This window comes from Tachysurus vachellii, chromosome 12 (genome assembly GCF_030014155.1).
Source record: "Tachysurus vachellii isolate PV-2020 chromosome 12, HZAU_Pvac_v1, whole genome shotgun sequence".
Taxonomy (NCBI): domain Eukaryota; kingdom Metazoa; phylum Chordata; class Actinopteri; order Siluriformes; family Bagridae; genus Tachysurus; species Tachysurus vachellii.
This window is the reverse complement of record NC_083471.1, coordinates 17164552-17285005: the sequence shown is the minus strand read 5'-3', so window position 1 is coordinate 17285005 and position 120454 is coordinate 17164552. Positions and strand designations below refer to the sequence as shown.

Genomic DNA, 120454 nt, shown 5'->3' with positions numbered 1-120454 from the left:
ATCCCATTTATATTCCTGCTTCAACTCGAGGGGTTTTCTGTCTGCAGATTCAAATTAAAACGTCAATGATAAATCTTCACTGAACATCTGTTAGGATGTTTGAAGACTTTTTAATTTTAGGACTTGGTGTAATCTGATTGAAGGACTCTGGTTTTAAACCTTCCCCTACGTACATTATAAGCATTACATCTTCACAGTATCAGCTCTTTTGGTGATATACAGTATTGTAACATTTGTAAAATAATTTTTCAGCTATAAAATTTAAAATTAGTAATTTAAAACATTCAAATCACTGACAGGTGAAGTGCATCTTGTTAAAACTGGGCTTGCTAAAGGGGGGTAGGATGTTTTAGGATTACCACACTCCTGAAAGCACCTACAATGTAACAGCACAAGTGGAAAACGGCCAGGTGCATGTACATCCCTTATCTGGGGAAGAGATGTCACCAGGATTCACACTGGGAAGAAGGCAAGCCAGAAGAGCCAGTGCAATACTATGCTGACAAACAATGGGTGCTGGCATTCATGTGGATGCTACTTTGACAAGTACAACCTATATAAACATTCTGAACTGGACTATGGTGCAATGGAAGAAGAGTTGTTTGCATCTGTCAGTGATGTGACCTGAAGTATATTACCCCAAATGCAAATCTAGGGGTATTTCGATTGGTTAAATTCCAGATTTATGCCAGAACTTTCTACAGGGGTGCTGTTCTTAATTGCACAAATATTAAAAACATTTTCAGTGTGAAAGTGAAACAGCAAATAATCTGCTTTCTTTCTTTCTTTCTTTCTTTCTTTCTTTCTTTCTTTTGTAGGCTAGTCTTTTAATATTTGAAAGCGACAGGGTTAAATGTTTGACAGCGACAGGGTTTTAGCCCTGCTAGCACATTTACAACAGCTACCTCTGCTAATTCATTCTCACAGTCCAATTAAAAATCCGCATAAAACGTGTGGATGCAACTAAAACACAGGGCAGAATATCGCTCATCGAGCGCCATCTGCTGGTATGAAATATATATGCAACCGTAAAACCTTGCACATTTTGAGGTTTTCAACAGCTATCAAACTATACAACACAACATGGTTAAATGTGTTTAAAATATTAAATAATTAATAATAATGTCTATTTTTAATGAAAAACAAAACAGCCTAAACATTTAACCGTTATTAAAAAAAACTATCTTAAGGATGTTTAGTGAAACTCCAGTTATGAAATTATCCAAATAAAGATTTTTGACATATATTTTTAACATTATTGTCGGTTTGGTTTATTTTAAAATGCTATTTTGTTCCAATAATAATAAAAATCGTCTTTTTATTAATGTTTATGTTACCACTTAATATCTGAAGCTTTAACGAACGTTCCAAGCCACGCCCACTTTGGTAATGACGTTACGCCCGATCGGATTTTACGTGGTGTGTTACGTTATTGGTCTACAAACTGATTTTAGTCTTGAGAGTAATTACCTAAAATAAGTTTGTTCTAAAGACTAAAAATAAAATAACTGCGCAGTTAAAAAATATATATATTTTCTTCTGGGGAAAAAAACGTTGTTGCTGGACGTCGGTTACATTTCGAACTTGAATGGGCGGCGCGCGCGCGGTTGCTAGGCTCAGCCACATACGGGTCGCTTAGCTACCGCGGAGTTGTTGTTAGGAGGAGACAGTCTATTGCTCGGCCAGCGGCTCTTCGTGAGTTCCGCTGCTCTGCCCACCCTCATGTTATCCACCCGCGGATTTCTTTAGTCTGTTGTGAGCATAAATTATCAAGGTATGGAACGTGAATATTACGTTTAACACGGACAATGGGGTTATTTTGTCTTTCTCTTGTGTGTTCAGAGCAATTAAAGCTAGTTAGCTACCGTTATCACCGCCGCGTATTGGCAGTGTGTATGTGCATTTACACTGTGCAGCTATAGCTAATATATTACATTTATGGTCAGTTCAGGGAGCTCGGTTATAGCAGGCAAGTACATAACAAATTTATTAATATTATTAACGCAAACAATGCAAGCTAGCTAATAAACCAGTCTCAGTGAGAACCTTTGATAAAATATATATAGCATACCTGGCTATAGTTAGCCTGCGCGTCATAATTAGCCGCAGCTAGCTTGTAACTAGCTTGTAGCTAACAATATAGTAGCTCGCTAGCTGGGCACAGTTTTTCCTGTGCTAAAATGGACTCTGTATCTAACTGTATTATAAGCCCGATAGAAGTGTGCGATGGATATTATGTAGGTTTTGGATATATTTAAACAAGATCAGCGGGCCATTTAGCTTGCTAATGTATTTGCCTACTGCTATGATAGCGTTACAGAGCTTTTCCCCGGCCTGAGGCTGCCTAGCTGTCTCCGTTATCGTTGAGTTTGATCTGAAGGTAAAGTGCAGATTATAAGGCAGTACAGGACACTGAGGTAGAGCCACAGCTGATGGTTTGTTTTGTTGTAGGACGCGTCCTCAGCATGGACCTGGACTTGGGGGCTGCAGGTGACAGCAGCACACGACGAAAGATGGACGCGACAAGCGAAGCTGTGGAGATCACACCGTTGGAACTGTATGATTCAGCGAGGGCCAAGATAGCAGCTAACCTGCGTTGGCTGTTTGCTAAAGCCTACGGAATCGGTAATGTGTATTTGTCTTTACACAAATCATGCAGGGTAACTGGTGAGTGGCCGTGTTTACAGCTTGTTTCGGCTCAACTCCGTCAGAGCAAAATGCTTTCGTTATGTCTTCAACACAGAAGTGGCACATGAGTATAATACTGTAATGTATTAAGATAAGCTGCGTGATAGTGCTTGTTATTGTGTATTATTAGCAAATACCCGAACATACCCCAGACTACTGTTTTTCTTTCTAGCCCTGTTCTGACTGGATTAGTTGGTACATGTGGTGTGGGTCTATATATTTGTTGCAGGTGAATCCTTTGGATTTTACACTTGTCCAAATATGTCGTCAGAAATTGTTCCAGATTGTGTGATTAATTGGTATGAAATGTATGTAGAAATAGCTTCAGCTACTTTAATTGAATCTTGTTTAAGAGGAATTTTGTCATTTCATCATTTAGTCTTTAGTGACTCTCTTTAGTCAAAACCAAATCAAGCTTTAGCTGAGATTAAAAAGCAATACAGAGATGTTTATATGTCGTTGTAATGTTTGTCTGTAAATACCATCCCAAATGAACAGTGCTCTAGAAGTAATGCACATTCCTTTTTAATTCCTCTTACAGACTACTTTCTTTCTGTTATATGGCGCACACACAGTAAATTTATGTCAGTGGAAATAAATCTGGGTCATAACATGCATCGTTCTGGATGTGAAGTGCAGGAGTATCCACAGTCAAGCAGAGTAACCTTTAGTTAAGCAGAGTAACCTTTCTGCATTGCTAGCAAGATTTGAAAATAGTGTGGATAAACCAGAAGCATGGTCTCATTGTCAGTAAGACGGTTAGACACTTACTATTTACTTTCAGACATGAATAGATTTTTCCCCCATGGGTTGTATAAGGAACATACAGTAAAGTAAACTTGGCTTTTTAAAAATAGAACTTAGAAAATTAGTTTATTATTTGACTAAAAAAATACCCAATTGTTTAATGTCAAAGCCCAATTAAAATCTGTCAGTAGTAGGCCTGTGTACACATTTGATTGATCTGCACTGTGTTTAGGGAACTGATTTATGGTTTTACCATATGCAAGTGGTGTGAATATGTTCACAAGCAGAGAAGGAGGAAGGTGTATAACCTCATTCTTCCTCTTTCCGCGTAATAGACCAACAGTGTGGTTGTTGCCCCTCAGTATAACTGGTGCTTTATTTTAGCTAGCATTATCTGCTTAAAACAGATTTCTGCTGAGGCTTTATTTGTTTTTCTTCTTGCAATAATTGAGTATAGTTCCACTACACTAACTTTTCTACAGGATTGAAAAGTGTTAACCAGAAGCGCTGTTCTACAGAGTATATTTTTAGTAGTTTTCTTGGCACTGGCTAGCACAGGTCTGTTTTATGCTGGCAGTGTAATGCTTGGGCAGATGTCCCTACAGGTAGTAGATTGAATTGTTTGTTATTTTCCTAATTAGTGGAATTTCTGGTAAGTTCATCCTGTTTGTCCTTAAGGCGAAAGTTCCTCATATTTTGAATGGTCAGTATTGTTTTATGGCCTTTGTAGGTTTGTGTTCATTCCAACTCCAGCACAATGGTTAGGCTTTGAGTTTAAAAGCTTTGTTTTTCTCAGGTTACATTTTATTAAAATGAAGAAACTGAAATATCACATGCATGCACATAAGTATTCAGACCATTTACTCAGTACATATTTGAAGCACCTTACCTTTGGCAGCAATTATAGCCTCCAGGCTTTTTTGGGTATGATGCCACAAGCTTTTTGCAGACCTGGATGGGGGATTTTCTGTGATTCTTTGCAAATCCTCTCAAGCTGAGTCAGATTTGATGGGCACCATGGGTGGACAGCCATTTTCAGGTCTCTCCAGAAATGTTCAATAGGGTTCAAGTCTGGGATCTGGCTGGGCCACTTTAGGACATTTACAGTGTTGTCCCTAAGCCAGTCCTATGTTGTTTTGGCTGTGTGTTTATTGTTGGGATGGTGTTTTAACCCTATGATTGCTCAGTTTGACTTGGGACCAGCTCTTGGAAGAGTCCTGGTTGTGCCAAACATATTACATTTGAGAATAATGGAGGTCAATGTGATCTTGGGAATCTTCAATGCAGCAGAAATGTTTTTATAGAATCCCCATATCTGTGCCATGCAACAATCTTGTTTCTTTGACCTCATGGCTTGGTTTTTGCTCAGTGCAAAATTCAAGTGTTGTTGCTGAGGGTCTGAATACTTGCCTTCATGGGATCTTTCAGTTTTTTCTTTTTCATACATTTGCAAACATTTCTAGGATTTTGTTTTCACATTGTCATTATATGGTACTTAGTGTAGATTAATGAGAAAAATGTGACCGATTGTAGTATAAGGCTGCAACATAACAAAACTAAAAAAAGTGAAGGGAGTCTGAAAACACTGTATGTGCAGCCCTGTATTTCCCAAGATGTTACACATTTCACACCTCAAGCTGTGAGTTGTTTTTTTTTTTTACTCCTTTTGACTTCTTTGACAGTGTGTCTTGCCTTTTGATTTATAGCAACAAATTATATTTTTCCCACCAATTATGTATTAAGTATTCATAATACATTATCATTATCCATTACTGTCAGACAGGCTGTAATGCAGGACCGACCCTGTCTGTTAAGGCGATCGACAATTGTAATTGCCTTTCGTACACATGATGGAGTTCTGTCTTTGACAATCTTCTGTGCCTTAAAACTAATCCTAGCAAAGTACACAGTCTGATCTAACCACAGGGGCATCGCCGAAACAAACGCATGCTATTGGATTTATTTTACTAAACTTGTAATTTTTTTATATTTTAAAAATAATGTAAACTTCTCTTTAGGTAAAATACTACAGGTGTCATTTACAGCAGTGTGTTGTATACTTATGGTCTCTTTTCTATTTAATGTTCATGACCAGTTATTTTGGTAGAAAGCTGTATTGAAATTCAAAATTCAAGCAAATGCAGCCCCTCCCTTCATTGTTCCCTCCAAAAACAGTTCATCAGTGCCGACATGGGAGCTCTTGAAGTGTAAAACATCATCATAGCTTTTTCACACCCTCATTATGAAAAAGTAACACTTACAGATCCAAACTCCCTTCCAAGTAGTTAAACAAGGCCAGGCTTAGTCATATAGTTTCATTGAATCCAGTTTGCTTTACACATTGACTTTTCATCAGGCATCAGCTGGGGATTTATTTGTGCATCCCTCATTCTACTATTGTAAAATGTCTACTAAATGAACTTTAGAGCCTAGAACATTGGTTCTTAAACTGTCTGTACCCAAATATTTGGAGACCTGACCATTATACCCACATATAGCAATTCTAAAACATGGGTAATAATGTAACCTCCACTCTTCTTGGAAGTTTTTCACTAGATTTTGGAACGTGGCTCTTGGGATTTGTGTTCTTTCCACCACAAGAGCATTATTAAGATCAGGCAATGATGTCTGGAAGGCCTGGTGTGCAGTAGGAGTTGGTTCCAGCATGTCCCTAAGGTGTCTGTGGGGCTGAGTTCAGGGCTCTAGTCACTCCATTTCTTCCTCACCAGCCTTGATAAACATTGTCTTTATGAAACTCATCTTGTGCTTCTCATGCTGGAACAGGATTGCGTTTTTTAGTTCTACTGAAGGGAAATTGAAATAATTGTGCTTTTAACTTTGACAACAGTTGGTGAGTAGCTACATATGGGCGTGATGGTCAGTTCCCCCTTAAACTTTTGGTCGTATGGTGTTCAGCTATTTATGGGAGTCATATAGCATTTTATTTGGTAATGGTGGCTTCTCTTGTACATCCTGGTTGTGTTTCACTTAGGACACTTGTCCCTAATTATTACCCAACTTAAACCAGCCTGCTTGTTGGGCGTTAAAGAACTTTTTTTATTCATTATTTTAATTTATTCCTTATTTCCAATTTTTTTCCATTTACCTCTTTTTCAGATCACATACCAGAGGACATGCGGGACCCCTTCTATACTGACCAGTATGAACAGGAGCACATCAAGCCTCCTGTGATCAGGCTGCTGTTGTCATCTGAACTCTATTGTCGTGTGTGTGGACTCATTCTCAAAGGGGACCAAGCGGCGTCCCTTCAGTCCCACCAGTCAGTCATTCATGCTCTGTCTCGCAAAGGAATTTACGTCATGGAGGGAGATGACACACCTGTCACTGAGGAGGACCTCACCTGTCAGCCAATAAAGATGGTGAGAATTGAGTAACTGCATTGTCTGAATTGCAGTGTATTTGGGAAGAATGAGATGCATTTTGCAGAAAGGGTTCACGTGAGGTGTGTTGGAAAGTCTGTGCAGATGAATAGCTTGCATTGATAGCCCTGATCTTCAGTGACAGATGCATAAAGAGGAAGGAAGTATGGCTTTGCGTGGCCAGTGTATGCTTCAGTGTGCGGAAGTCTTCCTGTTATAACATGCCTTATCGCCACACCAAAAAAGCAGGCAGGAGAAAAAGTTCTTTGGTGTGTGTTGTTAATATCTCTTTCACCAGTACAAACACTGCAGCAGGAGCTTCTACTAAACATTTAGAGAAGGAGTGGATTACATTGACTTCTGTCATTGTGCTATATGTTTGCAGTGATTAGAAATTGAAAGTGCTGGTTATTTAGCACTGTCCACCCACCTGTGGTTTTATCCATGTTGATGCAAATGTTTTTGATTGAGTCCACACCCTGTGCAAGGCTTTGTGTGGTGTAACCCACATGAACCTGTTTGACAAAGACCGATTGTTCCAAGGCACGAGTCTGTATAACTGAGTTCATATTTGCTTTGTGTGAACCTGTCATGACCAGAACTTTAGCCGGCACTTTAAGAATCATACTTAAAGCAATCCAGATGAAGTGGAGTGAATTTTATTTCCCCTGCCTTGTGTAAGCTTTTTAGGCACAAACATTTTGATAATGGATTACATGTCAAACACTGCTTCAGAGGATTCAACTCTTAAAGACAGGATGTTAGGATAGTATTGTTAATAAACCTACACACACAACGCTAATTTGTTGACAGTGATCTCTTTTATTATGTGAATGATAATGGATAGAAAACTAAAGAGGTGTAATTTTATACAATTTCAGCAAAGAAACAGAAGAAAAATAACGAAAGATTACTGAAAATACAAAATTATACATGTAGGAGATCGGTTAGAAATATATTAGTGAAGGTAAAGGCAGTCTGAATAAATGTCTTGCAAAGTGATTGTGAACTAAGCAGGATATTTCTATCCACATGTTCTCATGACGCTCTGGGTGAGGTATTTAGCCATATTTAGACTGAAGGAGCTTAGTAGTACATCATTTATTAATAGCTTTTAAAATGTGATGAGAGCATGGCAAAAGCAGGAAACAAGCATAATTCATGAGAGAGAGGTTACCATGGCAACCCCGCTGTAAACAAACACAGCAACTGTAAATACTGTACTTTCAGGATTGGTTTGTGTGCAGTGTAAGTAAATGAGTGAAATCTCTCTCTCTTTCTCTCTCTACACACTCTCACGTCTTGATGAAGAATTAAGTCAACTGTATTTTAATATTCAGCTTTATATTTATAGTTGGATTGTGAAAACATAATATATTTATCAATGTATTATTTATTTATATTTATATATGTATATTTTGCTCATACATCATATTTAAAGTCATGCAAAACAATAACATTATGCCAAATCTTATTGCTTGATCCACTCACCTAAAAAAATATATTAGAAGAACTGGGGCATTTTTGTTCCAGGTTTCCTCTAGCATGACGTCCCCTGGTGCATTGGTGCTGCATGTAATAAAAGTGCAGTATTGATGCAGAAATACAGAGTAAAAACAGACAAAATTTGCTTCACTGCGGCCTTTTTAATATCTAAACATTTTATGGCTCTAAGGAAAATGCCTTATACAGTACGTCTAATTAAATTGTAGCTCTAATGAAATTGAAGCTCTAATTAAATTGAGTTAATCACTTATGATATTGATTTTAATGTCGTTGTATAATTATGCAGTTTGGTGAGCATATGGGCAGTGTGCACAAATATTTATAAGTTAGGTATGCACTAATAGCCAAGATTTGTTAACTAGATTTTAGTCTTTAGTCTTATACTTTTGTTTGCAATAATCTGGTCTGCAAGAAGGTGACCTTAATTGAAACGATTAGGATTGTAGCCGCTTAGGATAGAATGCCTGGTAGTTTTATTCATGTGTCACTGCTTAGTGTCTGAACTGTTTTAGGCTTTTTGGATGCATGATTTCTTTATGAATGCTTGCCAGTGTGCTATACTATGTTTTGCCCATTGCAGTTAACAGAGTAGTGGCCTGGTTTATTTGGAGGCCTTTTTGCCTTTGTGTGTGAATATGGAATATGAGCTGAGCATGTGACTTTTATTTGCCATAAATGTTTACCATCTGATTCTGTGGTAACTTTTGATTTGTTATCGGTGTATGTAGAGCTCACACATGCCTATGATTGATGCCCTGATGATGGTCTACACAGTGGAGATGATCAGCATTGAGAAAGTGGTGACCTGTGTGAAGCGCTTCTCTACATTCAGTGCCTCTAAAGAGCTTCCCTTTGACTTGGAGGATGCCATGATCTTCTGGATTAACAAGGTAATGGAACTAAAACGGGACTGATTTGTGTTGCAGTTTAACAGACTTGTCTCTTTTGTTACATAACAAAGTAATGATATTGTGAGTTGCATAGATAAACACACTTGTCACATTTTAGTCATTAGAAAGTTTTTCTTGCTGTAATGAATTAAGCCAATACGAAAAGTATCAGTAAAATATTGTCTTGCAAATAATTCATAATAAATTGTAACTTAAGAGTTTGTTACTTATTTTAGTTTGTACATGTCTAACGGTGAGACAATATGCACAGTGCTTGTGAGTTAGACGACATAAAATATTGGAACATAACTAAATGTTAGCTTCCATTTTAGACTTTAACAAAAGCCACACAAGGCAGACAGGACAAATAGTACTTTACACAATCCTGCACTGTGAGGTTTCATTATGTTGCAGCGATAATGAACGGGTAGTTGTTAAACTCTGTAGGGGCACTTAATGTAATAAAGGAGTGGATTGTGATGGGTGTAGAAGGTACATTGGGTTAATAAATCAGCCTGTTGCTTTATGATGTTTATAATGTTAATATATTCTTATTAAACATTTCAGGTCAATTTAAAAATGAGGGAGATCTCTGAGAAGGAATGCAAAGTAAAGCAACATCTGCTGGAGTCTCCCAATCATCAGAAGGTATCATCCTGGTTTTCTTTTCATTTACTTTCCCCAGTTCCTGTAACTTCAGAAAAAGTTGCAGTGAAAATATACGTGTACTATAGTCCCAGTGATTTCATCTTATTTAAACTTTATTGTAACAGAGAAATGATCCCTACTACCAGTCCATTCCCGTCCTGATCTCTCTCTCTCTCTCTCTCTCTCTCTCTCTCTCTCTCTCTCTCTCTCTCTCTCTCTCTCTCTCTCTCTCTCGCTCTCTCTCTCGCTCTCTCTCTCGCTCTCTGTGTCTCTCTGCTAGTGGTGTCAGTTCTGTTTTTCTTTTTCTCTGATTGTACATTCCTGTCTGCTCTGCTCCCCCCCTCCCGTCTCTCTCCTTCTAACCTCCTCTCTTGCTACTTGGATAGTCTCCCTCAAAATGGTATTGGAAACTAGTACCTGTAAGTTTGCTGCCAGTGCAATCATTTCTACCACTGCACGCATTTGTTTGTTGATGTGTGCACATACACACCTTACCATTGAGGCTTTGCAGTGAATTACAGTAGGAAATGCTGACGCCTAGTGGCTCATGCTGTCCAATAATCACCCAACAATGTTAGGTTTCCACTCCGCTGAGCCCAAATGCATTCCACTTTGTGTGTGCGTGCGTTTGGGTGTGTTAATGAAGCTACATTTTTTTTGCGTGTTTGTGTGAGAGTAGTAAATCTCAGTGTGTCATTCCAGCATTTTGTCCTTTCTGTGCTAAATTGTACATGGCAGCTGTCTCTTCTCACTCCATTCCTTGACCTTACTCCATTGCTTTTTTGCTGTTTAATGATTTGATCATCTGCAGTTGGTCTTACTTTACCCAAGTACTCATCGGCTTGCTTATAAATAACATTGCATACAGTGATCTTATGCAGCGGTAGGGCCCCCGAAATGATTTAGATTTATTTGTTGTTGCTAAATATTGGTGGACATATTGGTTCAATATGTTGGCGATATAGTGAGCGAGTGTTTTTCCTTCTCTCATACATCATTGAGAGAACAAACAACAACAACTCAGTATTTGCTGTGTTTACATGTAATGTGTTTAACAGTTAGGTTTAGTCTTCTGGGCAGGGTTTCTTTCACTGTTTTATCACATTCATATTTATTTATTAACTAGTATTGTAATTTTTAATTATCAAAATGCCTGCAAGGTAGTTTTGTGTGTAGGAAATGTAAACCACATCAGAAATACATTTATTGTCATCACTGATATTATTTTAATGGTCATTATTTTTGGAGAGAATTTCAGTTAATTAATTTAAAAAAAAAAAAAAAAAAAAAAAATATATATATAGGGTGCAATGACTTTCGGTGTGCAGTGTAGGTCTATTAATATGTATACCTGCCATCTCTCACACTCACTATGCCTTGTGTGCCTTTGGCCCTGAACTCATGCTAGTGCCATTGCATGCTGGAGCTTGTCATGTAATCCACACATGGGACAATGCTTCTCAAACGTCCTCCCTTTCCATACTGGACTTCTCACTCACTTTCTGCTCTCTGTTATAGCCCTCACTGTGTGTAGTTATGCTGTGTGTTTTAGCCAGCTGGTTTAGCTGAGTCAAGGAAGACCGTTCCTCATCCTGGCAACTAAATGTACAGTGTTTTTAAATTTGACTTTTGTTTGTAAATTTGCTGAAATTGCATTTAACTCTAGTCAAGAATCTGTTTGCTGTGGAACGGACAACCTTGATTCTTGAATTTAGTAAAGTGAGTTAATGTGTGTGTTTTCTTACAAGCTATGTTCTGGGTGTGGATTCTAGTGCAAAACTACTTTTATTAGAATATGTATGGATACAAACCCATTTGTAGAAATTGGAATGGCAAGGCCACCATTTTATCTTTGCTATACACTGAAGACATTTGAGATTAAGATGAAAGGTTAAAGATGATGGATATTTGTGTAGATGTGTTAAACAGCTTTGAACTTTGAAATGCTGCTCACTTGTGGCAAGGTCCAGTTATTTGTCTTGATCTAAAACCTTTCTGTATTTCACCTGATGACATCCCTTGTTGAAATGGCAGTATGTTTCAGGTAATCAGTCAATTAGATTGGATAAATTTCTGACAATGTTTTTGTGGACTTCCGATTTTTTTTTTCTGCTGCTAAAATCACGTGTAGTTTTAGTGAGCCTGTTCCAGAAGCAGCTATGCTGTCGAAGTCACAACCTCCACCATGTTGACGGATGAGCTGTTTTGGATCATGAGCAGATACTTTCTTCCTCCACACTTTGGCCTTTTCATTACTTTGGCTGTGATTAGTTTTCCTCTCTGTTCTCAGCTTCTGGCTTGCTCTTCTGCTTAGGGCAGCTTGCTGGTCTTCATCTTGTTTTATTCTTTTTAACAGCAATTACAGTTTTCACAGGCCAAACCCATGACCCAGACTAAGAGTAGACATTTGTTTAAACAATAGACAACAAGCGAACCACCGGTCAGTTGCAACTTCCAAAATACCATGTTCTTAGTTGTTTACCACATAGAAATACTTGGAGATAAATGTATAAAAAAACAAATGGATATTTTGATATGAAATTGAAATGTATTCAGCGTATAGCAAAACACATTTTTTTCCCCAGTACATTTCGATTGTGGAATTTATGCTACATATAGCTTGTTATGGGTTGCCTTCCATACAGACTACTATATCCTGTTATGGCTATGCAGCTACATATATATATATACCATTTTAATAATTAAAATTTTAAGTTTAATTAAAGAAAGTAAGTTGGTTCTTTTAAAAGATATGTTCATATGTTCATAGTTAATTCTAGTTAGTTTATTTTAAGGTATGGTAGAACTTGTTGGCCAAGCCACCCTGTTCCGGTCTCTGCTCCTCTTCCTGTTCAGGTGCGTTATAGAAGAGAACACGCCTCAGGCCGTCTGCTTCCCCACTTTCCCCTGCTGGAGGATCTGATGAGGGATGTGTGTGATGGTGCTGCCTTACTGACTGTAGTCCACTACTACTGCCCAGATCTTATGAAGCTTGATGGTACAGTTACTAAATGGAAATTTTAAAGTGCTTCACTCCAGGATGTAGACTACATTAAATTTGTTTACTGTAGTCTTTTCATGCTTTCAGACTTTTCATATGTTTAACTAATTTGGAAGCAAATATTGACTAATTATACACTTGCATTAAACACCTGTATTAAGCACATGTACACCTGCTTGTTTGTGCAATTATCCAATGAGTCATGTGACTGCAGTGCAGTGCATAAAATATGGATATAGGTCAATAGCTTTGGTTAATGTTTGGTTAAAGGTCCTGACGATTTCACACTCAACAGTCTTTAGAGTTAGTAGTAAGCAAACAGGCTACTACAGCAACATAACACCTCAGGTTTTATTCCTGTCCTCCAAGAACATGAATCAGTAAAACAGTACAGTCGGCACAGACTCACCAAACTGGACTGATTAATTGTTAAAATACCAGATGGTGATTTTCCACTGTCAACTGTGCCAATTTGGTTAGTTAGAATGAGAGTAATTCAATCTATGTCAGCCATAGTTAAAGTTATTGGACTGTAGCTGTATTATTTTATGCTGATTGGCAGGTGTACAGTGTTTCTATTAAAATGTCCTGACAAGCTTGTTTGTTGACTTTATCTTTTCTGTCCTATAGATATTTGCTTGAAGGAAGTAACCTCTATTGCAGACAGCCTGTATAATATCCAGCTACTGAAGGAGTTTGCCAATGAGTACCTGAATAAAAGCTTTTATTTAACACTAGAAGACATGCTGTATTCACCTCTGGTGCTCAAAGTAAGAAATTTGACAATACTGACTTGATCTGTGGTCTTTTTCTCTATTTATAGCACCATTTATAATGCTCATCCTGTTTTTTGTTGTTGTTTGTTTGTTTGTTTTACAGAACAATGTGATGGTGTTCGTTGCTGAACTCTTTTGGTGGTTTGAGATTGTGAAGCCTGACTTTGTCCACCCAAGGGATGTGCAAGAGTTGAAGGATGGTGAGAAGTGCATTATTTTTGGACATTCTAAATTGTGTGTGGGTTTTATTTAATTGGTTTTATTGTTTCCATAAGCCTGGGTTGAGCGGGTGATTAAACCTACTAAACAAATCACATTAAAGTGATCCTAGTAACGCTGCATCTAATGCATCTCTTTACAGCAAGAGCAGTGATTCAGTCGAAGAGCTCCCGACCCTCCGTGCCCATCTCCAATGCTACCAAACGAAGCTTCCTAGTCTCACCTGGAATGGTTGAATCAGCTCATCCTGTTCCAAACAGCCCCGAAGTGTGTAACAGGTATTTCCTGCACACTGAGGAATCTGATCCTTCGTAAGTCTTGAAATCCCTGATGTCTTTGAGAATACATTTTTCATCTGGACATGTTAGGCTAATATGGTCTGATTCTGTGGCCAAGTGCAGTCATTGGTCAATTTTGAACTTCTTGGTTTCCTGTTACTCTGCAAGTAAAACAGAACAATTTCTATATATCTAGTTAGCTCCAGATTTGTTTCACTACAAGTAGAACTAATTGCATCTTTAAATGGACGTGTAATTGCCAGCCGGAATTTCCTTATTGGTCCTGTTTGTTATGCAACCTTCTTTTGCATAAAAGAAAGCTGGAAGTTGGTATGGGCAGTGAGATGCGCCTCTAACTAATAATATAAAGCATAATAACTCCTTTGTTTCTCAGCTTTATACAAACTTAATTTAAGACTTTATTTACATTGTTTAACCAGTCGATTAAAAAGTAGGTAACCTGCTAACACTAACTGTTGTTTGCACTCTGGCATTTGTGAGAAGCTCAAGAGTCTTGTCACTCCTTGCATGAATATACATCTTGGCTGGATTACATGTAATATACAGTATGAAGCATGCAAACTTGAGTCAGAACTCTAGCTCTTTTTAGCTGTGTCACTAAATGATTTGCATACATTGCCATTAATATTAAAAGGTCAGATGTAAATTGAAACAAATAAATTGAAAAAACAGCACGAGACTAATTGTGGCAGTAGAGTATTTTGCTGGCATATAGGGTGAGAGTATATCGTGTCCTAGTTAAGGACCTTAAACAGATAAAAAAAAAAACTAGTTTATGTTTGTTCAGCCACATGAGAGATGTATAGTGTTGCTTAAGACTAGATAGCCTTTGCCCTAATTTAGTTTCTTGGTGATAATGCTTTCTGTTTCAGTAATAAGGGGAATTCGACTTTTAGCCCCTCACATCCACTTTTACCATTGAGACAGAGGCAGCAAAAATCTCAACAAGGAGAGGATGCATCAGGTAGGATATTAAAACGAACATTTAAAAAATTATTTTTCACATTGATTGTCATGTTAACAGTAAAATCAGGAAGAGAAATTGATTTTGTATGCTCTTCTTTTGCTCCAGGCTGTAGAAATCGTTCTAATTCACTAACACAGGAGAGTCATTCTCGAGGATCTGTGGCCTGGTCAGAAAAAAGACAGAGGTATAAGAAAAATCTATTTAGTGTTTTGATTAGTATTTATATTAATTACCATGTTTTTCTCTACACTGGTGTTTAGTTGACCAAAAGATGACCCGTTTTGTTTGTAATCCATATCCAGGCCACTATCCCAGCTGAATCGCTATGTTCTTCACTGTGCAACTGATAGTGATGCAGACTTGGCCTCGGGTGACAGTGCTAGCCTCACATGCTCCATCAGTGAGGACAGCCTGGCCTCTACAGTCACGCCCAAACACCAGGGTCTTCCAAGCCAGAGTGGTCCTCGACGAGTCAATGGTAATGGGCTTCTTGGAAATGTTAGCATGGATGAAGATGATATGATGACTGTTATTCGAGAGGAGCCGTCTAAAAACGAGGTTACTCTGTCAAACTCTGGGGATGTAGAAAACTGGTGTGCTTCCACAATTGCTAAATCAAGACAAGAGGAATCTCCTGCAGATTCCAGAACAGCAAGTATGTACCTGGAACCACTGATGCCTGCTGTCCTTAAACCAGCAAAAGAAAAGTCTATATGCTTAAATAAAGAGGAAGAGTCGGGAGAGGGACGACAGCGTGCATCAGCACGGAGGGGTTGTGCTGGGGAGGGTCCCAGCTCATCAGCCAGACGAAGACCTCCATACAACCTTAATCGAACCTTCAATTCCAGCTCTATCACTGATCTTGATTTAGCGTCTGAGCCCAAAACCAATGAATCTGTGCCCCCATGTGCTGGACAAACTCATGCCTTTAGGACCACAGTCACAAGCAGTGTAGAGTCCTCTGCTGATCAATCACCTGGGTTCTACCTGCATTCATCATCGGCTGAAGACAAGATGCCTGTACAAGCGTGGGGTGAACTGCCTGATGACAACACAGAAACTGTCGAGACGATTGAAGATCAGGAGCCAGAACTAACCAAGGAACTTCATCCTTCTAAGAAACAGTTTTATGCAGATGATCAGGAATCTGCAAAGCTTCAAGAAGACATGAGCTTGAAGGAGCATGAGGATAAGGATGAAGGAAGTAGGTGCTCCAGCCCCGCTCTAAGTGTTCAGTCACAGGTCAGTAGTGTGGCCAGTGGCAGTGTGAAAATGACTAGCTTTGCAGAGCGAAAGATGCAACGGTTTGGCAGCAATCAAGACATTCGCTCCAGCACCAGCAGCTCGCAAAGGACTACACCAGATGGGTCAGAGATCTTCCCTTTTCCCCTCACCTCATGGAGGATAAAAAGGGATCAGAGTCCTACACAACAGGGCAAGGACAGCAGCAATATGCTGGCCTCACAACTTGTACAGTTGCACATGCAGCTCGAAGAAAAACGCCGTGCCATTGAGACCCAGAAGAAGAAGGTGGAGGCATTGTGTGCTAGGCAACGGGTCAAGCTTGGAAAAGCTGCCTTCCTCCATGTAGTAAAAAAAGGGAAGAGTGACACACTCCCTCAGCCCTTCAAGTTTGACCGCTTGAAAAATGGCGGAAAGCTTAATGGAGAAAAAGAGCAGTCATCAAAAGACGACTCCTGTCTTGATGCAGTGAGGGATAGGCAGAAAGGCACTAAGGAGCCAGAGAAGGCATCTCTTGAGTGGGGAAATGCAGCTGCTATACCACCTAGTGCCTTAGACATAGATGAGGAAATAGACCTTAATGAGTGTAACCGTTCCATAGATATGCTTAACGAGGCCATCAGCAGCATTCAGCAGCAGATGATGCAGTTATCTCTCCAGCAGGACCTGCTTATGAGGCAAAACATCCAGTCTCCACCAGGTGCTGCCCCACCCCCTGTTGATGACAGAGGAAATTTACACGAACCGAAGGTTCGAGCAGCTATTCATTTTGTGGAGCCAAGTGGCAGCCCTGCAATTCGTAAGCCCCCAAAGCTCACCTCCGCACGGTCTCGCTCCAAACCCTCTGAGCTGAAACTGTCCAAGGACCACAGCAAAGGGCAGAAAATTTCTACGCCCACTCCCACTGACAGTCCCACTCCTAGAGCAAGTCCAGGGGGCAGGTCCCCCAAAGTGGAGCCTGAGACATTCAATCAAACAGAGGCAAGACTAACAAACACCACATTCCATCTTGATGACGAAGCCAACTTGCGTACAGTCTCAAGGGAACCAAGCTCTGTCGCACTCGGACTGACTTTTGATGAAGGTGTGAATAGTACGTTAAAGAACCCAGAGGAATCCTTTGGTCCTGGGTTTGAGGACAGCTCAAAGAACAAAGCCAGTCTGATTGAGGTAGACTTACATGGCATTTCCCATTCAAATGAGGCCAGCTCCAATGCATTAGAAGTAACTACTGATGCAGCTGATGGAGAAAAGAAAAGTGGCATGGGCTTTTTCTTCAAGGTATTAGCTTGACATACTTTATATAGGTTCAGTGATTTAGACTACATCTCACTCACTTGTTGCTTTTGATTTTTTTTTTAAATTCAGGATGAGCAGAAGGCAGAGGATGAAATGGCCAAAAGGCGTGCAGCATTTCTCCTAAAACAACAGAAGAAGGCAGAGGAGGCTCGGATGCGCAAGCAACAGCTAGAGGCAGAAAGTGAGCTTAAGAGGGACGAAGCCAGGTATGTCTTGGTGCAAACGCTTCATTTAAAGGTGTTCAGGTTATTAATGAATAAAAGCTGCCTAGCTGAAGTTAATATATTTATGAAATGTAACTGGTTGGCACTAGCTTTCATTTATATATAACATGTTAGTGTTTATGAAATAACTTAGTGAAAGTACATACAATAAATTACAAATTCTGTCCAATGCAGCATATGAGAACAGTCCCTATACTGCAACGTCTAGCAGGAATTAATTTCTGATTTCTTTTTATCACCATGGTTAAACTTTATGGAATCATACTGTTAAGAATATTATTGTTTTCAGGAGGAAAGCTGAAGAGGACCGGATCAGAAAAGAGGAAGAAAAAGCCAGACGAGACTTAATTAAACAAGAATACCTGAAACGGAAACAACAAGAGTTATCTGAAGAGCAGGAACAGCCTAAACCTAAACCCAAACCCAAGCCCAAGAAGCAGAGACCAAAGTCTGTGATGAAGGAGGAGCTTTCCATGGACAAGGTTCCAAAATGCGCTCCTGCTAGTAAGTTTTGTTTTTCTTTGTGTTTTTTCTATGATTGAATCTTTTACTGTGTTTTCTCTTGTTTTCTGGTATGACTTTACAAGACTAATTCTATGTTCACACCCGCAAGTTACAAGGGGACCATTTATTTATTTATTTATTACAATTTCCCATTCAGAAATTTTTTTATTCCCCTCTGCAAAAAGCTCTCATTTATAGATAGGCATGCACAAATGCAAAAAAAAAAAAAAAAAAAAAAAAGAGAGACAGAAAACATAGCCATGGATTTGTTTTGCACAAGAGCAGCAGTTGCTGTACTCCTACAAAAAAAAAAAAAAACTATGAGTAGTGTGAGTGACTTGTTTCTTGGTATTGTGAACCAAGAACCAATATATATTGTGATATATATACACACACACACACACACACACACACACAGTGTATAATATATAAAACATTTTTTAATATCATTTCTAGGTGAGAACCTGATCAGTGCCCAGTCTGGCTCTAATCTCTCACTGGCTTCGGTGGCTACTACTGAAGCAGACAGTGTGAACTCGGGAGGTGCAGGATCACAGCGGTAAGTATTGTGAATGTGTATGCATGCCATTCAAAATCCATCGATTCACTAATCCAGTCTGTGACCTCTCAGTGATGTCATGCCCTATTGCTCTCATCGATGTATTATTTCCATGAACAGGGGGGAACCTATGGAGTTGTTTTCAGTCTTTAGTCGGACAACGGAGCGTGACTGGGACAACGGTTCTACTGCATCTTCCATTACATCAACATCTATGGCGGAATATACTGGTAAGTTATTTTACCTTTATTTATAGAAACTGAAAAAACTAACCTGCATTTAAGAAGGTTATAAAAATTAGAAACTTTTTCCCCCCATGTTTAGCAGGATTCCACTTACATTTTGGAAATAACAGAATTGATTCTTAAGATCTTAAGCTTTTCTTTTGTCCGAGTTCAGACATTTTTAATTTTTAAACTTCTTTATAATCCCTGCAGGACCTAAACTTTTCAAGGAGCCAAGTGCAAAGTCTAATAAGCCGATAATCCACAATGCCATTTCTCACTGCTGCTTGGCAGGAAAAGTAAATGAAAAACTGAAGAACACTATTTTTGAGGTTTGTTTTTTTATATAAGAACAGATTGTTTGTTTCATTGAATAGATTTAAAACATTTATATATTAAAATAGTATTTAGTTGCATTAGTGTGCAGTGATATTGCTGAAGTAGACGGTTAATAACTTTAATCTAAAATAATTTACTTTTTTACACTTACCTGCAGGAAATCGAGAAGTGCGAGTCAAACCACTTAATGATTCTCTTCCGTGATGGTGTCTGTCAGTTCCGTGCACTCTACTCTTACTTTCCTGACACAGAGGAGATCCACAAGCTTACTGGAAATGGGCCAAAAAGCATCACCAAGAAGATGATCGATAAGCTCTACAAGTACAGCTCAGACCGCAAGATATTCACCATCATACCTGCCAAGACTGTGTCCGTCAGTGTGGACGCCCTGACCATTCATAATCACCTCTGGCAAGTTAAGAGGCCTGCTGTGCCAAAAAAGAGTGCAAAATAAAGCTTTTGGGTAACTGTATTTAAACGGATTCTCTTGTACCTAGTCTATGTTTGGAAACTCCACAAAGATGTCCACTACCAACTTCTTTTCTTGTTTTGTGATGCATCAAGAGTGGTTGTTTATGAGTGAATGTCTGGACAGTCAATATACTCCTTGTTTGATCAGTTCATGGTGGAGGTTTTGTTCTGTACCTGAAGCCTGTGGCATTTTTTTTATTGATCGAGCTCTTGTTACTTGAAATACATTTTCAGTTTGTCAGGCTCACACACAGCCGAGCTTTTCTTTCTGATGCACAGATGTTTTGTCTCTTTCCTGTAAAATACCGACATTGAGACAGCTGCATCGAATTACGGTCTGCTGCTTATGAAGAACATTACACAAATTCATGTAGAAAAGTATTGCAAAGTTGCCTGACCAGTTTTTTTTTCCCCCATCCCAAAACCTGCTGCTTTGAACTGTCTTCTGTGTCACTGTATGACAATCCCAGTCATACTCGTTGCTGGCCTTCACACATTGTGGTACTATCGTCTATTTATTCAGCGCTTAAAAAACAAATTAGCCGTAGCACTGCTGTATAGAACTACGATGGACCTTTTTACATAGGGAATGAAATAGGCTTTGGTACATGTCTCAGATGCTCTTTTGATTTGCTACTCTACTGCCACAGGTAGTGATTTCTCCACTGGACAGCTGTGTCCTTTACAATGGTGCACTCATGATCATGTTTTAGTGCTTTTATCATGCAATGTAACCATGAGTTATGTCTCTGAAGCTTTGTATCTCAATGAAAAAGAGCAGCATGCTCTATTATGGAGAGTGTCGCTGTAGTTTGAATGACAGTATTTAATATATTCATAATCGGTTACTTCCTTTGCAGTTGCTGTCTAATTATTTACCTGTGTTTAAAACATTCCTTGGAGACAGGAAAAAAGTGTCAACACTGCCGCATCCTTGTTTAAACGGTTTAAAACACAGTTGGGGGTTAAAGATCAAAATAGTGTTGCACATGCACTTTACTTCTATAGAAATGGTGATTGGTTAGGGATAGAATGGCACATAAGACATGCTCAAAAGCATTGGCGTTACATGTTTGTTTAAATGCTGAGTACACTAAAAACAAAAAAATCTTTAAAGAGACACTAATATTTAATTCAGACGTGCAAAAATAATGGTCCCCTGAAAACTCTTAAAACTACTGCTTTCCAGAAAGTATACTACAGACTATACTGTTTCTAATAGGTTGCTGCATTTGTTTTCTTTTAAATTACAGTTTTGTATATTATGTCTGTTTATAAAATACTCTAAAATTGTACTGATTTTGCTCACCGTTCTTTTAAAACACTGTACTTTTGGTCATTTTATGCTCATCACCTTACCATTATTTATTTTAAACATAGGCACTGAGAATTGAATAAATTTTCAATAAACTCATATTTCTCATTTTTGTATTTTTCATGTGATATCATTGTCCATTGTTTTAATTTTTTTTACACGATTTTCTGCACATCCATTCATTAGCGTTTCAGATTGTATTTTATCAATATTATTATTCTTCATTTTATTTTTAGTTTCTGTTGGTCTGACTCACTAATGGTTATCCAACTGGAACATCTTGATTTATGCCTGAGAAAGTGTCTACTGTATCCTTGCCAATGCGTTGAAGACACACATGTAGCATGGCAACAGTTGGTTTATCATCAGTGGGGGTTTCATGATCTTAGGTATTTGCTGGATGGATGGTCACTTAGAGTGAAAGAGACAAACTTTTGCAACATGAACGGTAGGTATAGTGCCATGTTAATTCCATTGTAGTGTGAAATAGACAAAACTTTACAAAAAACCTGCCTTGGTTTTTATTCACCTTGTAGCTTTTTTCCTGATCTGTGGAGTTTTCCACTGTTTGGGCTTTGTATGTTCTGAGAGCTGTGTACAGGTGCAGGACTATGTTTGCAAAGAATTTCCAACAGGTAAGTGATTCTGTACACAAGTTAATTTTAAATTTCTTTACCGAACAATTTCTATTCAAAATTCTTCCTGTTATTGTGTATCATTCTTCTAGGCTATCCTCCTGGCTTGTCCTCTCTGGTGTTTTTGGTGAGAAACGTTGGCGAGATCAACTCGACTGTCTTTAATAGTACTAATTTATCCTCAGCCACCAGTCTCACTATGACACAATGTGGAATTACAGCTATAGCACCAGGGGCATTTGCCCAGTTCCAAAATCTCAAGATGCTCAACTTACACAATAATGATCTCTCCCAAATAACCTCAGACTGGTTTATCCACAAAGATGTACTAGAGAGCCTCATTTTGACAAATAATGGCATTACGGTTTTGAATGAGAATTCCTTTGCTGGCCTTGTGGGACTCTTAATCCTGAATGTGTCCCAGAACCGAATTCACACGATTACATTAAATAGCTTTTGCTTCCTGACAAGGTTGAGACATCTGGACTTGTCCTATAATAAACTAAGACTTTTGAGTGTGGACACCCTTATGCCATTAAACAAAACTATAATCCTGTTGAATGAAAACCCCTGGGACTGTTCCTGTGGTGTGGACGAGTTTTCTCTCTATCTAAGAGGTACGTGTTACTGAACAATTTATTAACAATTTATGAGTATGATGATTGAAAAAAGCATTGCTTAGGAAGGACACTGAATATATGCAGTGCAATATGTATTAATCAACCTTCATCTTATTGCCTCCTTAATCAGTATTTTAGTGTAGCGATATGTGGATGTTTTTACTGTACAAACAGATGTTTAATGTTTCACTAAGCCAGATTTCAATTCGCAAAGTTAATTTGCACCATGCTTTTAACAAAACGCATTTTTATGTAGATATTTATTTGCATTTATCCCTATTTTTGCCTAATGAGCAAGAATGAGGTAACTACGGCAAGGAAAAAGTTCCTTAGATGGTATGAGGAAGAAACCTTGAGATGAATCGGACTCAATAGAGAACTCATTTAGGTGACACCGGAGTGTGCTTAAAAATGATGTCTTTCCCACAGTTATATACAATTCATGTTTGCGTGTGTCCAATAAGTGACAATTACCAAGGATGGCACAACTTATTTGTATCTGGTGACACCCGCAAAGTGCCCAGAGAGCTGGAAATAGCATAATACAACTAGTAAACATAGAGAAAGAGCACCTAGAGTGTTAAATATACATTGTATATCAGTAATACAGGTCAGCCATGGCACACAGACTCTTACTAAAGTCATTGGTGCTATTTATTTTGTCCTAATATAATGTATTATATAATCTTGTCCGTATAGTATATTGACAAAGTTAAAAAAAAAAAACATCAATTCATGTGTGCGAATCGCACAGTGCGATTAAAATTAATGAAACTATTTAAACATGGCTATGTAACTGCTTGTAACTTAGCCAATTAGTGTCTCCTTATATGCAAATTTATGCAGAAGTAGCTGTCCATTTTTCCAAACTTAGATTTTCATGAATACCACTTTTCTTGTGTAAGTAATCTTCAAAACAATTTATGAATAAATTTCATTTTATGTAGTTTAATGTAATCATCACTTGTTTTAGTTCAGGAGCAGATGGTCATGGTAAACACAATTGCGAAGCACAGTCATATTTCAAAGTGCTAATTAGATATTGCAACCACGATTATTGTAAACAGCAAAAAAGTGTTTTGATTATTGGTTGAATAAATTGAGCTCGGTAGTTTTTCACACCAGTGATAAATACTTCTGTCACCAAGAATGAACTGATATCACAACTGACAAAAAAGAAGTGATACATAAGGTTTTAAAAACTTTTGTAAAACTTTTGTGATGGTTCCACACACAGATACTGATTCTTTTCCCCATGTCCATGAAGTCTCTCTCCTGCTTCACTGGATAATCATCAGTAGAGATACTGTAGATCTGTATCAAAGAACAACTGCTGTAATTAAAGACAGTCCTGTTCTCATTCCCAGACAATTCATCCATTCAACATGCAGTACTGATCGAAGATATAGTGTACAATTATGAAGAAATGATTTAAAATAGCTTACAATACATTTCTTCTTATTTTAATCACAGGCATTTTCAATTTTTGGAAATTTGGGTAGCACTATACAAACTAAATAACATTGAATTAAAACTTAATGTATGTTTATTCAGATATAGATAACATACTGTATGAACTTGGATTATAGACTACAGTGTTATAACTATGATGTCAAGTCTACACCTTGTATCCAACTTGGTTGTATATCCTACTAATATTGCCTATATTGAATTTCTCAGCAATGTTTTTGCATTTATAAATTGTGTGTGTTGTCTGTAGAGCTACAAAAGGCCTCCCTGCTGCAGAATGACATGGAAGTGCTCTGTGAGAGCCCAGCACATCAGCAAGGAAGACCTGTGTGGAATGTGACCAAGTGTGTGAATCCTGTAACAGACGTAGCCATAACAACTGGGAACAGCCAAACCCTTACACCAGAAAGCACTAATCTGGCTACTATTATCAGCTTAGTAGGTGAGTTTTCTTAAAAATTAGAATGACCTGAATATGATGACCCACATTAGCATAAACTTAGTTGTATGTACTGTGTGGATGTGTTGGGGAGGGGGTTATTCTGAATAGCTCGACAAAAGGTTCATAGAATTTGTAAAAAAAAAAATATATATATATTGCTGAAATTGACTTAACTAGGACTGATTGATATTGACATTTTACATTTTAACGTTTACACTAAATAGCTTATTTTTCTAGTTTGGTTTTTGGCAATAAGCTATGTAAATAAATGTTTCTAGTAATATAACACAAGTTGCTCTTGGCTTTCTTAATATTGTCAAAGTAGCTCTCAAAGCTAAAATGTTGAAGACCCCTGGCATAGTGCTTAGCACATTATCCTCGCACCTCTAGGGTGGTGATTTTGATTCCTGGCTGCTTGTGCTTCAGGAATTTCGGAATTTCATCCGAGTGCTCTGGTTTCTTCCCACAGTCGAAATGCATGCGTATTGGTCTAATCGGCATCTCTAAATTGTTCTTAGTGTATGAATGTGTATAATTGATTGTATTTATTATTATTGTTATTATTAGCTTATTTTATTTTCAAGGTTGTCTATTTGCAGCAACGAACCTTGAAATGCCTTTACCTATTCATGTAGCATCTATGCCTCAGAAACATCTAGATGTTCTCCATTAGAAAATTTCCACACAAATCTAATTAATATCTTTTGCCAGTGGTACTTTGTGCCCTGGTACTTGTTATCTGTGTTTTGGCAGTTTTGTACCACAGAAAACATGAGCAAAAACATCGACTGGCCATCCAACCTTTTCCAGAAGAACAAGATAATACAAGACATGCTCATCCAGACTGTAGAGCAACGGCAGAAGTTTCTAAAGAAGTGGAATCTATTTCCTGTGACCAGAAAAGGCAACAACATACAGGCAATAACAGACTTTTATTAAGGCTCGACCAGTCACTACTGGAGTCAGAAATTTACCAGATTTACAGCACAGGAATATACCAAACAAGAGAGATGACTGGCCGAGCCAAATCAGCAGGGCCTGTACTCTCTAGAACTGATGGATCTGAGAGACGTCCACACGCTAAGGAGGAAGATCCAGAAGTATGGAGGGGGGAGGTTGGCGAGTATGGAAAGAAGGAAGAAGAGGAACAAGCAGGAAAAAGTGAAATGGAGAAGAAGCTTAGGCATGTTGAGGGACAAGATGATGAGTTTATCACTAGATTGCAAACAAGAGTCGAGTACAAGCAGAACTTAGAGGGTGGAAAAAAAGATGAACATATTTTAGAAGGTAATGTAAAAGATAAAAAAATTCTGTATTCTGAAGACTCTACCAGTGAGGTAGACTGTAATTCTGATGATGATGCATATAATTTGAGCTCTAGTTCAGCAAGATCTCAACCCTCTCAGGATCAAGATGATAGCTTCCAGCCTCTGGGAGTTGTTGAGAATATGCCTTACCTCACTATTGGAGCTGATCCAGAAAAACAAAGCCCAAATACAGAGCAGATTTGCAACACTAAAGCTTCCACTAGACAGTTGAATTTAAAACCCTTCAGGCGCACATTGTCCTGGCCTCCTACAGCAGCTCAGTGGAAAAAGCAATGGGCTCAAACCCAGCAGGTCCTCAGTGTTTCTCCTAAGCTCATTTTTGTCACGCAATATGAGTATCATGTAGGCATGTTTCCGCCTGGCATCTCTTCAGCTATTCCAGAAAATTTCCCAGAAGCCAGTTGTTCAGGGTTTTCTGAACAGCAACTACAAATGAAGGACCTTGTACACATTCAATCTGTGGAACCTTCTATGGAAACTGGTGAGTTCCTCAATCGATCTTGCATCCAAAATTTGTCCAGTTTGACCAGAGATTACGTGAAGGTAAATGGAGAACATTCTGAAATGATCAAATGCCATTCCCCAATAAATAATGAGGCACATTTGGACTTGGTCACTATCAAACCTCTTTGTGAAAGGTTGAGCTCTGAAGCTGCCAGCGAGGTGAAGATGAGAAGCAGCACAAAGAGCAAGACAAATCAATCTTCAAACAGAAAACAGACACAAGCCATAACGGGGAGGAAGCCAAAAGAAACAGTAAGAGATGGAAGGAAAGTGATGAGAAGCATACAGAAGGATCAGTCTCACTCCAACTCAGGTGCACACCGTTCTGGAGGATCTCCTAGTGATGACAACCTGCTAGTGGATAATGAGTACACCTTCATAGATCTTCTACATGAGGTGGTGGAGAACCATGGTCGTTGGACACGAGACAGGTGGATGCAAAGTCATAAGAGCAAGCAAAAAACAAAACAAGTCTCTAAGTCTTGAGGAACCACTGTGGCAAGCCATAGAAATGAGATAGGTTTAGATCTAAAAAGTAATGTTCTCATTAAATAAATGGGCAGGAAGATAATATAATGTGCTGTAAGTGACTAAAATCAGTGACTAGATGAACTTGCTGTTGAAAGTAATCTCAAGTAGTGCTGTAATTCAATTCACAGCTTTATATTAATGTGCTTATTGTAATATATTATTGTTTCTATAGTAATAGCTTTCACAGGAACTTGTATGGTCCACATAATATACACATAATAATAAGTTAGTTAAGAAATTGTACAAAGATTTTTATGCATCATTTGATTGGAGTCTTCAGGACCTGTTTCTTAGTAACATGACATTTATTAACTTTAGGAAAAAGTATATATATATAAAAAAAAAAAAAAGAAGGTGGATGAGGAAATGTATGTTTATAGCTGCTAAATGATGAGAGGGAGGAAGTTGTCTTGCGGATGTTCCACAGCATTAAAGGTAACTATAAACAGATAAAAACAGTTTAGTGTCATTCATTTAGAAATTAAAAATTGCAATCATAAGAAATCGATGTGGCTTAAGAAAACTAAAACACTTCAGTATGTATTGTACTCATGATCATGATCAATGTCATTGATTATTTTTCTATAACAGCATCAGAATTCATCGGTTGCGAAGCATGAAAGAATGACTAGAAAATAATTTGAACTCGATAAATGAAATAAATTATTACAAGTGAAAGACATCATTTCTGGCTGCATGCAGCATTTATTGAATCATTCTTACATGTTGGAAGTACACAGACTTCATATAAGAAATTGTACAAAATGGATCAGTTCTCCTTTACAATGTACTGTTCTACACAAAAAAACAGGTGCCAGCAAATGTAAACATAGGTCTCTTGTAGGTTTGGCAATAGAAGGACATGCATTGTCCGTTTGTCTTCTACCTCTATTGAAATGCGCACGTGACTAAACATACCTATAAATTGAAATAGTTGAAGGCGGTCAGTGGTGTGGAAAAGAAAGGGAGCATGTGCAACTTTCAAAGGAAAGTTTGCAGACTATGCTAACATGCACAATATGCGTATGCCTTTACAAATGAGAAGAAGAAAAGGAAATAAACTTTGAGTGGACAGTCCATATAAATGTAATCCACTCCTCAAACTGATTTATTGTAGTCATGAGCATGATTATGGTGGTACCTTGTGGAGAAAAAACATTGATTATCTGCTGTCTAGCTTCACTACTAGACCAAGGGATTGTGTAAACATGCGGACAAACCGAGCTTGTGCTCTTCTCTACCCTTCACCTCACCAAAACCACTAAAGGGTTGCTTTCAAACAGGCTACAAGCATGATTGGCCAAGAATTGCGGCACAAAGATTCTCCCAATATGGCTAACACGTTTTGAGAGCTGCACTGATATTTACGCTGTTCGTTTCAAATCAATCTTCCTTCTGCTAGCTCCAGTGCTTCTCCTCAGTCACCTGAGATGGACATGTTGGGAAATATGGTTCGACATATCCATTTGATCTTCGTGATGCACTACAGTAGAGGTCAATACAAAGAGTACAGCAGTCACTGGAGAAGAACCATGAAGGGCCAACAGAAAAATACTGCTGCAAGGCATCTAATATTCGATAAATATATGTATTATAAATTTACCCCTTCATGTAGTGGCTATTGAACTCAACAGAAATGTTCGAGGTTTGCAGTTCTGGCTTCACATATAAAAAGTTGCCCATAAAAACTTCAGATTCTACTCTACACTACTGTTTCATTGTAGCTTTAAAATGACATGCAACAAATAGAAGTGAGCTGTTTCACTGTAGCTTCTGAAAACATATATTTATATTATATATATATATGCTTTGTAATGAACATCAAGAAATGGAAATTGTTTTATTCGATAACACTACTGCCTCATTTCCTCATAGTTTAAGGTTAAAGGGCCATGCTATACTACGCTACTCCATTTGGACCAGCAGAGCTTAGTGCAAAATATCTGGCAGATTCTAGTATCCTAGTCATGACTGTTGAATGACACTGAATAACACAAGATAGTGTGTGTAATAAAACAATTGGATACAAATGTGAGAACTTTTTAGTTTTCAACATCTGGCTCTAATACCAAAAAGAAAAATACTTCATTGTTAATTCTCAGGCAAACTGCGTTGAAACATACAGAGTGTCATTCTGAATGTTTACACATTATGCATAATATCAATAGGATGAATTTTTAGTTAGATGATTTCTCATGAGCAGCCCTTCTGTGGGAGCCATGTTACTGAAAAAAAACAAACATTATTTTCTATCCTGTTATAATGGCTCTCACTTTTATCAGGGTGTCCATAAAAATCTGTTAATGCTTGTGATATCGAATACAAAAGTAATTACTGGTTCAAATTTTTTTTTTTTTTTGCTGCAGGTTTTCAAAGTGGTGATAAAGCACCAAAACTGGATCAATAAACGATTTCATTCTTAAAAATAATACTTGATATGATTAATTTGACTGGTTTTGATTGAATAGTTCATGATTAGTTTGATTTGACTGGTTGGATAATTCTAATCTACAATACTTGTGCTTCAAGGACAAAACAATAATATGATGTATTATATGACGATAAATACTGAAAGTCCATGACCATGTAAAAGAATATTTACCTACATGTATGAATGTAAAAATGTTTCACTTCTATTTACTGATTGTTAATGTCTTTGAAAATATCAGCACATTAAATGGCAGTCATGATCTGTTTCTCTTCCCCTCGCCCAGCTTAACATTGCATTCTTCTGTATTTCATACACTGTCCAAAGAGAAAATAAAAGGTTGAACAGTGTGTTTGGTCCAGAAAATCTCAGCTCCTTGTCTTTTAACCTGTCTAATCTGGGAAAAGTGCAGCAGCCGTTTCACTGCCATGTACACACATATTCCACTTCTGTCCTAGAAAAGGGAAAAGCAGGGGAATTATGTCAGTGATGGTGTAGTTATCCCCCCTTCCCCTGTGGCCTTGGAGGGCAGCGTGCTTCATGGGTTGTGGATGTGTGAATCAAGGACAGGAGGCACTCTTCATGCATGCTCCAAAGCTGAGCTCTGGGACTCAGAGATGAGTCTCTCCTCGTGTCTCTGTGCCATATTCCTGCTTCAGCCTGGCACCTGGTTGGCACACGGGCAACTCATCGGGTACATGGGCTAAAGGGTCTGACCGGATGATGTACCTGGAGCAGAGAAGGTGTTTGTGTGTCATTTATCAGCAGAATTATATATACTGTTGTATAAAACCAAACCCTGATATTCAACTGTATAATATCCAAACATTAAATTCAGAGTAATGGTTACTATTCACACCACTCTGGAGTGTGTGTGAAGAAAATCGGAATCAATAAAATAGTCCAGTTCTATTAATCAGCTACCTCTAGGTGGTGCTAGTGTACCAGGGCATAAGGTAACCGCTCCCCATGGTCACAAAGCATATTAGCAGTAGTTCTGACATTATCTAATTTCTAATTTTCCTTGTGTTAGCAATTCTAACCCAATGGACACACAAAAAACACCCTATATTCAGTTCTATAGAAGATACAGATACCAGGGGTTCAGAGCTTGAACTAATTTCCTGCACAATTTGGGCATGAACTAATTTCCTGCACATTTTTCTGATCCCAAAACCCCTCTTAGGATGTAAAAGTTAAAAACATGAATCTTTACACTAAGATTTGGCTATAATGATATATTCTAATATAAGACTGTTAAATACTGTATAATAGATGAGTTTGGAGCATTCTTAATTCATTTCACCTCAGTTTTTAAGGCAATAATATAGACCACATGCTAGTATCATCCTCAGAGGCTTACACAATATCATTGAGCTCCAGTACAGTGTCTGGTGGAGGGTTGATCAGCACATAGGATAATGTGTTCTGATGATCATTCATTTCATCTGCAAGAGAAAAAAATGAAAGATAATATTGTTAATATGAAAACTATTTAATAACCACAAAATGACCTTTATAAAACTCAAATATATTTTGTATTACACACATCAGACAAGCTTAAAGTATGTGACAAACTAGTGGCTGTATAGTATAGGATTTGGATTTAAAATAAAACTGGACTGAAAATAAAACAATCTAAAAATAAAAAAAATGAAAATAAAACTTTTCTAGTACTGGGTTACAAACAGAATTTTCTACTGAAAATATCTCCTGCCAGTTCCATGTAAACCATCAGTATGCTTAGTTTCAGTGAGTGTGTGTGTGTGTGTGTTTGTGTGTATTTAAGTAAGTGTAAATGTAAAATTGTGTAGAATTCTGAGAGTCGTACTTCTTTCTGGTTTGGTTGAGTGGGATTCGGGGCCAGCGCTGTGTGTTTTACCTGTGTGTGAGTGACTGAGCAGTGTGATGCTGGGGAGATAGAAGGGGGACTCAAGCTCAGGGAAAAAGTGCCTCTGCTCGTCCAAACCCACCTGTTTGAGCCACTTATACGGCCAGGCCGGGTGAAAGAGAGAAAAGGGCTGACCGTTACTGTGCGGCCAAGGCTGCGTTTATGTACCACCATGCAGCTGCAAGCGCTTCCCATGCGCCCACGCATGCACACGTTATCTGCGGCGAATCATTGAGCCATCCATACACTTGGCCTTTGCATCAATGCCATTCCGAGAGACCACCTCACGCACGTCGCCAGCTTGCCATGCCAACACGCAGGACTGACACACAGATAAAGGCATGCTCAGAGCATCTGACACACTCACCAAGGCAAGGCTCAATCAATCAGAGTGAAGCAAAATACATTGTAGTGTGGGACTCAATAGAAAAGGAAAAAACTGAAATATGTATAGGGAAAAAATGCTGTGCAACTCTGTGGTTTCCCTAGTTAGTTTCTCTGAAATATCTTTAAAAGTCAGACTAAAATCTCAGGTGTCACCTTCCCAACACAGGCAGAATGCTTTCTACTCCACTCTGTCCAAAAACATCATGGAATCAAAGTCCTTCTGCATATCAACCTTATCATCATCATCATCATCATCATCATCATCATCATCATCATCATCATCATCATCACCATCACCATCATCATTACCAGGTGCCTAATAACTAGGAATGTACCTTGTGTACCCTCTGTCATGTAGGTACCTTCTTCAGTTAGTACCATACAGAGGAGAAAAAGAACTACAGTACATCACTAGTCTAAGAGAAATCAGGGCCAAAAACATTTCAGACTTAAGACAGGGATCGTATTTATCATTATTCTGACATGAGACATGACTCATGTTCTTTGCAATGGAGAGGAAAATTCTGTTTTTTTTTATCTATTCAGATGAAGCATTAATACAGTAAAATCTTTGTGACAAAAAGAAAAGACAAAGAACAGACATACAGTAGCATACAGGAACAAACTCTTGCTGTTGCAGAGACACTGCTTTTAAACTACTATATATGTTTATAAAAGATTCTAGAATGAGATTTTTTTTATGAGATTTTTTAAAAAAAAATTTATGCAGTTTGCTTCTGTATGCTGACTGTTTGACTACTTAAAGAAAAACTCCACCCTGAAACACTGGGGTATTCACAATGGGTTACTGATTCTTGTGGCTAGTTTTTGTTGGACAGTGCTGTAATTTCCTTATCTTCATGTATCAAACTGACCTCACAGTGGCACACTGCTAGCACAGGTACAGTACATTAATGTTTAACAGGAAAAAAGCCAATCATTTTCGTTTGGTAAGAGCCTTTATCCAGATTAACTTACATTGATCTCAGTTATATAAATGATCATTTGAGGGTTAAGTAGTTCCATGTTATAACCAGTGAACTACTGCTTCCCCTATCAGCCCCAACATAAGTGATGCTTGTTGTTAGCGCCTATGATAAATGAGCACAAGCATATTTTCCAACAACATTCAAGATCAGATAATAAAGTTTCAGAAAGCAGCAGTTATGGCAGAGACTCGACTCCATTAGACGACGAGCTTAGTGGTACAGATGAGGAGGTGAGAGAGCTGGACACACTAATGTATTAAAGCTCTGCTGAATCGCTGTGTTTATGTAGAGATGAAGCAGGGGCTGATTCCAACCTACACCATTATTAGCAAGTTATTGAATGGCATTGTGGGTAATGTAGGAAACTATTAACCAAAACAATGTCAGGCCAGTGAAAAAAAAGTGTGAAGTGCAAAATTCAACCGAATTAGTTTAGAAACATTTTATGTTAGAGAGCATATGCTAATTATAAAGATTCATATGTAAGTCTTTCAGGGTGGATTTTTCCTATAAAGCAAACTTCACTCAAGAGGCATTACACCATTTTCAATATTGCAAGTACTATGTAAGAAAACAGAACTGCAGAAGATTTCAGCTTCTGGAGTTTTAAACATCATCCCGGTGACTGATCATGTTTACATCCAGCAAAATTGATCAGAGCATAAAGCTTTAAAGTCCTATATTGAAACAAGGTGATTGTGCCTCAATACTCAGTAATTATGACCTTTTACCCCACAACAAATTCAAGTCTAAATACAACGCATATAAGGTACAAAATAATTGAACTAATCTAGAGGAATGGGGTACAGTAACTAACACATACATCACAGTGACATTTTTTGCGTTGTTACCTTGCAAATATCCGAGATTTACTCGGTTCATCACATCACTCGCAGTTAAATTAGCTACGTCCTCTACAGAACAAGGGGGAAAGAAGCAAAGCAGAAAGAGAAGAAGAATGCAGGAGTCAAGCAAGCAAACACGGAATTTATCATGCACACAAGAAATAAGAAAGTTATAACAAGAGTGTAAATATCTGTAGATTTTGAAAATTCCCTACAATATTACACTATTAATACAATATTAAAATGATGATGATTATTATTATTATTATTATTATTATTATTATTATTGTGTACATGAAGCTAAATAGAATGAGTAGAAGAAAATGAAACTCAGAGAAGTAAAATTCCAGCTGATACAGAATCAACATTCACAAGATGAACAGTAAAGGACAGAAACACTGAGAACATGACACACATACTGTGAAGATTTTCCATGCAGAATCAATGTACAGAATAAAACACGTGTTGTGCTGTTAGAGGATCCTGCCTTAACTCCTCATGCCACAGCAATTTAGCAACTTTTACAGTCTAAAATTCATTAATGAGCAAAATGGCATACTTTTATACTGTGTACAGTTACGTTTAATGTCGGATAACATCTGTGAGACAAGGTAGTCCATGTTATCGGTTATATTATAACATCTATAAAAATAAAGCCTGAGGTTTGTTGTGTTACTAAAAGATATTAATGAGCATGCACAAAATCCTCTATCCTGAAGACTTGGTCGAAAAGCTCTGACATTGGAGACACCTTGGTGAAAGCTTCGTCATATCAACAAATATGTTTCATTCATTAAATAACATTTAGAAATTTTATTATTATTATTATTATTATTATTATTATTATTATTATTATTATTATTATTATTATTATTATTATTATTACATGTAAATTACCTGCCCTACAAGTTAACAAGTGGTTACTATAGAAACTATAACGTATTAAAATGAGGACATGAATACATGAACAGTCAGTGCTGTTCATACAGAAAATGACTGTTGATTCAAGAATTCAATGAAGCTGTGGTATAAAACTACTTCACATCCCTGAGAGAGGTTAGAAGAGGTATAATGGTATGAATGGACCATAATGAGTGAGATGAGGTGTGGAACATCATATACCTTACACTGATTACAGTACATTATAATATTCATTCAGCAGACATCTTAAATCTGCTCCTGTTCTGATAGTGCAGCTCATATGTAGCCGTATGTTTTACAGGCAGCTGTATTATGTAAATCACACCACAAATGTTTTGCTCCACTGTTGTACTCAAGTTGATGATGATAACCTGCTTTACAGAGCAGCTGCTACCTGGATTATGTAGATGAATCTATAGAAACTGATATGGACACAAGCTCCCTGGACCAAATATTAAAACTACCGATAGGAGAAGCGAAGAACTGGTTATCTATGGTGGATATATTCTGCAGGGATTGAAGTTGATGTGTTAAATGAAGGAAAAATGGCCAATTGTAATGATCTAATTGACTTTGACAAAAGCCAAAACTGTGATGGTTAGATGAGTGAATCAGAGCATCTCCAAAATAGCAGGTCTTGGGGGTGTTTCTGGTATGCTGTGGCTAGTTCCTATGCCACGATCTCCAAGGAAGGAGAACCAGTGAATCAAAGATAGGGTCATGAACACATAAGGCTAAATAGTGCTTGTGGGGAGTGATGGCTAGTATACTGTATCTGGTCTGATCCCACACAAGAGCTACTATAGTGCAAGTTGCTGAGTGTAGACAGTGCATCAGTGCTTGATGTGTGTAGCCAAAAAGGGGAAAGAGTGCTCATTTTGACCCCTGTTCTCACATGCTACCTAATATATCCCACCCCTTATCAGGCACGATTTGTTTTACAGGTAACACAAGAGTGCTTTTTTTCCTGTGACAGTGACCCGCATATTATAACAAAGTAGAGGTTAAGCTAATTTTACCCGCTTTTCCATCTCCAACATGCAAATGTTACATTACAGAGTTTGTCCCTGCTGACTCACCGTAGCCGATGGTGGGCAGACCCAGATGCTTCATGCGGTTCTTCACCAGTTCAGAGAGCTCCTGTCTCTCAGAGCGTCTGTAGAGGTTGAGGCGTTGTTGGTTGATTCGTTCAGCACGGCTGGGAGGCTTGGTGCTCTTCCTGCTTAGCCTCCGTGCCCACTGCATGCTCTTCTTCCTCAGCAGTGGATGTTCTGATTGGTCGCTGCCTGTCGAGTTCCTGTGGGCCGTTTTCTCTTTCCAGGACTCGCGTCGGTCCCGTGGGTCATCACACTCATCCACATTTACAGACACCTGAGACTGCTCATCACCATAAGAAGAGTTCACTGTTTTTATCAATTTAATCTTTTTATTATTATTTGTTTTTTTATTAGAATGATGTTTTATTAACACACGAGAAGCACTGAGAAGCAAAATAGGTCTGAATTTATATCACTGGAAGCCTTCAAATACTAATAAGTCTCAATAGACCAATCAATGTGTGTGTGTGTGTGTGTGTGTGTGTGTGTGTGTGTGTGTGTGTAGGTTCTTGGTATACTAAAACCAAGAAAATGTACTCGTCGTCGACACATGAGAAAATCATATCTACAAAACGTATATTTGATTTTAATCTCATAATAGACACACATCACCAGACGGTGCAGATTCTCAAATAGCATCACTGTCAGGAGGCGTGTTAAAGATTAGCTAAATCAAGGACGAGCTTTCACTGGAACAAGTCAGAGATCTTATAGCGCTTGATTCTTCTGCCTAGACACTATTCACACTGTAGTTGTCAATTAACAATAAAAATGCTGCCAGTGCAAATGGGAGGGAATTATTTGGAATGGTCTTTCATTGTAGAGAAAAAATGGCTGTCACTGACTTTGTTGTAATTGGAAATGTGAAATATTACTGATTGAACAAAAATAAATCACTGAATTATACATTAGACATAAGATCAGGAATATTTAGCTTATTCTTTAATCAAATATCTCACAGTAAAAGGTCTGATAAGTTAAGAACTGTAATACACTGCGACAAACTAATCAAGCAGCTGGTCATACCATAGAGAGGAATATAAACTGTAATCGCTCTTTTAGCTGTACCTCTGACGATGAGAACATGTGGGATTCTGTGCGGTACAAGCCAATTGGGATTTCAGCGCTGGAGGAACAGAGCTTCTGAAACAGCCTTCCATATGTGCGGATCCATAGGTCTTCCTCAGTCACCTTCATCTGTTCCAGAAGAGACACCCAGTTCGATCAGTATGTTCATTAAGCAGTTAAAGCATGTCTGCAATAAAATTGTTTTTCCACTGCCTGTGATTTGTATCTAGTATCCTGTTATATAATTTCTCACTGGAGAAAACCCATTTTATGACTTGTAATATTATGTGGCTTGCGTAATTTCCAATAAATAAATTTTGTGTGTGTGTGTGTGTGTGTGTGTGTGTGTGTGTGTGTGTGTGTGTGTGTGTGTGTGTGTGTGTGTGTGTGTGTGTGAAACATACCATACAGAGGTAGCCAGAGCCTGGGGTAGTGTCTAGCCCCAGCAGGAGTCTAGCAATAGGAATCATGTAGTCCTTAACAAAAGACTAGAAATAAAGAGGCAGGAGGAAGGGAACAATGCTCAGAAGCTGCACATGAAAACCATAAAATCAATATCACACCTCTGTCTGAATGCCTGAGGACCATAAAACTCATTGAAACCTGAAATATGCTTGAAAAACAGTACTCTATGCCAAGACACATTCCAGTGTTAAAAGATCAACTCTCAAGAGGGATTATATGTACTTCTGTGAAGAGGGAGGGGCTTAAAATACAATGAACAGTTAAAAAAAAAAAAATACTACATTTACATGTTCCTTGTTGTCCCACATGGAAACTATAAAATGGTTTACGAGGTGAATATTGTTTACTGCTTATTTACTTTGAGTGTGTGCACACCACTTTTGCCATCTTTTGCCAGTGGGCACATCATCTTTGCCATTAAACCAAATTATTAAAGTTATGGCTCTTAAAAGGATCTTAGATTTATAATAATTGTGAGCATAAAACTAGAGGGCAAAAAAATTCATGTTCTAATGAGCTTTCACAGATTCAAGAACAAAGCATTGTGTTTAAATAGAGAGGTGGGGGAAATAATTTCATGAGAAAATAGCACAATATTTATAAATAAAGCAATAAAACTCTAATCTTGTGAGCGGTTTTTTTTTCTAAAACTGAGGTGAGCCCCTGCCCACTGTGGTGTCGAACAGAGCCAAGCTTAGATGTGTAGTGACAAACATCTCACCTGGTAAAGGAGTGTATCCAACATGCTAATGCTGAACACCCTGCCTGCAGCGAACGGGAGGCGGAACATGAACGCCAGATTAGATCCCTTATCTCTCTCTATCTGAAAAGACAGATCATAATAAGAGGAGTTATGTCACAGTTTAATTAGTTTTGAATACATTCATTCATTCATTCAGGCGTCATCGGGCGTCAAGGCAGGATACACCCTGGACGGAGTGCCAACCCATCGCAGGGTGTTTTGAATACACTTTCATATAATTAAACATGTATTGATAAAATTAATACAATAGTGAATCCCGGTCCATTAATCTGATTGGTTGAGCAGAGTTCCAAGAGTGCCTATATTCCCTAAAACAACACTGGGATGTTTCATTGTATGCATCACTTCACCCTTCTGTCTTCACTATGTACAATTCCACTTCCTAGTTTGAAGTCGTTACTACAGTAGCAGTAGAAACAACATTAGCAGCCAATTTTCCTGGAAACAATTTAATGGGAATGTACATAGCAATGTGAGCTAGTTGACAAGCTACAACGTGAGTGTTGCTTCTTCTTCAGGATCTATTTCTGCCATAGTGCTATAGTGCTATAGTTGGCTATAGTGTGTCTGAAATGTCACTTACTCAATATTGATATATTGTTTGTAGAACTGTTGTATAAAAGCAATATAATATAGGAACATACATATCAATGTGAGCTTGCTAACCTGCTAGCTGCCATGCTATGACACTAGATAAGCAAAATGAAGTCAAACTTTAATTGTAGAGCAGAGTAAACAGAAAAAAGTTGACTCAAAGTGCTTTACAATAAGAAATATAACATGCAAAGACAATGACAACAAAAACAACAGAGCATAAATAATCAAAATTCACCAAAAGGTATACTCAATGTTGGAAATATAATTCTGTTGTGTAAAAGCAACATTGCACTCGCAATCGTATGGTTGTACTGAATATTGACGTGGTTGTGATTACAGTATTCACCCCGCAGGTACATGGCTACAGTTGCATCACATTATATTAAGTACACTATAGAGAAATGTATTGAAATCACTGTCTGTTTTAATCGCACAGACACTACAGATGCAGTCATACATATTAGGTTGTAAAATGCTCTGTTCTACTCCTTACCGTTCCTGTTGAATATTAATAAATGCTATTGTAAAGGAATTCTCAGTGTTCGATTTATTCGTTCAATTCAATTCAAATTGATTTGTATAATGGATTTAACAGCAAACATTTTCACATGGGAACTTTACAGAAATACTGACATAGATTTATATTTAGATATTTAGTTTTGCTAATGAGCAAGCCAAAGGATAAAGTGGCAAACAAAGTCTCCCAGAGATGACAAGAGGAAGAAACCTTGACAGGAACCCATCCTCTCATCAGTGATACAGGATAGAGGAATTATTCTCCTTACTCTTCTACTATTATATATTACAAAGTAAACCAGTATTAAGTGTGTGTTCAAATTATTTCCACTTTGAGTACCAAGACAATGATTAGTCTTGGTCTGCAATTATTATTATTCATTCATTCATTCATTCATTTTCTACCGCTTATCCGAACTACCTTGGGTCACGGGGAGCCTGTGCCTATCTCAGGCATCATTGGGCATCAAGGCAGGATACACCCTGGACGGAGTGCCAACCCATCGCAGGGCACACACACACTCATTCACTCATGCAATCACACACTAGGGACAATTTTCCATAGATGCCAATCAACCTACCATGCATGTCTTTGGACCGGGGGAGGAAACTGGAGTACCCGGAGGAAACCCCCGACGCACAGGGAGAACATGCAAACTCCACACACACAAGGTGGAGGCGGGAATCGAACCCCGACCCTGGAGGTGTGAGGCGAACGTGCTAACCACTAAGCCACCGTGCCCCCCAATTATTATTAATACTTGAGTAAAATAAATGGTCTGACAAGAACAGAAAATAATGTGCTGTGTGTGTGTTGTCAGAGAGCTTTTACCTTCTCTAATTTGGAGAGAGCCAGGGAGTAGCAGTCTTTGGCTCGAAACTGCATAAACCTCATATTAGAGGGATGAGTTAGTTCAGTGATAATACTGAGACTTGGAAACAACCTTGAGAAAGAGAGAGCCAATACAATAAGTAGTGTGTTGACATCTAGACATAGATGCTGCTTATTTGTGCACTGATCTGTGATTAAAGAAAACCACTTGCCTAAACATGGTTTGAACATTGACAATAGTTTTAGCATCAGCCATATAGTCCTCCTCTGCACTCATAGTGCTTTCTTTATCCACCACTACTAGGTTATCAGCGTAAATAATCCCACACTGCAGCAGATTATCTAAACTACAAAGAAAAATCAGCATATATTTACGTTAAAGTTTGAGATTATTTCATTTTGAAGGATGTGTGTGATTTCTATCTGCAAGGACTTACTTGTCTATGGTGCCGGCCATAAAGTACACCATGGGGAAACAGCAGATGGCCTCCAAAAAATGATTATCTGGCCTAGAAGAGGAAAAAAAGAGCAGCTTGAAGAATATAATCCACCATCCTAGCTCTATGAGTGCCAAGGTAGCACCTGGTCCTTGTGCATGAGACCTGAACATGTGACAGCATTTTGAACGTTGCTATGGAAATTCTGAGGAGTGCAGGGAACACAAACTGTCATGCTCTAGAGACGACGGAATTTAATGAGTATCATATCATGTTGTGAAACGCTCCACTCTGCAGCAGTAACATGCTGCCAGATAACAATGTGAAAAAATACTGAATGAGAGCCATTACAGCGAATCCACTGAGGGTCCTGCATACCTCAGTGCAAATCTAATTAAAACCATTCCTCACAGAAATGCTGGCTTTTTTTCTTCTATTTCTCCCTTAGTTGTGCTCAAATGCCAATTTCCACTCAACCGCGATTTCTATTTACCAACTGGGAAGGATGAAGTGTCCTCTGAGAGACATGAAAGCAGCCAGCTACATGTTTTCCAACTGCTGCTCCTGATGTGTGACAAGCCAAGATGAACACACAAGGAGTAAACGACGATCTGCACTCTTCCACATGCAGTACATCAGCTCAAATATACCCACGACGGAGTGGTAACACTATGAGAGTATTCCAGTCTGTAATGGGATCTCTGAGAGTATCTGACATCTAAATGATTGGTGGAAAACTATAGAATTTAAATTGTTAATTCATATTAATTATATTTCTATGATTCATATTCCTATTAATTAACAGTAATTAGCTCTTGTGATCTGAACTCATTGAATGTCACAAGTGTACATTTTACATTTCTCAGTGCAACTGTTTATATAATACAAACAATTAAGTACATTTATTATTTAATAAACAACAGTAAAAACCAAAATGTCAAGAAATAGCAACCAAGTCTACTTCTGTAACAGATGTTCCTTTTTGCAGTCTTGTTTATGATGAAGAAGGTTGCTTACGGATTGTCTAGCAGTAGCACGATGGGGTTGAGCTCCTTCCTGGGTCGGTAATAAGCTCGCAGTGGAACGATAAAATTGTACAAGCCGTTTCCAGCCGTTTCAGCAGAGACTATGATCAGCTTGTTCTTGAAACCATATGCCTTGGCATCTTCAAAACTGTTATGGCGGCAACCCTGGGAGAAAGTGAGTGAGAATCTACAGACTGCATAATAACATTATTATTCCATTTCAACATTTAAGATTTAAACACTTTGATGATTTGAAAGTAGCATTTTGTATTTATCGATTTATTTGATCGCCTGTTCAAGCATAATGCAATGAAAAGTTACATGCTTTACCCTTCTTCCAATCAAAGATCCAGCATGAGACACAATCAATGTTCTTACGAAAAAACCTAGTGAGATTCACTGTATATCAGTTTGGCAAATAACATTTGTTTCTTGGTCAAGTTTATCGTAGAATTCCTAATTAAATTTACAAAATGCAGCTAAGCATTATTCCATTCAAACATTTAATCCCAGAGATGTGTGTGTTTTTTGACTCGCTCTGGAAACCTTATCTAATCGCAGACAGCAAAATGGAGCTTTCTCTTGTAGAAGGTGGCACAGTGTTGGTGAACTCCCGATGTATGGCGAGTTCGGAGGATATCCTTTTACATATCTGAAAAACAGAAAGTCAACTCAATTAGTTCTGAAAAAACCATACTCTGTCATTTATATGTACTGCTTTGTTAGGTTACAAACAAAACTAAATGCACCAAGATGACAAACAACCTGTTAAAGAGTTATAGTATTTTATAGCATATTCAATTTATTTAAAGTTATATTATTTTAGTGCTGGGAACATGAATGATGATAATGTAAAAAACAAAACACAACAAAAAAAACACTGTCTATTCAGTTAGAAAAAAACCCACACTGAACAGTTTATATATTCTATTTCTATAGTTGATTTTTTATTTATACTAGCTAGGGATTTTTCTTCATTACAAAGTTGGTATGGTCTACATCACCTACACTGTGTCTTTATTGTTGGCCTATTAAAAGCAAACAAGAAAATAAAGTTAAAAATGAGACTCAGCTGCTTCATTAATTTGGCTTTTATAATTATCATTATAAAGCTTCACACTTAGTGTTCTCATATGGCATAATGTTATGATTGTAGTTTTCTTTAAATATAAATTCATGATATAATAATACCACAAAGTGTGACGCAAACATGAAACACGGGTCAATAAACCTGAGAGAAACCTCAGCCATCACAGACAGCACAGTAAGAAACTAACAAGAGAATGAACTGAAACACTGACTGAACCCCAGACCTCATCACCCAACACCAGTGCCTGACCTCATTAATGCTCTCGTACCAGAATGAACACAAATTCCCACAGACAAACTCCAAAATTTAGTGGAAATCTTCCCTATTATAACAGTAAAGGTGAACTGGAATGAGTGTAGGTTACACCTATGTATATTATTTCATTGTTAATCTAATAGCATATTATTATTTAGTAGCTACAATGGATTACATAGGATTTGGGTAGGAGAGAGAAAAGTGTATGCATCTATGTTTTTTGCCACTAGAGGGCACTACTGACACGTTAACCAGACGGTGAAGCTCATGAGTGTTTGTGTGTGCACAGTGACCATGTTTGAGGTAAAACTACACTTTGTGCTGTACAGCATGACTGCAGCATGGACAGCTTCTATTATTCATTCTGCAGTGCTCAGTGCTTAAAGGAATGGTTCAGCAAAAATAAAAAAAAAATAAATAAAAAATTCCATCAGCCAAGATGTGAAGTCTGATTTTTGCTTCTTTATATAGTATTGGTACAGAGTCAGTACATACAAATTGAAATAGTTTCAAATGCAGAATAAAACCGCATTGTGTTGAGAAACAAATTATTCCACACGGCTACCACAATAATGGTATAATTACACAGAGAGGTTTTGTTCATTGTATATTACAGTCAAACTGTATCCTAAATCATATAGGCAAATGTGTGACATTAGTGATCACCTCGGTCTGAGGCAGGTTCACTGTGTCTGAAAAATGTGAGTGATAAAAACTTAATTACTTGCAAAACTAATCATGCAAATTCTGGGTATATATTATTGTATTCGGGGCAAAAAAGGATTTTTGCAAAATAAGCTGAAACTTTAGGAGCTGATCTCTTATGACAGTGTTGATGTGGTGATTTTAAATGACTTGGTGAGAGATGCATCTGGCTGTCGATGAGTTGCCTGATTCAGTTTTGTACTGAAATTGATCCACTTCTGATTATACATTTTATTATGTTGGCTTTGTAGAAGCCAACATTCTGTTTTCCTATTTAAGCTTAGACAAAAAATTTATCAAGAGTAACTCCTCCTAGGGCTTTCGAGCCACATGCACCAAATTCGGATATGTTGTAGACCCTGGTCTGAAGTTTGTTGCTGTTACTTTTCTAAGCAATCTGAGTACTTCCGGTACCGGGTCTCAAAATTGGCCCTTTTTCCCATAGACTCCCATTATAAATTTTGGAGGTTTATAACTCTGCAAGCTTTCGAACTACCTACACCAAACTCTGCCAGCTCCTTTAGGGTGATACTCTAAACAAAGTTTTAAATTTGTGTACTGACTGGCCTTCCGGTTGTCCTGCAGCCCCGCCCCAAAATATGCAAAATAAAAAATTAGCACAACATGGACATGTGATATATCAAATCACTCAGCCAATGAGGGAAACGTCCTCAAGAGTATTCAGATGATGTCACATGCTTGTCTCCACTTGCCTCCAAATGTTTTGGCACCCTAGCTTTCTGTCCACTTGCTTCTAAAAGTAAAACTGTCCCTTATGTCCACTCGCCTCCATAAAGCACCGGCCTTTGCGAATAATTGCTTCATCAAAGCCAACATCAAAGTTTGTCGCGACGAACTTTACAGATCTAGTTAATAATTATTGTAATTTGATTTAATGTTTATGAAGTTTGTGTGTATGTATGGCTGCTATTTGTTAAACCCACATGAACTATTCTGCTTCCTGCCAGGAGGCTCTTGCAAAAGAGATTTTTGCCTGGTAAAATTCAGGGTAAATAAAATAAAAAAGGAAAATAAAATTAGCCGAACGGAGTCCACCGGTGTGGCGTAACATGAGCCGTAAATGCGCCTGTGTCTGGAAGCCCCAAGAAATCCACACCTCAGTTAGGAAAACCTTTTCAGAGGACAATTATAGCCAAGATACTCCACTAAGCTGGGATTTAACTTCTGTTTGTGAATAGTTAAATGCCAACTTGCTACATAGTGCTATATTTTCCAGAACCTCATCACTGCTCATTACCTTGAGAAAACCAGCTTCTCAGTGAAGCATGATGGAGGTAGTATCATGTTGAGAGTTTCTCAATGCTTTTACGAATAATATTCTCTTTACCCAGACCTCTGAATGTAACTGTTTTACACCAGAACTCATTTAAAAATGTCACAGCATCCGTGTGAATACTTTTATATACTTTTTAATAATTTTGCAACTTGTATTGATTTTCTCACATATTTGACATTGATTTGTGACATATAATCGCAATTTCATTTCCAGCTGTTAACAGTATGAAATGTGCAAATGTTCAATGGGGTTAATACAAAGCAATGAATGTAAACAGCATTACTCACTCTGGGGCAGGTACTCCTTCCTCATCTGATTGGTTGGTCTCGTCCTCAGAAGGATCACTCAGGAGGTCACAGGGCAGGATGGCAGTGGAGTCAGCCAGCTCAAGCACAGGGGCGATGCTCGGACGCCGGCTGCCTGCTCCGTTCTCTGTGGGAAGTGCCAGCTTGCTACTGTCACCTGCGGGCTCAGGGTTCTGTAGGTCTATGGCCACAGTTCCTGTTGTAAGAGAGAGAGAGAGAGAGAGAGAGAGAGAGAGAGAGAGAGAGAGAGAGAGAGAGAGAGAGAGAGAGTACAGAGACTTAGAGAACAAGAAGAGATGATTAAGATTCTGGATGAGCTCTGTCCTACTACAGAGAGATGATGAAGTACACAAACAGGGAAACAGGCTACAAGCACTGAATGGTTCTGCTGCTTTAGGTGTGAACTAGTGTTTTGCTGACAAATATGTAGATCACACCATGTCAATCGAGTGAAAATGATTCGAATCAATAGTCCTAAAATGAATTTGGCTGAACCAACAACAAAAAAGGGTCTAAGCAGATGCATGAAACTGCATGGCTAGCTGTTTAAACATGCAAATAGAATAGCTATCATGATCATCTATACATATAACTAACTGGATAGATTTAAAAATGCTTTCCGGTGAAAGTCTGCTCATAGTGGATTGAACTACCTTCACCCAGAAAGCTGAATATGGTTGAAATGACTAGCAAAACAGTTTAAAAAAAGAAAAAGTACATATTTGCATAAATGTAAACATTTATATGGACATCGTAGAGCAGTGGCTTTCAATGTCCATCTGATAATCTGATAATCTGCACTTTCTTGTGTTCTCCCTCTTTCCCTCTTAATTTTTTTATACCAAGAGAGAACAACTACAGAAAAATGTGCAGTTCACTGGATAAGCAGGACTGAGAACCACTGTCATAGTCCAATGTCTCATGATGTCGTCATCTCTAATGCTAAGGAAGCCGCATGCACAGACTTACCATATGAAGTAGACTGATCGACTTTACCAAGTCAAAGAAAAAGAAACAATAAAAGAAAATCATCAGCCACACCATCTAACCACTCATGCAAATCTCAAGCAAACACCAGAAAAAAAATTAAATAGCTATACATCTTTGCAATTAAGCTACAACTATTGACAACTCTCTCATGTGGGCTTATAGATTTGTGCCTGCAGGGTCACAGGTGGTACGTCTGCAAAATTAACTGGTGTGACTGCAGACTCGCCACCAAAATACAGCTTTGAATCATAGTTACATATACATGAGGAGTTTCCACTCAATCTGTTCATCTGTTACAAACACATTCCTCTAATGATCCTAATGAGCTATGAAGCAAGTGTCAGGGTAGAAATATGGTACGATACAGATGGATAACCAGAACATGCCGGTTGAGCACAGATACACACGTCTGTTACAGTGACAACAGCAAATGTGGTCATTTGAAATACTGTACCCAACAAAAACTGCCTAGCTTGATAACATTAAGTTTTGTGTTCTAGCCTGAGTTCATGCCTGGTGAAGTGATAGAGCTGCTTATAATCTATTAGACCTCACGCACTGTAATTACTGTTACTTATATGTATAGATAATCACTGCACCTGTTCCTGAAGAGACTAAAATCACTGCAGGTCCCTCCCCATTGCCGGCCTGATCATGGTACACTCCAATAGAGGAGACATAATTTGACTGGGTGTGCTTATTTGCATGCCACAGGGCACTGCACTCACCCATGCTGGCTATGATGCTCTGCACGGGGAGGCGAGAGGGGGCGTCGTACAGACCAGGGACTGGCAGGCCCTTGCTGTGCTTCTCTTCCTGTTTAAAGATGAAGGCGGAGTTCTCCTCCTTGGTGATGTTGATGTAGTAGCAGGTGTCTGTGGCAGCCATGATGTGGCGGGGACCAGGGTTGAGCAGGATGCTTTTATTCTCTTCTCTTTTTACACCAATTAGGCAAACTCCATATCTGACACACACAGAACTGAAACTTTATAGTGCTGTATATGTAGCTGGAAATAAGTTCACATCATTTCAGTTCCCACAATGCACTTGTGCTTTGATTTATGATCACTTACGGCACACACAATTGAGTTTCAAATTTATTACATTTCTAGCAACCATGCAAACGTCTTCCAATTTTGTCCTACAGCACATGCATCATTAACTAACTCGTATAAAGAAGAATATTTTTAATTACTAAGCATCTTGCATTATTGCAAAGTCACACATTTTTAACAGATCTAACAGATACTCAGCAATCCACATCCACTCACTTTTTATGCGCGTGGAATGAGGCATAAGTAAAACTTTTCCCATCATACTCTCCGAAGAATTTGCTGTCCATAAGGCGGATGTGGTAAACTTCATTGCCTGAGCAGCGTCCGTATGTTCTCTGCCACTGTTCTGGAGACATCTGCCCCTCCCTGTAACAGCAACACCACAATACATCACACTGAAAAAACATCACACATGTAAAACTCCATTTAATCTGAGATAAAATTTTCAATATGCTACTGCTGCTAATATTAAATACTCTTGCTCTACATACACTGATTTCTTGAAAAAATCATTTAGTTTATTCTGCAACATTTATTTCTGTAGCTGAATCCTGAATTGCGCAGTATAAAGTGCAATATTCAGTATAAAGTGCAATATTCAAAAGTTTGCTCTGCTGTGTTGAACATATCAGTTTTACTTAATAAGAGAAAATGTAAAGCTTGTCAAGACCACCTCAAAACCTAATTCTTGTATCTGGACTCTCCTTTCACACACTAAACATTAAGCAAAAAGCTTCACCATATTGACAGTTAAAAGCAATGTAACAAGGTAAACTAGCAACTAGCTGCTAATAAGAGGATGTTATGGATATTGCTAATTTTTATTTGTAACATCACTGTTCATAAATCAATAAACACATCAACTCATTTTTCTGTTCAATTTTTTATGATGAATAGTTTAAATCTCATAAGCAGCTTCAGCATGTGCTCAGAAATAGAAATCTGACCATGTGTGAGAAGTAGCCCAGTGCTCAAGCCATGCTAGCTTTTTCAGCTGTTAGTAGGTAGCTACTTTTATTTACTACTTTTACATTCAGTTAGTCATTACTCAGTGATCAAATGTGCATGTCTAATGGTGACGGTTTTCCTGTTATCTTTTTTACCTAGCCATTTAAGTCTGATTATTGGGTTTAAAAATTAGAATTGATTGTAGCAGTTATATACAATGTTTTGTGTTACAATATTATTTACAATATCAATATATATTTACAATATATGTTATTTACAATATCAATAGTGTTACTGTGGAGAGGCGTGAATTATTTGCCCAGCAAGTAGCTCATTTCTCATTGCCCTGCTCAGCAGCAGCTAAACACAGTGTCAGGTTACTACATTACACACTGTAAGCCAACAATGTCTGACTTATTTTATACACACTTGTGCTAATAAAATAATTATTTTTTTATACTGATTCAAAATGTCTGATTTCCAGTACTGGTACTGTTAAAAGGGTTAAGTAACTACTTGTTTTTTCCTAGTGGTGGGAAGCAGGCAGCATTATAGCAACTAATTATGCTAACTTATCCACACACCTAATTGTTAGCTATATTCTTGGTAAATGGCTGGCTCAGGAACTTAGTAATCAGTCCATCTCATCCCCACAGATGATCACTGATCCAATAATGGAGTAGTTCCATTCACCCTGAACTGCCCATATAACTGCTTGTTCAGGTGCCAGAGAAGTAAATGTATTATCAGGACAAGAATCTTTATTTTTCATCACAAGTTTTAATTGATTATAATGAGTTTGTTGGAGGCCATTATTTGTCAGGCAGTTCTTTTAATGGTATGGATGCAATCTATATATAATCAGCTCTGGAATATAGGAGACAGTTCACAGCACTTTGTTCTGTGCTACTGCATACAAAGCAAAACCCCCAGAGTGCTATTATTGCTCACAGTAGACACGTGTCCAGCTGGACTCAAACAAATGAAAGTGTAAGTGTTAATTCAAGTGCAGCCGAGTGGACTGAGTGGATAGCAGAGGAAGCTTTCCTCACTAATGGCTTTTTTTAATGACATTAGTTCACAGAAAACCCCATTCATATTCAATTATGAGGTGCAATGAAGGTGTTTTTATCTTTTAATTAAAATAGCTGGAGTTTGAAGAGAAAAAGAATGCCTGACTTGAGGAGATTCAAACTGCTACAGATCTACTCACTGTCCACGTGAAGTGTGGACCAGGAGTGTAACCAGTGTGGATGTGGCTGGACACACGCAGTTCAGAGCCAGCATGGCATACTTGAACTCTTCTTCACACACCACATGATCTAATACATAAAAGACACACACAAATCACATACTGTATCAGCCATGATATTCAGCACCTTGCTATTGATAAATAACTCAACTAAATAACAAAAATTTTAAATAACTAAATTTTTTCATAGTAATACATGTAGTAATACATTCAGAAATTACTACATGTATGGAAGCTAGAAAAACTCACCAGCAAACTTCACATGGAATTTATTCTCAGGTTTAAGGATCTGTACATATAGAGGACAGTTTGGGGCAAAGTCCTTCACTGCCCAGGCTCGTAGGATAGTCTGATGGTCCTAAAGGTAAAAAAAAGACAATCTTCACCAATATATCTTGCATTTCTATAAAAAAGTAACAGTAGTAAATAATTTAGTATCCCTGGGCTTTGAACGAGGTTTGGGTTGAGCTACAAAAGATATTAAAAAAAAAAACTAAATAAAAGAAAAATAAATTATACATAAAGAAAAAAGAAAAAAAGGAAGGAGTTACTAATAAAAGGCTATAAACCTTAAAGTCACTTCTTCAGATCGGGGGAGTATCTGAATCCATCAACAGGAAGTTCAATTAGCACTGTCATGAGATATTGTTTGGACTCTCATTTGATAGCACTAAAATGTAACAAATATTCAGGCTAACATAACATTACAAAAATAAATCAAAAACAATACTGAAACTGTACCAAGAAACAGAAATCCTCACAAGACTCATCACAGTTCCCATCCCCAGTCATGTCAGCAGTTATACCAGTTATACATATACATTAGCAATTAGTCATACTGTAGGAGTGTGTGTGTCTGTGTGTGTGTCTGTGTGTGTGGTAATGAAGAGAAGTGTTATTACAGCTGCAGTACGGTCCACTTCATTTCTGCTGCTGAGAATAAAGCAGGCTTCTGCATCATCCATCCTACAGAAACACACGACAAGCATTTATCACTCCCACTATAATCTACATACACATGTAAAGTATCATGGATTGAAGAAAACAATATTAAAGTAGGGAGTCCTCTTATAGATATATTACATGATCCTTTCCCAATCCATTCTTTATTAGTTTGGCAATGGTTTGACATGTACTTATTATACATTTATGCTAACTCAATCACTCACACACACACACCCCAACACACACACACACACACACACACACACACACACACACACACACACACACACACACACACACACACACACACACACACACACACACAGACCCAAGCAGAAACAGAGACTACATTACACTCAACACAGTCAGGGCCAATTATCCCTTGATATTTACATCTAATGTTGTGTTATGTTTTTATGTTAAACACTTGTTCTCTTGCTACCCTCTTTTTTTCTCTCACTTCACAAATATTCAGGTTGTCATTTTACAGGGAAACATCAGCCCAGCAGACCCTGCCTTTATGAAAACGTAAAGGAACAGCTTGATCTCTTACTATTAGTGCTGACACTGGAGACTGAGAATCTCACAGATAACAAGCGCATGATTTTAAATCCACTTATATAGTGTACAGGTATCTTCCATATTAAACTGCGATTTGCCTTGTAGTTAGAGATATTGTCTTAGCTGTGCTGTAGAAAACAACCAAACAAAATGGAGAATTCAACAGCACTGCACTGTGAAAAGAAAACTAAATACACTATGGTCTGTCTTCATCTTTTTTCTGTTAGATTCATTGTTGTTGAAACATTTCAGATTTTTGTGTTCAGACTTATTAGAGAAAAATCTGTGAAAAATAAAGCAATTGTGAATTTATAAAAACTGTATGTTGATAGTTCTCCATTGATATACTGATAAACCACATTAATTCCACATAAATGTATTTTTTATTTATTAAAACATAGAGTTAAATGAGATCTCTGTAAATTTACAAACAAATTTATATGAAATTACAGAATCAGTGCTTCTTTTTACTATTAATTCTCAGTAATTGTATATGATTTTAAAATGTATTAAAATACTTGCATTAGAAATTAAATAAATGAATAAATAAATAAATATTTGTTAAATTACAATACATTTATGAATATGTTTTTATGTAAAGAGAAGTTTAATTTTCTTTAAAAAATAAATTATTGCAACTATGCTCACAATGTGAAAATCTATCAGGAGTGCCAGGGAAAACAGTGATAAATTGAAATTCCCCATTAAAAGCACCAATTTTATCTCTTGAGGGCTGAAATGAGTCGGCGTGAAACGGCTGTACACTCTGCTGCATCCTATTTACTTCAGTAGCTGTCAGAATGAGAGGCATTACAAAGATTCATTATGATTGAAAAGTATTGAGACAACCAACAGCAACCTCATTCTCACTTCCCCAATACAGACAGTCCATGTGGATTTGCTAGCAGTCCAGCTGTGGTCTATTGATCTCACCGAGCAAAGGTTTCTTACTTTGTAAAAAACAAACAATGTGCATGTCAATGGGAATTCTTCATGCTCAAAGGAAATAGCTTTTGGGGCTTTGGGGAAAGAATACATCAGTTACACTGACAGAAACAAAACTGCTTCATAGATTCAGTGTAAAATCTCTATGAGTATTTCTAGGTTTGTTTCCTACTTGTTTTTTTTTATGGTTCGAATCATATGTTCTTTGAGTTCCTTAATAAACATTGCAAATGTTTATCAAATATATCTAGTGTTTTTTAATAAGTAAACCACATATATAAGGATTAAACCTATTTAGACATTTTTACTAATTTCAATATTTCAGTTTTCTTATTCTATTGGCAGAAAATTGTATTTTAAATAACACACAAACAAAAAAACAAATAAATAACTTTCTAGAAATAAATGCACAAAAAATTATCTGCCAGTTGAATAAGACTAACAGCTTTACTAATCATATGTTTGATTTAGTGTCATATTATAAGTAGGAATACTATTAGCACGTTCAGCTAGCACTGCTCGACTGTTCCCACCATCTCTCAGGGGTAAGAGGTACAGTACTGTAGGTATACAACAAGACTCCTTTCTGTTCTGGCACCGAGGTGGTGGACTGAACTTCCTTAAGATATCCGAACAGCTAAGTCACTGGCCATCTTCAAACGACGGATGAAGTCCTTCGTCTTCCTGAAACATTTAAACTAGCACTTATTTTTCCCGTTTGTATTATGAATAATTAAAAAAACTCTAAATAAAAAACATGAACAGTGATTAGTTAGGCTGATGGTATCCTAAGTCTGTAACCTAGTGAACCCAGGGTTGATGTATTCATTGATACATCACATTTGTATGTCACTCTTGATAAGTATCTGAATTAGTTTAAATGTAAATGTAGAAATATTAGACATATTTGTCTATATTCAAAATCCAATTTTCCAATTTATAAGATATCATTTTCTGCAGTTCAGTACAAAAAATATTGTAGAAGAGCTTCAAAAATTGGCATAGTTTGTTAATTCTAGAGGTATTGTAAACATTAACCAGTGTAAATGTCATAGCAAAAGCTTTTTTTAATCACATGAATTTAGACAACTCATCAGATCCTAGTTCAGTGAGTTCAGAAAGGGGAGAAGTTTCAACGACTTTTTCATGTTATTTGCATATCTCTCAAGTCTCAAGGTTTACTCAACTTTCCCATGAGACTCATGTTTTTTTTTTGTTTTTGTTTTGCCGTGCCGATGCAATTCAGAGCTCTGAATGCAAATCTACCATTTTTTTTAAATTCAAAGCATACCTACTGTATCTAACTTCACCTTGTGTAGCTGGCAAATTCAATCTCCAGCTGTGGAGTTAAAGGTCATTTTGGACACAGACTAAACCTGGATCCTATTGATCTGAACAGACCAAAAATACAACAAAGGAGTTTGCATAGAGAATCATAACAAAATGCAATTAAAGTGTATAGATGTGATTTAAAGACTGAACCATCAGGAGTGTTGAACATTAAAATAAAGGTTGGTAGAAGAGTATGGAAACTGACACACTTTAAAATGTAGTTTTAACAGTGAAGGAAAGTGGTACGTTTGTGATAACTGGAAACCATCTACGCTGTTGTACAATACAGTGCACAAGAATTCAGACGCACACGCTCACAGCTTTCTTTGTTTTTGTTGAGATTATTTTTTGATACTTCATATCAGTCACATCATCAACCATTTCAACCACACAGTTCTTTTTTTTAGGGTTAGGTTGACAGATATGCATTTTAACAGATGGCATGGCTTGTTTTTAGTCATGACTTATATATAAATGACGTATGTATAAATAAAATAGTCATTAAAGGTTAAGCAACAAATGGTTAATATTATGCCTTTTCAGCATATAAGCTGCCTAGGGGGAATTAAGCATGGAAATCTAAGCAGCACTAGATAAACGTCTGGCTTGGAGATTAGACAAGGAGTGAAAAGAGAGCAATAGCTTATTGGTGCCACTTTCCAGACAGATTTAGTGTACACTGTATTTTATTCACTATATAAAAATCCACTATATTTTGTGGACACTTGATCTTAACGATTGACTGTTATTTACACAATAATTATATACATATGGCCAAAGGTATGTGTTCACTCCTGACCATTAAACCATATGATTCTTCCTCAAAGATTGAGGCACACAACTGTATACAACGTGTTTGTGACGTAAAGCCCATGGAAACATGGATTGGTTTGTAAGAACTCCCTCACTACAGTACCATGAATAATAGTTCTTGCTAGACTGTAATTCTTATAAATAAACAAGAACTCTAAATGTAGAATTATACTAGATGCTAGCTTTTCCAAAATTTCAGGACAAAGCTCAAATCATCCATTTGTAGATACCTTTCACACTCAAACTTTCATTTTCCAAACAGTCAAATAGGCACTCAAATGAGAGTCATGTGTCAAGAGTTTACATAAACCTTACTGAAAGTAAAGACTGACTCTACTGACTCATGATGTTAATACTGAAGAAATCTGCAGCACCTAAAATAGAGTTTCTTTTAATGCTTCTTAAGCCTGTCAACCATTCCTGTTCACCTGCATTTCAAAATCTATATGCAAAATCTGAAGCTTAGAGCGGGCATCATCATAAGCAACATCAAAAATAGTAATATATCATCAAAATATACAGAAGAAGCTTTGTTTGACAACTACATTGAATAAATAAATACATAAATAAATATAAAACTTGGTCTGTGACAAATTTGACAAAAATGGGCTTATTTTATAAATGATATTTCCGTATATGGCACTGATTATACGTGAAACGTTTCAGACCAAACAATATGCAAAATGGAAAATGTGCAAACTTTAGAATTTGCAGTTTCTTATGGAAGTGAGTCTCACTTGGCTCTCATGAGGTCCTGGTCTTTTAGTGCAGAGCCCTGCAGGTAGATGACTCTCTGAGACCACAGAGGAATCTGCAACACTCGACGCACTTGGATGTCCATCTCTGTGGGGCATAGGATGACCACATAATAATCCTGTAAAAAAAACAAAAACAAAAAAAACAAAAAAAACAATGCTTGATCAGGTACTTCTAGATAGAGACGTAACCAGTGATAAGAATACAGACTGATATCTGAGAGTTTACAGTACATCTATTATTTTGCTGTCATTCACATAGAAACTGCTAATAATCTGATTGAATAACAAAACTTTAGGCACACACCTTAAAACTCAGTGATTATAATAATCCATCTGATTGAAACATGATGGAAGATTAAATAGTAAAATAATTACTATTTGAACTGACCCTTTTATGACAGAAATCCAGTTATTGTTGTGAAAAGGCTGAACAGTCAGAAAAGGCTGAATTCAGAGTTGACTCACACAATCAGAGTGAGAACTTCATAAGGAAATTGTGGACTACAGTACGCTGAGCACCCGCTCTCTGTTTCTGATCTGACTGAGATGGACAGGATCGGGCAGAGAGTCCAAAAGAACTATATTTTATTCCGAAAATTGTTAGTCATTAATTGCTTTACTCTTTACTTATCTACTCTCTGTGTATTTGTGGAATGTCATTCAATGGAAATATTAAATATATAAATAAGACATTATTAATTCATTCCAGCAAGGCTATGAAAAGATTTTTTTTTTTTTATACACAAAGGAAATAAAAAGAAATTACATCTTAATAACAGACATTACTTACCTCAAGGCCTAAACTTTAGATAGTGTATTCTTGAGGGCACACTTTCTTTACAGGAGAGCAAATTTAATTAAGAAATTACCATTACTTTATTAACTTAACAACTCAAATTAGTGAACAAATCCATCCATCCATTTTCTGTGATGCTTATCGTGCTTGCTTGCTAGTATTATGAACAGGAGCTATGCTAATTCCTCTTTACTGCTTCTCTTTTTCTATCAATCCTGAGGCATCCAGAGATTGCACCAGCTCCAGTTGTGTTCTGTGTCATAAAGATTTTGGACCTTCATTGAGATAAGGCCAACCCTGTGAGGATCCTGAGGCATCCAGAGATCTACCAGCTCCAGTTGGACTCTGCTTCATAAAGTATTCAGACATTCTAACAGGAGATGCCAACAAAAACAACAACCTCCTAAACAATACACTATAATCACCCCCTCCTCAATCACCCACATGAGGATGAGGTTCCCTTTTAAGTCTGGTTCCTCTAAAGGTTTCTTCCACTTCCATCTAAGGGAGTTTTTCCTCACCACAGTCGCCTCAGTCACCTCAGGCTTGCTCATTGGGGAGAAATACAAACACATTTAAATATAAGTCTAATATTAATGTTTGTATTAAATTAATTTTCGTATAATATTACTTTTTTGTATTGTTTCTTATGTTCTGTAAAGCTGCTTTAAGACAATGTTTATTGTTAAAATCTTTAAACAAATAAATTTGAATTGAATTGAATTATCAAACATAGGGTCACAGGAAACCTGTCTGAACTCGGTGGACTCATCACACACACAATCACTACAGACAATTTAAAGACACCAACTCAGCCTACAGCACGTCTTTGGATCGGGGAAAACTGGAAGTACTGGGAGAGCATTCAGGCAGTAATATACCCCACCAACCGTAGAGATGTGAGGCAAACATGCTTACCTCTAGGCCATCCTGCTCACACAACCATAACATTCAGAAAATGTTCTGACTGTCAGGATTCAGCCCGGACTTTGGCCACGTGCATTTGTTTATATTTTGTGTCACATGTCTGCCCCACCCTTGTCTCTTCCTGCCCGCTTCTGCACACCTGTTCCTCATGTTTCTGAGTGTCTTGTCTATTTATTTGAGCCGTGTTGCCTTGTGTAGCGCGGAATCCTCTGTTGTCTTCTGTTTTGTCCTGTCTCCGGTCTGTGTCTCTGTTTCGTGTTTTTTAAGTTATTAAATCCCTGTGTTTGTTAAGCTTCCTGCATTTGGGTCCGTTTTTAACCCTGCCTGACACTTACAACCTAATATTGTTATCTGGGATGGTGGCAAACACAAATTTTTCTCTCCTTCTGTCTAAATGTAAACATGTGTAATATGCTGTGCTGAGATGCAGAAAACTTGCTAAAAATGTATTAGTCTGTATTAACAAATAGTTAATAAAATTGTAAAACAGCTTGTCAGTGGTGTGGCACCATAAAGGATACGTCTCTGAACTTCTGTTATATTACTTCTAATATATTTTCAGTATTATCATGTTAAAGGAACATCCATGGCCTTAATGGTCTAATAATGTGCCTTTTCTGAGCTTAAAAATACCTCAATTTTTCAAAGTAAAATATACATACGAACAGAATAAAAACCCCACCATGTGACAAAACCCACATTCTTCTCACTCTTATTCTGGTAATGCTGACCGTAAATTCAATTCATTCCAATGTATTTGCATAGCGCTTTTAACAATTCACGTTTTCTCAAAGCAGCTTTACATGAGTATAGAAGCAGAATAAAAGTCTATGTTTAAAATTACTTTACTATATATCGCTAACAGTTGAGAGGAGACGATGGCAAGGAAAAACAGATATGAGGAAGACACCTTGAGAGGAACCAGACTCAGAAGGGAACCTGTCCTAATTTGGGTGACACTAGACAGTAAATAATGTCAATGTAATGTTCTTTCTACAACAGATTGTAGTTGGTTTGAATTAAGTTAATGCTGTTCTGCATGTCCACATACATGACCATGAATATGCCAAGTGTAGGATGCACCTAAAAAGTTCATTCAAATGTGCAAACAGATTTACAGTTGTACAAAATATACAGTTCAATTCACTTCACAAAAGTGGGCCTTTGATAAGATGTTAAATGCAAACTGTTTAGATCCGACAGCTGAACACAAATTAGGCTAAAAGCACACTACACAACTTAAAAGCGCAGATGAACATCATAAATAACACTTTTTATCTGAATGCCGGACACAGAGCTCTGCTGCCTCACTTGCTTTAAGTGACTCATTTTCTCTTTGAAATTAATGACACTTCTTTAAGAGCTCAGCTTGACACAGGTCATCATCATCCTCAAGATCTCTGTACAATGTTACTTTCAGAAAAATAGCATTAGGGACTTAGGGGCAAATGATGATTAAGAGGATAAATAATGTAGATTATATAAAATAAAAAGTGCACAGATAGACCTGTGCACTTTAAAACATGCTAAATTATGTGAACTTATTTTTTCTCTTTTTTTACTCTAATTGGTATGACCAAGATATTGAACACAAGTTAATACGTTTTTAAAAATGAAACTTTATGTAATCCAGTTGAAGCAAAGCATACCTTCAAGTTGAGCTTTTATGTTTGCGGGTGAATCTTTTCTCTCTCTCTCTCTCTCTCTCTCTCTCTCTCTCTCTCTCTCTCTCTCTCTCTCTCTCTATCTATCTATCTATCTATTTATCATTAAGGATACTCCTCCCTGTTTATTTGTCATACATCACTACACAACTTATGTAAATAACTTCACACTATAATAGCAATTTGTTGTTTAATTTACCTGCAGTCTGGGATGCGCATAAAACTCATTGAGGAAGTCCATGAGGAGGTCAATCTTGAGTGAACTGACACAAAGGACCACATGTTTTTCAGTCTGAGCTCGATGTCTGCTGTAGTTACCGCCTGACTTCTGCCTCTCCATCCACAGATACGCTAGCTCCTCAAACTGTACAGAAAGACGTTAAAAAGGCTGTAACAACAAATGAAGCCACAATGTCCCACTGACACTGTAGACCAGTTACAGCACACATGTGACAAGTTCCTCCAGGTACATGTGAAATTGTCCTACCTGTAATGGGAGAACTACAAGCGCCACACATATCATGATGACCACTAGTAGCTGAGAGGGCCAGATTTTTGGTGTGACATCACCGTAGCCCACAGTGGAGAAGGTGACGATGCAGAAATAGACCGAATCAAACAGGGAAAGATTCTTCCCTGCTCGCTCTAGGTGTTGAATCCCACAGGCCCTAAATATTTTGGAATCAAGCGAAGCCAATCAAGTCTCACCATTAAAAATGATTACAGGCCAACATTTTAATCAGCAGTAAAAATGCAGAAATCAAAATATCAAAATAATATCAAATAATATATTTGCTAAAGAGCTGAACTCCAAAATATTAACATTGCTGCTAAATAATAGTATTACAGCTTACACAGTCGTCTTAAACCCACCTAGATCTTCACCTAACATTAAAAAATGTTTTTATTTAGAAATCCCCATTGCAGTATTTTTATTAAAAAAAAAAACAACAACTTTAATGGTAAAACTAGAATGAATTTCCCGCTTACATAATTGAACATTTTGACAATATAGTACACAATGATAGATGGGAACTATTTCCAGTGGAACCATCCGGTGGAAGTGGTGAAAATGTATACTGCCTTAGTACTGAGTGGTATCATTGCATCATTAAATATAAAAGCCAATCATGTTCAATTATGCAAATGAAAGCCTTGAAAAATGTTTCTTGTCTTCTTGATCCTTAATATAACAGAGAAAGGGGTGGACATGTGAAGAGCTGGGGACTTTTTCTTATTTGCATAATCGTATACTCTGCGTTTCTTGATGAATGTACAAGTGTAGGCGTTTCTGTGGATTTTTCTGTGCCTCTTGTCTAATGAAATATTCATGGAAACATCAATCAATATATTATTTAAGAGAGAAAAAAAATAATGGGTGACTTTTGAGTCAGAGATCTGACTGTAACAGGTGGAGGGTGTGGATTGGTAGAAGTCTAGGGTGTGAGGGACATGTCTGAGAGACAAGATAATGACTAATACAACATGCCTGAGCTTGGTTTCTCCCTGGAAATGAATACGGTTTAAATTTTTTTCGCTCAGTAAACAGTGAGCCATCCAAGACGTAGCAAGGTGAAAGGAGAAAGCTTTTTGCTTTTCTTTCATCTCTTATGCACCTTGCAGTCTGTGTACCATACCAAAGGTCATGAGCAACAATAAAAAGACGTGCAGTCTCACCCAGAACCTGCTGTGATTTTTGTCACTGTTATTCTAAAATAACAAAGAAGATGTTTCTGAGAGGAAAATAATGTAGAGGATCATAGCACTTACCCGGTGAAGACCAGGCAAAGCAGTGTGCAGATGAGGATGAGCACCTGGTTAAACATAGCAGAGTGTGTGCGCTGGATGGCACGGTGAAGATCATTCTGCGGGACAGAAACAGCTTGACTACAGTGTTCCTGAAGTTGTACAACTATTTAGCAAGAATCTGATCTTGGCTATAAATATAATAACACGGATTGATCTATTTTTAATAGGAATTTTTAACTGAAATTGGAAAGGCCCAGAGAATATGGATAAAATCACTAACATGACTGAAAGATGAACTCTTACATTTTAGTACTTAACCACTGATCATAGATCATAGTTTATAGCTATATATATATAAATTAGACAATTAGAAATAGTTGTTTTATTTCACACCAACACTCCAAATTACCACTTGACTAGCTGCAAAGGACTCAAAGAGGCATGCAATACTGTTTAAAAAATTACATTCATACCTGATTATACTTTTTTTTTCTTATATTTTCTAATAAATACAACTGGTTCGATTTCTCTAAATAAAAAAACAAATTAGTAATTTAAACACTGATGACCAGTAAAAAGCACTTACTGTGGATGAAGGGAACGCATTAAATGTAACACATCTGTAAATTCCCATGTTTTTTCCACTTATTTCAGTAAAAAACAAAAGACTTCACGTTTGTATTAAAAACCATTGACCTCTGAACCCCTCTGCCACTTACAACTATATTCTGATGTTAAGAAACATGTTCTTTAATTGTCCTGCAAATCTATTCCGTCGTTAAACATTCTTCTTTTGACTTTTTTTTTAATTAAGTCATTAATCAAACCAGATAGGGAAGTTTCCCTACGATAGGTTCCCATACTAGTCTGTGGTCTCAACACCCTACAGCTAAATAATTTCCATAACCTCATGTGACTGCATGAGCTGTAAAGGAGGATCTGCTAAAAAAGCCGTGAGAATGTGTAGTAAAGTAGATTAGCTGAAATACTTTAGCTGAAGTTTTTCATACATTCATTTCATACATTTGCTCCAGTTGATGATCCCTGGTCTACATATCAACATCTACACAACAGAAGGTAAATGATTGATTTATAGCCCTTTATTTAAATACACTACATTTCGTTTATGAATTTTCACTCTTTTGTCTGACTGGAATAAATAAGTGGTGATCAACACTTTGTCAAAATGCTCAATATCTGGCCTGTTTCTTGTTTCTTTGTGGTTTGAGGCTTAACATAATTTTATCAAATTTACATTATCTTTGGCAGAAACAGCAACAAGCATTTGTTCCTGACACCACCAGTATAATTTGTCTGGTCGATGTCTGTACTGTTTAGTACAATCCACATCCACAGTTGTACAATTCAAAATAATACATACTCCCTGCCAAGTTCTTCTTGGCCATTTGACCTGACCATCTGCCAGGAGAAAGGATGTTGGCACATTCTCAAATTCTGAATATTGATGACTCATTTTTAAATTACCACGATGCATATTATTTACAACTTCCTGAACCACTCTGATTGGAGGTAGCATTACACAGCAATTGTTTTTTCCACCAAATATCTCTAATTGAACGCTTTTAGACATTAGCTGATTCTGCAGATTACTTACAATCATGTTCTCCAGTGCCGACTTGGCAAGCCAGCAATTAAGGAACACTGGGACAAATATGTTCCTCCATGGTGGCCAAAAGATCTGAAAGAAACATTTGACATAAGAATTGCCTAATATAATTTACCTATGATTTAGAAAAAGTATAGTAACAACAAAAATGTGTTATTATTATTATTATTGTTGTTGTTGTTGTTGTTGTTATTGACATTTCCATCATTATGTAAATAAAGAGCTATTAAAATCTATTTAAACAGTTCAGTTCGAGAAATTAAGAAATCATAAAGAATGTCAGAGCTGAGTTGGATTAGGCGTGTAGGTACATTTGTTATAAATAATTCACTGATGTGTTTTAGTTGCACTTGTTGTTGTTAAATGCATCCTGTGCATAAGGACTCCCAGGACTTACAATCCCCACTAGCTTTACAGTAGTTACTAAATAATTCAGAGTTTCTAAATAATGTCTATGTTTAAGATAAACACATTGTGGATTTAGATTAAAGCTTTGAGATGTAGAATATCAAGAAAAATGATTGCTTTGATTTTATCTTTTGGATTTTATGAAGACAACAATTTAGCCACTTACTGTAATTATGAATGGCACTGTATTGATCATCTCAAGGATGAAGGAAACTTGGAAAAGCTGCTCAAAAATGTTTCCCTGAAACAAAAGAATTAGAAAAACAGTTACGCAAATATTCCTTATCAGAAGCTATTATGGTCTGGCCCCTACTAAAGGAAAACACTCATTTATTCATTAGTTAAGTCCAAGCTGTAATTTCTTCTTCCATTATGCTGTTAGTATAACATCATTTTATTATACTGAAAGTCTAATGTCTTGATGATTTGAAAGCCTGTTACATTTTACCCATAGAGCAGAATGAAACAGAAATATTAAAGAGAATTGCACAAGGTAAGGAACAAGAGCCATACTATCAGAGCTAAAGCTGGCCTCAACACTAAGGGCCTGTCCCACTAAGCTGTTTGCAGTTATTTCATGTGTAATGAAACCAGATTCTGCAAAAAATGTCTTGTGTGTTGTGTATGAAAAAGAAAAACAAAGCTAACACAACTCAGAACAGGCCAGATGCATTGGGATATATCTTTGGCAAGAAGGAGGATCTGCTACAGCCTTCAGTCAATAGAATGTTCATTACAGATATTACGAGTGCTTTTCAGGTCTTGTTTGTGCTATGAGAGTATGACTTCTGCTTGTTTGTGCTTATGTGTGTACATCCATATGGCCCTCAGAGTTCATTTGGATCAATATTATTCCAAACTGAAAAGGAAAAAGAAGATAGCAGAGACCATACAGTACCTTGTAACTGAGATATGTCAAAAGCATTGCTTCTAGGAAGCTAATTAAGGCCACTGTCACCTAGAACATGGGGAATACAGAAATGAAACATGTATCATTACACAAAATATAATCTATTTCATACACCAATTATAAACAGAAAACCAAAGCTGTTTAAGGAATCTTTCTGCTGTTGAAAGACTCTCTCTGCTGATTCTACCTTCAAGCTGTCAGAAATTCTGCCTACCTGTATCGCCCATACAGGAGTCTTTCTGTTCACCCAGAATATCAAATCCCTGAAGAGATAAAACATACACACATATTTATATATCCATATATACATTCAAATTAAATTAAATCCAAATTCCAACAATGATAAATCCATGTTTTATTTATGTGTTCACAGTAGAGTATGTGCTGGTCTTACAATATGTAAAAATACTGCACAGACATTAGATAACATCAGATTAACCTTAAATGTATGCATTACATAACAAACTGACCCTTCCAGTTTAAATGTGAATTAATGGCAAACAGCAAACTTCATCTGTGTGTGTGTTTGTTTGTGTGTGTAGGCTGGGTGGGTGTGATGTTTGTTATTTTAATACTAAACTAGGCTGATAAATGTTTTAGAATAATGTATTCAAGTAAAATGTAAAAATGTGAAATAAATTCATTTCCAGAAAACTTATTTAAAAGTACATGGAATCATAATGTCTTAATAAACTTCAATGAGAAACTCTACTATCTCAGATCTATGTTTAAACACTCTTCAGTTTCCCTAGAATTATGTTAATGTACATCAGAAATAAGTGTAAACTATATGCTTTGTTGATAAATAAATGTATATTACAGTACTTTACAGTTCTGGTACAACAAACAAACAAACGCACGAACGAACAAACAAACGAACGAATGAACAAACGAACGTTACAAAAAATGCTATTCACTCAGATAGAACCTTACAATACAAATGTCATGACTATACTATAAACTATTGTAAAAAAGGAAACCCAAGTCATGGATTACGTTGCACAAATAGAAGTGTAGGTTTTCAATGCTGTGAAAGTTATGTAACACACACGAAAATAAACATTTTTGGAAGAAAAAACAGGAAAAGTTGTTCCAAACTTCACTTAAGACCCATCAGTCAGGTGTGTTTTTAAATGAACAGACGGCATAACACACAGCACAATCCTCACAATCTGAGATGAATTTTTGTGTCAATTTGTGTGTTACATGCAATGAGCTGTTAGTTTATTAGGCACACCTTTAACTTTCACACAAATTGAAACTGATATCCAGGTAAGATAGACATGACATATCTGCAATATAGGATTTTTAACAATAGACAGTGTCAGAAATCCAGTATAAGTATCAATGCATTAAATTCTAGCAACAGCTAGTGTTTAATTACACAACAAAATCGGCAAAACAAGTGACAGACAGCATCTGAATTCAATAACAGTGTGCAGAATGTGCAGATCTGAAAACACAGTTTGTCAGCTCCTAAAATGGGCTACAACAGCAGATGATCATGTCAAGAGCTGATGCCAGTATAAAAGAAAGGAAGAAAGAAAGAAAGTGCATCTCTTTCTTTCTAAAGCACATTTCAGTGAGTGAACGTGTTAAAATTGGAATATTTAGTTTAGGAAAAAAGCAAGATACATGAGCAACCATGTGGAGTAACCTAATCCTCTTGGTACAAGAAAAAAAAAATTGCAACATGCACAAGATATTGTAGGTGAAACTAATAACCTACAGCTCAGTGCGTTTATCTATATATATGTTGTGTAGCGACTCGGTGATGAAGCTCATGAACTATACACAGCAAACGATTCAATTCTCACCAGTTGATCTGGATGGGATCTGTCGTCTGATTGGTAGAGATTTTACTGCACAGAGTATCAGTGACATTGAAGTAGGGCTTCCTGCAAAATAAAATGAAGTTCATTTCATTTGAAATGACCATAGACCCTATCTAAAACTTAAATCTTAAACTGAAGTTCTATGAACTCATGCATGTCAGACAGGAGTAAGACAGCTGATGGTGTGCATTTGATGTGTAATCATTTAAGGGACCATTCAATCAATCTTGACACATTAACACACTGAAAACTGTTAAAATATCATGTGTAGTAAAGAGCCTGGTCTATGAGGGTAAGGAGAATCATCAGGCAGGTACAATTACAGACATATGGGTTTGGTATTTGTAGCCCAATATTTCAGCATGTTTCAAAAAAGTAAACCAATAGAAAAGGCACTAGCTCACAGAAAATCACTAGCTCACAATTTTCCCCGGTTTAAGTTCATGTTCTGTAGAATGTGTGTGTGTGTGGTGCTGGTTCCGGTGTAGTCTTGAATGCACTCAGTAATGCAAATTAGGTAATAAAACAGAGGTGAGAATTATCCTGTCAGCTCAATGCGTCTCCTCTATGTCCGCAGCTGACATTTGACCATGCCCAGTCTGCCACTGGCAGTATTATGCAATATTAATATTTTATCTTATAAAGAGACCTAGCTTTTTATATACTCTCATTTCCATTTCCAGAGTGTTTCAAGCTAATTTCATAAATATAAACACAAAACGCACAATTATGATTGGGATTGGTTGTTCCTTTTTCTCACAATAGCACAAGGATACCAATAGAATGCGATTAAACAAACAAGGGATGTGTTCATTTGACGTAAATCTGAAATGGTAATAATGACCTCTGTTGACCATCTACAAAGATCATTGTCACATAATTGCAGTGCAAAGCATGTTATTTGACACACGTATAATTAGATGTTCCATAATAATAACCGTAATAACCGCAATTAGATCTGCCAGAAAATATCTTAGTTAGGTTTAAACCGGAATAGCCTATTATCCCCTACCCCAAACTTCACACACACACGTACACACACGCACACACACACACGCACAAACACACACACAACCCTGGAACCGATGCCTTTTGCTGTCTGGTTTCTATGGGAACATAGTCTTGTGCTCTCTAGACATAGTATGTTTTCCTCTCCTGCTATCTCTCTTTCTCTCTCTCACTCTCTATCACTCACACCCACACACAGGTCCACGGACACACATCACACATAACAGACACACAGAGTGCTTCAGTGGTTCATTTCTGAGGCTAGATATCTGCTGTTGAAAGAAAAGAAAAAGCATTGTAATGGGTTTAAAACCAGACCAGACACTGTGTATCAGAAAGCAGTTTCTTGCTGGTATTCAGGTACCTTACTAGTCTTACCGTTCGCATGGGACATCCAGTGATACTCTGAGAATGTAGAGGAGACATGTTAACAACTTCAGGGAGAGGTTGAAAAGGCGTATTCTGAGGCCTTCAAGACACAAAAAACAGTATTAGAGAGTACAACTGTAACGTTTCCTTAAAAGCATTCAAATTTGAATTACTTTAGGCCTAGCTAAATTTTATTTTATTCATTTTATCATGAATTCAGCTAAAAGTTTGATATTTCAGGTTTTATATTTCAAAGGCAAGCAGAAATTCAAGTCAGTCCTATTCTCATTTAGCATCAACTCATTTGCATGTAGTGTACTGCATAAGCCGCCAGTTCTAACCTGCTAACCGCCTGTGACTTTTAAAACTATTTTAATATTTGCTGATACCTAACTGACAAAAATTGTCCGTAGTGTGTGATTGTGTGAGTGAATGAGAGTGTGTGTGTGCCCTGCGATGGGTTGGCACTCTGTCCAGGGTGTATCCTGCCTTGATGCCCGATAACGCCTGAGATAGGCACAGGCTCCCCATGACCCGAGGTAGTTCAGATAAGTGGTAGAAAATGAATGAATGAATGAATGAATAGTATTTTTTTGAAGGACCTTTATTCTGACAGTCCTCCATGTCATGGTACTACATGCTTAAGAGGAACTAATTTAAAATGACTAGGCATCTTGTAAGATAAATAATATACTACCATGCCTGGTCTTAAAAAAATTAAAGAAGAGAGCTTTATAAAAACAAATGATTAAATTTTAAAGCAAACCTGACACTGTTTATGAGTAATACCAAATGGAGCGGCCTTTACTGTTTTGTCAGATAATAAATTGTGTGAATATCACAAGTGCAAGTCACTGGACAGTAAAATGCTGAGAGACCATTTTATTTGCTCACAATAACTCTAAACACATAAATTGTGCTTAACAATACTACAGCAGGTCTATCAACTCAGAGCAAAAAATAATTCATGCAGTAATTAGTGCTCACAAGGAATCACATTTAATAGTAAGTGTGCATTCACAACAAACAAAATGGAGCAAAAGAGCAACAGACAAAAAAATTATTAGTAGTATCATTATTAATATTTATTATTATGATTATTATTATAGCCCCCAGATAGACCAGTGGCAGGATCCTGTGCTCTCATTGCACAGCCTGGGTTTGATTCCCGGGCAGGGCGCTAACCCAGCCACTGAAGAGTTAACTCTCAGTGCCGGTCCCGAGCCAGGATAAAAATGGGAGGGTTGTGTCAGGAATGGCATCCAGCGTAAAACCTGTGCCAAATCTAATATGCAGACCACGTGATCTGCTGTGGTGACCCTGAACAGGGAGCAGCCATAGGAAGAAAAAATAAATAAATATGATGATTATTAATATTAAAAGTAGTAGTGGTGATATCATTAGTAGTCATCATTAAATAAAAATTATAATTTATTATTATAAATTTATATTAATTAATTTATATTTATAAGTATTTTATTAATTATTATTTATAATTGCACACAGTCTGGTTCCTCTCATAGCTTCTCTTTTATTTATTCCTTAATTTACAGTTTTAAAATGTATGTTTTTCAAGATTTTTCAACTTTTTTTATTCCTAGATATATTATTTTCCTAAAATTCCTAAACTTAGAATTTATATTATTATTAAGGTTTCTACTTTGTTTATTTATAAATAAAAACATATTTTTTAAGGTTTTTCCTTTATTTACTCCATAACATTTAGAATTTACATTTTTACATAATTTATTTTATTGAATCTATTAAATAAATTTTTACATTTTCACCTTGTCTTTCATGTATGTTTCTTTTGCACTAGACTTTTGTTGTTGTTTTTTTCTTTCATAAAGCATACAATAATATTTAATGGAAAAGTGTGGTGTAGAATGAAAATTAAACCAGAAATATTTAAATGGGGGGCACGGTGGCTTAGTGGTTAGCATGTACGCCTCACACCTCCAGGGTTGGGGGTTTGATTCCCGCCTCCGCCTTGTGTGTGTGGAGTTTGCATGTTCTCCCCGTGCCTCGGGGGTTTCCTCTGGGTACTCTGGTTTCCTCCCCCGGTCCAAAGACATGCATGGTAGGTTGATTGGCAGCTCTGGAAAATTGGCACTACGCACTACGGGTTGGCACTACGTCCAGGGTGTATCCTGCCTTGATGCCTGATGACGCCCGAGATAGGCACAAACTCCCCGTGACGGAGGTAGTTCGGATAAGTGGTAGAAAATGAGTGAGTGAGTGAGATATTTAAATGAAATCTATATTATTTGCAAAACAACAAACCGAGCAATGTGAGGTCCAAACCAAGTGGTAATACGCGAAACATTTCAAGTGACTTCACAAACAAAATCACAAAATAAAGGTTTGGCCTTGGACACTAACAGCTCATATGGAAAAGCTCAATACTACAGCAAGACATTTAATTAACTCAAGCTGGATTCACTTACTTGACCTTTGGTTTTTGATAAAGAAGAGCTTCAATCGTTCTTTAAATGTGTTTTCATTCACATAGAATTCCACCTGGACCCTGCACGAGAAATAAAAACACACTAAAATTACGCATAATATAGAAAAGAAAAAAAAAGACTTTGCATTTTATATACAGTATGTATCTAACACAAGGCTCTAATGGCATACAAAATATAATTACAGCTATACCAGCACAGCATTATAACAGGGCCACGGAAATGAGAACATAACAGACAAAAAAAATGTTGATCGTCTTTATTCCCTGCTACTTATTCTTGCTTTCAACAGAGCCTGTCTCTTACAGAGAGCACTTAGAAATATAATATCCTCATATTTGCATTATATTACTGCTGTTCTATCTCAAAGCCTTGAATTGAATAAGAGACATGAGATAAGTGAGACACGCTAAAATGCACAGCATGCATTAAAAACACAATGAGCTCCATTACACAAACAATACCATTGCGTTTCTGCTGCATTTGAAATACCATCTATTTACAAGTGATCTTACATTCAACTAGAGATAATAAGGGAAACCTTTTTATTATTCAATTCTGGAACCACACATGGCTTTTAGTCAAATACATTTCAATGTAGTATTGGTTGTTTGAATATTGACTGAAAAAGGAAGAAAAAAATAAACACATGCCAGTACAATGTGATGTCTGAGCACTACAGATATTATACCACTCATCTAAGTTACTTGTAGAAAGTTTAGTCTATCATGTTTCAAACCTGACTCTGTACAATACTGCTTCTTCCTGTCAGTGTATGAATTTCAGCTGAAACACTGACTGGTTCAATGGTCCATGGTTTATCCAGGGTCCTGTGTGTTAGCATTATTTTTAATATATAGTAGGATATTGTGTTGTAAGCAACCCGTCAAGCAAAGGTAACAATCAGTTCATCAAATCTTAACATTTATTACACTGATTTAGATTCAGAGTGCTGTTGAGTTATTGATTTGGCTCTAAATGTAGTTCCAACTGTTTATAAAACAATTTATAAAAATTCTCTCGTTCTAAAACGTTGGGATTTACATAGTGACATAGTGATGTGTGGCAGATGTTGTGTGACGTCAAGGGTCTTTGGTCTTATCTTAAAAGGTCCATTGCAGCTGCAGAAGCTTTTTTCTTGCCAACCAAGCAGGAGCCACTTGGTTAATCGGTTGATCTTGGTCTCCAGTCAGCGATCAGGTGTGCCTCCTGTTTGGCTTAAATGAAACCCTGCAGCCACACTGGTGCTTTGCAGATAAGACTAAAGACTTTAAATAACTGGATTTAAAATGGTTGTTATGATGAAGTTTTCTGTGAGGAAATGTTTATATAGCAGTTTTGGAAGGATTCTTCTCTTTTTAACAGTCAGAGCTAAACCTGTTCATTTTCTGAGACATGAAAGTGTTCAGGATGTAGGCCAAGAAAAAAAAAAGAAAGGCTGGTGCACGAACACATTTTATAGTGTTAAAGAGAAAGTATTACATGATAACAGGAACTAACTTGTTTTAAAGAGTATATTAAGCATAACTATAAATGAAACAAATATACATGCAACTGTTTATTAAATAAATATTTTTAGCATTTGCAATCAAGCGCTATAACGAAATACATTGAGTTGTACAGTTATTAGGAGATAATCAACTTCAGGTGATTAGACTTGATGATTGTAAAGTCTACATTTTCAGATCTATTTGGTGTCACACTGTTTACACAAGGTAAATAATTTCCAGAAAAATCAGCAATCAAAAAGGTTTTCTTATCATTACAGTTTTACTTGACAGCAAACAGTAATGAAGACAAAGTGGCCTCGAAGAATGATGTACAATGAATAATACATTAGATTGCCATTACGGCAATCATTTCCTCTTAAAAGCCAGATGACTTGAGAATGAGGCGCTATGGGATTCCTTATTGGTTTTGCAGAGGTACTTGTGGAGCAACAGGCATTAGAGCAGGGTCTAAGAAACATAAGCCACAGATACTTGCCTGATAAGTAGACTGACATAGAACAAAAGAGAGGGATAGATAGATAGATAGATAGATAGATAGATAGATAGATAGATAGATAGATAGATAGATAGATAGATAGAGAACGTGTGTGAGAGCGAGAGAGAGAGACAGAGAGAGAGAGAGATCTAAAAGATATATATTGCTTGTACCACATTGCTTATATAGTAGGAGAAACAGGGGGAGGATATAATGTGTTGTATTGAAAAGGAGAAAGGGAGAGAGGGAGGAAAGGGAAAGGGAAAGAGCTGTCATCCATTGTTTCCCACTTCCCTGCACCCACGTCTTTAACGTTTCTATGGTGATAGCAGTAAAATGGGGCTATAATATATATATATATATATATATGTATATATATATATATATATATATATATATATATATATATATATATATATATAATATTTAAGAAGTACTCCTAAATAACTACATCAATACTACAGAAATAATGAATAAACTTCTAGTAGTTCTATCATTTACATAATCAAGTGCAAATATGTTCGTTTGTCTTCATATATTGTGCAAAATTGAAATATTACCTCAGTTTTCTGTGCAATTCACATTCAAACTCAGCAGTCATCAAAATAAATAATAAAAAAAAGCCCAGACATGAAATAGAGTAAAACCATTTGACCCTTTGAGTAAATTACACTTGAAGCTCTACCCTTGAAAAGTTCTACTTCTGTGTAGACTTCTTGTATACATTTATCCCACCCACACGTGCACGCACATCATCATCCAGGCACTGTGCAAGGGCTATAAATAGTGCTAGAGACATGAATATATAACTGTTGAACACTTGCTTGTCAGCAAGCTCATTTTAGCCTCCATGGTGAGAAAAAAGCTGTCAGAATAATCACATACTAGGAGCGATACTTCGGCTTAGGTCATATGCTCAATACGTTGCTGTAGGAAAAAAATCTTTAAGTCTGCAGGTTTAATTCAAAGCAAACATCTTCCTTCTGTTAAATTATACAGCAGGTTCTCTTTCTCTGGGAGTTAAACTGTGGTTTAATGATGAAATATTCAGGTATACACTAAATATCCACAAGGAAACTGTGGCAGACATAAAATGACAAGAATATGTAAAGATTTATACATGTGGTCTTTATCAGTGTGCCAATGTTATTTAAAAGCTTAAAGAGGTTTTACATTAGACACATTAACAGGAACCTGATGGACTGCTAACAACATACAGTAGCCATCAAAAGTAAACAATCATCTTGATACCTTCTGTGAGGTCAAAGTTTCAATAGAAAACTAATTATTTCGGATAATAAAAGTTTCTCATTGCATTCACACACACAAAAAAAGAAAATTGCTCACATTGGTATTTAGACCTCAGGTGTAAGTTAAGCACCTCACAAGCTTTGTGAGAGTTATAGTCAGGGTAGAAATTTCCAAAATATAAATTTTGTGCTGAAAATATAAAATAAATGAATAAATAAATAAAAACTATAATTACTTTGTACTGGATCAAGTGCTTTTTTATAAGCATCAAAGTGATGATGATGATTTCCATGTGACAATAACTCAGACTGCAAGAAATATTTTTGTCAATATACTACACTCCAATTAGCTGTTTATTTGAATTCTGCCATCTTCTTGTTCGTATTTTTGTATTGTTGTAATTTTCAGTATTTTCGATCCCACATATTTTCTCCCTACATTTTATATCCCTTATAATAATATCCACATTTTCTATCCCTAATTTGAAAAAACTTTGTTAAGTCATTATTTTATTTCAACATACAGAAGTACAAAATAAAAAAATGACAATATTTTCAATATATCATCAGCAAAATCAGAATGTAGAATAGAACAGCAGCATTATTCCCTCAAAGCAGATCCATCACTATGTCATGTCCCATTTCCATGATGCAAACCACCAGCACACGTGTTTTATACACAATCTTTCCCATACTTTTCTTTCTGTCTCGACATAATGATTCTCTCTCTCTCTCTCTCTCTCTCTCTCTCTCACACACACACACACACACACACACAAGCGCACACACACACACACAATGTATCAGATGGAGGAAAATAAGGCTGATAAGCATCCATTGGTAGAAACCACACAAGACCAGCAGAATGCACAAGGGTTTATTAGACTCTGTAACAAAGCACAGTACAAAATGACAAACAATTTACAGAGTCAAGAACGATTTCCCCATAATGGACACGTCTCTGTGCTTTCTGAACTTACTGTGCATTAGTGGAATCCATGCTGTACTCTTCTGAATACCTGAGAAGAGCACACACATAAACATCCTGAAATAAAGGTAAACAGAGCTACAGTATGGGATTCATGCAAAGTCAGGCACGGTGCAAGCATGCAGTAAGCCAGAGACGTTGGAGTACTTCTGTTTACATACTGCAGTAGTTTTCTGTCACAGTCAAGTATTACACACTTCTGTTTACGATTGTTGGAGCTCGGGTATAAGATTCTAACAATACAAACAGAAAACAATTGATTCCTGAAGGGTGAATCGTCATTGGAGTCAGGCACGTAATGGAAACTGAGGGCTGGGAGCACAGGACACTAGAGATAAGAGCAGTAATTGGCTTTTTTATGGATGTTTTACTGTAAATTGCTGTCTGTCTTTATGAACCATTTCTACCTGAAATGAACATGAAACAAGCAGTGGCGATATTATATATAACTTAGGATACAAGGTTAGATTAGTGAATTAAATGTCAGATTTTTTTTTTTTTTTGTTATATTTGCAAAATTCTGATTGTTGCCAATAAAATATTTGCTCAGAGTAAATGCTATGATCTCTTTGGATACTCCAGACTTATAAATAAACAATTAAAAACAATGTATAGTCACCAGTATCCAACTAATTATGATAACAGGTGTCTCTACCACTTGTAAGTCATACTGCATGTTAATTCAAAATCCAACCAAATTTGCAATGGTAATGTGCACAGTGTGAAAAGTAAACAGTCCCTCTGCTGGTCCACCCTTTGCTGTTATAATCACCTCTACTCTTCTAGGAGGGTTTTAACACTGATTTTGAGGCATATATTTGGGGATTTTGTATTCAATCCACCATAAGAGCATTACTGAGATCAGTCACTGATGTCAAGTGAAAAGATCTGACAAACAGTTGGTGTTCCATTTCATCCCAGTGATGTTTAATGGGGTTGAGGTCAGGGATCTGTGCAGGACACCTGAGTTCTTTCACTCCAACTTTGCAATGGCAATGAAATCACTGAGCTTAACCACTTTCTGCCAAAATGGTAATACTGCTAAGAATTACCTGCAGATTTTCATCCATTCCAACACAAAATATAATGGGGTTCGAAAATCATGTCGAACTTTGCTAATTTTGAATATTTATTCAGCACACTTGTGCAATTGCAAAACACCAAAGCTATAAAATCTGCTATAAAAAGAATATGACACAGCATGATGCAAAACTCACATAAACGCTGAAACAAATGCATCAAAATAAAGAAAGTATGGAGAAAAATGAGACTGCTGATGATTGAATGGATGCCTTCTCATCTGTGAAATATGGTTGTTTGCCTCAGTGCATAGGGTTCACTTATCTTTATTGATATGACTGCAGACACATGGTCATGCATTTCACTTACTGAAGATAAGACTGAAGGCAAGAAGCCAATGAAGCCAGAAGGAAATGAAAATGGCTAAACCAGAAAAGATACCCAGACTCAAATACCCAGCTGTCACTGATTAAAAGGAATTTGTAAAAGGTGGCATATATGGCAGTTTTATTTATGATTATAAATATTTTTTCCAATTACAAAATCATTCACTCATTCATGTTTAGTAAACTGACAACCCTAACCCTAGCACCATGTTAGATTTGCAGTCTATCCTGGAAACACTGTGGCAGGAATAAATAATTAATTTTCAATTCCTGCCCCATTACATAGGTTTCCCCTTCGTGCACTAGAATTAATAAAATAACGAGGTGAATTTAGACACCTCAATCTTTCAAACAAACACTTAACCCTTCAATGTTATACAAAGTCAGCACTCACATCTGTGATTGGCTAGCTAGACGTGTACTAAAGAAGCCAGTAATCCAAAAAATATTCACACATCAAAAGCATAAACACAGCAGAATATCCAAAACATCAGAACATTTGAAAATGCAGCATTCAGTAATACATCAGCATTAATTCATAAAAGGGGACATCATACTGGACATCAAGTGCTTTTCTGCTGATTGATACCCATTCACACAATATGGACAATTCAGAGATGCCTTTAGGAGGAAACTGGAGTACCAAGAGGAAACAACTGAAGCAGTGTGCAGGGTGAGAAACTGGAGGTGTTAGACAATCATGCAAACAACTAATCCACCTCATACCAATATAATATTAATAATTGTTTTCACTAAACTAACTAGATTGAAAAGTGTTATTATTTTTCTTTGTGAAAGCTACAGTATATGCTATGTCCAATAGTAACAAGCATGTGATGAGCAATAAAGACCCACACTTTCTGTATTAATGAGTTAATGTTGATATGGTTCTAAATGTCCTATAGTGCTTCTTGCTTTGGTGTTGCATTTTATGTTAATTGTTAATGTTTTGCACTTACGGACCACCATTTTAATCCATACTGGAAAACAGCCAAATATGCTTTTTGGATTTCCGGTCATAGATGCTGTGGAATTGAGAGGATCCAGACTTACAATCTCTCAGCAACAGTGCTAAGCCTTAATCAGATACACCACTTGAGAGTACTAATGCTGTCAATCTGCACTATAAGCTCAAATTTACAGTGCCCTTTTACAGTCCACAAATCTAAAGTGCTGGACTGTTCTAAGAACCTGGTGATGTTTAGTAGCATCAGATTGTAGATAATAAAAAAGTTTCCATATAATATGAGAAAATGTTTAATGGCAAGAAAAGAAAAAAAAATTCAAGGGCATTTATTAAAAAATACATGTACACTGACTTTTAAGGCCAGAAAATTTAGGGGTAGGGCTTTAGGGATAATACCTCTGACCTTATACCACACTACAGACAGAGCTGGATGTAATGGCCCCCAAAAAGTTAGATTTGAGATCTATTGCTAGTTTTCACTATTTGAAGCAGCAGAATGAAGGAAACTTCATTCACATAAGTTTAAAATGCAAAATATGAAAATTCAAGCATCTGTGAATTATAGTAGTGCTCAACTACTTGTCAGCTTACACTATACAGTGTCCCTCAGTTTGACACAGGCACTGAATTTCATCTGAAACCAGGAGCTTAAATATAGTGAGGCTTTATACAGAGACCTTGAAACTACAATATCATTTTATTTGCCATGCTTGGAGCAATACTGCATCCACCCTCACACCTCTTACACAGGTCATTTTTTTTGTGCAGTACTGTTCTTATGGATTAGTTTTATGATTATTCAAAACACTTTTTTAGGAAACAAAAAGCAATCAAGTCAGATGAGACACAACCAGTTTAACTGAGCAAAGCTAATGACAGAAATCAGTTAAATGGGCACACCATATTATACAGTAAAGATTAAGGGCATTTACTAATGCAGTTAGTTTGACTGGAAGATGTCACTAAACTTCAATTGCTGTCTGTAATGGCCATCATTTAACAACACCACATATTCACCTGAATTTTATACAAATCCACTGTCATGTAAATAGGACTGATAAAATTTTGGCTACAAATACTCAGGCCCAGATTTCATGTACTTGTAGTACATGTACTTGTGTCATACATTAGGTTTCAACAACATTAAAATGAGATTTTCATTCACGTATGAAAAGAACTTACACTTTGTTCAATTGTTTTTCAGGTTTAGGTATATTGTAGTTTTTCAGTGTGTTATAATGGATGCACTGCTATGCACATATAACTGGGTTTAGTTTAGTTTGGCTTTTCTGTGAGTCTCTCAGAGATATACAGTATATATACTCCACTGTTGATCAGAAAAATCCTGCACATGTTTTGGCTTTCTGGCATCGTACCCGCTATTTAAAAATATTCCCAACACAAATTATTTTGGTCTTTTGGAGGCGCAAACACAACAGCACCACCAATGGCCATAAGAAAAATACACAGAATGGTATAAAGAAGTGAGTTTCCAAACCCCAGACTGTATCAAGTGGTTGCATAGAGTGGAATGCTCCCTATATACAGTATGATCTTAAGTTTCCATGCAAAATTAACATCATTTTATCCTTAGCATCCTTTTCCCCCAAAATGCCTTTGTAGCAGAAATCAAAATACATAGAAAAGTCATAGAAAAGGAAACTATTGAATTTGAATGAAGATAATTCAGTTGTCTAAATTTGTGTGTGTATGTGTGTGCAATAATTTTGCCCAATATTGCTCTTATTTTTCTATCACTTAGACTAATAAAATAATGCATTGCTTAAACCTGTTAGTTTACTTCCCAAGTTATTGATAGATATAAAATTGTACTCTTCCCATCTACTGTCCTGTGCACCTGAAATGCCTGAAGAACCCGAAACTAACAGAGCTCCTACAGTACCATTTCCTGTTTTTACTTATCAGAGTTAAACATGTCTTAGAGCAAGGTTTTCTTTCTTTGACATGAGGAACCCCTGCACAGCTTTTTGTTTGTTTTCCCAGCTCCAACATCTGATTCAACACACACAAGGCTTCGAAATTAGCTGATATGTTGTATCAGGTGCTTTTGAAAACAGAAAAACACAAAACTTCAGTGTAGGGGTCCTAGCACTAAGACTGAAAATATCTTCTTCAAGCTAGGATGCTTGTAGCACCACAGGCCAGGTCTTTCACAATTAAATGCCTGTGATTAACCTGTGATGGTGAGGTTATGGATAGAAAAGAAACAGTTTACTGAAACACAGTTAATAGCTTTGAGAGTAAAATTTCAACAAGTTGCATTTTTTAACTGTCAGTTACTGTTTTATTGTTATGGTTCATCAAATAACATATACTTTCCGAACAGTTTAGTAGGAACACATATACTCATGCTCATTCATGCTCAGTTATCCAATCAGCCAATCATGTGACACCAGCATAAAATCATGTACATATGGATTAAGCATGAATAAAAGTTTAGAACTCAGAAGTTTAGATTTTACAAAATGGTGCAAAATAAATAAATAAATTTATTAAAGATCAAAATACAACATCCTATGAGCTGTAAATCTGCAGCTGGAAATAACTTGTTGATGAGATAAGAGAATGGCCAGACTGTTTCCAAACTGACATGAAGGTAAATGCCACTCTTTACAAACATGCTAAGCATAAAGATTATTATTATATTATTATATTATTATATATTATTGCAGTAAGCTCAACGTGTCACAGCTATAGGCAGACAGTCTACAACAGCAAAACCAGATCGGGTTCCATTGTCCAGTTTCTGGTAAACCCAAATTAGCTCATCTGGCACCACCAACTATGCCATAGTCAAAGTCAATGAAATCACATCTGCCCCCATTTTTATGCTTTGATCTTGAGTATTAACTGATGCTCCTTACCTGTTTCTGCATGATATTAGCATTGCACTGCTGCCACATGATTAAATAAATGGATGAATGAGCAGGTTTGGTGTGCAGTAAGAATAAAATGAAAATCGAAACTTATGGAGTGGGTTAATACCACAATTCTGTCAACAAGTTCTTAAAACCTCAAAGCTGTGCTTGGATTATATCTTGGTTCTTTCAAAATTTTGTCCTAAAAGATACTGTAGTTTTTAGACGGACTCTAATTAGGTTCCTTGTCACTTTTAAACTTAAATTAGGATGGCTTAATCAACCTATTAAAGTAAGTTTGTAAGGGTGAAGCTGCACTCAAATTAGCACGCTCTTTAAGAAAGAGAGGAAAGTGATCTCAGGACCTAGATATCTAGTTGCTCAACAGTTTCCTCTCTTTCTGCTTGCATGAGCATGCAAGTTGCAGCAGGAAAACGGAAAAGCTCTTAATATCAGCAAAAAGGAAAAAACGGAAATAAATTACAGTAATTCACACAGTGAATTATACACAGTATAATCTATACTTTTATAGTGCAATTCATCAAATATGAGAGAAATCTCAATTAAAACATAATATACTTAAGACTGAAAGGTAAACAGCTCTCTGGCAAATTCAATGTATTTTTTCTAAAGTGGTTATAAGCCAAAGGTTATTTCCATTTGAGCTCTTTATCCCGTTCAGGTTTGTGGGGTATCAGGAGTCTATCCCTGGAACAGTGGAATTGAGGCAGGATTAACCCCTGAATATAGAGAAATTGCTAGTTCTATGAAACAAGCTTGAAGTTGGAGAGGCTCTATAAAGGATCAATATGTGCTGTCGTGTTAGGAGATGTATCTTTAATTACTGCAGTAAATAAAGCTTCTGAAGGAATCAAGATTAAAAATGGTGTTTGTAATCAGACACAGCTGGGTACTTGTAGTTCTGCTTAACAATGAATCTAAATAACATGGATGGATGGATGGATGGATGGATGGATGGATGGATAGAGAGAGAGAGAGAGAGAGAGAGAGAGAGAGAGAGAGGAGGAAGGAAGGAAGGAAGGAAGGAAAGAAAGAAAGAAAGAAAGAAAGAAAGAAAGAAAGAAAGAAAGAAAGATTTTTCCTAATGTTTTGTGTATTCTCAATCTCCAATTCTCTACACTTGTCCCCCAGCTAAACTCTGCCCTGCATGGGTCAGCCACTGCGCTCTCCCACTGTCTCAGGCATTTAAAACACACTCAGAGAGTTTACACTAACATCAGCCAATTATAATAAAACCAAAGGACAAGAGTACATGTATGCTGAATACCTCAGTCTAGTAGAAGTTTCAAGCAAGCTCCTCTCTGGACATTTATGAAGTTCCTTCTTAAAGTGGTGGACATGCAGGACAATTTTACGTTTGAAATTGAATAGATGGTTTGTACTTAATTAACGACATCTTTCCAAAATGAATTATATTTCAAAGATGACAGTATATGACTGATATATGACAGGAGCCTGTCAGACTGTTTTGCCACTTATCCATATATTTACATTCGCTCAAAAAAAAGTTTAAGTCAAAACGTTGCTACCTTCAAATATATTAAGTGAAAACTGATAAGATTGTTTGTCATGTTGTCATGTGAAAACTAAATGACTTTTTTCACTTTATTAGTGAGTAAATTTGACCAATTATATGATTTTATAGAGTTTTAATACTCATTTTGCCTGATCTCATTGAGCTCTCATTGAGTATCTCTTAGCTTTCAATATGTACATTAGCCTGACCTGCTGAAAAGCCAATATTGTATAAATGTTTAAACTATAAATATATAAATGTATATATTATAGATGCTAGTCTATCCTATTATTAGCAAAGAAAACAGGCTAACTTAGTTAAATATAGCTTCTTAATGTTAATGCTATTGACAACTTGTTTTTCTTTTTTTTTTGCCATTTATTCTAACGTACATGGATAGCTATAGCACTCACTGTGAAGCATTGCTGAACATGACATAATTATTGATAGATGTTTATTTATTAATGAACCAGATTTACTCTTGAGCAGGAACGACCGGTCACTAAACAGAACCCATTCCATTGTAGCATTTTTTATTAGCCTACATTGTCAGCTTTACAAGTCCCTGTGTTGCTGTTACTATAGAAACAATAATTTATTACAAGTGCAATATAAAGCAGTGATTTGCCTTGCAGCAGGAAGTACTCTCAGAGCTGCTGTTATAGAAAATTAATCAACTTCTGACCAATCAGTATCAAGAATTCAACTGTGCTATGGTATTAAAAATCACTGATTAAGAAACTATAAATAGTATTGCTGTATAGAGAGGAAAAGAAATGCAGGAAAATTCAGTGTACAAATGACCTAATAATAATAATAATTATAGTATCATATTGGCTTCATATCTTTTTATGCTTATCAAAGTAAAATTAGAGGAAGACCCACACTAATTTAGACAGGAATTTACACAGGAATTAGAGGTCCAGTTCAACTGGTATAATCAGGAGCAAATCGTCCCTGATTCACTTTTATGTCATTTTTTACCCAGACTGCACTTTAAGGGGTGTTTCTGCAAACAACTTTGCACATGTCACTTCACATCACAGCTAATCTGAGCTAGAAATATTAAGAACCTTGTATGGGCTGTGTGGAAGATTGGGTATTCTGGGGGGCTGTTTACATCTCCGTATATCTTACTCATGTTCAGGCATTTCAATATTCTTTCATCATGCACAACAGCTCAGAGAAAAGCATTTTTGATGAATAAAATTAAATCAAAGATTTTCCAAATAAACCTTAAAAACAAAAAATTTTATATAGACTGTACAGAGTGCATTAATAAACTTCTTTCAGCATATTAAAGTACAGATAATATTTACATCTAGGAAATGGAAGCCTTAGATTCTGGCCAGTCATTTACAATTTAGCACTTAGACAAATTGGGCTTTCTGAAGCGAAAGTTGAGCAATCCCAAGAGTCAAACTCAGAATGATGTAACGAATCAATGCAGATTTTTAGTTACACTGCATCTTTAACGTACTTAAAGAGACGTATCCACGAACACAGCTATTTTTCATCTTTCATAACTTGGTTAACACACACACTAACTTGGTTAACACACACACTTTGCCCTACAAAGCCACACAGAGTTTCATTTTCTTTTCACTGACCACATTCAATCTCTGGTCTAAAATGCTACTAAATTGTTCTCATTTTAAGTCTTTCTGTAGTTAGTTACTGATATTGCCTTTGTAAGACAGCTATTATCATAGAGTTTAGTGAGCTCCTGTAGCTCATTTAATATATGCTAGCATACAAATTAATTCTCTTACCTTTTAAGGTAAGTTTTATGATATCTAAAAGGCTTTGCTCTTTAGCTAGAACCTACTGGTGTACAAACTGCATCAATAATTAAATGGGGTTAAATCTAATAACTTCAGATTGATAGCAGGAGACAGTGGAATCAATCACATGCTCCTAAGCTCCTAAAGCCTACAGGAGTACTATTTTATCATTGTTTCACATGCACTGACAGCGTGGGCCTTAAGCTGATGGCCTGTTAGACACGAGTTTTGAGCATTACTCTGCTAGAAGGATATGAAGTGATGCTTTATAAAATCAGTTTGGGTGAAAACAGAAAAAAAAACACATCTTGACACTAATATTTATACTTAATAATGTAAATAATGACCTCACGTCTATATTTTTACACTAATTTTTTATAGTTTTCTATTCAAGTCTCCATCAGTGAACTGAATTAAAACTACAATGAATTTGCTGGGTTCATGATTGCATTTTTGACTATATAGTACTCAGTTATAGAAAGGGAATGATTTATAGCCACACTATATCTGGTGTCGCTCAGAAGAGGAAGGCTTTCCTTTGAGTCTGGTTCCTTAAAGGTTTCTTTCTCATATTATCTCAGGGGGTTTTTCCTCACCACCATCACCTCTGGCTTGCTCATTAAGGATACGCTGAAAATGTTTATCATGGTTTTATATATTTCTGTAAAGGTGATGTATGACAGTGTCCATTGTTATTTGATTTGAATTACATGGCTGATATTTATTGATGATTAGCTTACTGAGCAATAAATATTTAATAAGGAACTAAAATATCATGAAATCCTTCACAGTAAGAAATGTAATAGATAGATAGATAGATAGATAGATAGATAGATAGATAGATAGATAGATAGATAGATAGATAGATAGATGCAGTCACTAGCGGTTCTATCTTGCTAGTGCTCTTTGGCTTGTTTCCATAAAAGAGCTATACATATCCCTAAAACAGATTATCTTCCTAGAGATGTTTCTTAGCAGAACCCTATTATCTTAAAAATACTATTTAACTATCCATTAAAGAATTTAATACTCATTTATCTAATAATTAAAATGATAATATATCTCAAAATGTGATATGACATGGAGCACATAGTGCTGACTGGTTTGATGAAAAAATAAAAACAATCATTAATGGATGCCAAAATATAAGACTGCACTTTTTTTTGTTGTTAAAGGTTTTTAAGGCTCAAGTATCGCCGGTCACTTGTGAAACAATGCACATGAGCACACACCTCTTATTTGACTGTCAAATGTGAAATCAGAACTGAAGCTGCTGCAGCCAACTGCACTGTCAACAAAAAATGATAACCTGCAGGTATTCGCAGTCACAGTCTATGTGGTTCTCAATAAATATGTTGAAAACTAGGCCTGTTTCATTAATTCGACATTTCTGGAATGTAACAGAATTACTTGCGAAAATTTCAATATAGGATGAAACAGGTGCACAACACTCAAGGCTCTATGCATCTTGCAGCTACAAAGGTTCCTGTTTGATTTGATGTATGCTTGGATATAGATGCTGCCAGTGCTGACTGTATATTAAGTTATTTGAGCAGAAAGCTTACAGGCTTTTCTGTGCATGGGCTATAAGAGAAAATATTGCACTGCAGAAATGTAAAATGTCAATACAGTGTAGAGAAATAAATCTGGCAGCATGCGACAAGCTGTCACACAACACGTTACACGGACGACCATTCGATACAAGCATGCAGAGCTGAACCAGGGCTGAATGCAGCGTTACCAGGTGCTGAGAAATTGCTTAAAATTCTAGCGCATTCTAGCGCCCCGGCTGATCCGGGATCAGTTTCTCCTGATGCGCTACTGTTGCACTGCGAATGATAGAGCTGCTGCTAAAAAGCACGCATCTCAATCAGGGGCTAGTCGTGATCATAGATTTGTAATTGTTGCGATGGGTTGATCGTTCAGATAGATGCAGCTTTAGGTTAATCGGAGTGCACCTGGCAGCACTGTGCTCTGACTGACTGCTGATCTCTGCGGTACCTCTGGCCGCCGTCGCTCGCCATGGTGCTGCTGGTGCGGAGCGGCGTCGCCGCGTTGTTCTGCTGCTGATCCGATGCGGATTTCCTCAGCTCGCTCTTCACCTCCTGATCGCTGTCACACGGAGACTCGGTCCGTTTAGCTCCCGCCATTCGGTCCGGTACCCGAGTTCAGACAGGGAGGAGAGGAGGCGGGAACATGGAGGAGGAGGAGGGGGTCCGAAAAACAGAAAGTCCGTCAGGGAGCGCGCATGGTGCACTGCCTATAAACAGACAAGTGAACTCACTGGAGCCACGACTCAAGCGCTCCTCTGCTCCTCTGCCACTATGTGCATAAAATCAAGCCGTTTGTTGCTGTTTTTTTTTTTTCTTTCTTTCCTCTATACACAGCATCTATCATGAAATATAAGAACACACTGCTAAACGCTAAACAATAAAAAAACAATAATCAGATTTACTTTTCTTCTAAAACTGGTGCCGGATCCTGCCCATCCAACAACAGCATTTTTGTGAGCCTTTGATGGGCCAAGTATTTATTTTCATGGTCGGGTGGGGTGGGGTGGGGTGGGGTGTTTTAGCAGTACGCACTCATGTAGGTTCGAATCCCGCCTAAGGAGCTGTTCACATGCTCTGGAGTTTTCCTCCCTTTACCCAAAGACGTGCTGAAGGCTGATCAGCATTTTTAAATTTCAAAAATGATACTGTTGTTTGTGCAGGAAACCTCCCCAGGGTTGAGAAGTTCTTTTGAGTTGAGAAGTTCTTGTACTGTACATAAAATCTATTTAGAACATTTATATACAATGAATGGATACAGGAATATGTCTGCATGCATTTCAGGCATGTAACATAAGCCTTGGGGGAAAATAACTACTGTACATTTCTGTCCAATATTTTAACAAAAATCCTAAAAATCTTAATAAATTTATTGCCAAAACAGAGGCTGAATTGGTCAGTGGTGTGGCTGACAAGGTTCTGTAAGGTATAAGATATATATTTTTAAAACAGCTAAAAATCTTAAATGTTTAATGATCAGTTTATATAAGTAATTACAAAGTTAAAAAAAATTACTACTTGTTTTCGCTGTGTTGTGGCAGCTGGTAGGTACTTGAAGTTTTTAGAAGAAAAGTGAATCAAGTCATGCTTAACATTTAATGTTCAGTGAATTGTGAAAAGACTTTATGTTATACTGTATAAAGAGATAGAACACTATACTGTCTATATGTCTTTTATCTAAAGGCTTTACTGGTTTCGCTCCAAGTGCACTCTCATTTGGGTCTGAGAGCCACCAGTTCTTTAAAGATTTAGATTTCTTTAATTGCTATTCTGTAGTATTTGTGCTTGCTTGCAGCAATAATAGTGATTAATCTGAACAACTTATATTAACATATTAATTCCCTGTTCCATCTTTTTCTCTATTTCCAATAGACTAGTTCCTTGTTAAAACACAAACAGCTTTAGATAACAGAGCCTTATGCCAGCTTATATATGTTTTTCAGTAGCTACTTCAGCAAGTAAAAGTTTATTCCACATCTACAGTATATCAGTCTAAATCGGAGTAGCTGTAGGCCGAGGGAGTTTGGCAGGATAAAACAGAGCTTCAGCCAACTCACACTCTATTTTGGTGGTGTATGTGCTTGTTTTCCAGATGCTAAAAGAGGTGTTGTTGACTATTAGATGGTACTGAATATAATTTTACAAAGTGATGTCTAACAGGGGGCACGGTGGCTTAGTGGTTAGCACGTTCGCCTCACACCTCCAGGGTTGGGGGTTCGATTCCCGCCTCCGTCTTGTGTGGAGTTTGCATGTTCTCACCGTGCCTCGGGGTACTCCGGGTACTCCGGTTTCCTCCCCCGGTCCAAAGACATGCATGGTAGGTTGATTGGCATCTCTGGAAAATTGTCCGTAGTGTGTGATTGCGTGAGTGAATGAGAGTGTGTGTGCCCTCTGATGGGTTGGCACTCCGTGTATCCTGCCTTGATGCCCATTGATGCCTGAGATAGGCACAGGCTCCCCGTGACCCGAGGTAGTTCGGATAAGCGGTAGAAAATGAACGAATGAATGAATGAATGTCTAACAGACCTTTCTTATACCTTTGTTAAACAAATAAGTATTAAATGTCTATTCATCATAATTTGTTAACAAATATTTATGAGACAAACTAATTGACTTTAACAAGGTTAAAGGTTTTTCTCATCCATTTTAGTATACAAAACAAGACACAATTTTATATAAATACGTCAGTTTCGACACAGTCAGTGGCCTACTGCATTAGCAATTGGTGAGTGCTCGAGGGAGATGACAGAAAGCAGCGAGAGGCAAGATTAATGTTTGTGATTGTGAGAGGAGTCTAAGGTTCAGATAGGCATGCCAATTCCTTTGGGCATAACAATAAAGGGGGGAAAAAGAAATACACATAAAAATACAATTACAAGACATCCATTTTTAATCTTGCTTATTTCAAAGACAAGTAAAAAGCTTTAGGCAGCAACATCATAACAAGTGACTGCAATGCTCTTGGACCTCTTTCTTGCCAAGAAAATTTCTGTCTGACTTAGACATACTCATACTCATTACTCCAACTGCAATAGTCTACACACAGCCACTATTTCGACAGGGCCCTTTAAAAGGCATTAAAGAAAAATCTGTGCATGTTAATAGATCATCAATACTGACTTCTACCACCGCTTAGTTTCAAACCATCTAATAACTATCTTTCTCAAAAGGGGGACAAACAGAATGAACACAAAAATAGCTAAAAGTAATTATTCTTAATCGTTAATAATGAATTTGTAATCGTTATATATAAATATATGTAATCGTCATATAATAAATCGTTATTTTAATGAATTTATATATAAAGGCAAAGGAGAACTACGACACAAGTACAAACACTACATCTTCTTGTCATTCCATGAAAGGTGTTATCAAGGAGTGAGTTCTATTCAATATTTGGACCCTTTTGTTTAGGTCAAACTGGCCCCATATATTATTAAGGTTTTAAAAGTATTACAGAAAATAACACATCTTCTTAATCCCAAACAATATAGCTAACATATTTTATTACTGTTAGCAATTGTGTCATTCGTTTTTTATAAAGTTAAAATCTGTGTAAAAGATATACTATAATAAATCCTCACTTGGTGACATACGTCTAGAGAAAAAAAATGAAATTGAACATATTTCTTTTAATCTTTCAATTAATGTCTATTGTTTTGAACCGATTTATCAAATGTGAACAATAATAAAAACATGAGAAACAAAAGATTATTGCAGTCACTGAAAAAGAAATACAGCTCTTAAAAATGCATCTGCAACTAAACATGTGAATCAAATGAAACATAAAACCAGAAAAGAAACTACTTAAATGTTTAAGTAAAAGAGAAAAAGGATTTAACGATGAAACAAAATAAGTGAGGAAAATATCTACAAAGAATAATCACAATCAACTGAAAAAATGAAATTCTGGTAATTCTGGAGCTTCTAGTTGATGTATTGTTTGTGACAGTAAAGTATAAATGTGAGTAGTCATGACAGAATCTTGTAGCCTGTTCATTTATTCGCTGGTGTTTTCAAAGAGAATAGGCTCTTGCATTTTAGTTAGCAGCGTTAACACAAGTGACACTGTACAGTAAGGTTAAAAAAAAGGAAAAATTGCAGTGTGTTGGTCAGTGGGCCATTTATCATCTCTTATAGGAGAGCAGCCACAGGCCAGTTAACATCTGTCTGTGGGCAGCATTTAGCATTGGGGCTGTACTATGTACGCCCCAGGTTTATATTAATGTGCCTTTTCAAATGTGCTAATGTTTCCATACAATAACAGCTCATTCACAGGGACTTGCAAGGCTCCAAATAATCTAGGTTTAATAATAATCATCAAGTTTAAAACATGATGTTTAACATGTCTCTCGGTCACAAACACAAGGTGATGTGTGTGTGTGTGTGTGTGTGCGTGTGAGAGAGAGAGAGAGAGAGAGAGAGAGAGAGAGAGAGAGAGAGATTGGTGAAGGAGGACTTTATATCGCAGCTACTGTATAATGTAAGTGAGAACAGGAACTAACTAACTACAAAATGTAAACCAAACTGTAAAAATGCATGGCTTCATGAATAAACTAAACATTGTAATCATTGTAAATCATGCTATTGAAGCTTATGATGTTGGACTGCTGATCAGACTGCTGTAATTGTTAAATAGCTTCAGTTTAAGTGAAATAAAAAACACCACACCATGTTGTTATTCAGAATTAATACACTTTGGGGACCTTGCAGGTCATATTGTGTCATTTCGTACAGTCTGTCTTGTCTTATTCCGTATATAAGCACAAATATATATATTACTGTTTAGTAATTGAAATGAATGGAAATTAACCTGTTAATCTTATTTGGGTAGAACTGACCTTTGAGACTGACTAAGACCTTTAAACATCCAGTCTGGGAGCAGTACAGACTGATCCTCTAACTGAATTAGAGCACTGACATCTCATTATTGTCAGTGCTACTCAAATCTACTCAAGATCTAATTCAACGTTGTTTTAAACTCTTTCGTCTTTTATTAGCCAGTATTTCCTTTGCCCTTATTAAATGCCATATCTTATTTGTCATTGTCTATTGATTTCTCTTGGATGTATTTCTTCTATAGAATAAGGGAGGACCGCTTCTTCACCACCTACAGTGAGCGTGATGAATCTTTGTCATCTGTAAGACTAACACTGGAACTGAGCTGGCAGAAATGAATAATTTGTTATTCAGTTATTTAGGAAATTATCTATTTCTCATTTCTATTTCATTTGCCCTTACATGCTTATTAAACACACAGAGCAGGCTGAGTTCTATAACCTGTCACTGAAAAATATGGTCACATCTATAACTCCAGATTTTCTACAGGTAATTTAAAGAATCCCGGGTCTAAAGGTCTCCTCAGGTGAAATCAATAGAAAGCCATAAATACAGCTTCAGGAATCCCATATATATTATAGCACTTTCTCCAGGGTTGGTGTTTTATATTTATAGTCATGCATTACTGTATCTATACTATATACACCACATAAACCACAGAGTTCTTAACTTCTCAAATATCTCAAATTAATTTCTTTCAATTCACAAATCTGATTTGTTAGAAGGTGTTGATTAATTTTCTTAATTTTATAGAGATTAACAGTAATTCACTTAATACATTAATTAGTTAATACATTATTGTTTCTATAGTGATATCACAGGAACTTTGACAGTGGACCCTCCACATAATATAAGGCTAATATGTATAAGGAAACATGTAGTTTAATAAGTGCTTTGCACAATCAAAATTTCCCAGCTCTGGAAAGTCTTTAGGACAGAGGATGATTTCTAGTGGAGACAGAGAGAGAGAGAGAGAGAGAGAGAGAGAGAGAATATAGAGAGATGATATAAGAGATGCTGCATGTCTTGCTGGGGAAAAGGAGGAATGTAGGAATGTTACAAGATTCAGCCAAATATGTGACTTCCTGCCAACCCTCATGTTCCACATGTATATAATAGTATTATAATAATTATAGTTTTAAATTTTGTATCTATTTGCTTGCTTATTATTACTATTACTATTGCTATCACTATTATTATTGTTCCTTTTATTTCTTTTTCTTTTCTATTGTACAGTATGTGACCTAGATAGAGATGTGATCTAGAAAGACAGAGAATAAAGAGAGAGATAGAGAGGCTGGTGAGGAAATGACTCTTTATGTTGAGAGAATAACTTCAATCAGATAAAATATAGGTGAGACCAGGAACTAACTTGTCTCTCGGTTGTTCCACAACATTAACTATAACTGTAAACTGTAAACACCCCCCCAACACTCACAGAGAAAGAGAGAGAAAATACCCATGTAAGAGCAGTCCCTGCCCAAGCAATTAAATTGCTACAACAGGAAGACCATATCCTCATCATATGGACATCAGATGATGATGATGATGATGATGATGATGACTACTGATATTGATGATAATAATGGTGATGATGCTGAGGATGATAACTGTATTGATAATGATGATGAGGATGATGATGACGATGATAACCTTCCGAATAATAACAGGTGCTAAAGCACTTAATTATTTTTAAGTATAAAATCTCCTTTCTTCTCCTTTTCCCTTTAAGATTAAGTGGCATTTCAGTCCCACCGTGATTTTTTTCCCTGCACATTTTCCCTGTTAGACCTTCATTTCTAAATTTATACTCTACACCTACAGCCTTCTTCATCATAAAGCCGCAAAGCATTAACGATTCACAGTATTTCATCTCTGGTATAAAATCAAATTCCTATGACTGTACGAATAGTATTAGCATTTATTGTGTAATCCTCTAATCACAATTATTTGAGTGATCAGGATTATTTAAGAGAAACACAATTCATGATTGCATTTCATGATCATGTGTGTTTAGAAACATGACATATTTAGTTTCTTGCTGCACAATCATTTTCACTTTTTTGTATGTTAAATATATTCAAGCTTTTTTCTGTAATATAATTTTCAGGCGGCCCAGATGGTGGCAGTTGAAGGCAGAATGAGAACAAAATGTCCCCAGAAATTGGACATTTGCTTGATTTGCTCTTTCTATTTGGCCATTAGCTTGGGGTGATAACCAGATGTCAGACTGACACATAATCCTAGCATTTCCATGATTCTCCCCTATACTCATACAAATTGTACCCTGTCACTCACAACATCTTCTGGGATGCCAAACTACCTGAACATAGGTTGAAGATAGGTTTGACTGTTTTACTGGCAAATGGAAGGCCAGGGAAAGGAATTAGATGGAGAGAAAAACTTTATTGTAGAGATTTGTAATGAAGTCAGTGGCTATGTGAGACCATTCTTGCTGTGGTTTTGGCAATGGGAGATGATTTCAAGCTGGCAAGAGTCTGGGAACATTGGCTTGATAACAGGATATGCACAAGGAGATAAAGTTCTGAATGTCTGAGAGAATGTGTGGCCACCAGTATTTACATTGCAGAAGCTGATGAGTTGTGAGGCTGCCTGAGTGTCCTGTAGCCAGTATAGCTCGACACATACTTTCTGTTGATTGGACACTGAGTGGAGATTCTCTGTTCAGGAATGTTGTTGAGCTCATGGTTGAATTCCAAGGTGAAAGTTCCCACAAATTATGACTGGGCATTTGTTCTGTGTTCTTTTTGGCAAAGGCAGAAAAGAAGCATGAGAAGAAGTCTACTCTGGTGTTGTTGGAACCTGGACAATTTGAAGAGGGTGAAATCAAAGAGAAATACAAGGCCTAGCTTACTTGGCATGAGTTTAGTCATTCGGCAGATTTGACGTATTAAAGATTCTTGTGGTCTATGCAAATAACAAACAGTGAAACACCATTTTCAGCCTGTGATTCCATTCATCCAGGGCTAGCTTACCAGCAAGGAGCTCCTTGTCATTTTTGTTGAAACAGTATAGTTGAATATTTTGGGCCCTTTCTTCATTAGTGGAACTTGAGTACGTCCCTGATTAACCCCAGCAGCTCTTTGATGTTAGTGAGAATGACTTAGATCTTGATTACTGAGACTTTGTCTTGATGCAGGAGAACTCCACAAAGTCTGATTAGACATCCTAAAAAAATCCTTGAAAGCATCTCTGCTCCTTGTGAAAAAAATTGTTTTCATAGAGAAATTCCAGGACCTGTATGTTTCCTTGGATGGGAAGTAAATCAATATGTCATCCATGTACCCGATGACGACTTGCCCAGCATGCCTTAGAGGACATCATTGATGAAGCACTGGAACACCTATGGAGCATAAGTGTGCCCATATGGCATCACACAGTACTCAAAGTGACCGGAGGTGGTGCTAAAAGCCATTTTCCAATCATAACCTTCACAGATGCAGATTGCAGTGTGATGTTGCTTCTGGCATTGACTTGACAATATTGTTTACTGTACAATATATATGTTTTAAATATAAAAGACATAAATAGCATTAATTTATTTTCAGTAACCATTTATCCAGGTCAGGATTGAAAAAATCTACCTGCAGGTTTTTTGGACAGTTTGAGGAAACCAGAGATGCCCAGAAGAAATCCACACGGATACAAGACTGATTTTCAGTTTTTTTAGCCTGTAATACAATCTATTCAAAATAAATTTAAGATGTAACTTTAGAAACCGGCGGTATATCATCTGATACGTCTAAATAAGTATGATTTAAAAATAACAACAACAACAATCTGAAAGCTTATGTAAGATAAGATAAGATAAGATAATCTTATTATCTTATCTTACATAAGCTTTCAGATTGTTGTTGTTATTTTTAAATCATATTTATATAGATCCTTACTATGAGATGAGAATATGATTAGCTAAATAAATAGTTCTTTTAATGTCTTTTTAAAACAGTTTTTATTTGAACAACAATAGTTAAGCTGACAATCAAAAAAGTTTTTTCTTTCTTTCTTTCTTTCTTTCTTTCTTTCTTTCTTTCTTTCTTTCTTTCTTTCTTTCTTTCTTTGTGTACAGTTAATAATAATGAGAGTGTGTTCAGCTATCACTACATGTGACAGATCGATTGCATGGATGGAGTGTGAACGTTTCTGCATCTCTGTTCTTCTTGAGCCTCCTGCATGTGGATGTTACGTAACATCACTAAGGCAGCAGACCTCATAGAGAGGCACCGTGTGGTAGATGTACGAATTACATACACTATACACTTTTCTTTCATCATACAAAGATGGGTGCACGCTTCTAAAAAAACAAACAAAACAAAAACAAATTATGCTCATGACAGTAATACGAAATTAAAATCTCAGCAGTGATCGTTTGATAATCAGCAATTAATTGTTTGTAGTTTATCAATCATGGAACTCAAAATACTTGCATCAATCCTTCTAACATATAATTAATGACAAGATAACCGAATTCAACATGTTCTTTTTTAAAATCCCTTTATGATCATAGCAGGAATGTAGATCAGAAATGTGCCCCAGCACACATGATGCCTCATTCAGCATTTACGCTTCAGTTCTTAGCCCAAAACGGCAGATGGAAGTGGAGAGCTGTGCTCACATTCTGCTGTTTCTCTGTATTGAGTACAAATTCACAGTCACACACTCCACATTCACAGGGACAGCAGAAACTGATTTTGCTGTTAAGTTATGGTGTGCAAATTCCCCAAAATGAACCATGGTTTGCTTTTGACTGAGAAATCAAAGGATAGCAAGCCATGGTTTATACCACTATTCTCACTGCATCATTCACCCTTTAAGTACACACAAGTAAATCGTGTCTATTATGTGTTTGCATAAATGATATCTCAAATTAATTTCTTTCAATTCACAAATCTGATTTGTTAGAAGGTGTTGATTAATTTTCTTAATTTTATAGAGATTAACAGTAATGCACTTAATAAGAGAGAGAGAGAGAGCACTGGAACTGGAACTCACATGACTGTGAGTTTCTCCGGATAAAAACATTGCCAAAATTAAAAATGTAAGATTTTGGTGTTTATTGTTTAATGCATGAACAGTATGGTGCGTGCCTGCAAAAGTGCTTAAAATGAAAATACATTGAAAAATCACATTCAAGTTGCTTTGTAATCCTTGAAGAAGTCTAACATAATAAAATACTAAACAATCCTAAGCATGAATTACTGTGTGTGGAGTTTTGTATATTCTCTTATGTCTGACTGGGTTTCCTCTGGGTTATTTGGTTTTCTCCCAGCTCCAAAAGCACCCTAATAAGTGGACTGACACCTCTAAATGACTTCACGTGGAAGTGAAAGTGTGACTAACCATATTGTTAAAAGAGTTATGTTAAGAGTAAAAGCCATTATAATGCCATTATCAAGACAATAATAACTAGTTACCATTAAAACTACTTTCACTGTATTTTGTAGTTCAGAATTATTAACTATATCTACAATTTCACCTCTCATGTAAATAATGTTACTCGGGCTGCATACTTTCACCTTCGAAATATCAATAGGCTTCGCTCCTTTCTCACGATCCAATCAACCACCACTCTTGTTCACAGTCTAGTAACCTCCCGGCTTGACTACTGTAATTCCCTTCTTATTGGGCTTCCTCACAAAACCCTTCATAAGCTGCAACTTGTTCAAAATTCTTCAGCCCGCATTATCACTCGTACTTCCTCTATCCATCATATTACACCTGTTCTGGAACAGCTTCATTGGCTTCCCATTATTTTTCGTATTAAGTATAAAATTCTTCTTCTAACATTTAAAGCTATCCACAATCTTGCACCTTCATATCTTCTTGATCTTCTTCATACTCCAAAACAAACTCGTACTCTTAGATCTTCTTCTTCCACTCATTTCATTGTTCCCTCTGTCCGTCTTGTAACTATGGGGAATAGAGCTTTCAGTTACTCTGCACCTCAGCTCTGGAACTCACTTCCATCTGAACTCCGTAATATTGTTTCTCTTTCATTATTCAAATCTCAGCTTAAAACTCATCTGTTCAGTTTAGCTTACTCTACACCATAATTTGTACTGCTGGTCTAATTTGTATCGCAATGTAGCTATTCGATTTTGATTGTCTTTGTTGTTTTTTGTACGGTGACCTTGAGTGTTCAGAAAGGCGCCTTTAAATAAAATGTATTATTATTATTATTTATTAATACGCACCATAGTACACCTTAGACAAACAAGTGTGTAAGGGATGTTTAATCCTGTAACCAGATATAATTTGGAGTTTTACTGAACAGCATGCTATGACTGGCAGAATGACCCAAGTCATAAAGAACGTCAGCTTTTTATGAGCAAATCCATCATTTCTATTTTCAAGCTGTGGTTTCACATCCATTTCTGCAGCTGTCTCATTAGGTAGCAGCTGCTTGATTGGGTGACATTTTTTCACTTTGGTTGTGTAACAGCAGCCTTTAAGACTAATGTTAATGACAATTTCAAGAAAAACATCATCTTTTGTATGTTTGTTCTAGAAAGATCTCTGTTTAATTTTTGTCATGCTATTTATCAAGCTTACAAGCATATAACTCATTTCGGTTAAACTAATGGGAAATGTTTAGAATCGTGCGAGTGAGGAATTTATTTTTCATGGGATTTCAAGGCAGCTCTAACCTGGAGCTCCTATGTTGTTATATAACTGATAACAACTTAAACTTACACGCAACAAAACTCTAAAAGTGTTCTGATGAGGAATATGCAAATGAACAGCCAAGGCAAAAGCGGAAAATTTGATTAGGGCTCTAAGGAAAATTTTATATGTACCGCTTTTTAGCTCTTGCATGCGCTACTTTATTTATTTATTTATTTATTTATTTAAAATGTAACATACCAATTGTGGTGTTTTATATGTGTTTTTTTAATACCGTAATATTTAATCATAAGGCATTAAAACAGTTTAGTTTTAACCTGGTGACAATGAAATCTCTTACAAAACATAAACCAACAGGGGACTCTAATGTCAGCATGTGGTTTTACAGGCAGACTGTAACACACACACACACATGCACACACACATGCTGAGCTTCCCTGAAGACACAGAGAAATTATAAGAGAGCAAACAGATAGAAACTTACTCAGAATTCATATATATAATTAAAGCCAAAGCCAAAAGAGAACCCAAACTTCTATATTAAAATGCAAACCATGTATCTTGTACAATGAATCATATTATGTCTTAAACGCAATCAGTCCACAGGATTGAGCAATTATTAAAACTATTGGACTCAAAGCGAACAGAGAAAAAACACTGGATGAATGCAGAATATTAAACAGATGTGTGAATGCAGCTAATTATTTGCTGAGGAATTGCCTGGCTGAGAATTGCAGAGCAATCATCACAAAGTGCCTAAAATATCAGGGTGACGGCTCAGAGAAAACATTTACACGTCGATGAGTTAGTGGGAATTAAGCAGTCAATCTGCACTTCACGGCTGAAACAGGATTAATATTTGATCCATTTAGTATTGGCTGATTTGCCTTACAGCATGTGTGTTATTGTGTCATTCCTATAACTGCTTTTTCATGACTCGGAAGCACTGTTATTATATCTTCAATACATTTTAATTATTTGTAACATGCTTTTACATTAAATCGAAATACAGAACATTGCATTGGGATATGAAGAGTGTTACGTTTAAAAATGATGTTGTATTTCCACTAGATGCTAAACAGCTTTTTAGTTTAGCTGTTTTAGCTGTTAAAGGTGTAAAGGAACACCTTTAGATATGTTCATCCGTGCTGATATCCAATCAGTCAAACATGTGGCAGCAGTGCAATAATAATAATTAATTAATAAACTCATGCAGATATAGCTTAAGAGCTCTGGGTAAAGTTCATATTAAACATCGGCATGATGGAAAATGTGATCTCAGTGACTCTAGTGTTGTTGGACCGGGTTGAGTATTTCAAAGACTGCTGATCTCATGGGATTGTCACACACAACAGTTTTAAAGCATTCACATGGAAGGACGCAAAACAACAACAACAACAACAACAACCAAAAAAAAGACCAAAAAATCCAGTTCTAGAGCAGAAACGCCTTGCTGATGAGAGAGGTCAGATTAGAATGAGCTCACAGAAAGGCTACTGTAACACTAATAACCACTCTTTACAACCGTGGCGAGCAGAAAAGCATCTCAGCATCCATAAAACCTCGAACCTTGACATGAATAGCAGACAATCTAATCAGGTTCCACTCCTTTCGGTCATAAACAGGAATCTGAGGACAGAGCAGGCACAGACTTACTGACACTGGATAGTTGATTGGATAGTTGACATTCCTGATAAAATGCTTTTTGAGTTTTTATTCTAGACAATAAAGCTATAAAGAAGAGATTATTTTCACAGTGAGTTAAAATAATCCAGGTAGTGATTGTGCAACCACAGTAAGCCTTCATCAATCATCAAACACCCTTAAAGTCTATTAAATTTAACTTAGAGGGGGAGACCTGCCTCCATCACACAATGTGTTGCTTTAATCACTGGATAGAACATCCTCCTTACATGATCGTGCCCTAGCCTGAGTTTTTTTTCTTTTTCCTGACGGCAAGGCTTTCTGCTGCCCGCCCACTTGCTGTACAGTACATCAGTGACTAATGTGGCCTTTAGTCTAGACTGTAGCACATGACAAACCACTCAAAGTGCCCTGTACAGCTAGCTGAGCACTCACCTCCCATCAGCCATCACACTCACACGCGCTCATTAAACACCTCCAGACTCATATAGGCAGACGAGGAAGGCTAAACACCTCTAGATTAACAAGTGCACATAGACAAAAATCAAAAATGACATTTGCTGATATTATAAGAGAGAACAAATACATATTAACATTGCTAGTATTTCTTGTTTGTGTGTTGTAAGTGTGATGTGCGAACTTATTGTCAGTCCCCGCCTCTCCTGAATACCGACACCAGCAATTTATTCACATTTAACCACATTTGGCAACCGTAGTGAGCAGAAAAGCATCACATAAAGCACAACACATCAGGACTCTGATGCTACAGTGGGCACAGACTCATCAAAACCGAACAGCTCAAGATCAGAAAAAGACCAAACCATGTTCTGATTCTTTTTTTTACTTCATCACCAATAATTGCATGAGGCTTTATAGCTGAGTATTGTTTTTGCTCTCAGTTATAATATCAGCAAGTATATTTTTATATTTTGAGGACATGTACTTGTGTATGATGTTTTATAGATTCCACTATAAACTCAATAAAAGCCTAATCACGTAAGCTGTAAATTAAACAGATGGCAGCTAGAAGTTATCAGTGTTTCATTCTTTCTATCTTTCTTGTCCTGACTGTTTATGTACTGTATGTTTGCTTTTGTTTACTTTCGCTAAAGCTTCATGTCTTGATCCTGTGATAGCAGTAACTTTGACAGCTAAAATGTCTCAAATAGTAGTATTTCAGCCTAACTAAGCTAATAGTACAAAAACCTTTTTACAATGTTTTAGAATACATTGTGATTTCTTTGTGAACATGACGTCCCTGTCTCTATTTCAACATTTCAACCTAATGACATCGACTCTATACACTGGTAATATATACACAACTGCTATGTACATGAGTGGATACAATATATTGCATAAAATGAATGCACATTACACACAACGCTGACATGAAAATGTTCATCATACATCTGTAAGCCATTAAATATTTATAAGAAAATATGAGGCATATAAATTTGGCCTACGGGCTTCTGCATATAAAAGGGCATGACAGTAAAATTTCCATTTTATAATACAATAACAAAATGACATTTCTTTTACAGGGCATTTACTGTTAGACGTTTGGCCTTTGAAATGGTTTCCTCTTATGTATTACAGGAAAAATTTTGAATTCTTCTCAAAGACATAAGCGTAGGTTAAATACAAACATGCTTTGTAATAAGGTTCCTTCAGCAGGTCTCTCATCACATCTTTAAAATTTGGAACGAAACACGGCTGCTGGTTATTAAAAGGCGTATACTGAATAATCAGTCCACTATTGTTCATAGGTTTCACAATTGCACACAGAGTGTTCTTCCATTTATTTTTTCCAAATATTGCCTTAATTATAATGAGGATACTCAGTTTTCTGCAGCACTTAAGGGTTATTATGGCATTGTTACAGAGAACTCTACTGAAATGAGTTAAATATAATTTTAATTATGCACTTATTATTTGTTTCTATGCAAATTGTCATTAAATTGATTAAATAGACGTTAAAAAACATTGTGATATTTCTATTTGAAAAATGTTGTACCTTTAAACTCAGATATGAATTTGTCATGAATTTTTGAAGGTAACTGAAATGAACAATATATATAGTGTCATGAATCTTCCTGATATGTACTCCAGAATCCTTGTGATAAATCTGCACAGAAATTAATGCAATTCAAGAGTTTGTATGAACGATAGAGTAATGAGCAAGTTTTGCACAGTGACTATTAAATTTAATTTGTTCAAGATGGTTTTTCTTTACAGCAACTATATTTAATGACAACATTTAATCTTGTTTATTCGTTATAACTTCATTCTCAACAGACTTTTATTTATAATTGTTAACAAATAAATAAAGAATCTAGAAGCTTTGCTTTTGCTAAAAGGGACAGGACGTATAACGTTGATCTGAACAAGTCATGTAACGAATGCAAATACAGTATAAGCCATTGTTAAGATGAGCATTTTCTAAAATAGGACCTAAGATGATATCAAGGTTGCCAAAAGTGAATCCTAGCCTATACAATACACAACTGCTCTTAAGTAGGTTATGTTAAAAAAAAAAAAAACACCAACTCTGCAGATATTTGTCATTTCTAAGTGGTGTAATGTGTAAAGTTACTTCCTCTCTCTCACCAAGGGTAATTCTGCCCATGAGTCAAGTTCATTACCAAAATGAGCCATGAGTTAAAGTCAAACAAAAAAAACATTTGTAATCTTTATTTTATTAGTATTCTAGCAAGTTAATAGAATAGAAGCCTTCATTATTGTCATACAGGGGCGTAGACATCATTTAAAAAGTTGGGGGGACGAAATGTCTAGTGTTATCTGTTTTTTTTTCCAGTTAACCCTTGTGTAAATGACAGGTTTTATTTTTAATCATGATTTTTTTAATCATGCTTTATATGCGTTATGATTATATATGATTATAAAACAGAAAGAAAGAAATAGAACAGCTTGCCACTGGGACAGTACACTTAAAAGGACATCTTTGTACCTTATTTACCTGCTCCTTATTATTAAAATGACATCTTTAATGTCACTATTCGTCGTCCTCGTCTCTGTCGTGTACATACAGTGACACATACTTGATATTATGTAGAATTGGCAGAGTTAAACATGCTGTAAAATCTCAGTTCAACATTATCTTTATTCTTATTTGAAGGGTTTTGATAACACACTTGTTAAAACAAAAGACGTTATAAAAGAGTTTATATAACGTTTGTCAAAGCAGCTATTTTTCCTTATAATCCTTTAAATTAAAACTTGCTAATTATTCAACAAGAGCAACAGGCAGAGTTACTAAACATTGTGCAACACAATTCGGATACCATATGCCAACTTACACTGCTTGACATTTTTATAAAAAAGGAGTGAAGCGTTTTTTGCCACTTTGAGCTCATCGTAACTGAATGCTGGACCGCGGGTGCGACTCGAGCTACAGTACTGGGGGCGCGTGATGATGACGTGTCAAGTGAGTGACTGATTGCCGTGAACGTCATGTATAGACTTAAACTTAAATTTAAGACTTAATCTTAAAGTTTCTTGTCTCTTTGAATTTTAAATCACTCTGCATTTATATACATTGCTCCATTAAAACCTCAACATGTGGTGAACACAACTCTCCACTAAAAAATTGATTTCTTTTTATAAAAAGTGCAGGGGACATGTAATCTACGCCCCTGTTGTCATATATACATTACGGCACAGTGAAAATCTTTCTTTACATATCCCAAATTTGGAGGTTGGGGTCAGAGCACAGGGTCAGCCACGATACAGAACCACTGGACCAGTGAGGGTTAAGGGCCTTGCTCAAGGGTCCAACAGTGGCAGCTTGGCAGTGCAGGGGCTTGAACCCATCAATCACCCAGAGCCTTAACTGCCTGAGCCACCACTATTGTAGTGGTTTATTTCCATGCAACTACGCAAATAAGATTATTCTGTTACAGGGACACATGTCTAATTGAATACCAGGAAAAATCCGTTGTGTAAAATAATTCAGGTTGCATTGGGGCTGTTTTCTGGTGCTCTATGTGCTCTTTTGAAGATTGATAGATCAGAAATTTCACAAATCTTGTCAGCAAAAACAGTAAAGGCTCATCAGAAGGTTGCGAGTTTAAATCCCAAAACTGCTAACTTGCCTTTCTGGGCTCTTCACCAAGGCACCTAATCCTCAACTGCTCAGCTGTATAAATGAGATAAATGTAAGCCACTCTGTATAAAGGAATCAGTCAAATGCCAAAAATGTAAATGTAGTTGTGGAAGACGTCAATCCTTGGATTTGGATTTGGATTAATTCCAGAATATACTGCTGTAGATTACTGTTGGACTCAGTTGTGTGGACTAATTTCAAGTGCAGCTAGAAGACTTTGGACACACAGACATAAATCCTGGCTCATCCGCACACTGTGGGTATTTTAATTTTGATATAAAAACTTGTATCTATATTACAATCCTAATCCTAAAAACCTAATGAACAATGTTATAGGAAATATTATAGTTGTATTCAATTACATACAGGTCTGTATGTTTTTTCACAAAATCCAAATGCTTCTAGGCTTCTTTTAGTCACACAGCTTAGAGCGTGAAGATATACAAAACTAGATCAAAAGCACCTTTAGATAGCATTAGTCACTGGATTATACAGCTACCTGGCCTACACTAGAGGCATTTGTGCCACTTAAGTCATTGTGGCACCACAATCCTGCATCGACTGCGCAGTAAAGCACCGTATTTTCGCCTTTGAAATTATGTCACGGTTCAGTGAATCCAGAATAAGAAAAAAACAAAACAAAAAAAATTGAAAGGAAAGATTGATGTGACTGGCTGTAATAAGAAGCGCAGAAAAACTGCTGGTGCACGGGAGTCATTCTGTCATGAGTGATTTTTCCCTTTCCACTTGTCAGTTATGTGGCTCTCCAGCTCCCACACACTTAAATGCAGACACACATAGATATGTACACACACACACACACACACACACACAAAACGCACACAAACAAGAAACAGAAGGAAAGACCTCAAACCATTCGATTTTGGAACACATCCCTGGAGATAATCACAGCTCATAAACGACACCTGCAAACACTCACACACACAGACACAGACACACACACACACCCATTGCTCATCCCTTAAAGTCAGACAGCAAACAGTTGCACACACATGGACACACACACACACCCCTTGGCATAATGAAGCATGTAGAGATTCCCTCTCTGAACGCCCACACTCTGTGACCAAGCAGAGGTGGATAGAGCAGCCAAACACTGTACTAAAAAATGACTCAGGTAACAAGAGAAATGGCTTTCAAATTCAGAGAAAAAAGGACAAAAGAACGACCACTGCTATAATGTGTCTCAATTTCAAATGTCTAGAAAAATTCAGTCCAGCATACTACAAATGATTTTCTATCCTTTTCGCCCAAATACAATGGGACTAAGTGCAAAATGAAATGTGTTAGTCGATATTCAGCCTTTGTACCACTACTCCAGTTCAAAACACACACACACACACACACATACACACACACATTATTATATTAAAGGTAGGTACAATTATTAAGCAGCATTATCATTTTGCTGGATGTCACATGGCACCAAGCAAAATCAGCCCTCTTCTGTGGCCAAATACAGTACTATATACACACATATAAACTGTGTATATCTGTGTAATATTTGCTCTTCACATTCAAATTCAAAATTCAAATTTGTCTCATTCAAGCAGCTGTTAAGAAAATATCTGTTTTATTGACAAAAAAGAACTTTCTGTGCCAACTCAGGTTCTGTAAACAGGTGGGGTCTAGGCAGGGAGGTCTGTCAATCTAAAAACATGTAGAATAATTGAACCTTTGAATACATCTTAAAAATCACTACTCTTTAAGCTTCTAACACACACACACACACACACACACACACACACACACACACACACACACACACACACACACACAAACACTTCTAATTGAGTTTTCACTGCAACACTCACACATAAAAATGTTCTATTTTCAGACACATTGCTCTATGCTATTTTTTAATAAAATGAAAAGCATTTTTGTTTTTATTTTTTTTTTAGATACCTCAAGATCTGTTTTTTTTTTCAAGAATTTTTTTTTCTTTCTAGTCTTTTCTAGTCTAATCCTAGTCTTTTGCTTTCATTTGTTTTGTCTTGTCTTTGTTCCAGTTTTGTTTGTTTTATTTAATAAACCAGTTTCAGTTAGCTATCCTGCATTTGGGTCTGTTTTCATCCCCGCACTGTGACACCTTTACCTATGGGTTACAGACATTGGATTCCATCAGCCTTAAACTCTGATGTTTTTTTTTTTTGCTAAGTTTGGTGTTTCAGGAAGTTGTTATCAAACACGTTGTTTAAAGACAGCCAGTGACTCAGTTGTTCGGACATCTAGGGGACGTTCATTCCACCACCTCGGGGCCAAAACGGAAAAGAGTCTCCCTTTATGCCTACCTCTTACCCTGAGAAATGGTAGTGAGTGATCAAATGAATCACATAATTCATCAGAGGTTCGATAATATTTTTTTGGTGGTAAAAATAATGAAATTTAAAATTAAATGAATGAAGTTTAGATATAAAATTTCATTTCACATCACATTAGGGGTTCTTCTGGGTGTTTTATATAACCAGATCTACTACAGTCATAACCACATTGTAGTATTATGTTAAAGTCTCACAACCATAATCAAGCAGTTGTTTTTTCCTGCTTGCTTGTAATTTACTCTCAACCCCTTTCTGTGTTCCTGATTTGTACAATTTTCCTGTTGTGACCTTGTTCGTGGAGTCTGTTTTCGAGTGGAGTTTCGCCTACGCTGTGTTTGTCCATAATACCTCTTTCAACCTTGAGGTTTAGAAAAGCCCTAACAAAGCAACTTATTTATATCAAACTCCCTCTGGCTATAGTGTATATACTGTACAACACAAAAGATGCCTTCTCACACATTCATACTGAAAACACACACAAAAAGTCACTTTGCTTGCTTCATATGAGAATGTAGAAAAGCTGAGTAAAATTCCTTTTATATTTCTTTTATCTTTACTACATTTACTGAAATGTTCACTTTGCTGTCCTTTAACACAGAGCTTTAAACTGGTTCATGTCTCAGGAGAGGAAAGCAAACCTCTGTCTCTCGCTACCTATTTTAAGACAGTGTACATTATTTATCCACTTCAAAGCAGACGAGTGATAACAGCAGGTATGATTTAGCATACAACTGAGAGCAACCCCTTCATTGTGTGTGTGTGTGTGTGTGTGTGTGTGTGTGGTCTTGTAGATAACACACAATGCCATTCACTTATCACTATAAAGCTGTGAGAAACAATGTCTCAGTTATAAACAGGACCAATAATGAAATTAATCACAATTTCAGTGATTGCTTACACATACTAAACAAATCTTTTCTTTGTCTTTGCATACAGTGGGCAAATGTGTAAACTGAACAAGATTTATTTTAGCACTTTAGAAATTAAATTTGAAAGGAATAAATAAATAAATTAAAACAAACAAACAAACAAAAAAACATGCTTTTATTGAAAATTAATCGATGACAGTCATATATATAATACATACATATAATAACTTATACCAAATGAGAATCTTTCCATTCAAGCTTTTACAAAGTTAGACAGGTTTCTCTGGCCACAATAAAAGCAGAGAAGATAAAAAGTAACTATTGATTAAATAATGAATGCCATCAATTTATTTCCATTAAGAAGAGCCATAAAGAACGTGTAGACTTTAGGAACCTGTGTGTGACAATAAAATCTCTGTGTACAGTAAAATGGTAGATATAACTAATGGAAATGGAAGGAAATCAGTTTATTAACAGGGCAGTTCATTTAAAGCTTGGTGGCAAGGGAATAGCATAAAATATACACACTCTGAAATTCTTGAAAAAAGGAAAATATATTCTAAAACAAAACAAATGAGAAACAATTCAGTGCAACAATGTTTAGTCATTTTTTGCTTGCTGAATGAATAGACTGTTCTGTAACATGAGCTAACTGGCCAATGTAATGTAGATCGGTTGAATGCATTGTTATCTATTCATTCACTTCTTCACTTAATTTTGGGGCACACTGTGTATCAATCATTTAAAAGATGTGTTTGTGTCATAACGTCTATATTTTTGTAGATTCTTTTTGTATTTTTGTAGACAGTTCAAAATCAAATTTAATTAAACTTAAATTGAATGAAATTCAATTCAATTCAAATTCAAGATTAAAGGAATTGCTTTCATGCAAAGGTTTGGGCAGCCCTTACCAAATTACATATTTTCTTGATATTGGAAGTGAAAAGAATTAATCGCATAATCTATGCCATTATTTCTTTTAAATGTTCAAATGGTAATGCACAATTATGTTACGTTATATAAAATATAACATAAAAAAATAGTAGTAAATATTGCACGTGCACACTTAAGTCTGATTAACAACCCCTATGGCACAGCTTCCCATTCTTGTAAAAAAAAATTTCACCCACTCTTCCTTGCAAAGCAGATCTATGAGATCTTCTTGGTTAATCTTGCATACACAGCAAGTTTGTGACATCGACACAAAGATTCACCTTCAGCTTGCATTTCTTGAAGTAGTTCAGGATGGATTCTGAGGTATGTTTTGGATCACTGTACAGATGTAGAAGCCACGCTTCAGGGGTTTTTTCAGGGACTGACTCTAAGAGTTGCTTATGCAGAATTTCCCATCTATATGTGCAGTGTTTCATTTTCTAGTGGCTGCCATGCTATCGCAAAGAATAATAAATCCCCCCCCCACTTAGGAGTTGATTGACATGTTTCAGTCAATCAAATGCTGCATGTATTTTGTCTCCAAGAAGACCTTTTTTACTATATTGATCTGCAGCATCAAAATGCCCCTGCTAAATCCAGATATTGTTTAGCATATTTCACATGATGACATTGGTAATGAGGTTACAGCTAAGTTTTCCTTCTGAAGATTCGTCCATAAAGATCATTTTTGTGCAAACAATGCTGCACAGTAGAATTGAGCACCACCGCTTCACTGTCATCCAAACCTTCTTGTAGGTACTTTTCTGTCATTTGGGGATTTTGCCTGGCTTTTTTTGTGAATTGCTCTGACTGATGGCAAAGTCATTCACCTTGCCCAAAATGGCAATGTGTGCACTTTTAAGTCAGAATTAGAATATGAATTATTTTGCAAGACTGATATCTATTGTCGTATCACTTTGTCTTAACGATTGTATTAAGTACCACAGGATAGCACACCAAATGTCATAAACAGAAACCAATATCATATCAATTATGTATTTTCTCTATAAGCTAAAGTGTGCAAAAGATGTCACCATACGATATGAGATGTATGTATTATGTAACATAATTCAAAGCATTCCCTTCCAAAACTATTGGATCGACAAGACCAATTCATTTAACAGCGTTGTTTTTTTTTTTTGCTGTAGACTGAAGACATTTGTGTTTGAGATCAAAAGACGAATAAAAGAATAGAGTTTAGAATTTCAGCTTTTATTTTCTGCCTTTTATATGTAGATGTGTTAAATGACACAGAACATAGCACATTTTGTATCAGATCCTCCAATTTTCTGCTAGCAAAAATACTGAAACTCAAGCTCTGAACTATTGCTTTGCACATCTACTCTTAGTTTTAGCCTTCAGTTTCACCTGTGAATACTGCAACTGATTTTATAAAGGATAAGTTATAATAAAGGTCAGAGAGCTGTGAATAGAGGATAAATCATATAGGAGACATTGGGCATAACCAAAACAATAATTTGTAAGGAAAAACAACAGACACTTTGGGCAAGCTGTATAGGAAAATTCAGTGAATCACCAACAACCTCCAGAGGGCAGGGGTGACGGTATCACAATCCACAGTTCAAAGAAGTGCATTACTAGAGAGGTCATACCACAAGATGTAAAGCACTCATCAGCAGTAAGGATCAGAAGGTCGGCTTAGAATTCACAAAGTACAAAGATGAACCAAATAAAGAGTAACTCATACCAAAGTGATAGAAAGGCCAAAGTGTGGAGAAAGAAAGATATGTGAACATGCTGAATGTAGAATCATGGCTTTAGCTTCCATGGCTGCTTTGGGAACAGTCACTATTTTTTTTTTTTTACTGATGATGTAATGTATCCAAATTAATCAAATGAAAATTTACCATGCAGCAAGACAATGACCAGAAACACACTAACAACATAATAAAGGACTTCATCATGGGCAAAAGTCAATAACCACCCCGTAACCCAGTTGAGCAGCATTTTCACTTCCTGAAGAAGAAACTGAAAGGAGAAAACCCCCAGAAAAAGAAACAATTGAAAAAGGTCTGTTAAAAGTAAAAGTCTGGAAAAGCTGGAACACAAAACAAGCTGGTAATATCAGTCAGATGTTAAGGGGAGGTGGGAGGTATTTACTTTCATTTACTTCGAGTAATCAGTACCTGATTCTACACTGACATCCAAAACTCCCTTATCATGTACACATTGTAAATCTCAAATCCAATCTCTTGTGTTAAAGCACAAACAAATAATTGCCATTGCCATTCCAGAGGGGACTGTATAGCTTGCATGTAGAAGCTTGCTCTCATTAAAACAAGACAAAAGAAATTATTTGTAAAAGCATTTCTTAAAAGACTGAACAATTTAGCAAATGCTGCATTGATGGTTAAACCCTGATCTATTCATCCATGACGCCTTGTGCTGTTTTTCTCTTTCACAGCACTGTTGTTTCAGCACCAGAGCTGAGGACAGCTCCCTCAGCACCCATTTCTCTACAAATCGAGCACACTGAGCCTGTGATCAGCTTCAACTGCACAAAATATCTACTGAATGTGAATACTTGCCAGAAGAAATGGCCTTTGTCATTATACCGTTTTTTTATACTAAGTCTAACTGTGTAAATAACTGATCAGGATGTAACAAACAGACCTTCACAGCACATTCATTGTTGCACTGCAGTAGAAAGTTACTCTTAGAAAACTTTGAAGGATGTTCTTTGTAGAATATTTAATACGATACCTGCAGTCTTAATCATTATGAAAGGATATTTACTGTATTTACCCTATTTAAAAAAAAAACTAAGCCCATAAGACAGAAATAGAAATTCAAGGTTAGTAAGAACAAACTGTGTAAAATATAAGTATGAAATGTTTAAAGAGAAAGTCATATAAATTCTTATCCACCAGCAATGCTTTAAAAAAGTTGTATGCAACTGATGTTAATTTGTTATGAAGGTACTATATAGGCACCTGTGAAGTAACGATATCCAAATATTATGAGTTTTTGCAAAACTGTGTAGTAAAAGCACCCACATAACAGCCTCTTGCATGGCTCCCTTCAATATTCATTTTAACATGCTCTCAAGCTCTAGAAAATGTATTGAGTATGCCTGTGTTTTCTCAGGCCTCAGAAAAGCTTTATAAACACAGGACACTGTGTGTGCTCTGCAAAAACACTCCTTACCTGTCGTCATTCTGAAACGACTGATCCCCCAAAAGCAGGTCTCTGAAGCGGTACCGTGGTGGGAGAGGAGGAACCTCCGAGTCCACATCAGCCATCTTCAGTGCTGAGCTGTCCAGAATCAGTCCAGTGTTACTCACACTGTTCTTCTTAACCGTTTCAGCAGGTGGCCTGACAGAGAAAACCATCAACAACATGTTGACAAATAACGCAACTGTCGTTCCAAAGCAATTCCAGCAGTGCTAGAGATGCAGTTGTGAAACATCTGCTTGAGGGACATTCTACACAGCTGGAACTAACAGTGTCAGAATGTTATATATGAGGAGCTGAATTTGTAAATCTGATCCTATAGTGTTGTGCTCTCTTCTAGTATGGTATGGTGTGGTATGGTATGCTATGGTATGGTATGGTATGGTATAGTCTATGAAAAGAACAGACTCAGATGTGCATTGCTGTGCATTACATTTTTCCTGTAAACAGTTTACTGGAGTGTATAAACAAACAAGAATAAACGATTTAATATATATATATATATATATATATATTTATATATATATATATATATATATATATATATATATATATATATATATATCAGTGTTTAATGATATTAGGGGAAAAAACATTAATGCTTTTTCTTAGTCAGACATTTGCACACAAACATATCCAGATAAATGAACATAAGGGCTATGCAAAGCATTAAAAGTGTAAATGCGTACCTGTCACCAGGATTGGATGGGCGCTGTGGTGGAATCATACTCGCCTCTGGAAAACAAAGAGAATCGTTAGTTACTTCCATAATCAGACTAACAAACAGTCCATTCAGACATTGTTTTATGAATGAATAGCTGACATATATGATGATAAATCCCAGCAGTTGTCTTCACGTCCACTCAAAGTGTTAAACCAATTTTCATAGAACTTACACCGTGTGATATCTGGTAATTTAGATCTCTGCCATTCAAATGTGAAGCCGGTGAATCACCAGCAATTACATCCAGGCAGCATTCTGGTATATCTCCTAAGCAGCACCTTCAGATACACTTTAACAGACAGCCTGCCTTTTACATAATCACAGGTCATTTATGGAAGCATGTTTAATAGACTGTTTACAGGGGATAGCTAAGAATTACACCTTAAGGCTAAACAGGATTTCTCATTGCTATTATGTTGTCCCTGTGGCAAAAGGGTACACTGCTGTAAAGTAGGTCCTCTGTTATATCTAGAATGTTCCCAGCATGTTCTCCTTTAAGTGCCCTCAGGTATGTTTATCTGTGTGCATATAGTGTGCAGAGGTGAGGCGTGGGTGAGGGTTTCTTTAATGGCAGCGGTGTAAACAAAAGAGCAATGTGTTGTCGAGGTGCTGTGTGAATTGTGCCTATTATGCTCTGGTACACACTGTCGCACAAATAATTGAGTGTCAGCACTCAGATATATGGGATTAATTTTAAAAAAGCAGCTTGGATAGCTATGGGAAGAACCATAGAGGTTGTTATATTTTTAATTTCAATGCAGTAATCCCTCTGCAGTGTGTCTTAATAAGTCAGAGGGAAAGATGCCAGAAGGGGAAAATATGTGATAATTGAAATTGCAAGATGATATCAGTTATAAATATTGCCTTCACAGATACAGGCACAGTTCACTGAACAAATATTGGCTAATTTGCAAAATTTATTTATAATAGATTGTTTATCATATTTTATATAATATCCATAGTTGACACGGGACGCAGCTGACAGGGGAGTGGCAAAGAGGTAGACACGCCACCACTAGAAATAAGTCGTGACACCCTAACACTGAGCTTAGAGCTCATTTCCGAGAGGTCTGTTACTCTTTCCAACTTCCGCAGAGTTAAATCCAGTTTATTATGAAAAAACAAATGGATGGTTAAAAACTAAAAATGTAATAACGAATACGCTGAATAATACTACACTCTCCAATCTGTATTTTTCTCCAATAAAGGCTACAATCTGTATTTTTTATTGTGTACCTGTGTGTGTTTAACCTGTGTCCAGTATACAGTCTTATCTTGCTTTGAAAAAATATATTATATTTACCTTTCTTGGTAAAAAATTCATACTAAACACACAAAGCATGTAACTTTGATTAATCTATACCGCCATCAATGAAAACAATACATATATTCCACAAAAACATGAGCTTTACCATTACCATTTAAAAACTAGTCCCTTCAGTTAAAATGAAATAGTACTTAAACTGTTCTGTGTGTAAACTAATTAAGAAAAATCAAGCAAAAATATCAACAGACTACCTCCATCATTCAACACACACTTCTGTTTCTGAACGGTAAAATATTCACAATAACCACACATTTTATCAGCTTCACAGAAGTATAAGAGGTACTGCACTGTTCCATCAAGCCATCGATGCACTATTGCTTTTTAATCTAATGTCACAGCAAAACATCTCAGTGTGTACACGCGTCTAGTGACTGGTACCTCAATGGTTCATGCTTTGGTCAGTTGATTGAAAAACAAAAAAAGCAAAATAAGCAAAGATCATACGTGGACACAGTGACTTATAAAACAGTTATCTATAAGGTTTTGAGATCTGTGCTGTCTTACCTGGCTGTGGCTGAGTGCGCGGTCCCATCATTGTAAAGATGCGTCCTAGTGGCGAGTCCAGCGCCACTCATCTTCCTCCAGATCCGGAGCTTTAAGAGTCCACAGATGACTTCCTATCGTTATGTCCTCTCTGTGTCTCTGTGTCTGTGCATGAAACGTGTGGGTGACGACCACGAGTGGAGAAGCTAGACAAGCCCACCGGGTCTAACACAGCATCAAGCATCTTCTCTCTAACCCTAATAGTGTGAAGATGAGCTGCTGATCATTAACAGCTAAAACGCCTTCTGTCATTTCCTCCATCATTCATTTGATGGCTTTTTTTTTTCAACGTTAACAAACAGGGCACTAAATGTAGCCTAAGTGGACTTGAACTGGAAATCAACTCCTCCTGTGAGAGCTGATAAATATATAGCTATATTAAATAAATAAATCTTTTGTTCTTTTGAGCTGCTTTTTAAGAAGTTTTTTCTCATCAACGTCCCGTACGACAAATATATCCGAGGATTTTTCCTTTATAAAAATAACTAGAAAAATGTATAGAGAAAAAAGAAAGGAAGCAAAAGCGCAAGGTCTTCCTTCAACGTCCTCTCGGTGCGGTAAGAAGATGCTGGCTGAAACCCAAACGACTGCTTACTCCCTTTATAAGTGTCCTAACTAGTGCTAAGGTAGTGGTTTATCCGCCCTACGTAGTGCACAGTGTGTCCTGTATTCTGACATTTGGGATTAGCCCGCTGTCACTTCAGTACATGAGCATCGCTGACTCCCAAATGTCTCCCTATTCCCTAGCTAAGTGCCCTACATAAACTGGGGAAAAAAAAAGCTTTATGCGCACTAAATATGTCCAGCATGGAGACATTTCGGATTAAGCCGCTGTCACCTCTGTATATGAGTGAGGTAGTGAGGCTTGTGCTCGACCTAAAAGCTTGGCATCTTGTTTAAACTGGACAGCGACATCTTCTGGAGAACTCGAAGACTGTCTTTGTCATAGACATGACCCACGATAAGAAGCTATCAAAACCTGGTCCTTGATTACCTCCTGTCATGTACGTATGAGTCTATCTTCCTGCAACTGATTTAACAAATACTGGGAAAATACTAAAATGCGCAGAACAAATGGTCCTCCATATGACCAGGGGTGGGGAACTGTTCCTATAGAAAGCCTGGTGTTTCATAAAGAACATTTCGGTCTGCTCTATGCAGAAAAAGTTTAATCAGCAATCTACTACTGAAACTGCTGATTTTTTTTTTTTTTTAAAAAAGGTCTGACATTATTATCTAATTGTAATTATGCTTTTATATAATTCATTAAGTAGGGTCTCTCAGCCACTTATTACTATGATTAATTACTACTTTCTGCATTCACTAACTTTTGGTGGATGGCATCCTCTTGTCACGGTTGTGGCTTATTATGTCCATGTTATAATCAGGATTTTAATGATGGATGTTTAAAAGTGTTCAATTTATTGATCTTTTTTATATGATTTAATTCTTTGTTAAATCCTTGGTCTTCATAATCTGTTTGTTTAGGTATTTTTTCTAACAAACTTGGGAGCATTCCAGGAACAGGCATATATATATATATATTCCTATCATAAGACACTTTCGTAGCACACTTTTATATTCAGTTAGCTATGTGACTTTTGATGCAAACTGCTTTCACCAGATCTCATTTAGGGTTTTATAGCAATGGGGTGCAATCACAAGTTTTAAGCTATGCTATTTGTGAACAATTTTGCTAACTAGATAAATCTTGTAAGAACACCCACTTTATTATTACGGGCTATTTTGTGTACATTCATGGCATATAATCTAAATGAAGTTTCTTTCATTTCTAGGTTGTATCTAAAAATGGTTTAAAATACTTATTCTTATACTTAGACTAATAGATGGTGGATGTAGAAAAGTTGAGTTTAGTACTTCTCAGGCTTTACGAGTTAAACCCAACTAATATTCTGAATGGGTGATGATGAGTTAGTTTGTTAGTTTTAGTATGTCATACTCTCAGAACATGGACTTCAAACGTTCTGAGAGTATAGATGAGCTCTTTCTCTTGATGTTTCCTCACTTCACTGCTCCCATAACAGCTGACAATGTAAAGAAATGGCAATTGAAGTTGGCCCATTGAACTTGAAGTGTCACTTGCAAGGAGAAATCCTTCATTCTGATGGTATGAAGGTGCTTAAAAAAATGATCTCCAATTTTCCAAATTCATTGCTGATTACGCCACTTGCAGGAAAGACGAGTGGGATGATAAGAGGCATTCTTTCTGTCTGGATGCTGGATTGTTTACACTTTAGTGTACAAGTTTTATGAATAGTGATTGTGACATCACTATTCAAATTGGTAAAAAGGTGTAATGGTGTGGGGAATATTTTCTTGGCACACTTAGGCTTCAGAATACCAATAAACATTCCTACTAATGCAGTCTGTTGTTGCACACCATGTGCCTCCCTTTATGACCACATTTTACCCATCTAATAAAGTCTACTTTCAGAATGATAATGTAACATGTTATTAAACCCACAATTCATCACTAACTCATTGTTCCATGAACAAATGTTTTAACAGATTGTGGACTCTGTGCCACAAAGACTTCAGAAAGCAAATCCTACCATATTAGTAAGCTGTTCATAAACCTGTGTATTTGTTTTAATATGATATATGCTGCAAAACTTCTATGCATGCAGTTACGGTGAAATAAGCATCTGGACACTTCCACTGCATGTATCCACTCACACACATAATGTATTTTGACTTTGTACTTTGAAATATGTATTCATTCATAAAGAAATTTGTGTACAAAGAATGGGTTGTTTTTAGCATAAGCAAATATATTCCCCAAGTCCCCTGGAATAGATTTCCTGTGTAATCCCTGTGTATTTTAAGCACTACAGAAAATGACTGACTAATTTAGAATCTGAATATGTATTTATTTCATTTTAACAACATGCGTTTATGATTATGAATTCATACTTTTGACTTAATGTTTATAAGTGAAAATTCAAATTGTCAATATGTCAAAATCTCATCAAACACATTTTACATCAATTAATTGAATGCTCAGGATCAAACATGTAAATCCTTCCATAATTTTTGTGCAATCTAGATTTCAGATCAATTCACATTGCTTTCCTTTTCACAACTCGCCCAAAGCTTAATTTCTGGGGTTTTTTTCAGTGTCTGTATTTGAAAGTCTGGATATTCCAATATAAAGGGTGGATAAGTCTGGATATAAACATGCATGTAGAAGCCAAATTAATGTTACAATGCTAGTTTAAATTCAAACTTTACATTAGACTTGTGGTTCCTGTATCTCATTAATATGAAAGGAAAGGGGCAAGGTAACTCAGGCTATCATCTGTCTCTTTGTGCCATTTGTCCCATTGTTTAAGTTGGCCATTTGATTCAAGGTCTGAGAAAGACTGTTATGTTAATGGGATTAAGGGTGAAAGTCCAGGATCTGGTGTGGGGGCTGTTACATCCTTTCATGCTTTGATTGTCACCTGAGTGTTTGGTCTCTATCTGATGGGACTGCCCCCTAAAAAGTGTATAATTACAATGTATTACAACTTTAAGTCAGACTTGATGACTGCAGAACCCGTGCCAGTACGCTCTGACTTGCAGACTAGTTTCATCGTGTATCTACAATAAAGATTGCTGCACAAGGATATCCAAGTCTCCTGGTCTTCTCTGGAAAAAGTTTACAATTACTACAATATACACACAATTCAACTTATTATCCCCAAAAGATGTATTTTTTGAGCATGTCTAATTAAGGTGTATATTGCAAATATGATTTTTAATTAGCTTTTAAGTCTACTTTACGAATAGGCCTTACTGTACTGTATGTCCTTGTACAGTATAAAAACATAATAGCTAAAGAGAGTGTGAGCACAAAAGTCAAAATGATGAGCTGTCAAATTGACCCACATGGATATCTCTATCTTTTATAGGCAAGCAGGTACATTATTAGAAAGCATCTTCCTGAGATTGACTCATCACGCTGGCGTCAAAGGGTTTTCACAGCCGCAAGACAGGCTGGTGTTGGTCTTGCTTTTGAAAGTATTCAGTGTAAGTGAATAGGCACTTATTAGCATTATGAAAATTATATCATGCAAGAACATTACAATCACTGCTAGAAACATCAGAATTTTGAGTCTGAATATGCAAGCCTCTCTCTTCTCCTCTATTGTTTTCAACACCATGTTCATCCAGGTTTTTGATACAACTAAAAGATTATTTGATTCTTTCAGTGCTACTTCCCTATAACAAGGAGGAACAGAGAATTGCCAGTGCTCATCTCAACAGGACCTTGAGGTAGCACCATTATACTCTTTATTTATACTGAAACTTTTCCTCCGGGACCATTTAACTACACACACTCTAATATCTCTTTTAGTTGCTTGGCAAAGTAATCAAGTAATGGCAAATTAACCTCGAGATTCATCCATGTGGTTGATGTTGAAACACACAGTTGAGCTGAGACAGATACAAAATGCAGGATAAATATTTATTTTCTCAAAGTAAAAAATATTGCAAAAATTACACAAAATCACACTTTGCAACACATACCCGTACCCCCAGGCTTCTATGTTAATTATAACTTGTACGTTTTTTCCACAGGGTAAAGAAAGCATCAGTGAATTTAATTCATAGCCACACCAATATAGCCAGAGGCATGATGCCATTAAAGAGGTTTCTTCAGTGCACACACTTTAAATTCTTTGCACTCAGAACAGCTTTCCAATTTCAACATGCCCTTGAGAGTAACTGAGACTGCCTTTCCCATACCAGAATACCAGAAGACATAGCTGTGAACTACTTTCTATTCTTTTTATATAATTCCATGCACTAGTCTGTGCAGAAGCAGAAAAACAGTCCTTCACTGAAGTTTCAATGCAAACGCTGATTCTGTATTTTTCTTCCTTATAATAAGAATTGTTAGAATAACTCATGTTCAGATGTGATCACTTCAGCTATTCTTCTTGTGAACATTCAGTAGGTACATAATGAATTGTACGTTCAACCATTTCATCACCCACTGTCTTCTTTTATTCTAAAAGACTCACGTCCATCAGCCTTTAACACTAGATGCTCATAATTAAATGCTTACGTTGCATATTCACTGGCAATTCGCACTGGATCAGTTGATCAAAAGAAAATACTTTGGAATGCATGCAAAGTTATACAAAATTGTGGGTTGTTTTTACTGAGACACACTGGCTTCCTGGATGTCAAGATCTCATACTTTTTAAAGTGTCTGTGAGCAGAGAAGATTAAATCCCAGATTAGATGTACAGTGTGGAGAACAGTGTGGATGGATAGATTGACTGGCCTTATAAACGGTTACATAATCTTAAATATTAGAGGTGAAGAACAAACACATTTTTTTTTCCATTGTAATGTTGAATTCTACAACAGCAGCTCTGACTGTAGTGCTGGTTGTAATTGAAAAAATAGGTGTGTATATGAATGCCTTTGGGAGATGCTACTGTCAACACTTTGTATTGCATTTACATTTATATGTACATTTATGACATTTGGCAGATGCTCTTATCTTGAGCAACCTACAAATGTGCATTGAAGTCTCCATCAATAAATATGTTAACAATGGTTTTCTAGGTCACAAACTTATGATACCATCAGCCTAAAACTCAGAGCCAGTGACTCAGCTGTTCGGACATCTAGGGAAAGTTCATTCCACCACCTCTGTGCCAGAACAGATAAGAGTCTTGATGTATACTTACCTTGTACCCTGAGAGATGGTGGGACCAGTCAACAAAATGTGTAGGGGTTTCTAATATAGAGCTCAGTAGGTCTATATTACCTAGAGTTATTTCTAATGGTCATTTTACAGAAGGTAAATTATGGTGTATATGAGTATTTTCATGTGCATGTCCATGTATATTCGTCATTGGAAAGCCACTGTGGTAAAAGAGACATCACATATTTAGGATTTGCAGTTACAGTATCTGCCAATATTACCCCTCTGTTGATTATTTTTCTATAACAACATACTCCATCACTTTTCCCCTTTACTTACCTCTCACTTCCACATATTTGTATAAGGGTTGTAACTCTTGATAGTTTGGAGATCGGTTAAGCCTCATACTGCCAGCAGTCTTCTATCAAACACAAGCAGAGACACTGAGATATTAATGAGACAAAATGGAACACGCAGCACTACACTTACTAGGCCTTCACCTGTCAATCAACTGACAACCCACATAGAAGCAATTTCCCATTCCAGAACTCCCATAGTGCAATAAATGTGTATGATGTCACTCATATTGCAAAGTGTGCGAAAACTATTCCAGACAAACTGCTGATGACATATTTGTCAGGGTCAAACTTTTCCACAGTACGAAGCTCCAAGGAAAGTTCATCTTGGCCTCCAGCCACATACCGGCCTGGTGGACAACATTGTGAGACCGATATAACTCCTGGTTTTCAATTATAGTAAATATCACTTATATTGATATAAAAATAATTTTATTTAAGAATATTGTTAGAGGGTATTGCTGAGTAACATGAGATCAGTAATTGAGATCCTAAACATTTCTTTCAACATGTTTGCCAGGTTTCTGTTTCAGCTGATCACTATAGGGTTATATGTTTTTTTTTCAGTAATCATGTCTAAGGTTTGCCAAGTTAAAAAAAATGCTGGAACGCTAAGTAACCTTTATTAAACAGCAGTCATGGGAGCTTCCCACAGGCTGCCTTCTCACAGAAATACAGGTTATTCATCATGAATATACAAGTCATAAGATTGCCAAAGTTTGTGTTATGAATTGATAGAGTACGTGAGCAGATGCATAGTCGTAAGAAAGAGGCCATGACTTAATAGTATAAACATTGTTTTCTGTTTTGACTGGTTGAGCATCAGTATGTCATGAGTCTGACTCAAGCTCAGATCAAATTTATATTGTTTACCTCATTGTTATGTCTCATTGTCATATTGTTCATTAGGGTTTTACATCGAAAGTAGATTGAACGGACAGTTAAAATAGGATACGGGTTTTGGGGATTGGTTCATCAGAGGGTAAGGATCTCTGCTGACACTGAGAAGAATCACTGTGTCTTTGAACATGATAAATTAATGGCTAATTAACCTACATGCTAGTGATATTACTGGAAATGGTGTACTTCACAAAGGTGTGTGTGAACTGTGTGTTCTTATATGCTGTGAAAGTGGTTCTGGGATCAGTAAACAGGTGAATGTGAACGTGAGGTGTGTTCGTGATGGCAGTGTGTTGTAGTCCTTTGTTTTTAGAGTTTTGGTTTAATGAAAATTCTGGTGTATCTATGAAACACACACACACTTGTTCATCTTTAAGAACAAATAAAAATATACATGAACAAAAACAATAACTCTCACTGTTTTTCATATTGGACTCTCGCCATTGTTTTTAGATGTCTGAATTCAGCTTTGCATCTCTATTTGTATCAGCCATAATATGCAAGCAGCCATTCAGTGCAGCCACATCAGCTCCAGTGCTGCTGCATCATGGGGGCATTTTACACCATCTGTTCAGCTCCTGATCATATCTTAGGAGAGAATAGATTCATACGATCATGGAATTGAAATTGTATTTGTTTAACCATTTATTCAAAGCATCTATAATGATGTTAGTGCAGTTTATCAAATTATCTTATCGGATTGTTATTTCGAAGCTTTCTTGGATTAAATTATACAACAGTTCTTTCATCACCCTTTTTCACTAACAACAATACAGAGCCCAGATGTTACACGATTAGGCTTTGTATCCCTTTACAGTGTTGGTGCAGGCTGTGTTATTGTAGCCCTGCAGAGTAAATATGTAGTCGTCTCTCTCCACCATACTTACTGTACAAGCTGTTGTATTTTATCCTCCTGAAATTTCTCCCCTTGAGATGTCCCTTGCGCAAGAGCCTTTTTGGAGGCCGTGAGATAGGACCAATAAAACACGACGTCAATCTGGAAGCCTTGTCTGTTGTTTACATACTCAACCCTGTTCCATGCATTTTTCTTGTGCACCATGAGAACCACTTACATTTCTATGCTTCTCTGGGCTTATGGCCAGAAACAAAGCAGCAAAACAAATGTCATTTCCTGACACTATGCCTCCCATCAATATTCAGAACCACACAATACAGACTGATGGCTGCTGTTCTAACCTTTTCTTTTCTGCATATTTATTTTGTCTAGAAGGAAATGTATCTTGCAAATAATCAGGAATGGCATTATTATTTATTTATTCATGCTAAAGCATATTATTGAGTAACTACTGAATAGGTGGGTGATGAATAGGTGAGTTAACAAGACACTGCCTTTAAAATCTTATAAACATTTTAATGTAAAGGGATGGTTCAGCATTTTTCAATCAAAACTTTATTGTACCTATTGTATCTATACTGTGGAGCTGATTACCACAAAATACGATTTTAATATGTCCTCTGAAAGCAACAACAACAACAACAAAATCCCCTGATGTCTCAGACCTCAAATATAAGGGCAGATGTTGCATTTTTTCAACAATCAAATTCAACAGTCAAATAATACATAATTATGTGACTATGTAATGCAAAATATAATGTATATAAAGACAAGGATACTACACTATTATTATTATTATTATTATTATTATTATTAATATTATTATTATTATTATTATTATTATTATTATTATTATTATTAAGGGGGCACGGTGGCTTAGTGGTTAGCACGTTCGCTTCACACCTCCAGGGTCGGGGTTCGATTCCCGCCTCCACCTTGTGTGTGGAGTTTGCATGTTCTCCCCGTGCCTTGGCGGTTTCCTCCGGGAACTCCGGTTTCCTCCCCCGGTCCAAAGACATGCATGGTAGGTTGATTGGCATCTCTGGAAAATTGTCCCTAGTGTGTGATTGCGTGAGTGAATGAGAGTGTGTGTGTGTGTGCCCTGCGATGGGTTGGCACTCCGTCCAGGGTGTATCCTGCCTTGATGCCCGATGACGCCTGAGATAGGCACTGGCTCCCCGTGACCCGAGGTAGTTCGGATAAGCGGTAGAAAATGAATGAATGAATGAATGAATTAATTATTATTAAATATATTATTTATTAACATGCTTCATCATATATCAAGTTCAAGTTCAAATAAATACTAAACATTTAGATATTCATAGATATTAATTACACGAGCAGATGTATTATAGATACTTTGCAGTATTCAATTATTTTCTAATTTTCAAATATTATTACAGATTATAACATTTGTGATTTGTGTTTGTATCTAATGAAGAGTGAATATGTTAAAACGCAGCTCAGTTTCTGCTCAGTATACTGAGTGTATCATTGCTGTTATTTATTCTACATCACAGTGGTTCTACTCCAGCTGCTATTTCTACTTTGTTCTCTACTGAACGCATATTAATTTCATATTCAGTACTACTGAACGCATATTATTTCTAATTTGTTCTCTACTGAACGCATATTACATCTGAGCCTAACAACAACATCACTTAAGGTAAAAATATGTGCATAATTAAGATGGTCATCTTGTTACGGTATCCGAGCTGTGTGTGTTGAATTTTCCTAATTCGTAATATTTGTAGACAATTCGGTGAATAAGATATTTATTTATTTATGTTTGACATGGGTGTGTATGTACTCTCTTGAGCCTGTTTTTTTGAGTAGACCCCAATGTGGTCATCTGCTAAGTAGCCCAAGACTCAAGATTTAACACTTTGAACATTATGAGATGCTTTTCTGCACACTAGACAAGTAAATAGTGGTTATTTGAGTTACTGTCACCATCATACTAGTTTGAAAATGAAAATCCCAGATCAGCAAAATCTAAAATCCTCAAACAAGCCTGTCAACAACATATAATTGTTCCTACATTCTGATGTTTGACAAAATCAATAACTGACACTCTTGGCCTATACTGTACCTGCTGCCACATTTAGCTGCTAGGATAACTGCATTAATGAGCAGGAGTATGGGTGTTCTTAATAAAATGCAATAAAATAAAATTTTTGTAATTGATAGCAATCAGATTTTCAATTCTTTTCTTATTACAAGGAAATGTTGTAACTGCAAATGTAGATGTTACGGATGCTGAAGATACCGTTCGAAAAACATGAGTGTTTGAATATTTAGTGAAATGAAGGTAAATCAGTAGTGTTGGCTAAGTGGTGACACAATTTGTATTACATCAGTTCTGCAGTCCTGGAAAAATTATGCTCATGCGCGGAGCAGATCAGGATGCCATTAGATGATTGGATTATTCTCTCATCAACTGCAGACACAGAGCCAGAAGTTAAAAATGCAGGAGGCTGATTGTGTGTGTGTGTGTGTGTGTGTGTGTGTGTGTGTGTGTGTGTGTGTGTGTTTGTGTGTGTGAGTGTGTTTTTTTTTTTGAGTTTGTATCCCATGGCTCTCATTTACCATCAATACTCAACCCAGGGGTTCAGGTTGCTAATTGAAAGCCCATCAAGAGATCCATATAAGAATAAAATGCACTCACATCACTCTTGCACTCACAAACAAACACAACATTGCCTGTCAGTACAGCCTGATCATTCACCGTTCACTTAGCCATCTTAACAGCAATTCCATGTTTGCTCCCACTCTGTTTGGTAAGACCTCATCATCTCATAAATTAGCTATAATAAATGGAGCTATAATAAATGCATTATCTCTGGACCACACCCGAAGCCTGACAGTTCAATGCTGATCAATGTCCGAACTTACCATTATACTCTTTGCAATCTTTATGTAGCAGAGACATTTTAAATAAAGACAAATCTTAAATTGCTTCAAGGTAATTATTTGTTAAGGAGAGTTAATGATGTGATAAATATATTCATTTGTCTTGATGAAAGAATATTTGTGAAAGCCTGTAAC

General features: G+C 36.7%; 4 protein-coding genes across 14 annotated transcripts; 3 read left to right on the top strand and 1 right to left on the bottom strand.

Annotated features, from left to right (window-relative positions):
- The first annotated feature begins 1447 nt into the window (after window positions 1-1447).
- On the top strand, window positions 1448-21426 carry camsap1b (calmodulin regulated spectrin-associated protein 1b). Of its 3 annotated transcripts, none has more exons than XM_060882652.1 (18): window positions 1448-1774; window positions 2452-2625; window positions 6553-6815; window positions 9050-9211; window positions 9779-9859; window positions 12716-12857; window positions 13491-13630; window positions 13740-13836; window positions 13998-14133; window positions 15027-15118; window positions 15227-15305; window positions 15424-17644; window positions 17732-17868; window positions 18176-18390; window positions 18847-18949; window positions 19070-19179; window positions 19387-19505; window positions 19670-21426. In XM_060882652.1, the coding sequence occupies exons 2-18, from the start codon at window positions 2466-2468 to the stop codon at window positions 19964-19966; spliced, it is 4554 nt and encodes a 1517-aa protein (XP_060738635.1). In that variant the 5' UTR covers window positions 1448-1774; window positions 2452-2465; the 3' UTR covers window positions 19967-21426. The 3 variants fall into 3 exon arrangements, with proteins under 3 accessions (XP_060738635.1, XP_060738633.1, XP_060738634.1); XM_060882650.1 differs by having other exon boundaries at window positions 1450-1774; window positions 13998-14166; XM_060882651.1 differs by lacking the exon at window positions 1448-1774 and adding an exon at window positions 2159-2380 and having other exon boundaries at window positions 13998-14166.
- A 285-nt stretch (window positions 21427-21711) lies between these two features.
- Window positions 21712-22564, top strand: LOC132854307 (slit homolog 2 protein-like). The gene is made up of 3 exons (XM_060882601.1): window positions 21712-21746; window positions 21835-21933; window positions 22026-22564. Exons 1-3 carry the CDS (start codon window positions 21740-21742, stop codon window positions 22562-22564), a joined length of 645 nt encoding a protein of 214 aa, XP_060738584.1. The 5' UTR covers window positions 21712-21739.
- Window positions 22565-24189: 1625 nt separating this feature from the next.
- LOC132855125 (uncharacterized) lies at window positions 24190-27180 on the top strand. Its single transcript, XM_060883871.1, has 2 exons — window positions 24190-24465; window positions 25177-27180. Exons 1-2 carry the CDS (start codon window positions 24306-24308, stop codon window positions 26781-26783), a joined length of 1767 nt encoding a protein of 588 aa, XP_060739854.1. The 5' UTR covers window positions 24190-24305; the 3' UTR covers window positions 26784-27180.
- A 333-nt stretch (window positions 27181-27513) lies between these two features.
- On the bottom strand, window positions 27514-110401 carry kcnt1b (potassium sodium-activated channel subfamily T member 1b). 9 transcript variants are annotated; one of them, XR_009649283.1, is made up of 33 exons: window positions 109591-110401; window positions 107725-107770; window positions 107009-107176; window positions 68081-68160; window positions 65643-65733; window positions 64239-64319; window positions 62636-62684; window positions 62410-62469; window positions 61678-61752; window positions 61092-61175; window positions 59498-59592; window positions 58215-58395; window positions 57927-58091; window positions 54320-54456; window positions 49889-49952; window positions 49236-49344; window positions 48948-49056; window positions 47003-47152; window positions 46460-46695; window positions 44724-44937; window positions 41636-41741; window positions 41082-41254; window positions 40065-40136; window positions 39840-39974; window positions 39628-39739; window positions 37641-37742; window positions 36859-36942; window positions 36455-36583; window positions 35369-35666; window positions 33375-33437; window positions 31230-31899; window positions 30620-30704; window positions 29962-29985 (listed from the first exon to the last, which is right to left on the bottom strand). XR_009649283.1 is itself a non-coding variant. In XM_060883707.1 (32 exons), the coding sequence occupies exons 1-32, from the start codon at window positions 109619-109621 to the stop codon at window positions 29868-29870; spliced, it is 3702 nt and encodes a 1233-aa protein (XP_060739690.1). In that variant the 5' UTR covers window positions 109622-110399; the 3' UTR covers window positions 27514-29867. The 9 variants fall into 9 exon arrangements, 8 of the variants coding, with proteins under 8 accessions (XP_060739690.1, XP_060739694.1, XP_060739692.1 ...); XM_060883707.1 differs by lacking the exon at window positions 31230-31899 and having other exon boundaries at window positions 27514-29985; window positions 109591-110399; XM_060883711.1 differs by lacking the exons at window positions 31230-31899; window positions 33375-33437 and having other exon boundaries at window positions 27514-29985; window positions 109591-110399.
- Window positions 110402-120454: the final 10053 nt, after the last annotated feature.

Excerpts from the sequence above, each read along its gene's own strand:
- camsap1b (XM_060882650.1), top strand. The coding sequence starts at position 2,466 with ATGGACCTGGACTTGGGGGCTGCAGGTGACAGCAGCACACGACGAAAG. Across the intron at positions 14,167-15,026 it reads ACTGAGGAATCTGATCCTTC|TAATAAGGGGAATTCGACTT; the intron begins GTAAGTCTTGAA and ends TTTCTGTTTCAG. Across the intron at positions 15,119-15,226 it reads ACAAGGAGAGGATGCATCAG|GCTGTAGAAATCGTTCTAAT; the intron begins GTAGGATATTAA and ends CTTTTGCTCCAG.
- LOC132854307 (XM_060882601.1), top strand. Across the intron at positions 21,934-22,025 it reads TTGCAAAGAATTTCCAACAG|GCTATCCTCCTGGCTTGTCC; the intron begins GTAAGTGATTCT and ends TCATTCTTCTAG.
- LOC132855125 (XM_060883871.1), top strand. The coding sequence starts at position 24,306 with ATGGAAGTGCTCTGTGAGAGCCCAGCACATCAGCAAGGAAGACCTGTG. Across the intron at positions 24,466-25,176 it reads TACTATTATCAGCTTAGTAG|TGGTACTTTGTGCCCTGGTA; the intron begins GTGAGTTTTCTT and ends ATCTTTTGCCAG.
- kcnt1b (XM_060883707.1), bottom strand. The coding sequence starts at position 109,621 with ATGATGGGACCGCGCACTCAGCCACAGCCAG. Across the intron at positions 49,953-54,319 it reads CAGGACCTCATGAGAGCCAA|GATGGATGATGCAGAAGCCT; the intron begins GTGAGACTCACT and ends GTGTTTCTGTAG. Across the intron at positions 37,743-39,627 it reads CTCTCTCCAAATTAGAGAAG|ATAGAGAGAGATAAGGGATC; the intron begins GTAAAAGCTCTC and ends CTGTCTTTTCAG.